We start from the raw sequence: 144,179 nt of genomic DNA on the forward strand, positions 1-144,179 counted from the left end.
GCGGTGTTTACCTTAGCTACAATCCGCTGTTGTCTGCATGGCTGCTCTCGTCCTCTGAAATTCCTATAAAACCTAATCAAAACCTTTTCTGAATTTTATCAGCAGAAACCCTCCTATGTTTCTCGTTAGGCGAGAAAACATGCCCTCATCCTTAGTCTTGAAAGATGGCGATATGCGCGCGCATGGCTGGAACAGCGTGCATGTTAGAATGCCCTCTCAGTTCTCACAAGAACAATTAACTAAGTGGCTGCTTCGTTTCAACACAGTTGGCTACAGCTAATATCTGGATTTCAGCCACTGTGAACACAGTGTTCACACAGTGTTCACACAAATTTCTACTCTGTGTCGTACAGAGCATTATGCGCCCCATTCTGCACTTGACGCTAGTTCATAGAAGAGTGTACCGAAATTTTCGGTCTTGTCTTTCTTGTAGCAAAACTGTCCCCCACCTGAGTCCTTTCGTGCTTCACATCATGGTTTTTTCCGACCAATAGGAGCATTCCTCTTGTTTTGTGGAAGCTCCCTCTGCCAATCGCAAAGGCCTAACCATCAAACTGCATCGAAATCTCAGCACTTTACTCCTTCCCAGTTCGTTTCCGCTTTCGGACATTTTTTGCCCGCTCCAGATGCCTAAAAGTTACATGCCTACGTCATGAGCGTACCACACGCTGCTCACATGATCAACTGCGTCACTAGTTTGTTCGTATCCATTTGGACATTTCGAAACGCAGTTTTCTAAGGCTACTTTCTGTCCCACGCTGGTGGCCAGCTAGTTGCCTTCCTGCATGAGTCACCTGGCCCGTTCGTTGACTTTCGCCGTGGGACGCCCCTTAGAGCTTTCCATTGTACTGCCCCTGGCGCGCCTTTCTCGCCTGCTCTCGCCTGCTTCTAAACGAAACGCTTCCTCTAGCTGTTTGTTTCACCTTTTGCTCTTTGACATGCAGTATATAGGTTCGGTGGGTTATTACCGTCAATTGAGTGTCATCCCTTTGCATTGCACACTGTACATTTTTATAGGCAAATCTGCTCTTTTTCGCTGAAGTATGTCAGGTGTCATATTCACCTTTCTGGTACGATGTACAAAAACTCTCATGTAAGGTGCGAAATTGTACTTCATTTATTCTGCCATCTTACAACTACCCTTCCCCAGAAATTATGAAATAAAGAAAATGCCAACCTATGTTCTTCCACGCTGTCATATCAGTACAACTGAGCTTTTCCCATCAATTACCAGGTGGGGGAAGCGAGCTGAGGGGGGTGGGGATGGGTGGGAGGAATCCATGATGTCCCAATTTCGAGAACCTTGTGATGACAGTATTGTGAACTAGGTCTGTCAGTCTACGTTCTTGGAAGAGGACATATCGTTGGAAACGTGTGTGCTTGCCTGCAGGAAGAACCATTATTAGTTCAGCGTATTAGTATGATCGCGTGCTGTCCACCACACACTGTAGAATCTACACTGATGTGCCAAAGAAACTGGTTAAAGGTAGGTGTATTGAAATATGCATATATGAAAATAGGCAGAATATGGCGCTGTGGTCAGCAACGCCTAAATAAGTCGAGTGTCTGGCGCAGTTTTTAGATCGGTTACTACCACTACAATGGCAGGTTATCGAGATTTAAGCGAGTTTGAACATATTGTTATAGTGAGTGCACGAGCGATGGGACACAGCATCTCCAGGGTAGCGATAAAGTGGGTATTTTTCCATGCCACTATTTCACAAGCATACTGTGAATATCAGGAACCCAGTAAAACATCAAATCTCCAATGTCGCTGTGGCTGGAAGAAGATCCTGCAAGAACGGGACCAATGACGACTGAAGAGAATCGTTCAACGTGACAGATGTACAACCCTTCCGCAAATTGCTGCAGATTTCAGTGCTGGACCATGAAGAAGTGTCAGCGTGCAAACCATTCAATGAAACATCATCGGTATGGGCTTTTGGAGTTGAAGGCCCACTTGTGTACCCTTGATGACAGCACGAAACAAGCTTTACACTTTGCTTGTACCCATCATCACTGAAATTGGACTGTTGATGACTGGAAACATGTTGCCTCGTTGGACGAGTCTCGTTTCAAATTATATCGAGTGGAGGGACATGTAGAGGTATGAAGACAACCTCATGACCCATGGACCCTGCATGTCATCAGGAGACTGTCCAAGCTTGTAGAGGCTCTGTAATGGTGTGGAGTGCGTGCAGTTGGATTGATATGGGATCCCTGATACATCTACGTACGACTCTGACAGGTGACACGTACATAAGCATCCTGTCTGGTCACAAGCATCCATTCATGTCCATTGTGCATTCCGACGGACTAGGGCAATTGCAGCAGGAATATGTGACACCTCACCTCAGAATTGCTGCAGAGTGGCTCCAGGAACACTCTTCTCAGTTTAAACACTTTCGCTGGCCACCAAACTCCCCATTATTGAGCATATCTGGGATGTCTTGCAATGTGCTGTTCAGAAGAGATCTGCATGCTCACAGGGGCCGTACACATTATTAGGCTGGTGTACCAGTTTCTGCGGCTCTTCGGTGTAAGAGTAATATTACCTACCTGCTGGATATGTGGCTCAAATAGTTGGTTCAAATGGCTCTAAGCATTATGGGACTTAACATCTGAGGTCAGCAGTCCCCTAGACTTATAACTACTGAAACCTAACTAACCTAAGGACATCACACATATCCATGTCCGAGTTTGTATACGAACCTGCGACTATAGCAGCACCGCGGTTCTGCACTGAATCACCTAGAACCGCTCGGCTACAGCGGCTGGCGATAAGTGGCAGTTGCCTCTTGCGCCACCAGAGCCCTGGCGGTTGCTGCATGCAGCGAGTATCTTTGCAATAACCGGTCAGTGGTCCCGAGATAGTGCAGTAACGGTGTTTCCGCTCAGAGCAGTCAGCGGTCGTAGCGTTCAGTGCAGAGCAGTGGCCGTGTTTTCTAGCATTGTACATATGCTTGGAGGTGTTAGTCGACGGTGCAGGTATCATTATACCCCATTTGCAGTGCTTGTTAGGTAGCATTCTTAGATTTTCGTTAGTGACATTTTAGATCTTTACAGATACGGCTTTTTGCGATATGTTATTCCCGCAATCTGTAGTAGTGTAATTAGGGCAGGGCATAATTGCAATCTGTAGCTGTGTAATTATGCGCAGTGGATGTTTTATGTACCTGTGCTGCCGTTTTTGGCGATATATGTGGTTTATCATAAACTTTTTTGTGTAATTAGAACAGGACAGCTCCCCAACAGTTTTGAAACACTTTCCGTTGAGATAACAACACTTGTGATACTGTGTACTGAATTATATGATTGATTATGTGTAATTAGGGCATAGATGAGTGTTTCCCGCCAAAAATTTGAATTTACTGCGGTATTACGAACTAGGTCACACATGTAGGCTGCAGACTAACTACCAATTCTATTTCCAACCAAAATTTTTAATTTACCAGCAATTTTAGGCCTGGAAATGGTGAAGTAAGGAAAATTATCCACCAGGGTAACACCCAAAATAAAGAAAATAAACTACACTTTTTGCTTCCACATCAACAGCTCAGGACATACTTAGTGAACTTCTCCATCAATTTACAAGGAACAGCAGTGGGGTGAGGCTGAAGATGTCTTAGAGATGGAGTGGATTAATATAATTAACTAATTAATTAATTAATTAATTAATTTGATATCAAAAGTTTGATGTTATCAGTGTGATCATCCAGTGATGTGTTTAGTGAGACACTGCCACATCTACACCAGGGACAGCAGCGGGGTGAGGCTGAGGATTTCTTAGAGGTGGAGTGGATTATGCTGACGCATTGGCGTCGGATGTTGTCTTTCAGCATCCCTAGAGATGTCGGTCGATCACGATACACTTGCGACTTCAGTTAACTCCAAAGCCAATATAGCACGGACTGAGGTCTGGGGGCCTGGGAGGCCAAGCATGATGAAAGTGGCTCTGAGCACACGATCATCACCAAACGACGCGCGCAAGAGATCTTTCACGCGTCTAGCAATATGGGGTGTGTTTTTGTTTTTTGGTTCTAATAAAACCCCATGTCATTCCAAGCATGCGTGTCAATTTTTACCTCTCTATCTACATTATTCCGTGGTTTTCAGACGAATGTTCCTCTAAAGCAATGGGTCAGAGACCTTTGAAGACTTTCGGTGATTTGCTTGGAGAGAGAGGAAACCTGATGGCTCATCAACGGAACTAATATCATCAACAGACTCTGGAGGCTGTCAAGCACTTCTTTCTTCATTTTCATCATCTTGAACGAGAGCCGCTAACCAGCATAGCTCATAAAGACACACTGAGCTTAAAGAGAACCGAGAAGATTTGCGTCGATTTGTGAGCTGTATTTCGGTACCTCAGTTGACAGAGCACTGGTCTACGAAATGCAAAGGTCTCGATTTCGAGTCTCGGTTAGGAACACGGTTTTAATTTACCAGGAAGTTTCGTATCAGCACACACTCTGCTGCAGACTGAAATCTGGAACTCTTCCAGTGCCTCACATATAAGCAAAACCACAGAAAACAAACTCATTGACATATACAAAGAAGAATTAAAGACGAAATTTTATCCAGAGTTAGAGAAGCAAATTTTTTTTCCAGTATGCTTGGCGAAACCTCCGACACTTCTCACTTTAAACAGCTCAATTTATCTGTCTGTTACCTTCACGAAAGAAATCGAAGGGAGGTTTTTATTAAATTTTGTGATGCTTATGAGAATAATCGTCTATAAAATGCAAATGAAGAGTTACAGTCTAACTGGATTCGCTCTTGGCGAAATAGTTAAAGATCTTCCCAAGTAATTTAATGTTAATAAGAAAATGTTTATTGAGAGTTATCACTGACAGCTTTTTAGTTACGGTTTCTGAATTAAAATGTACCATTCAGGAGCTGACAAACATCCATCAATGCAAAATACTGCACTTGTAGCAATCTTTTACTGAACAACTGTCTCGAAAATTCTTCCGAGGTCACTATTTGTCCGAACGCATCAGCATCAATGAAGAAGATAGTAGCATTTGATAATGCCTCTGCAAAGAGACATAATGTCTTTAAAAAAGCGCTTGGCGGATTCACAGGGCACGAAATCCGCAAGACGCGTTGAGTGGAGAGGCCTGACGGACGTATGTAGTTTCAAGGTGACGATTTGCTAAAATACGCGACGCCCCCTACAAGATTTAACGGTGGCGCGACGGTGCAATCCCTTTCGAAGCTCAATGTCTTCGGCAGGATTTACGAAGTCGTCAGTTTATTCTCGCAGCTGTCTGCTTGGGCAATTTGCGAGTATTACGTAAGTTGTGAAATATACTAATGTTTTCAACTTTTCTTTCTCTCACTTATTAGAACTCAAATTATTATCTTTGTTATTTTCTTAAGTTCTTCACGTTTGTTTTCTGATTCATTTGCAAGGATAACTGTAACGCTCAGCAGATTCCTTCGTCAATTACTGTACATATAAAGAGAGAAATCGATAAGCGAAGGCTACCAAGATGTGGGTTCAGTTTACCGTCAGTTTGTTCTTTGATGCTCAAGAAGTCGCTGAGCGCTTGGATGTGGATATGAAAGCACCACGTATCGTTTCTTGACAGGTCCTCTGAAGAATTCTTTCGAAGACCCTTGTACATCCCGTTGTTAGAGAACATTATATCGGATCAGAAGGAGAGACACTACCCAGGTGTGATGAATCTGTGTCATGTACATGATACAGTGAAGAAGACACTGTAATTGTGAAAGAACCAAAGGAGATGTGGAAGTACCTTCTGGGTACTTCTGTTTCATTTGTAGTACAAGAGCTGAAGTTATGGGTGGCTAGGTGAAAGCGCTACGTGGAGACTGGTTTTAAAATTCCGCGATCTCTTCTTGATATAATCGAGATGTACGACAGATTAATTGTATCCTTTCATTTGCATGATTATAAAAATGTCAGCCACTCCACCAGTTAGTGTAGCAACATCTGAGAGTAGTTCTCGACCCCTTGTCGTCCGAAGACTTGGCTTACAATAGCTGCAGGTGACGAATGACTCTCTGGTCTAGCTTTATTGTATATTCACTGTAATATTGATTTTAGATTGATTTAGTTATTACTAGATCTGCAAAAGTTAAGAAGAGGCTTCTTGGGTTCGTCCTGTGAGTTTTTTAATGCAGTAAACATTACAGTTAACATTACAGTCCTATGCAGTAGTTATTACTAGATCTGCAAAAGTTAAAAAGAGGCTTCTGGGGTTCGTCTTGTGAATTCTTTTTAATGCAGTAAACATTACAGTTAACATTACAGTCCTATGCAGCTATGACAAGCTATACAGTATTTATACAGGGAAGTGGGAGGGGTGGGGGAACGGAGCATAGGTAATTTACAATAAAAGTATAAAAGTAACCCACACACTAAAATGGCGTTACTTTCATTCCCTCTCACCCCTCTTCTGCTTCAAAAGAGATGTCAGTGGTAAAACATATTAAAAATCATTCTAGATCACGAACAGTTATGTAACAGCAACGGAAAATAAATGCCAAATTCCGATCTTATTCTCTTATGTCGTCGTTCAACTTTCTGAATGCTAATAATAAATATTCTTTAAAAAGGATATGCAAACCATAAAAGATACAAGGGTGTGTAACCCATATTACAAGAAGTGTGATATTAACAGGTTGTTAGTTCTCTGTCACATAAACCAAGGCACATCACAGCCAAATCTACTGATCATATATGAAATTTAAATAAATATTGCTCCTCCATGTTTTAAGCTGCATCCATTCTCGCTATCACATTTATTTCGAGTGACTGAAAGTTTGAAAACAAATAATTTTGTTCTTGATCCTTTTGTTAATTATTAATTTCATTGACAATATTTACTCAGATCTATGATTTGAATACACGAAAATGAGGCTTAGGTATACGTCCTTACAGATCAGCTTTTTTTTAATCACTGTACATTTGTGTTCTAGCTCGATCAATTGATTCTGTGTTAGCTAAAATGGTTTCCACATAGAAACTATCAAAATATGAGAATGTTTTCTTATGTTTCAAACTTTACCTTAAAATTTCGTTATTTTTGTTATCATGGTGCAGTTAAAATAATGTACCTCATTGACTATTTATTTCATTCAATTAATTAGTTTGTTAGTTAAGATACAGAACCAGTCATTTTGCATTCACATCACAAATTACTTTGTAAATATAACTACACATGGAACATAAACAAGACCTTTAATATTTCATTTTCATTAATTTCTTGGAATATATGAATGAGAAATAGTAATTTCTATTTACCTTGTCTTACATGTTACATTAGTAGAACTTCTTCTATGAGATGAAAAGAACTGTCAAGGAAAACCTTTTCTTGTTTATTTTCAAATTTTACTTCACTGCCGGTCAGACATTTTATATCACTGGATAAGTTACAAAAAATTTTTGTAGTGACATTGTGCACCACTTTTTGTGCTAAAAACAAACTTAATGTGGAGTAATGACTGTCATTTATCCTTCTGGTATTGTAACTATGCTTATCGTTCTTCCTTTTGAACTGCATCTGATTATTTACAACAAATTTCATGAGGGTATAAATATACAGTGAAGCAGTAGTCAGAATGCCCTAGTCCTAAACAGATGCCTATAAGATGATTATGTGTGAGCACCACATATTATTTTTACAGCACATTTTTGAGCTTTGAAAACATTCTTTCTTAAAGATGAGTTAGCCGAGAACATTTTCCCGTGTTATATTAGTCACTGAAAATATGAAAAATACATGGCCATACTGGTTTGTGTCTCCCCAAGATTTGTAATGACTCCAAGAAATGACTCCAAGTGCAAATGTGGTTGAATTTATGTGTTACATTCTGTAATGAAGTCCGACTAATGTCCTGTTTGTATCATTATGAGGCATAAATGAATCTGGGCGAAGGGTATCTGTTTAAAAACAGTTGAAATATAATAAAATAAGAATGCAAATACGTGACTTTTACCAGCCATTGCAGCAGCTGTCTTTCGCCAATCACGAGCTAGATATTGTTCTTAGATGTGAGTAATTGCACGTACCTGCGTCTTACATCTGTTTTAGCGTAATTTTAAGAATCATAAACAAAATCCGCTTCCCACAAATTTTGTTGTACAGGTGAATTCGAAGGTGCAATGAATTTGTCTTGTCAACACAACGTCTTTGTGGTACTTACTTTTAATGTTGCTTGTCTGTAATCACAAATCTGCAGTTCACACATGGCAGTTAACAGGAGGTCCTGGAGCTGCAATTGGCTTAACTTCCCTAGGCTTTGGGTGAATGCACCTGTTGTACCTATCACTGCTCCATAGATTTTCATCCTATTCAAAACCTTCTCCAGATTAACAACAGCCATATATTAAAGTGCACCACTAAAGTCAAAGCACAGAATGAGTACAGACTTTCATAATTGAATATACTTCTAATGAAGGTCATACATTCTCTTGAATGCCTTTTTCCTGTCTCTAACAACACCTTGTGCAACAGAGGTGAAAGAATAAAATATGCTCTGTTGGCCAAGAAATAGTACCTTGCTTTTGACTTAAAAAGTGTTCCAGTTTCATCTGTGGGCCTCTGTCTAATATCAGTTAAAATTTTCTCAAATTATACCATTGTATGAGAAACGAGAGAAAACTGACTATTCCAATACAACCATAAATGCACTGTATGAATTTTAAAAACGTGCTCAGGTCTAATCGATCATAAACAGCCTGTTCTCAGTATATTACTTAACCAATGCAAATCTTTTAATATTGTCAACCATAAGCTGCTCATTGCAAAATTTGAGAAATTTGGAATCAGAGGTACAACCCACAGTTGGTTCAGTAGTTATGTAAGTGAAAAGATACAATATATAGGAATCAGATACACTAAATGTATCTTGAGATGTCCCACAGGGGTCTGTCCTTAGCCCAGTCCTTTTCACTTTGTTTATCAATGACCTCCTAGAAAACACCCCTAATGCTAATTCTTTTTTGTATGCTTATGACACAAACATTTTAATTTCCAATGGAGAAGAAGCGCTTCAAGAAACAGTCACTGAAACTACCAGACACATAAAACCTTGGTTTAAGGCAAACAGACTGCTAATAAACACTTAGAAAACTGTAAGTGTGAACTTACACACAAGGCAGAACATTACCAGCTTCAGTGCAGATATACATATTAGGAAATATGGAAATTTCAGTGTGCAGGACACCAAATTCCTTGGACTAACTGGCAGTGGTATACTAAACTGGAAATTGCATGGTTGGCTGGTGTGGCCAAGCAGTTTTAGGCGCTTCAGTTTGGAACCACGCGACCGCTATGGTCACAGGTTCGAATCTTGCCTTGGGCATGGATGTGTGTGATGTCCTTAGGTTAGTTAGGATTAAGTAGTTCTAAGTTCTAGGGGACTGATGACCTCAGATGTTAAGTCCCATAGTGCTCAGAGCCATTTTTTTGAAACTGCATGCAGAGATAATTATAAAGAAGCTCAGCAAAAGGTGCTACCTACAATAATAGATGCAGCCAACACTGACAGTTTGAAGCTCATGTACCATACCAAATATGAGTTTTGGTCTAATTTTCTGGTGAAGTAGTTCTGAATCCAATATCATTTTCACATTATAAAAGCAAGAAAGTGATCAGAATAATGGCATCAGAAAACAGTAGTGAACACTGTAAACCAATGTTTAAAGCATTAAAAATCCTGACAATGTCATGCCCTCATATAATGGTACTGGTTTGTTTTGTAACTTACTATTTAGGAAATCGACACATAAATACAGACTGCCACACACATAACACTAGAAACAAATCTCAGTTAATAATTATAACACACAGATGGATTTCAGTAAAAATTTAGAACCATCTCCCATCAGAGGTCAAGAATATTAATAATCTGAACGACATGAGAATAAAACTGAAACATATTTTTTTTAAATAAAGTTTTTTCTCCATTACTGTATTTCTTGACACAAAATTCTAGTTTCTTCTTCTTATATACAACGTAATTCTCTTTAAATTGTTATTAATTTGCAATACAGAAGTGAGTTTGTCCTTTGTAATGTATTTTTAATATACGCTTTTAAATTCCCATATTATTAGTTCTGTCCATGTTCTTTACTTTGTATGTAAACCCAAATGCTTTAATACAGAAGTGTGACAACTTCACTGTTTTGCTTTAGCAACGAATTTTTAAATGCATATGCTACTTTTGCACTTCTATTTTATTTGCTTATATATTTCTTTCCCTTAATAATGCAAACTTAGAAATATTAGGGAATTCTGAATTTTTCACAAGATATCCACCTATATATTTTTCTGTTTCTTGGCATTACATACATATCATATAGACATTTGTATCATTATAATATCACTGTCATAATCATTTTAATTATGTATCATCTCACCTTCATTTTTGACTTGTTCTATGTCATCATGTGCTTCTCTGCACACAAAGTATGATCTACAAGATAAATAAAATTACAAGTCACAAATCACATGAACTCTTTCAGAGTGCCTTGATCAGGTACAGCTAAATATTCATTAAGGTAATTGATATATTATCAAGAGAAGTAGTGGTAGTATAACTGTTAGAAGCTTTTTAAACATTATTTGTATTATATATATTTGACTGCAATTTTTTCTTCAACTTTTAGAACTAACAGAAAATCTGTAGTGACCTACAACATAAGTATGCAAGCTCACTAGTTGTTAGATGTACTATACAGGGGTACATTCTGTGTTTGAGGGAAACTAAAGTACTATAATTTAGTGACCACATAAGAAACAGAAGAAGGGATCGTTTGGTAGGACATGTTCTGAGGCATCAAGGGATCACCAATTTATTATTGGAGGGCAGCGTGGAGGGTAAAAATGGTAGAGTGAGACCAAGAGATGAATACACTAAGCAGATTCAGAGGGATGTAGGCTGCAGTACGTACTGGGAGATGAAAAAGCTTGCACAGGACGGAGAGCTGCATCAAACCAGTCTCAGGACTGAAGACCTCAACAACAACAAAAGAAACAGCTAATATCACTTTACTCATTCCAAGAACGTTTATATCATTCAGTGAATAAAAATTTAATTCTAAAAATCAGTCTCCTAGCTGATTATTCCGTTGTGTGGAATTTCATATTATCAGTAGGCCTGTGTAATACATTATCTTAACATCAAATAACTGGAGTAGTGCTCTGGTAATGGTATGTCATTGTACTGATGTTCTTGTTTTGTAAATAAAATCGGCTTTTCCTGCTGCCACTTAATTTATTTTTCCCAAGCAGGTTTCTTCTTTTCCTTGTTCTAAGGCGTCATCATCGGGATGATTTGCTGTGATCTGCATTTCCTCTCATCTGGTTTTAAGATTTATTTTGTTGGTGCATTTGGGAAATGGAAGGAGATTTTTTAAAGGGAGGATTGATGTTAACAGATATTCCTGCTTGAATTGTGTTTTATGTGCAAACGATGCCACATTGCTAGTTGAGAATGAAGATGATCTAGAAAGGCGAATAAAATTATTAGTAATAATGGTGAAGAAAACCATTTGACTATTTCAGAAAAGAAACAAAATCAATGAAGTTCAAAGGGAAACATCCTTTAGAGACAAAAACAGAACAAAACAACACATTGAATATTAGCTATTAAGGGCATGGCGCAACATATGATTATGAGGAATACGTAGAAAAGAAATTAGCAAAGCTTGGGAATATATGTGGAGCAATAAACAGATATCTAGAAAATGAAGTGAGGAAAGGAACAAGGCTGAAATTATCTCAGGGTTATAAGTAAACGTGAAGAAAGTCACATACAAGCAGCAGAGATGTGGTTTCTAAGAAAAGTAAAATGATGCACAAGAACTGACAGATTTAGAAATTCAGAAATTAAGGAAGAACTGAACATATAAAATGCAAAAAGTAGGAGAAACTCGAATGAAGGCCCAGAAAGGATGAGTTGAGAAAGATTACCTCTCCAGATCAGAAGATTTAAGCAATTTTGGAGAAGAAATCAAGGAAGATGGAAGGAACGATGGGTACTGTAATAGGCGAACCAATAAAGGGCCTAATGCTTGAAATGAAGGTGATGATGATGAAATTAATCGCGAAAATTAATCTTACCTTAATCATATCAAATGTTGCAAGGAAAATCATCAACAGTAACATGCAAGTGGCCATGCACTAGATACCTGCATGAGAATGAAGCTCATATATACATTTGTTTGACCTGTAATATGCGTGCAGAACATTGTTACACTAAGTGCAGCATTCACATCACTTTTTCTGAAAACGTCTGTAGGTAGAAATATTCCCCTCGATTTTTTATATTTTCAAAAAAACGTCAATAATGAAGGAAAGATGGTGCTCCGATATCCCCTTTGGATGTTTAAATAAACAAAGAATCTCCGTTTTTTTACTTGTATTTCATGAACAAACCTTATTTCTGAATACAATGTGCCGATTTCCGATTGATGGGATCCAAACCAAATTCTCACTCATTACTCAGCCATTATTTATGGAATGAAAAGTAATATTTCAGACGAAATGAACATGTTCAGAATTCGGAATACGAAATGGATACCTTCATGTGTAGTTGACGAACATGCTATTTGTTGATTTCTCTGATATGAACACCATCTAGGACCCATTAAATGCACTCATCCGATATAAATACATTTCCTACTTGCGAACCTTTGTGTTCATTCAATTAAGTTGACCTTACTGCAGAACTGTTTATAATTAGTTTGTATTAAATATATTATGTGGTCTATGAACTAAATCTGGGCATGCTACCACGTCATATTTTACTAATTATTGATAAACCAGACATAATGTCACTTATAAACAGACAGCGATATCTCAGACAATCCGTAGTACTGAATAAAGACAAAGTGAATCGTGACTCTGGGCGGTACAGCAGATTACATTCAGCAGCTGGGGTTTCAGGTGCTTTGGTGGAAACATAGGAACTCTTAGGAACTATTTTCTTCATTAATATGGGTGAAACGAGGTTTTTTGCGGCAGACATCATGCGAGGATCATTGAGGGTGGCCATGGCCATTATGACCGAAGCATAGACTCCGTGTCAAGGATGAGGTGAAGCACGGCGCCTGCACCTTGCCATGCAGGTTTGGCAGGCTCTTGTTTTCTGAGCGATATCTCTGACCGACGATGCGATTCACGTCAGTGAGCAGCGACACCAGGTCCTTGGATCTGCCGTGGACTTCAAGTTGAGAACACAGTGTCTCAACGTACCACGAGCCATTTGTTGGATTGCGGAAGGAGTATAGACCTGCAACATCACAGAAAACTCCCAGGAATGACAGAAGCACAGTTTGTCCAAGTAAGGCTCTGTCCATGGAAGAAATAGTTACTCCAAAAAATATAAGAAAGGTGGTTGCAAGACAAGTTGTGAAAAATGCACAGTCATTCAGGGTAAATAGCAAAGCTCTGAATGAACAGTCTCAGTAATTTCAAACATGGAGTACATGTAAAACTGTGAATTAATAGTAGTTTACTACTACAGCACAGAGATTCTTGCAAATGACTGTTGCATTCGTGCTCACATCCTTTGTCCATCCCGAGAGTAAATTCATATTTCGAAGATTTCGTAGATATAACTGCTCGAATTTAGACATTTACACTAAGGTGACAAAAGCCATGGGACAGCGATATGCACAGGCAGAGATGGCGGTAGCATCGCGTACACAAGGTATTGTATTGTATTGTACTGTATGTTAACCAGGGACCTAGAAACGACAGAGAGGCTCCGTCACCGTCGCAGCTGCAGTGGTCCACAACCCCACGACGGCTACCGCAGTCCACTTCACGCCTCCGTCGCCCCACACCGAACGCAGGGTTATTGTGCGGTTCGGCCTCCGGTGGACCCCCCAGGGAACGTCTCACACCAGACGAGTGTAACCCCCATGTTTGCGTGGTAGAGTAATGGTGGTGTACGCGTACGTGGAGGACTTGTTTGCGTAGCAATCGCCGACATAGTGTAACTGAGGCGGAATAAGGTGAACCAGCCCACATTGACCGGTTCACCGGACCTCAACACAAATCCAAGGTGAAACTACGACCAGACGTCCTGGGATTGGGCAGCCACTCCTCATTACAGATGTCCGACGTCGTTGGCTGTGCACACTGGTAAAACAGGACAGGCGGCGAACTGTGGGGGAACTAAGACCAGACTTCAATGCTGGGCAGAGTACAAGCGTACTGAAGACGCAATGCACCGACGCTCATAACGATGGGCCTCCGCAGGGGAGGACCTATGCGTGTCCCTGTATTACCACCACGATATCAGCAACTACTATTGAAATGGGCACGTGACCAGCGGCACTGGAGGTTGGCGTAGCGGCGGAGGGTGGCACGTTATGATGAATCCCGACACCTTCTTCATAATGCCGATGAGAGGACGCGAATCCAGCGCCTTCCACGGGAACAGCTCCTTGACATCTGTACTGCGGGACAGAAAGAAGTTGGCGGGGGCTCCCTTATGCTCTAGGGAACATTCACGTGGGCATCCTTGGTCCAGAGGAGCTCGTGCAAGGCACTATGCCGGCCAAGGTGTATCGACACTGATTGCAAACCTCGTACACCCCTTCACGACGAGCATCTTCCCCAATGGCAGTGGCATTTTTCAATAAGATAATGCGCCATGTCACAAGGCCAGGAGTGTGATGGGATGGTTCGAGGAACACAGTGGCAAGTTCCAGTTATTGTGCTGCCCCCCACCCCCCTCCCACTCGCATGATCTAAATCTGATCGAATACACTTGGGATTTGACTGAACATAGCGTCAGAGCTCATTGCCCCCTTTCCAGAAATTTACTACATTAAGGTGACTTGTGACCAGATGTCGTGCCAACTCCCTCCAGTGACCTACCAAGACCTCATTCCTCCCGTGCCATGACGTGTCGCCACTGTTATCTGTGCCAAAGGTAGGCATATGGGCTATTAGGTAGGTGGTCATAATGTTCCGGCTGATCAGTGTGAAAAGGCAGTGGATTGGTGGCGCTGTCATTTGTACTCACAAGGGAACCTCCCCATCGCACCCCCCTCAGATTTAGTTATAAGGTGGCACAGTGGATAGGCCTTGAAAAACTGTACACAGATTAATCGAGAAAACAGGAAGAAATTGTGTGGAACTATGAAAAAAATAAGCAAAATATACAAACTGAGTAGTTCATGTGCAACATATGCAATATATATGTGAAAATTGACTCAGGAACGCCGTGCTCCCGTGGTTAGCGTGAGCAGCTGCAGAACGAGAGGCCATTGGTTCAAGTCTTCCCGACAGCGAAAATTTTAATTTTTTATTTTCAGACAATTTTCAAAGTTCAAGCACTTACACAAAATCAACTTCGCTCTCCAAAATTCCAGGACATGTTTAGATTTGCTTGGACATATGCAGGATTTGACGGTCTCCACGCGGAAAAAATTGAAAACGTTAAAAACATATGTTTTGACAGAGCACAAGGAAAACTGTGCGACTGCGAAACTGTTGCATTCATTTGTTGCAGTTTATGTGACAAACTCTTATGTTTTCATCACTTTTTTGGGAGTGATTATCACATCCACAAGAAAACCTAAATCGGGCAAGGTAGAAGAATCTTTTTACCCATTGGCCAAGTGTACAAGTTAGGTGGGTCGACAACATTTTCCTGTCATGTGACGCACATGCCGTCACCAGTCTCGTATAGAATATATCAGACGTGTTTTCCTGTCGAGGAATCGGTCGACCTATGACCTTGCGATCAAATGTTTTCGGTTCCCATTGGAGAGCCACGTCCTTTCGTTTACTCATCGCACGGTTTTGCGGTGCGGTCGCAAAACACAGACACTAAACTTATTACAGTGAACAGAGACGTCAATGAACGAACGGACAGATCACAACTTTGCGAAGATAAAGAATAAAATTATTTCACGCGACGGAAGACTTGAACCAAGATCCTCTCATTCCGCAGCTGCTCACCCTAACCACGTGACCACGGCGCTCCTGAGCCTACACTATCCTTGATGTTGCTTATCTTGCACATGGACTACTCAGTTTGTATATTTTGCTTATTTTTTTCATAGTTCCACACAACTTCTTCCAGTTTTCTCGATTGATCTGTGTTCAGTTTTGCAAGGCCTATCCACTGTGCCAGCTTATAACTAAATCTGAGGGGGCTGCGATGGGAAGGTTCCCTTGTCAGATGAGTCATATAGAAAGGTTCAAATGGTTCAAATGGCTCTAAGCACAGTGGACTTAACATCTGAGGTCATCAGTCTTCTAGACTTAGAACTACTTAAACCTAACTAACCTAAGGACATCACACACATCCATCCCCGAGGCAGGATTCGAACCTGCGACAGTAGCAGCAGCGCGGTTCCGGACTGAAGTGCCTAGAACCGCTCGGCCACAAAGGCCGGCTATAGAAAGGTATCCGACGTGATTATGGCCGCACGATGGAAATTTACAGACTTTGAAAGCGGAATGGTGGGTGGAGCTAGACGCATGAGACATTCCGTTTCGGAAAGCGTTAAGGAAATCAATATTCCGTGATCCACAGCGTCAAGAGTGTGCGGAGAGTACCACATTTGACGCATTGTCTCTCACCATGGACAACGCAGTGGTCGATGGCCTTCGCTTAATGACCGTGAGCAGCGGCGTTTGCGTACAGTTATCAGTGCTAACAGACAAGGAACCTGCGTGAAATAACCGCAGATATCTCTGTAGGTCCTACGATGAACGTATCCGCTAGGGCAGTGCTGCGAAATGTGACGTTAATGAGCTATGGAAGCAGACTACCGACGCGATTGCCTTTGCTAACAGTACGACAGGGCCTCCGGCGCATCTCCTGGACTCGTGACCGTATCGGTTGAACCCTAGAGAACTGGAAACCCTGGTCTGGTCAGGTAAGTCAAGATTTCAGGTGGTAAGAGTTGATGCTTGCGTTCGAGTGTGGTGTGGACCCCACAAAGCCGTGGATCCATGTTGTCAACGAGGCACTGTGCAAATTGGTGATGCTCCGATATTGTGTGAGCTGTGTTTACATGAAATGGACTTGGTGATCTGGTCAAACTGAGCCGACCATTGACTGCAAATGGTTATGCTCGGCTGCTTGGAGATCATTTTCAGCCACTCATGGACTTCATGTTTCCAAATAACGGTGGAATTTTAATTGGTGACAATGCACCAGGTCTCCAGGCCACAGCTGTTCGTGATTGGTTTGAAGCACATTCTGGACAATCTGAGCGAATGATTTGGCCACCCAGATTGCCCGATTTGAATCCCATCGAACATTTATGGGATATAATCGAGTGATCAGTTCACGCAGAAAAACCTGCAGCGGCAACACTTTCGCACTTATGGACGGTTATGTAGGGAGTATGGCTGAGTATCTCTGCAGGGGGCTTCCAACGACAAGTCGACTCGCTCCACTACGCCAGGCAAAAGGAGGTCCAACATGATGTTAGGGGGTACCCATTGACTTTTGTCATCTCATTTTGTAATGCATACTGTATATGGGGGAAAGACATACAGTAGAAGAAGAATGGGTAGCTTTGAGGAATGAAATAGTGAAGGCAGCAGAGGATCAAGAAGGTAAAAAGACGACGGCTAGTAGAAATCCTAGGGTAACAGAAGAGATACTGAATTTAATTGATGAAAGGAGAAAATACAAAAATGCACTAAGTGAAGCAGGTAAAAAGGAATACAAACGTCTCAAAAATGAGATCGACAGGAAGTGCAAAATGGATAAGCAGGGATGGCTAGAGAAGAAATGTAAGGGTGTAGAGGCTTATCTCACGAGGGGTAAAATAGATACTGACTATAGGAAAATTAATGAGGCCTTTGGAGAAAAGAAAACCACTTGCATCAATATCAAGAGCTCAGATGGAAACCCAGTTCTAAGCAAAGAAGGGAAAGCAGAAAGGTGGAAGGAGTATATAGAGGGTCTATACTGGGACGATGTTCTTGAGGACAATATTATGGAAATGGAAGAGGATGTAGATGAAGATGAAATGGGAGATACGATACTGCGTGAAGAGTTTGACAGAGCACTGAAGGACCTGAGTCGAAACAAGGCCCTGGGAGTAGACAACATTCCACTAGAACTACTGACAGCCTTGGGAGAGCCAGTCCTGACAAAACGCTACCATCTGGTGAGAGAGATGTATGAGACAGACGAAATTCCCTCAGACTTCAAGAAGAATATAATAATTTCAATCCCAAAGAAAGCAGGTGTTGACAGATGTGAAAATTACCGAACAATCAGTTTAATAAGTCACAGCTGCAAAATACTAACGCGAATTCTTTACAGACGAATGGAAAAACTGGTAGAAGCCGACCTTGGGGAAGATCAGTTTGGATTCCGTAGAAATGTTGGAACACGTGAGGCAATACTGACCCAAGACTTACCTTAGAAGAAAGATTAAGGAAAGGCAAGCCTACGTTTCTAGCATTTGCAGACTTAGAGAAAGCTTTTGACAATGTTGACTGGAATACTCTCTTTCAAATTTTGAAGGTGGCAGGGGTAAAATACAGGGTGCGAAAGACTATTTACAATTTGTACAGAAAGCATATGGCAATTATAAGAGTCGAGGGACATGAAAGGGAAGCTGTGGTTGGGAAGGGAGTGAGACAGGGTTGTAGCCTGTCCCCGATGTTATTCAATCTGTACATTGAGCAAGCAGTAAAGGAAACAAAAGAAAAGTTCGGAGTAGGTATTAAAATCCATGGAGGAGAAATAAAAACTTTGAGGTTCGCCGATGACATTGTAATTCTGTCAGAGAGAGCAAAGGACTTGGAAGAGCAGTTAAACGGAATGGACAGTGTCTTGAAAGGAGGGTATAAGATGAACATCAACAAAAGCAAATCGAGGATAATGGAATGTAGTCTAATTAAGTCGCGTGATGCTGAGGGAATTAGATTAGGAAATGAGCAAAATAACTGATGATGGTCGAAGTAGAGAGGATATAAAATGTAGACTGGCAATGGCAAGGAAAGCGTTTATGAAGAAGAGAAATTTGTTAACATCGAGTATAGATTGAAGTGTCAGGAAGCCGTTTCTGAAAGTATTTGTATGGAGGGTAGCCATGTATGGAAGTGAAACATGGACGATAAATAGTTTGGACAAAAAGAGAATAGAAGCTTTCGAAATGTGGTGCTACAGAAGAGCGCTGAAGATTAGATGGGTAGATCACATAACTAATGAGGAGGTATTGAGTAGAATTGGGGAGAAGAGGTGTTTGTGGCACAACTTGACTAGAAGAAGGGTTCGGTTGGTAGGACATGTTCTGAGGCATCAAGGGATCACCAATTTAGTACTGGAGGGCAGCGTGGAGGGTAAAAATCGTAGAGGGAGACCAAGAGATGAATACGCTAAGCAGATTCAGAAGGATGTAGGTTGCAGTAGGTACTGGGAGATGAAGAAGCTTGGACAGGACAGAGTAGCATGGCTAGCTGCATCAAACCAGTCTCAGGACTGAAGACCACAACAACAACAACCATATATTGGATATATTAACTTTTTTTCATTTGAATTCCGCTAATAGTGCAGAATGTTGTTAGTCTGTAAACTATATTGCAAGCTCGGTCATCCTAGCTAGTCCCAGTAGCTGTCGGCAGAAGTTAATATTTATTGTGCCAATAAATTTAAATAAAAAGGGTCCTTTTGGTATTAAACGATGCTGTCCCCTGTACAATGAAGGCAGGGAAAGCAATTGCAATATTTTATCCTAACCCAAGCACTTCACACGTTTAGCCTATGCGCTGCATCATGCAGCTGAACGAGTACACCTAAAATATGACAATGTGAATACTCTGATATCCTCCACAAATAAGTTAAATAGCCATACAAAATAGAAGGGTTTGATAATTCAGACAGCATTAATTAAATCATATCCCGACTATTTTTACATTGGACATATTCTTGAAAGCACCTTTCCGTGCAGCCGCATTTAGAGACATCCTGCCAGACTTAGCTTTGTCGTCATAGCTTATTTTAACCAGGTGGGGTGTCTGGATAAACGCTGCCATCTTTTCCTTTGCTAATTTTCATGAAGCCAAGTCGGTAACAGACCATAAATGCTCGCAAATTTTTTGAAACTAACACCTGTTTACTTCACTCGATTCAAAAGCCTCATAATTGCGTTTTCTTTTTTTCATTTTTAGATTGTGGAAATGACATTGAAAGTAACAGATTTGAAGCAAAACCTGATATACATTAAATCAACTATCAACTAGGAAGCCACATGTAACTGGTGGAAGCTCCGACAGTTATTGGAGAGGGTGAAAAACATTTTCAATCATCCTATAGAGAAATTGGTTCTGTACCTTTTAAGATAAATAAAATCATCAGTTAAAATCCTTATTTTAAGTTTACGAAGTTATTAGAATATATTTTGTGGTAAAAATGTAAAATACTTTCAACATGGTCTGACTTTGTGCGAAATTTCTTCGCTTTACCGCTTTTGACATAGAAAAATAATTTTTTATGTACAAAAAGTTTTGTCTGATAAGTTTAAGTAAGGAAAATTTGAAAAAATTGTTTGTTTTGTACTATTTTAGAAGGAAACAGAAGTATATACGGAACTGAATATTACTACAGCACATTTTCTTAGTCTTTTTTTTTTTTTTTTTTTTTTTTTTTTTTTTGCTGCCTCATTGTGCATGTTGCAGTGATATGATACTTCATGAATGCATGCGTGTTTTGCGGTTTGATAGTGCATGAAAATCCACGCTATAATTATTTCGTTTGCAGAAAGGTGGTAGCGCTATACGCATTGGTTCAGAAATGCCCTCCCTTTTACGACTGGAGAGTCGCAATGCCTCACACACCCAATGCCCGCTAAACGGGTACAAACTTGGAAACAAATGCAATGATGCTGTAGCGACGTCAAGGAGCTCAATGTAAGCATCTGAATGAGTGCTAATAGGATAGAAATGATTTTATCGGAAGTAATTTGTCATGACATAACGTGTAGGACAGTATATTGAACGGTACTGTGAAATCAATGTATTGATAGGTGCCATACACTTTGATGAGTGTATGGACCACAAGAGATTGTCACAACACATGAAGAGCATGACAGTGGTCGCAAGGCTTAAAGACTGAATTTCGCAGTGACGATTCTAGTTTGGAGAACTACAGAGCTCCTGGACCAGCCTGCGTGGAGTGTTTGACACCATCTGGTATGGTTTGGGTTGGTTACACTTAATTCATTGAACCGGCTTTCATTGTCCAGAAACCACAACAGCTCTTAATGTAAGAGTACGTCCTCGACACTGGAGATTTGTTGAGTGCTAATATACAGTATTTGTGCACGTGACTCGACTCAACACAGCGCGCAGTGGCGAGAGAATGCTACCATGGTAAGCACAATCGGCCAGTCTGCATTTTTGAGCTATGTAATGAACAGACGACAAAGGTGACAAAAAAGAAACTGTATCTGTCGGCCGCAAAAAGCTCTGATGTTGATGCCATAGCCTATTAGAAGACAAATTGCAAAACATTGGAGGTAAAATGCATTACGAGAAAAAAGTTTCATGTAAAGTAACAAAATAAAGACAATGTGAGACAATGAAGTAGGAGACTGGTTGAAGCAGAAAAGAGGAGGTGACAGCGTTAAGAATAACTGATAAAAGAGTGACAGATGTGTGCAGAGCTGCAAAGCTTTTAGCAAACATTTCATAACTGTTACTGAAAAGGTTGTCAGACTCAATAGAAGCTGCCCTGGAGTAACTCAGACCAGCCATTACAATTTACTTCAGCAACATTTTTAGTACGACTATCACTAAAAGAGTAGAAGCATTGTTCGGCATAAAACGTTTTTTAACACAAACCTACGTTTTTTTAAATGGAACCCCGTTAGTTTTGTTAGCACATCTGAACATATAAACAAATACGTAATCAGTGCCGTTTGTTGCATTGTAAAATGTTAATTACATCCGGAGATATTGTAACCTAAAGTTGACGCTTGAAACCTCCGACGTTTAGTTGCGTGTTGTAACAAACACGGGCCACGGTCGGCGAGCAGCATCTGCAGGGACATGTTTACGATGACGACCGTGTTTACGAGTGTGGCTGTAGTGCACTGTTGTGGTTTGGTCTAGCTGTCGCAGTGTCCGCATGTAGCGCTTGCTGCTATTGTTATTCTGCATTCGTCTCCGCACGCAGACCAACTGTAGTACACCCTGTTACCAGACGTCTGTGATAGTGTAGTGTTGTAGGAACTGTGACCATGGTGTATTCGAACTCTGAAAAGGCGGAGATGATACTCATCTATGGCGAGTGTCGACGAAATGCAGCTGAAGCCTGCAGGGTGTATGCAGAATGGTACCCGGACAGAGAGCATCCAACGTGCCGCACATCGCAAAACATCTACCGCACACTGTATGCAACGGGTATGGTCGTAGCACGCAAACGGGTCCGTAACAGGCCCGTCACAGGAGAAGTGGGTGCAGTTGGTGTGTTAGCTGCTGTTGCCATGAACCCACACATGAGTACACGGGACATTGCGAGAGCCGGTGGACTGAGTCAAAGTAGTGTCATGCGCATACTGCATCGTCACCGCTTTCACCCGTTTCATGTGTCGCTACATCAGCAATTACATGGTGATGACTTTAATCATCGAGTGCAATTCTGTCAATGGGCATTAACAGAGAATGCGTTGCAGTTCTACCTGTTTACCGATGAAGCGGGTTTCAGGAGTGAATCTACGGAACATGCATAACTGGTCCGTGGACAATCCTCGCTGGCTCAGACAGGTAGAGCGACAGCGACCGTGGACTGTAAATGTATGGTGCGAAATCATTGGCGACCACCTCATTGGTCCTCACTTCATTTCAGGGGCCCAAACAGCAGCAACATACATCGCGTTTCTACAGAATGATCTGCCAACGTTGCTCGAAAATGTCCCAGTGGAAACGCGTTGACGTATGTGGTATCAGCAGCATGATGGTGCACCTGCACATTCCGCAATTAACACTAGGCTGACCCTTGACAGGATGTTCGACGGGCGTTTCATAGGACGTGGAGGACGCATAAATTGGCCAGCCCGTTCTCCTGATCTTACACCTCTGGACTTCTTTCTGTGGCGTACGTTAAAGGAGAATGTGTACCGTGATGTGCCTACAACCCCAGAGGATGCGAAACAACGTATTGTGGCAGCCTGCGGCGACATTACACCAGATATACTGCGGCGTGTACGACATTCATTACGCCAGAGATTGCAATTGTGTGCAGCAAATGATGGCCACCACATTGAACATCTATTGGCCTGACATGTCGGGACACACTCTATTCCACTCCGTAATTGAAAACGGAAACCACGTGTGTACGTGTACCTCACCCCTCGGGGTAATTTGCATGTGCGTCAGTGAAAAAGACCAATAAAAAGGAAGAGCAGATGGACGTAATGTGCTGATCCAGTCTCTTCTGTACCTAAGGTCCATCGCCGTTCCCTTTGGATCCCTACGTAATTCGGTGCTCTCCGATACACACGATCGAACAGCGGAGGAGTGGTACTCAAGCGTCAACTTCAGGTTACAATATCTCCGGATGTAATTAACATTTTACAATGCAAAAAATGGTTCAAATGGCTCTGAGCACTATGCGACTTAACTTCTGAGGTCATCAGTCGCCTAGAACTTAGAACTAATTAAAGCTAACTAACCTAAGGACATCACACACATCCATGCCCGAGGCAGGATTCGAACCTGCGACCGTAGCGGTCGCTCGGCTCCAGACTGTAGCGCCCAGAACCGCACGGTTACTCCGGCCGGCCTTTATAATGCAACAAACGGCACTGATTACGTATTTGTTTACATATTCAGATGTGCTAACAAAACTAACGCGGTTCCATTTAAAAAGACGTAGGTTTGTGTTAAAAACATACTTCCCTGCATTTTTTATCGTTTGTACTAACCAATTACACTAGCCCCTCTCCTCACGTTCGGTCTGCGGAATCGATTCGTCAGTATTTGATCTGATTTACGAAATATATCCAGCTGTAATGTTAGGTGACTCACCCTGTATTGTCAGACATAAGAGTTGTGCAAGTAAAAAAAGAGGCATAATTCACTTACTTTCACACCAAAATGTGATATGGCATCATTTTTTTGAGTAATTCGTCTAGCCAAGTTAAAGTTTTCCAAGTGTAAAAGCGTGTAACAGGAATTATTTTCGGTGTGAACTAAAGAACGTCCGCCAGAAGCCTTGTCGAGGAGCTGAGGGTACTAACAACTGCATCACAAATATATTTATTCCTAACGAAATTTGTCATAAATAATATATCTCTTTTTCAAACCAACAGTTCAGTTCATGGAAAAAACTGTAAATAAAAATAGTCTGCACAAAGATTTAATGTCACTTGCATCGTCTGTAAAAAGTGTCTATTTTCAGGAACACACATTGTCAATAACTTGCCAGCAGTCAGGAAAAATTTTATTTTTAATAAAGTTAGGTTTAAGACGATCCTAAAGGATTTATAGTTGGCTATGGCCTACTCCACTAACGAATTTATTAGTATTATCGACTGATGCACAACTATTATTAATAATATCAAATTCATTGTGTCAAATATGACTGCCTGATATCGTCACTGCAGGAATGAGTTGAATGTCAATAAATGTTTTAAGCTGATTTTCTGTTCAATAATACGTGACTACAGTAACCTAAGCCTTATATCGTTAGAGTGTTGTACAATACAGATTTCGTCAGAAGTTTGTAATTATCTGAGAAACAAAAATATATGTATTCAAGATTTTTTGACTTTCTGATATGGTGTTCATCCTTGAGGATCTCCTCATTAAGAATCTATGGAACAAAAAGCACATCTAATCTAATCTAATTTCTTGTGTGGCATGAGATGCAACGAGCGATCTCGACTTCTTCATGTTTAGGAAGGACTGTAGAACAACAAGTGCCACTTTCGGGATGTATTAGTGAAAACTGCTGCAAAAGGGACTTGGTTTGATAGGATCTCATCGGGATGGGTGCTGCAAGACTTGTAGATTGGTTTCAGGTACTTTACATTTCTTTTTTCAAAGAATGTGAAGGCAAGAGAGCTCCCATAGGAGATAACTTATCATGAAACTTGAATATTGACGTTATCAGATATCGCAAAGAAACACAGAATCTGTTTTTCTGCCACCTAATTCAACGCACTTGCGTCAGCCATTAAACGTTACGTTCGAGAAGTGGTCTGGGAGAATGGAAGTTGGGAGCAGGTTTGGTGAAAACATCAACAGACACGCAATGCATCCCTATCACTTTGTTAAGTTAGTGACAAACTCCATGGAAGATGTAGATCCGATGGAAACGTCCTATCCGATTTCGCAATACAGCGCTCTAGTTGTTTGATGCAAATCAGGCTTTAAGTGTTCTTGTGAAGGTAACACCCACAGCCAGCCCGGATCTAGGGGGGGGGGGGGGGGGGGCAAATCAAATATGAAATATGTGTGAAATCTTATGGGACTTAACTACTAAGGTCATCAGTCCCCAAGCATACACACTACCTAAATTATCCTAAGGGCAAACACACACACCCATGCCCGAGGGAGGACGCGAACCTCCGCCGGGACAAACCGCACGCGCACGGGAGGGGGGGGGGGGGGGGGGGGAGGCAAACCGGGGTATCTGCCCCAGGCGTCAATTGCAGGAGATACCAAATTAATATTCTTGAAAAAAAAAAAAAACTTGTTTCACAAAGCGCTCATCATCCAGGACACGTTGGTCTGTCGATTATTCGTATGATTTTGAAACGCATCACTGTTGGCTTTTGAACATTTTTGAACACTTTCTAAGTTGATCTCTGAACGAATAGTAAGTCGATTTTAGAATCTGTACATAATGTGCGTGATATCTCTGCCAGGGAAATCCCCGTCTCATCTAGAAACAAAAAATTTTCTCGTAGACAAAAGGGGATAGGGCTATACCAGCTGAGCCGAATAAACCCAAACGGATGAATGCCAATCGCTGTTTGTTTATGTGGTTGATTGGGTGTGTGAATGATCAGCGTTGTTATAATTATTAGCAAAATCCATATACTCCGACTACCAGAGTGGAAATAAATGACTTACAGGAATAACAGGTAAGAAAGATTACATATTAATCTTCTCGGTGTATCCAAGAAAATGAAATTTTGATGGGAAATTTTTGCCATATGCCTACAGAACTAAGGGCCGGTTCTACAGCCACCAGTTAGAAGCCTCTAAGTTTCATTCTCGGAATTGCGCGCAAAACACGTTGTACGAGCACGTAATAATGTCTAACCGTAGAATAAACGAGGCAAACGAAACTGGTGATTCCGGCAGGGTTAGTGAAGGTAACCGGAGAACAGGATTTGACAATGGTAGGAATAGTTACAGAATTTGTGATGACAAGATTTGTTAGAACGAGGAAGGAGAAGAAACGGTGACATCATACAGATTATATGGAAGAATATGACGATTTCAAATTTATATAAAAATTTCGTACTACTATTTTTCAGTCTCTTGCTTGAGAAACTGGAGCGTATGAGTGTATTTCCAAACATGAAACTGTTAGCTTATAGTAGGCATAATAGGCATTTGATATTGGTACTTCGTGAATTACATTGTGCCGTGTTATTTATGTAAATTAGTTACATAAAAATGACCATTTGTGCCAAAATAGTCTCGCTTATTTGGAGTGTGTTACAATTGCTGCAATATTAAAAAGGCCTATTCCGTTTTACCTATAGAGAGTGGCAAAATACACGTAATCAAATCGAGAAACTCACACATTTGGGTACGTTTCATATTAACAGCTTTTTCAGTATAAGACAACGACATTTTGATTTTTCGTGTAGCAAAACGATTAACGAACTCTGATGGCGTAATAGATTTTTCCCGCAGAAAGTAAAGCACGCCGTAACGCTGTAGCAAGATTATAGAGAAAAAATTGCTGGGGCCTAATGACTGAAGAAATGAGTACTGTCCTACTAAAAATGAAAATATCGCATGACTAGGGCCTCCCGTCAGGTAGACCGTTCGTCAGGTGCAAGTCTTTCGGTTTGACGCCACTTCGGCGAGTTGCGCTTCGATGGGGATGAAATAATGATGATTAGTACAACGCAACACCTAGTCCCTGAGCGGTGAAAATCTCCGACCCAGCCGGGAATTGAACCCGGGCCCTTAGGATTAACATTCTGACGCGCTGATCACTTTTTTTTAAATTTTAATCTCATTTTGTTCGTTTTCGTTCATTGCATCTGCTCGTGGCGGACGTCGTAAGACACTCGTTTCAGTTCGTCGTTGATCCATTGACTCAGTTTTTTTTTTATTACAGAGGACAGCTAACCCTCTGACCGAACACGCTGAGTTACCGTGCCGGCGCACATATCCATCCCAGCCAGGAATCGAACCTGGGTCTGCTGCATGGGAGGCAAGCACGTGACCACGCAGGCAAGCAAGTGGACACTACTCAGCTAGCAGGGGCAGACACTGTCTTGCTTGTCTCTTGTCTTTACCGGTTTTAAGTTTCCTATATTTAATTTCATGTTACACAAAAGAGAAAGTTATTAGCTAATAGGCAATAAAGCGTGCAAATTTACTGAATAGTTCTTATTGTCCCAATTACAAATAATCCCACTCAGTATTAACTGGGTTTTTTGTAAGGCGGGCGAGGGTAGGATGTCAAACCAGGCGACTGACAGCAGGAGAAACACCACAGGACATTTCAGTTTCCATGGTCCTGACTATGGGTTTGATGGCTACCATTACAAAATACACACGTTTGAATTCCTCAGAGCGAAATACAATGACATGCGATAGAAGAATGCTGTGTGAAGATGTGTGGCGCTGTACTGTGGCGCATTTAAGACCTTCCTGGAAATATATGTTTTACATATCATACACTTCAGAAAGATGTGTTACAAGATGCATATATTTTGGAAAAATCTATTTTTTTAAATTTTTGACGTCCTATCTCAAATGCTCGGCGGGGTGCGACACTATAAAGCATTTTCCCAGGTTCGGCTGCCCACAATAACGAACAAAATAAAACAGTAATTGAACACAGTTTAACTAAATTTCCCTATGATACGCGTTCTGGAAACGGGCGCTCACAATCAATTAGCCTCACACAAAGAAAAAAGGAGTGGATTTCCACCGTCTGATGAAGATTCTGACACCAGAACAACATCAGGAGATTCAATGTACGCATTGGATAGTTAAGATTACCTGGATCTTGATAATGCTCGCTACTCTAAGGTCTCTCTAGAGCCCTAAGCTTTGTTCTTACGCAACAGTATATCATATTTCACCTGATTCATGTGTCTTGGAATATGCAAGCCTTCCCTGAAGAATGTCTAGTACCACTAATACTCTAAACTGACCGTTCACCTGTCATATTTTCCATTTATTATTTAGAACGGGGTTAGTTTGCCATATACTAACGGTGGTCATTCGCTGCTGATGTTTTGTAGACTCGTATACCCGTCGGGAAGGGAGAAAATCCCCGTAGAAACAGTCCAATCCTTCTTGAATGCATGCCATAAAGTTTATACATGGTCACCGCGGCACTCTGGACAATACATAGTGCCCAAGGTCACAGGTAATGAACGGATCTGTAATCGTAACAACGTGTGTGTTTCCATGTGCTGTCAAAGAAATGGGGACCTTCAAACTTCATTTGGCCATGTTCTTCCGGAGTTGAAATTTTTAAGGACATTAGTGTACTACTTACAGTCATGCATATCTCACGTAATGAGTTCTTGAATACTCCTCCTCCTTAGGGTAGTAGCCCGCTATCTATCTTTACTTCGCAAGTCACCTTATGGTGTGTCGCACATAGTACTGTGCGCACCACTTGTGATATACACTCAAGAGCCATAGAAACCGGTACACCTGCCTAATATCGTGCAAGACCCCCGGGAGCACGCAGAAGCGTCGCAACACGACGTGGCACGGACTCGACTCTTCTCTGAAGCAGTGCTGGCGGGAACTCACACCACGAATCCTGCAGTCCTGTCCATAAATTCGTAAGAGTACGAGGGAGTGGAGATCTCTTCTACTTAATAATGTTCATGTCTGGGACGTTTGGGGCTCATCGGAAGTGTTTAAACTCCGAAGAGTGTTTCTGGAGCCACTCTTTGGCAATTTTGGACGTGTAGGATGTGGCATTGTCCTGTTGGAATTGCCAAATTCCGAAGGAATTCACAATGGACATGAATGGATGCAGGTGATCAGACAGGATGCTTACGTACGTGTCACCTGTCAGAGACGTATCTAGAGGTATCAGGGATCCCATATCACTCCAACTGCACATGTCCCACACCATTACAGAGCCTCCACAACCTTGAACAGTCCCCTGCTTACATGCAGGGTCCATGGATTCATGAGGCTGTCTCCCTACCCGTACATGTCCATCCGCTAGATACAATTTGTAACGAGACTCGCCCGACCAGCCAACATATTTCCAGTTATCAACAGTCCAGTGTCGGTGTTGGCGGGCCCAGGCGAGGCGTAAAATTTTGAGTCGTGCAGTCATCAAGGGTACGCGAGTGAGTCTGCGACTCTGAAAGCCCATATAGATGATGTTTCGTTGAATGGTTCGCACGTTCGACACTTTTTGATGGCTCAGCACTGAAATTTGCAGCAATTTGCGGAATGGTTGCACTTCTGTCACATTGAACGATCCTCTTCAGTCGTCGTTGTTCCCGTTCTTGCAGGATATTTTTTCGCCCTCAAGAATGTCAGAGAATTGGTATTTTATGGGATTCCTGATATCCACGCTACCCTCGTGAAATGGTCGTACGGAAAAATCGCCACTTCATCGCTATCGCAGAGATGTTGTATCCCATCGCTCGTGCGCCGACTACAACACCACGTTCAAAGTCACTTAATTTTGGTAACCTGCCACTGTAGCAGCAGTAACCGATCCAACAACAGCGCCAGACACTTGTTGTCTTGTATAGGCGTTGCCGCCCGCTGCGCCGTATTCTGCCTGTTTACATGTCTGTGTGTTTGAATACCTGTGTATTTGAATACCTGGACCAGTTTCTTTGGACTTACTAAAAGGTACTGCCAAACTTTCAGGAAACATTCCTCACACACAAATAAAGAAAAGAGGTTATGTGGACATGTGTCCGGGAACGCTTAATTTCCACGTTAGAGCTCAAAAAGTTTCGTCAGTACGTACTGTACTTCCTCGATTCACCGCCAGTTGGCCAAATTAAAGGAAGGTAATGTTGACTTCGGTGCTTGTGTTGACATGGGATTCATTGCTCTACAGTACTAGCATCAAGCACATCAGTACGTAGCATCAACAGATTAGTGTTCATCACGAACGTGGTTTTGCAGTCGGTGCAATGTTCACAAATGCGGAGTTGGCAGATGCCCATTTGATGTATGGATTAGCACGGGGCAATAGCCGTGGCGCCGTAGTTTGTATCGAGACAGATTTCCAGAACGAAGGTGTCCCGACTGGAAGACGCTCGAAGCAATTGATCGGCGTCTTAGGGAGCACGGAACATTCCAGCCTATGACTCGGGACTGGGGAAGACCTAGAACGACGAGGACACCTGCAATGGACGAGGCAATTCTTCGTGCAGTTGACCATAACCCTAATGTCAGCGTCAGAGAAGTTGTTGCTGTACCAGGTAACGTTGACCACGTCACTGTATGGAGAGTGCTACGGGAGAACCACTTGTTTCCGTACCACGTACAGCGTGTGCAGGCACTATCAGCAGCTGATTGGCCTCCACGGGCACACTTCTGCGAATGGTTCATCCAACAATGTGTCAATCCTCATTTCAGTGCAAATGTTTTCTTTACGGATGAGGCTTCATTCTAACGTGATCAAATTGTAAATTTTCACAATCAACATGTGTGAGCTGACGAGAATCCGCACGCAATTGTGTAATCACGTCATCAACACAGATATTCTGTGAACGTTTGCGAAGGGATTGTTGGTGATGTCTTGATTGGGCCCCATGTTCTTCCACCTACGCTCAATGGAGCATGTTATCATGATTTCATACGGGATACTCTACCTGTGCTGCTAGAACATGTGCGTTTACCAGTACGACACAACATGTGGTTCATGCACGATGGAGCTCCTGCACATTTCAGTCGAAGTGTTCGTAGGCTTCTCAACAACAGATTCGGTGACCGATGGATTGGTAGAGACGGACCAATTCCATTGCCTCCATGCTCTCCTGTCCTCAACCCTCTTGACTTTCATTTATGGGGGCATTTGAAAGCTCTTGTCTACGCAACCCCAATACCAAATGTAGAGACTCTTCGTGTTCTTATTGTGGACGGCTGTGATACAATACGCCATTCTCCAGGGCTGCATCAGCGCATCAGGGATTCCATGCGACGGAGGGTGGATGCATGTATCCTCGCTAACGGAGGACATTTTGAACATTTCCTGTAACAAAGTGTTTGAAGTCACGATGGTACGTTGTGTTGCTGTGTGTTTCCATTCCATGATTAATGTGATTTGAAGAGAAGTAATAAAATGAGCTCTAACATGGAAAGTAAACGTTTCCGGACGCATGTTCACATAACATATTTTCTTTCTTTGTGTGAGAAATGTTTCCTGAAAGCTTGGCCGCACCTTTTTGTAACACCCTGCATATGGTGTTGGTGGTGCAGGTATAAGTATTTTCATACCTGATACTTTAATATGTACCCACTTCACTCCGTTAGTTGGTGTTTCCCTGCATCTAATAGTCTGTCAGCAAACACATCACATAATTTACTAACTGATGATTTCTGCAGTTTCAATTCAACTGTGAACAGATTACAGTTACCAGTATAGAACTTCTTGTTTGGCGTCTATGCATCCACACTTCAGTTCAAAATGGTTCAAATGGCTCTGAGCACTATGGGACTTAACATCTGAGGTCATCAGTCCCCTAACTAACCTAAGGACATCATACACATCCATGCCCGAGGCAGGATTCGAACCTGCGACCGTAGCAGTCGCGTGGTTCTGGACTGAGCGCCTAGAACCGCTAGACCACCACGGCCGGCTAAACATCATCGATATGGACTTTCAGAGCCGCAGGCCCACTCGTGTTTCCTTGATGACTGCACGACACAAAATTTTAAGCCTCGCCTGGGCCCGTAAACACCGACATTGGACTGTTGATAACTCGAAATATGTTGGCTGGTCGGACGAGTGTCGTTTCAAATTGTATCGAGCGGATGGACGTGTACGGGTAGGGAGACAACCTCATGAATCCATGGACCATGCATGTCAGCAGGGACTATTCAAGGTTGTGGAGGCTCTGTAATGGTGTGGGACGTGTGCAGCTGGAGTTGTAAGGAACCCCTGATACATCTAGATACGACTCTGACAGGTGACATGTGCGTAAGCATCCTGCCTCATCACTTGCATCCATTCTTGTCCATTGTGCATTCCGACGGACTTCGGCAATTTCAGCAGGACAATACGACACCCCACAGGTCCAAAATTGTTACATAGTGGCTCCAGAAACACTCTTAGGAGTTTAAACACTTCCACTAGCCACCAAACTCCCCAGACATGAACATTATTGAACATATCTCGGATGCCTTGCAACGTGCTGTTCAGAAGAGCTCTACACCCCTCGTACTCTTACGGATTTATGGACAACGCTGCAGGATTCATGGTGTCCATAACCTCCAGCACTACTTCAGACATTAGTCGAGTCCATGCCACGTCGTGTTGCGTCACTTCTGCTTGCTCGCAGGGGCCCTACACTATATTAGGCAGGTGATCCAGTTTCTTTGGCTCTTCAGTGTACAGCGAGAACCTTTTGTCATTTATCGTGAGCGCACCTGCGCAAGAATACTAGCTTATTTATTTATGGAAAAACCTTGATTTATAATTATTGTAAATTATCTGAGATTTGCAGAATGTTTATAAGACTTCTGCATTTAAATATTGTTATAATATATTAGTTTAGTGTGGGAAAGTGGTTAAGTGAGTCAAATTATGTCTGTAGAGCTTGAAAACGATGTATTCTTGCTGGGGATGGCCTTCAGCCAATGAGAGTTGGACTGTGGTGGAATACTGCTGGAGTCAAGTGGAAACTGGGACTTCCCGAGTGAAGAGCTCAAGGGAGCTGGAAGAAGATAGAGCTGCTTGTGGAAACGTGCGTGATTCTGACGTATAGGTGGTAGATTCTTGGCGGTGAACAGCCGTTATGAGACTATAACTTTCTGAGACCCTTTTACGGAAGTGCTGGAAGAAGGAGACTGATATGGTAATGTGCGTGATTCAGTGATGTATGATTCTAGACGGAACTGCCGCTACAATCCCCAACTTTTCAAGGGACTCTAACTAACGAGAGATGTAAGCGTGCTACGCTTATATCACGGAACTGTTGACAGATAGAGTGTGGGTTATTATTTTCGGTATGGCTCATGTTAATTTGTGAATCATCCTGTTAAATTCTGAACTGTTTTGAGCTGATGAATACTTTATATGCTGTGATCACGAAATGGACTTCCAAGGGGAGGCCACGACGTTTGGAACGCAGATTTACTGCAAACTTCGTACACTCGTAGTACTCCATGAGGACAACAAAATGTGTAAGCAGCAGCGCGTACTTCTCAAGCGTTATTGAGAAAATCGCAAGATGATTTCGGTCATCAAATATGTTCCTGTGCGTGGACATTTTTACCACGAAGCGGCAGCAGCCGAGGATATCGGCACTGTAGCTCAGCGTGTTCGGCCAGAGAGCTGTTTGGTCTCTGTAATAAAAAAACACTGAATGGAAGGATCACCAAACGAATTTGAACGGATGTCATGTGGCGTCCGCAACACCCAAACACAACGATGAAAAACGAACAAAATGAAAAAAGAAAAAAAGTGGTTAGCGTTCAAGCCCCGTAGTCGCTGAATCGAGTCGTGTTTGTCAGTTTTCTTTTTGATTTTCAACAGTCATTTCCTTTGCTATATATATTACAATTGATATAATGGGAAAATACGTGTAATCGGATGAAATTTTATTAAATTTACAATGTTATTTGGCAGTCTACAAATTTTTATTATTACAAATAATATAATATTCATAACTATCGACTAGTAAACGACCAACCGCATAAAGTGATACTGAAAATGTATGCTCGTCCGTGATTTGAGAAATCCCTTATACCTAGATGGAGCCCGAAACTACTTGTTACCTGCAAGTTTTGACAGGCACAGACGGCTTTCGAAAGATGTACAATCAATCGTCGGTTTCGACATTACGAGTACAAGTTGCAGGACGGTATTTTTCGTAAAAACATGGGAAACAAAGTTAAACGGCACCAACTGCATTGAATAAATGCTATGTTTCCGCATACGCAACGTCTTTTGAGTTTTTCTGTGGAAAAACAAACCTCGTTAACATTTTCAAAAACCTCTCTGTCAGCTGATAATTTGGAAGCAAACCATGCATAACGCAGTGCTTCCTTAAATACCGGCGCTGATAATTGGTCATGCAGTTTCGAGTGTATTTTAATAGGGTCTTCACGAGAAGAACTTTCTCATTCTCATTCGATTAAATACGAACAATTTAGAAGACACGGACAAGCACACATTTTCAGTATCACTTTATGCGATTGGTCGTTTACTAGTCGATAGTTATGAATATTATATTATTTGCGATAGTAAAAATTTGTAGACTGCCAAATAACATGGTAAATTTAATAAGAGTTCATCCGATTACACGTATTTTCCCATTATATCAATTGTAATATATATAGTAAAAAAATGACTGTGTTGAAAATTAAAAAGAAAACTGACAAACAGGACTCGATTCAGCGACTACGGGGCTTGAACGCTAACCACTTTTTTTCTTTTTTCATTTTGTTCGTTTTTCATCGTTGTGTTTGGGTGTTGCGGACGCCACATGACATCCGTTCAAATTCGTTTGGTGATCCTTCCATTCAGTGTTTTTTTATTACAGAGACCAAACAGCTCTCTGGCCGAACACGCTGAGCTACAGTGCCGATATCCTCGGCTGCTGCCGCTTCGTGGTAAAAATGTCCACGCACAGGAACATATTTGATGACCGAAATCATCTTGCGATTTTCTCAATAACGCTTGAGAAGTACGCGCTGCTGCTTACACATTTTGTTGTCCTCATGGAGTACTACGAGTGTACGAAGTTTGCAGTAAATCTGCGTTCCAAACGTTGTGGCCTCCCCTTGTTAGTTTTCCCGAGTCCTTGGTGACTGTTTAGTTTGGGGATATTTCTACCATTCTCGTAACGCTCTCGACGTAACTTTACTGCATTTGATAAGCGTATTATCTGTCTGTATTTTAACAGAATATCGTAGGACCATTTCTCGTTTATTCGAGATGTCCTTTCTTGAATAAACCTTATTCAGCATAATCCTCTGTCGCCTACATCAATTACATACGTTATAATAGAAATCTTGTTGTTAGATTATTCGGTTTAAATTTTACTTTGTATTCTGTGTATTTTATTAACTCGCAATTCTATCCAATGCATAGACTATTTGACTTTAAGATCACAGCTAGAGTTTATTTTTTGCAACGAATTACCTGAGGGGCATGAAAGCAGACGTGCTCGGTTTGACCCTATGACTACATCTAGATATTAGTTTTTTAACAGAGCCGTGCATAGCCCAAGTAAACAAGTACGAGTAATCGGAGGTAAAGAAGCAACTGGTTTGCACGTATGGGATGCTGTTTAGGAAGAGAAACTACTCAGCAGTAGCCGCTAGGTACAGTCGCAATTGACAAATTAGTGTGTGTGTGTGTGTGTGTGTGTGTGTGTGTGTGTGTGTGTGGAAAAGAGAGTGGACTGGAAAACCAGAAGACTTGTAAATTCATTATTTCTTAATCAAAAAGTTTCAATTAAAGTGAGAGGAGAAAGTACAAACTGGATCGGACTAGGAAAAGGAGTAAGACAAGAATGCTGTCCATCACCTACTCTTTTCAACCTCTACTTGGAAAATATGATTGACCAATGCTCATTAGATGACAAAGGCGTAGAAATTGGAGGAAGAAGAGTAGGGTGTTTGAGGTTTGCTGATGACATGGTCCTTCTAGCCACAGAGGAAAAAGAATTACAGGATTTGGTGGACACCACTGAAACTAACGGAAAAAATATGGAATGAAAATTAACACAAATAAAACAAAAATATTGGCACTAGGAGGAAATAAGGAAATAAAAATTATTCTGAATGGAGAAATACCAGAACAGGTGCAAAATTTTAAGTATCTTGGAAATAGGATAAACGCCGACTGGAGGTGCACCACAGAAATTAAAACAAGGATAGCAATGGCAAAAGAGGCGTTTTATAAGAAAAGGAGAATTTTCTGCAGCGGCCTGGACAGAGAACTCAGGAAGAGACTCATAAAATGTCTTGTGTGGAGTGTTCTTCGATATGGCGCTGAAACATGGACTATGAGGAAGAAAACAGAGAAAGGCTGGAGGCTTTTGAGATCTGGACATGGCGGAGGATGGAAAGAATAAGTTGGACGGACAGAGTAAAAAGTGTGAGAGGAGTGGGAGAGAAAAGACAGTTACTAGATGTAATAAAGAGAAGAAAAAGAAACTAGATTGGGCATATATTAAGAAAGAATGACGGACTGATCAAAACAGTTTTAGAAGGTTATGTAGAAGGGAAAAGGAAGCGAGGAAGGAAGAGATTCCAGATACTGGATGACATGATGGACAGTACAACATACAGCAGCCTTAAGAAGGAAGCAATGGATCGCACAAAATGGAGAGGCAAAGGACCTGCTAATATAGCAGATAACTGATGATAATGTGTGTGTGTGTGGGTGTCACGTTTATATAAATTTGTTATATAATTAATGGGTATATGCAGAAAACTTTGATAGATTTTCTAAATTTTTTGTTAGCAGTTACAATACACAAACATTTTTGCCCGCAGCGTCTCTCAGAATAAGGAAAGACTTTGAAACGTAGGCAACCTTTAAGTCAAACATATGGAAATTGTCGAGGCCGTACCTTCGAATGTCGAGTGTGAAACGATGATGTCGGCGTAAGAAGGCACTGGGTAAGTGAGCTCCTCGGCGCGGTCATTGTCGGGCGCGTCTGCAGTGAGGTCGCTCACCGTCACGCCGGCATCGGTACCTGTTCCCCTACACGCCTACAACACAAAGAGAGCGCTCCAGCCGGGATTCATAACAGAAACACATGAGGGTGGTAGTGAAGATTCAGCCAGGTCGGTGGGTTACTGGAGCCCCTTGCATCATCATCCACTGCAACAGAGAATTGATTTACAATTTTGTGTGGCTGTAAGAAGTAAGCTCAGTGGAACACGTATTTATCACTGCCTGTAAATACTACACTAGTGGCTGTGTAGCACTGTATACAGGGTGTTACAAAAAGGTACGGCCAAACTTTCAGGAAACATTCCTCACACACAAATAAAGAAAAGATGTTATGTAGACATGTGTCCGGAAACGCTTAATTTCCATGTTAGAGCTCATTTTAGTTTCGTCAGTATGTACTGTACTTCCTCGATTCACCGCCAGTTGGCCCAATTGAATGAGGTAATGTTGACTTCGGTCCTTCTGTTGACATGCGACTCATTGCTCTACAGTACTAGCATCAAGCGCATCAGTACGTAGCATCAGCAGGTTAGTGTTCATCACGAACGTGGTTTTGCAGGCAGTGCAATGTTTACAAATGCGGAGTTGGCAGACGCCCATTTGATGTATGGATTAGCACGGGGCAATAGCCGTGGCGCGGTACGTTTGTATTGAGACAGATTTCCAGAACGAAGGTCTCCCGACAGGAAGACGCTCGAATCAATTGATCGGCGTCTTAGGGAGCACGGAACATTCCAGCCTATGACTCGGGACTGGGGAAGACCTAGAACGACGAGGACACCTGCAATGGACGAGGCAATTCTTCGTGCAGTTGACCATAACCCTAATGTCAGCGTCAGAGAAGTTGCTGCTGTACAAGGTAACGTTGACCACGTCACTGTACGGAGAGTGCTACGGGAGAACCAGTTGTTTCCGTACCATGTACAGCGTGTGTAGGCACTATCGGCAGCTGATTGGCCTCCACGGGTACACTTTTGCGAATGGTTCATCCAACAATGTGTCAATCCTCATTTCAGTGCAAATGTTCTCTTTACGGATGAGGCTTCATTCCAACGCGATCAAACTGCAAATTTTCACAATCAACATGTGTGGGCTGACGAGAATCCGCACGCAATTGTGCAATCACGTCATCAACACAGATTTTCTGTGAATGTTTGGGCAGGCATTGTTGGTGATGTCTTGATTGGGCCCCATGTTCTTCCACCTACGCTCAATGGAGCACGTTATCATGATTTCATACGGGATACTCTACCTGTGCTGCTAGAACATGTGCCTTTACAAGTACGACACAACATGTGGTTCATGCACGATGGAGCTCCTGCTCATTTCAGTCGAAGTGTTCGTACGCTTCTCAACAACAGATTCGGTGACCGATGGATTGGTAGAGGCAGACCAATTCCATGGCCTCCACGCTCTCCTAACATCAACCCTCTTGAATTTCATTTATGGGGGCATTGTCTACGCAAACCCGGTACCAAACGTAGAGACTCTTCGTGCTCATACTGTGGACGGCTGTGATACAATACGCCATTCTCCAGGGCTGCATCAGCGCATCAAGGATTCCATGCAACGGAGGGTGGATGCATGTATCCTCGCTAACGGAGGACATTTTGAACATCTCCTGTAACAAAGTGTTTGAAGTCACGCTGGTACGTTCTGTTGCTGTGTGTTTCCATTCCATGATTAATGTGATTTGAAGAGAAGTAATAAAATGAGCTCTAACATGGAAAGTAAGCGTTTGCGGACACATGTCCACATAACATATTTTCTTTCTTTGTGAGTGAGGAATGTTTCCTGAAAGTTTGGCCGTACCTTTTTGTAACACCCTGTATACTGCAAAATGGGTACCGGGAGACATGATCCTGCACCGCTGACACAAGTGACACAATGTCTGTTAAAGAAGAGGTGTGTCTGTGTCTTTGTCAACCGAGAACAGTAAAATGTGTTTACGCCGGCCGGTGTGGCCGAGCGGTTCTAGGCGCTTCAGTCTGGAACCGCGCGATCGCTACGGTCACCCTCGTTATTTCTACAGTGTGGTCAAAAAGGACGGAGCAGCTGAGAGAGATTCAGACAGCTTTTGACCTTGGAAGAGGTAATTGTCCCTAAAAGGTGCAAGAATCAGCAATGACCGACGGCATGAGAATGTAGAAGGCAACACAAATCACTGCACGTATCTACAAGACATACGGCCTGTGAGTGAGAAGTTGCATGATAATCTCTCCACTATGTAACCGTTCCCGACTAGAAAAGCAATCGGATCTGTGGGAAGGAAGTGCAAAGTGAGCGATGTCTATAAGAAAAAGACTGAATAACAAAACAGAGTTTGTCGCAAGATGGCGTCAGTCGTCCAGCAGCCGCACGAGCAACAGCAAGGAGCCACAGAGATGCCGCGTTATAACATGAGGAGGAGGCGTTCACGCCACACAGTTTATAAAGCTGTAGACAACATTGATATTAATGTCAATAGTGTTAATGGACAGGTGTTTTTGCACGGCCCTGCTGTTTTTTGTGGTGGAGTGTTTAATTTTACTCTACAAAATAATGATCAGAATAGAGTGTGAAATGTTGGAAATCTGTATGTGGCACGGAAGAAATAAAATTTGAAAAGGGAAATACAATAGTTCCGTCCATATATAGTGCAGGACCATGAAATGAAACGGAATGAAGATGATGATTTATGATCAGACGAATATAAGATAATATCAACAGTAGCAGCAAATAGTGTTGCGTGAGTAGGCTTCATAAAGAATAAGGAAGTAGGCCACAGAGTAGGGTACTATTAACATTTCGGGGATAAGATTATTTTCATCAGATTCAGCAGCAAACCAACAACAACATTTCAGGTAAGTCACAAGATGAAGATGAAAAGGCAGAGATGATGTGTTAGGATATTGAAAGAGTATTCAGTAAGTAAAGGGATATGAAAATCACAATTCTGGGTTATTTGAACGCTGTAGCAAATGGTTCAAATAGCTCTGAACATTATGGGACTTAACTTCTGAGGTCATCAGTCCCTAGAACTACTTAAACCTAACCAACCTAAAGGCATCACACACATCCATGCCCGAGGCAGGATTCGAACCTGTTACCATAGCGGTCGCGCTGTTCCAGACTGTAGCGCCTAGAACCGCTTGGCCACTCCGGCCGGCGAACGCTGTAGCAAGTACGGGAGGGCGAGGGGGTGGAGGGGGGGGGGCGGATACAGACGTACAGGACAATAGGCTACCGGTAGTCGGAATGACGGAAGAAAGAGACTAAGTCAGTTCAGCTATAAATTTCAACAAGTAACAGTGAATATGCGGTTAAAAAATGACAAGAGGAGGATGTATACTTGCAAATAGCCTGGACACATGGGGAGATTCCAAATACGTTACACCATGGTAAGGCAGAGATTCTGAAGTTAGATGTTGGATTGTAAGGCGCTCTCTGGAGTAGATATAGACTCATATGACAATTTAGTAATGATAAAAATAGGCTGTAGGTTAACACACGCGTCCGGAAGAATCGATGTGGAAAGAACTGGAATGACGAAGTGCTTTTGAAGTCCTCAAACGATGGAAAATCCGACAATAACGAATACTACAATACGTAGTTCAGTTGAAGAGGGTGGTCATCTCTAAAGGCGATAATAACTGAAGTTGACCAGACAAATATAGGTACGAGGAAGTCATTTGCGAACAAATCTCGCGTAACGGGGGAAAAATTCCATTTAACCGTCGAAACAAAGAAGTACAAAACTGTTCAGGAAAGAACAGAAACACTACAATGTAAGTCACTTATGAATGAAATAAATAAGTACAGGGAAGTCAAGGCAAAAACGACTACAGAAAATCTTTGAAAAAATCGAGAAAGATATAGTCGTCCGAAGGACCGTTTCAGTGCATGAAAAACTGAAACTAACCACCAAGGAAATTAAAATCTAAAGCATTAGTATTAAGGGGGATAGGACGTCAAACGGGACGACTTGGAGCAGGAGTGACACCACAGGAATTTTTAACTTCCACTGTCTATACTTTTAAAAATAAATTCATAAAACTTTGTCAGAATGACCAGAAACGATTCAAGATTTACACGTATAGTGGTGCAAGTTCAAAAATATAAGAAAATAATTTATTTTTTAACATTTGTATTTCACCTTCTTTTCACTTACCATTGGCTGCATTTGTTGCTATAGGTACACTTTTCTTCATAAATAAGGGAGATTATTCGATTAATTTTGCACAGCATACAAACCATACTTACAGGTGTATGAAACTCTAGAATTTTCCAAATATATTAAAAACTGTGGTAAAAATTGAGATAATTAACGGTAATATTTGAGTTTTTTCTAAACATAAAGTTTAAAATGTAACAGTACATTCACTTTTTCATAAATTAAATAATTTCTAGAGCTTCGTACACCTGTAAGTATGGTTTGTATGCTGTGCAAAATTCATGGAAGAATCTCTCTTACTTATGAAGGAACTTGTACCTATAGCAACAAACGCAGCCAATAGAAGTGAAAAAATAATGAACATTCACATGTAAAAAAAAAATTATTTTGTTATTTTTTTTTTTTTTTTTGAACTTCCACTGCTATAATTGTAAATCCTGAATCCTTCCTGGGCATGCTACCAAAGTTTTATGAATTTATTCGAGAAAGTATAGACAGTGGAAATTAAAATGTCCTGTGGTGTCTCTCCTGCTCCAAGACGGCCCGTTTGACGTCCTACCCCCCTTAAGAGTGCAAGAGGAATTCCACTCTGATGAAACTCAGAGAAAAGAGCAAATAGATGGAATGATATGATAAAAGAAGAAATGGGAAGCGACGTGGAAGGCAGAGGGGATTTATATTTACATTTACAGGGATACTCTGCAAATCCATTTCAGTGCCTGGCGGAGGGTTCATCGAAACACCGTCACAATAACTCTCTATTATTCCAATCTTGTACAGCGCGCGGAAAAAACGAACACCTGTATGTTTCCATGCGAGCTCTTATTTCCCTTATTTTATTATAATGATCGTGCCTCCCTATACAGGTCGGCGTCAAAAAGTATTTTCGGATTCGGAGGAGAAAGTTGATGATCGAAATTTCGTGAGAAGATTACGCCACCCCAAATCTTGTATCATTTCAGTGACACTCTCTCCCCTATTTCCCGATAATACAAAACGTGGCGCTTTTCTTTGAACTGTCTCGATGTACCCCGTCAGTCCTATCTGGTAAGAATCCCACACTGTGCAGCAGGAATCTAAAAAAGGACGAATAAGCATAGTGTAGTCAGTCTCCTTAGTAGATCTGTTACATTTTCTAAGTGTCCTGCCAATAAAACGCAGTCGTTGGTTAGACTTCCCCAGAATATTTTCCATATGTTCCTTCCAATTTAAGGTGTTCGTAATTGTAATTCCTAGGTATTTAGTTGTATTTTTGGCCTTTAGATTTGACTCATTTAGCGCGTAATCGAAGTATAACGGATTCCTTTTTGCACTCATGTGGATGGCGTCACGCCTTTCTTTATTTAGGGTCGAATTGCCAATTTTGCACCGTACAGATATCTTTTCTAAATCGTTTGACAATCTTTTTTGATCTTCTGATGACTTTACTAGTCGATAAACGACAGCATCATCTGCAAACAGCCTAATATGGCTGCTCAGATTGTCTCCTAAATCGTTTGCATAGATGAAGAACAGCAAAGGGCCTATAACACTACCTTGGGGAACGCCACAAATCACTTCCGTTTTACTCGATGACTTTCCGTCAGTTACTACTAGCTGTGATCTCTCTGACAGGAAATCAGAATCCAGTCGCATAACTGAAACGATATTCCATAAGCACGCAATATGATAACAAGCAGCTTGTGAAGTACAGTGTCAAAAGCCTTCTGGAAATCTAGAAATACGGAAACAATTTGAAATCTTTTTCCATAACACTGAAAAATTGTTGTGAGTAAAGAGCTAATTGTGTTTCACAGGAACAACGTTTTCTAAATCCGTGTTGACTAGGTATCATTACACCATTTTCTTCGAGGTAATTCATAATATTCGAACACAAAACTGCTGCATATCGACGTTAATGATATGGGCCTCTAATTTAGTGAATTATTGATATTGCCTTTCTTGAATATTGGCGTGACGTGTGCTACTTTCCAGTCTTTGGTTACGGATGTTTCCTCGAGCGAGCGGTTGTATATAATTGTTTAGTATGGAGCTATTGCATCAGCATGCTCTGAAAGGAACCTTGATATTGCCTCTCTTGAATATTGGCGTGACCTGTGCAACTTTCCAGTCTGTGGGTACGGATGTTTCGTCGAGCGGGCGGTTGTATATAATTGTTTAGTATGGAGCTATTGCATCAGCATGCTCTGAAAGGAACCTAATTGGTATACTTTTTGGACCTGAAGCCTTGCTTTTATTAAGTGGTTTAAATTGGTTTACTACTACGAGGATATCTACTTCTAAGTTACCCATGCTGGCAGCTACTCTTGATTCGGATTCTGGAATATTTACTTCGTCTTCTTTGGTGAAGGAATTTCGGACGGCTGTGTTTCGTAAGTCTGCTTTAGCAGCACTGTCATCGACAGTATTTCGATTGCCATCGTGCAGAGAAGGCACTGATTGTAGTTCACCGATGGTATATTTTATATAAGGCCGGAATCTCGTTGTGAAAACTATTATAAGCATTGAGGTCCGCGCTGAATTTACAGCTTCCGCAAAAGGTTGCCAATCTTGGGGTTTTGCGCCTGTCTGAATTTGGATTGATTTTTTTCGTTGTTTCTGTAACAGTGTTCTGACTCATTTTGTGTACCAACGAGGATCAGCTCCGTCGTTTCTTAATTTATTTCGTATATATCTCTCGATTGCTGCCGATGCTATTTCTTTGAATTCAAGCCACATCTGGCGTACACTTACATTGTTAATATGTAAGGAGTGGGGATTGTCTCTCAGGAAGGCATCAAGTGAACTTTTATCTGTTTTATCGAATTGGTATGTTTTTGTTTATTTTTGTAGGATTTGGTGGTTGCAATATTCAGTCTCGCTACGACAACCCTGTGTTCAGTAATCCCTGTATCCGTTTTGATGCTTGTTATTAGCTCAGGATCTAGCATTAAAGTCAAACTTAACCTGAGCTCTGAAATACTTGCCATCAAATAAGGTACTCAAGCTGCAGGCAAGAATAATATACAGTAGAATGGAAAAGAAAACAGAGGATCTCTTAGACGAGACCTGTTTGTCTTTCGGATGGGTAAGGGGACCAGAGAGTCGGCTCTGACGTTGCTACTGATAGTCGAAGCAAGTTTTAAGAAAACTCAAGTCACGTTCATAGGGTACGTCGACCTACAAAAATGAGAGTTCAATAACTAGGAGGGAACAGTTAGAATGGAAGATCAAGAACGAAGACTTCGGATAAAAAGGGTGAAAGACAGGGATGTAGTCTTTCACCTCTGCTGTTCAGTCCACAAAAATCAACTGTTGATGCAGAAGAGCCCGGACCAGAGGATGACGAACGGTAATAGATGCTGATTAAATTAGAGGTTAGATTAGATTACTACTTGTTCCATAGATCATGAATACGACACTTCGTAATGATGTGGAATGTGTCAGGTTAATAAAAGATGTCTATCCAAGATATTACATTACACAAGATATCACATGACACTTAATATTTTTAATTTTTTGGTGGGGGGTGGGGAAATTACCCACTTACTATATCCAAAAATTCATCTAATGAGTAGAAGGAGTTGCCATTCAGAAATTCTTTTAATTTCCTTTTAAATGCTGTCAGACTTTTGATGCTATTAGGTAAGTGACCAAAGACCTTTGTGGTTGCATAATATACCCCCTTCTGAGCCACAGTTAGATTTAACCTTGAGTAGTGAAGATCATCCTTTCTCGTAGTGTTGTAGCCATGTACACTGCTATTACTTTTGAGTTCGTTCGGATTGTTAATAACAAATTTCGTAAGTGAATATATATAATTTACTGAGATGTATATCGCCAAAATTTGCAATGACCCTAATAGCATAAGTAGCTGAACTCAAACGTTTCAGTAGATCTTCAGTGTGTTTTTTCCAGTTCAACCCCTCATCAATGCATACACCTAGAAATTTTGAATATTCTACCTTAACTAACGATTTCTGATCGAAGTCTATGTTTATTAATAGTGTCATTCCTTTTACTGTGTGGAACAGTATATACTGTGTTTTGGCAAAGTTTAATGAGAGCCCATTTGCAGAGAACTGCTTAATGATCTTCTGAAAAACATCGTTTACAATTTCCTCAGTTAATTCTTGCCTGTTGGCTGTGATAGCTATACTTGTATCATCGGCAAAAAGTACCAGCTTTGCATCTTCGTGAATATAGATGGCAGGTCACTAATATACAGGGTGGTCCATTGATAGTGACCGGGACAAATATCTCACGAAGTAAGCATCAAACGAAAAAACTACAAAGAACGAAACTCGTCTAGCTTGAAGGGGGAAACCAGATGGCGCTATGGTTGGCCCGCTAGATGGCGCTGCCATAGGTCAAACGGATATCAACTGCGTTTTTTTCAAATAGGAAGCCCCATTTTTATTACATATTCGTGTAGCACGTAAAGAAATACGAATGTTTTAGTTGGACCACTTTTTTCGCTTTGTGATAGATGGCGTTGTAATAGTCACAAACGTATAAGTACGCGGTATCACGAAACATTCCGCCAGTGAGGACGGTATTTGCTTCATGATACGTTTCCCGTGTTAAAATGGAACGTTTACCAATTGCGGAAAAGGTCGATATCGGGTTGATGTATGGCTATTGTGATCAAAATGCCCAACGGGCGCGTGCTATGTATGCTGCTCGGTATCCTGGACGACATCATCCAAGTGTCCGGACCGTTCGCCGGAAAGTTACGTTATTTAAGGAAACAGGAACTGTTCAGACACATGTGAAACGCCAACCACGACCTGCAACAAATAATGATGCCCAAGAAGGTGTTTTAGCTGCTGTCGCGGCTAATCCGCACATCAGTAGCAGACAAATTGAGCGAGAATTGGGACTCTCAAAAACGTCGGTATTGAGAATGCTACATCAACATCGATTGCACCCGTACCGTATTTCTATGCACCAGGAATTGCATGGCGACGACTTTGAACGTCGTGTACAGTTATGCCACTGGGCACAAGAGAAATTAAGGGACAATCACAGATTTTTTGCACACGTTCGACTTAGCGACGAAGCGTCATTCACCAGCAGTGATAACGTAAACCGGCACAATATGCACTATTGGGTAACGGAAAAGCCACGATGGCTGCGACAAGTGGAACATCAGCGACGTTGGTGGGTTAATGTATGGTGTGGCATTATGGGGGGAGTGATAATTGGCCCACATTTTACCGATGGCAATCTAAATGGTGCAATGTATGCTGATTTCCTTCGTAATGTTCTACCGATGTTGCTACAAGATGTTTCACTGCATGACAGTACGGGGATATACTTCCAACATGATGGATGTCCGGCACATAGCTCGTGTGGCGTTGAAGCGGTATTGAATAGCATATTTCAGGACAGGTGAACTGGTCGTCGAAGCACCATACAAAGGCCCGCATGTTCACCGGATCTGACGTCCACGGATTTCTTTCTGTGGGGAAAGTTGAAGGATATTTGCTCTCGTGATCCTCCGACAACGCCTGACAACATGCGTCAGTACATTGTCAAGGGTTGTGATGTTGAGAGGTATGTCGTTACACGTACTGCCAAATGCATTGAGGTTGACGGACATCATTTTGAGCATTTATTGCACTAATGTGGGATTTACAGGTAATCACGCAGTAACAGCTTGCGTTCTCAGAAATGATAAGTTCACAAAGGTACATATATCACATTGGAACAACCGAAATAAAATGTTCAAACGCACCTACGTTCTATATTTTAATTTAAAAAACCTACCTGTTACCAACTGTTCGTCTAAAATTGTGAGACATATGTTTGTGACTATTAAGCGCCATCTACCACAAAGCGAAAAATGTGGTCCAACTAAAACATTCAAGTTTCTTTACGTACTACACGAATATGAAATAAAAATGGGGGTTCCTATTTAAAAAAAAAAACGCAGTTGGTATCCGTTTGACCTACGGCAGCGCCATCTAGCGGGCCAACCATAGCGCTATCTGGTTTCCCCCTTCAGGCTAGACAAGTTTCGTTCTTTGTAGGTTTTTCGTGAAATATTTGGCCCAGTCACGATCAATGGACCACCCTGTATATTAAGAACAGCAGAGGACCCAAGACCGAACCTTGCGGTACCCCATTCTTGATTATTTCTCAGTTTGAGAAATCACCAGTTTTTTTACATATTATGTGAACTGCTTATTTCAACTTTCTGCACTCTTCCAGTTACGTATGATTTAAACCATTTGAGCGCTGTCCCATTCATACCACAATACTTGAGCTTATCTAGAAGTATTTCATGATTTGCTCAATCAAAAGCCTTTGAGAGATCACAAAAAAACCCAATGGGTGACATCCAGTTACTCAGATCATTTGACATTTCATTAGTGAAAGTATATATAGCATTTTCCGTTGAAAAACCTTTCTGGAAACCAAACTGACATTTTGTTAAAATTTTGTTTTTACAATGGTGTGAAGCTACTGTACAGTACATTACTTTTTCAAGAATTTTGGATGAGGCAGTCAGAAGAGAGATAGGGTGGTAGTTGTTGACATCAGACATATCCCCTTTTTTATGCAGTGGTTTAACAATGGCATACTTCAGTCTATCTGCGTAATACCCTGCTTCAGGGAGCTATTACATATGTTCTAAGAATCCCACTTATCTCTTGGGAACAAGCTTTTATTATCCTGCTGGAAATGCCATCAATTCCATGTGAGCTTTTATTCTTGAGAGAGTTTATTATCTTCCTAATTTCGGAAGGAGAGGTGGGTGGAATTTCAGTTGTATCAAATTGTGTGGGTAAGGCCACTTCCATTAACTGCCTTGCTTCTTCTAATGAACATTTAGATCCTATTTTCTCTACAACATTTCAAAAATGGTTATTCAAAATGTTTTCGGCTTCCGGCTTGTTTTTTGTCAAGTTTCCATTCGATTTGATGGTAATGCCGTCATCCTGTATGCTCTATGTGCACTAGTTCCTGGGACATGTACTTGTTGTAGTACTCGCGCTTCCACATTAGGAGCCTCGTGATGACTGGCTGTTGTGTGCTGTCCTTAGGTTAGTTAGGTTTAAGTAGTTCTAAGTTCTAGGGGACTGATGACCTCAGATGTTAAGTCCCATAGTGCTCAGAGCCATCTGAACCATTTTTGAACAACATTAGGAGTAAACGTGGTGCGAGGACTCCCATGATTCACTTTTGTTGGAGCTAAGGAGCCAGAGTCTGCTAGTTACTGGAAAAGACAGCCGAATAATAGTGCAGATACTGCACTGTTTTCTGGTATTTTTCAGCATACACGACACGGACTTGACGGTTAGTTCCATTTGCCAGACCATAAGATAGTGTTTGCAATTTTCCGTGTGTAATATTAGGTTTCCACTACGCTGGTATGTAAAAAGATAAAACTACAATGGAATTCATTTCACAAGCTTATCAAACACCAAATAGTTCCAATAGAATTAATGTATGCACTGCATGTACCCATAACCGTTAATACAGTTCACACTAACAACACTAACAGAAGTTTACTGCATACTAAATCCATGAACAATACCAGAGGAGTGTGTCCTCGTTTATATACTGTGGTGTGTAGGATGTTCGTAATATCAAAGAGCCTGCAGTAAAAGTGATGCGTTTCACGATAGGGAAGGTGGACAAGTGCTCATAGCTCTTAAGGCACGCATTTTAGAATCTATGTTTACAGGGTACTTTTATTTTGTTTTGGTTTACGCTACGTTTCTTAACACCCTGTTTTAGATCTCTGGTGCGACTTCCACAAAGAAGTTTCATTAAATATGAATATTATTTTTTTTTAAATTAAATTGATCGATTTCAATTTGAAATTGTGTTTAAACCAGTATTGCATAAATTTATTACAACATAAACAATGAAATTATTTCTCTGTAAATTAATAAAATGAAAATTTGAATAAAATAAAGCAAAAACTAAGAATGGGTTTGATAAGAAATCAGGGGCAAGAAATGTGTAAGTAATATACTTAAGGTGCGAATATCAGCAAAAGCACCAAAAAATAAAGCAAGATGGTTTAAGATCTTGTACTAAATGTAAAGAAACATAGAGCACAGAGGAATTTGGAAGAGAAATAGAAATTGTACAGTGTCCTTAAAAGAAATGCATAAATGCAGAAGCTAAAAAGCATTATGATCAGCAGTGTCAATAAAGGGAGATGGCTTAAGACTTTCAGTAAATTTAAGGAAAACGAGAGTCTTAAGGAATTTGGTAGAAAGTCAGGGAAAGTAAGATATGCCTATGAAACGTGGATAAATCTAGATGTTCTAGAACAAAACCGACTTGGACTACAGTAAAATAATTTAAAGCACATTGTAAATGTGAAGAGAGAAAGACTGTAAAGTAATTTACAAGAAAAATTAGCAAACCCAATATCTGTTTGTAAAGAATGTGTAGTTTTTGATTTAAAATAAATATTTAAGTAGGCCTGTAAAAATAATTACTTAAATTTGAACCGTATGTATTCAGTACTGTGGATCATTCTACCGTCACATATTATGCATTAATCGTAACTTTCAGTAATAATCACGTCTGTCCACAGAGGTGTCATTGCCGCTGTACTACGTGTTTAGTGCTTTTGTAATAAAGTTTGTGTACGGCAAAAAAATATCGTGTGTTTAGCCGCTGGCGCACAAAAAATCCACAGGAAATGCACTTTTTTTTTTTTAGAGAGATAAGAATATGTTAAAATAAAATGACAGTATGCAGAACATTCCATTATGGTATATCTAGATTGCACTGTGAGTTGAATGGAACAATTCTGTACATTGGCTGCTCTGTTCCGTAGTGGCTCTGTGGGTAAATGCAGCACTACAAAACCCAAGGTCTGGGGTTCAGTCATCAGTCACAGTGAACTTTTATCTTTCCGTTAATTATCGTTTCTGTCTACTCTCTTAAGTGGTAGATAACAGCTTTACACTTCTTTGTGTGTATAAACTGTTCATGTTGATGTAAATTTGACAATTGTAAGAAATAGTCACGCTTAGGAATAATGTAAGAAATAGGTGTAAAAGCCAGTGTGCTTTTGTTTGAAACGAAAGTGGCTCTGGGGAGTGGAAAAGGTGGTAAGGGCGAACTGGCGCGCTACCTAGAGCAAGAGCAGGAAACATTTGCACAAAATGCCTAGGATGAAGACTGCAAACGGCGTACGGCATAGCTGCGTGTTGTTGGGCTACTGTATATAAAATTGAACGACGCCAAGAAGAGAAATTGAGCCCACACAACAAACTAGTTGTAGGCCATACTGTGGGTAGTGTAGCCGTCATAACTGTTCGCCATACCCAAACCTACAACAACCAGATAATATTTATTTGTATTTTACGCTTGCACAGCGTAAACCATTAATTTAAACTGTGATTTTAATAATCATTCTTGATTAATCCGAGTGTCCTCTTTTACAGACTTATGAAGTACCAAGTTAATATAAGACGGCACCATTTCAATTGTTTTGTGTAAATAATGAGAAAGTTTTCTTAACTAGTGCAAAGTGTTATAGTAAAAGTTTGCTTACGTAAAATTCAGTCAGAGTGAAGCAAAATTCCTAGAATCTGTTAAATGACTATACAGAGTTAGTTCAAAGAGTAACAGCTGAGCGGAGTGGCCGCGTGGTTTGAGGCGCCGTGTCACGGATTCCACGGCCCTTCCCGCCGGAGGTTCGAGTCCTCCCTTGGGCACAGGTATGTGTGTTGTTGTTAGCATAAGATAAAAATGGTGCAAATGGCTCTGAACACTATGGGACTCAACTGCTGAGGTCATTAGTCCCCTAGAACTTAGAACTAGTTAAACCTAACTAACCTAAGGACATCACACACATCCATGCCCGAGGCAGGATTCGAACCTGCGACCGTAGCGGTCTCGCGGTTCCAGACTGCAGCGCCAGAACCGCGCGGCCACTTCGGCCGGCTAGCATAAGATAGTTTAAGTTAGTTTAAGTAGTGTAAGTCTAGGAACCGATGACCTCAGCAGTTCGGTTCCTTAGGAATTCACATACATTTGAACATATTTTCAAAGAGTAACAGCTTTTGAAAGTAAATTCTAGTAAGAAAGAGTTTTTAAAATAAAATGTTCAGTATAAAATGTGTGTGCTTTAGTATCTAAGTATTTTAGTATTTAAGTATACTGATTAGGAAAAATGCTTTTCTAAAGGTCCTCCGTGGCCAAACTTTATTAGCTTTCTTGAAGTTATCTACTGGGCTTTTTCTCTTTTAAAAACGTAATTTATAAGGGTGTAGTCCAACATTGTTTAAGTGTAGTAATATTTATTTGAAAAACCAAATATAACAGTAGCAAGAAAGTAGGCAAAATTCATAGTTCCGCTTTTCCAATAATTCACTGTTTCACTTCCTGGATAGGCTGTCGACCATTAGCACATGTTTTAAACCACTAAATGAACTTGGAACTGAGTTGTCCTAGCTTCAATATAATATTATTCATACTGCGTTTCTATCTAAACGCTGGGTAAGATCTTAGGAAAAGAAGTGAATAGTCTGATTTACTTTTCCATTAGCCGCAACACACGGTCTAATCCTGTAAAAAGGGTAACTCTATTGATTAGCTTGTCCTATTAAGAGGACTATCCTCCCAAAGTGTACTTTATATGGAAACTAAACCAAATTTTAGTAGGAGGGTTATACTTGGCAACATAGAGACAGGTTTTCTGTTATTTAGGTATAAGCTTAGTAAATTACAGTGGTAATGGTAGGATTATAAAAGGAGATAACAACCTGTGAACTCCAGTCCCCCCTGCAGGCACACTATTTGTAAGTCGGATTTTGAAACTTTCTTATGTAATGAATCTGTTGTATCATCAAGTATAGACGTTAGTGATCTGCCAAAATAGTAGTAATCTCTGTTCTGGTAACGTAACAATCCAGAGGTGCCTGGCATGCATAAGTAGAGTCCATGTCGCACTTCCTTTTTAGGTCGCTGCATTAGGAGAATTATATAATCTTCTGATGCCTTATTCTTATGTCTGTACGAGGAAGAACTGGCACAGTTACATGTATCTTATTTACAATAATAAATCAACAATAATTAGTGAGTGTATTACAGACCAACATTCTGTTATCGTTTCCGCCTCCTACACAAATATTGTAATGCGTAATATATTTGCATGTCTATTTGACATTGCAACTAACGGAGACGTTGATCGCACAGTGTCTTTCGACGTCTTTTCGAACCTGCATCTTCGCGATTTCTTTCCTAAGATTCATTTTTTAACATGGTATACAACTAAACCGTCCTACCTTAATACCATAAGTCGACAGATATATGAGCAAATAATTAGAATTTATTTGCAATACACGAAACGCTGTGTGTCAGATCCGGACTCCGATGTAGATTCGTTAGTTCCATCACCAGTACTTTTATTGATTGAGCCATACAAGCTCCATCCGTGACAAACCTTCTCGATTTCAGTTATGCCAGTACCCATCTCCTGCAGTCAAAACTTCACAGCACCCGTCATGCATAGCCTGCTGGACAAATACTCCTTGATATTTCGGAGGAATGGATTAGCCACAGTCTTTTACTGACAGGCAGCTTCATTCATGAAACTACAGGCAGGTTGTGGTTAAACCATTTCTCTACAATGACCTTTCTTCCAGAAGAGATACTCCAGCAGAACTAGACAGAGACCATCTGCGAAGTTTGGAAACTGAGGCAGAACTCAGGCACTGAACGCAGGTTGTTGAGATCCGTACTGGACAGTTTAGTCGGTAAGAGCACTATCCACGAGAGACAAGAGTCTAGCCTCCTGAGACCTGATGTCCATTATAAGGGACATAAGAGTTTCTCCCTCCCACTATCACAGATTCTGCATTTCCCATCGTAATACCTGTCGTCCACTTGAAGGGACAGCATAGTACAGCGACCCGGTGTGAGAGACGGTCCCTACGATCACTTGGCGCCAACTAGCAGCTTTTTTTTTCAAATGACATTATCTGACACATTATTACTATTATTATTATTATTATTTCACCATAGTAGGTAGTATCTTCCGTCCATGAATCATAGACCTCGCCATTGGTGGGGAGGCTTGCGAGCCTCAGCGATACAGATAGCCGTACCGTAGGTGCAAACAGAATGGAGGGGTATCTGTTGAGAGGCCAGACACACGTGCGGTTCCTGAAGTAGGGGGGGGGGGGGGGGGGGCAGCAGCCTTTCAGTAGTTGCAGAGCCAACGGTCTGGATGATTGACTGATCTGGTGTTGTAACATCAACCGAACCAGCCTTGCTGTGCTGGTACTGCGAACGACAGAAAGCAAGCAGAAGCTACAGCCGAAATCTTTGCCGTTCTCATCCATCTCTACTGTATGGTTAAATGATGATGGCATTCTCTTGGGTAAAGTATTCTGTTGGTAAAATAGTCCCCCATTCGAATATTCGGAAGGTGACAACTAAGGAGGATGTCGTTATCAGGGGAAACTAAACTGGCGTTCTACAGATCGGAACGTGGAATGTTAGACCCCTTAATTTGGCATGGAGATAGAAAATTTGGATAAGGTTAAAATGGTTCAAATGGCTCTAAGCACTATGGGACTTAACATGTGAGGTCATCAGTCCCCTAGACCTAGAACTACTTAAACATAAGTGACCTAAGGACATCACACACATCCATGCCCGAGGCAGGATTCGAATCTGCGACAGTAGAAGCAGCGCAGTTCCAGACTGAAGCGCCTAGAACGGCTCGGTCACATGCCCGGCTTTTGGAAAGGGAAATAGATAAGTTAGGTATAGTGCGAGTTGGTGGAGTTCGCTGGCAGGTGGAACAGGACTTCTGGTCGGCAGAATAAAACTTTATAAATTCGAAATCAGATAGCTTGTAATGCATGAGTAACTTTAATAATGAATAAAAAATAAGAACGCGGACAAGCTATGAATACCACAGTGAACACATTATTGTAGCCAAGATACACACGAGGCCACATCCACCACAGCAGTATAAGTTTATAAGCCAAATTGCCATGCAGATGATGAAGAGATTGAAGAAATGTATGATGAGATAAAAGAAACTGATCAGATAGTTAAAGAATACGAAAATTTAGTAGTTTTGGGTGACTGGAATTCGATAGTAGGTAAAGGAAGAGAAAGGAAAAATAGTAGGCGAATATGGACTCAGGGAAAGGAATGAAGGAAAAAGCCGCATGGTAGAATTTTTCACAGAGCATAATTTATCATAGTTAACCCTTGGTTTAAGAATCATGAGAGAAGGTTGTATCCGTGGAAGAGACCTACAGGTATCGGAAGGTTTCTGGTGGTAAGACAGAGATTTCGGAACCAGATTTTAAATTGTATGTCATTCCCAGGAACAGATTTACACTCTGACCACAGTTTACGATATTGGTTATGGACTGTAGATTAACACTGAAGAAACTGCAAAAAATTATGAATGAAAGGAGATGGGACCCGGATAACCTCAAAGAACCAAAGGTTGTAGAGGTCTACGAGGGAGTATTAAGCAACGATTGACAGGAGCAGGGTAAAGGAATACGGTAGAAGGAGACTGGGTAGCTTTCAGAGATGAAATAGTGAACCCAGCAGGGGATCAAGTAGGTAAGAAGACGAGGGCCAATAGATATCCTTCGGTAACACAATAAATACTAAATTTAATTGATGAAACAAGAAAATACAAAAATGCACTAAATGAAGCAAGCGAACCGGATACAAACGTCTAAAATATCCGATTGACAGAAAGTGGAAAATGGCTAAGCAGGAATGGCTAGAGGACTATAAGGATTGGGAAGCGTATATTACTAGGGCAAGATAAATGTTGCCAACAGGAAAATTAAAGAGACCTTTAGAGAAAAGACAACTACCTGTATGAATATCAAGAGCTCAGACAAAAAACCAGTCCTAAGTAAAGAAGGGAAAACCGTAAGGTGAAAGGAGTGTATAGAGAGTCTGTACAAGGGAGATGGAATTGCAGGCAATATTATAGAAACAGAAGACGACATAGATGAAGATGAGATGGGAGTCGTGGTACTGCGAGAAGAATTTTACAGAGCACTGAAAGACGTAAGTCGAAACAAGGTCCCGGTAGTAGACAACATTCCACTAGAACTACTGATAGCCTTGGGGGAACCAGCCTCGACAGTACTCTTCTATCTTGTCTGCAAGATGTATGAGACAGGAGAAATACCCTCAGACCTCCAGAAGAATACAGGTATAATAATTCCGATTCCGAAGAAAGCAGATGCACACAAGTTCAAAATGGTTCAAATGGCTCTAAGCACTGTGGGACTTACAATCTGGGGTCATCAGTCCCCTAGACTTAGAACTACTTAAACCTAACTAACCTAAGGACATCACATACATCCATGCCCGAGGCAGGATTCGAACCTGCGACCACAGCAGCAGGGCGGTTCCAGGATTAAGCGCCTAGAACCGCTCGGCCACAAAACACTACCGAACTATCAGTTTAATAAGTCATGCTTGCAAAATAATAACACGAACTCTTTACGGAAGAATGAGAAAGATAGTAAAAATTGACTTTGTGGAAGATCAGTTTGGATTCCGGAGAAATATAGGAACACACGAGGAAATATTAACCTCACAGCTCCTCTTAGAAGGTACGTTAAGGAAAGGCAAATCTACCTTCATAGCGTTTGTAGACTTAGAGAAAGCTTTTGACAGCATTGACTCTAACCTACTCTTTGAAATTTTGAAGGCAGCTGGGGTAAAATACAGAGAGCAAAAGGCTATTTACAATTTGTACAGAAACCAGATGTCGGTTATAAGGGTCAGAGCCATGAAAGGGAAGCAGTGGTTGAGAGGGGAGAGAGACATGGATGTAGCCCGTCCCCGATGTTATTCAACCTGTATATTGAGCAAGCAGTAAAGGAAACCATAGAAAAGTTTTTAGTAGGAATTACTGTCCAGAGAGAAGACATAAAAACATTGAGGTTTGCCGATGACATTGTAATTCTGTCAGAGGTAGCAAAGGACTTGGAAGAGAGTCTTGAAGGGAGGACATGAGATGAACACCAACAAAACAAAACCAATGATGATGGAATTTAGTCGAACTAAATCAGGTGGTGCTGAGGAAATTAGATTAGGAAACGAGACAAAGTACTAGATGAGATTTGCTGTATGAGTAGCAAAATAACAAATGCTGGTCGAAGTAGAAAGGATATAAAATGTAGACTGGCAATGGCATGGAAAGCTTTCCTGAAGAAGAGAAAATTGTTAAAGTCAGTATTTGTATGGTGTGTAATCATGTATGCAAGTGAAACGTGGACGATAAATAGTTTAGACAAGAAGAGAATAGAAGCTTTTAAAAAGTGGTACTGCAGAAAAAGTATGAAGATTAGGTGGGCAGATCACGTAACTAATGAGCTGGTACTGAACAGAACTGGGGAGAAAATAAGTTTATGGCCTAACCTGACTTATAGAAAGGATCGGTTGGTAGGATACATTCTGAGCATCAAGGATGATCAATTTACTATAGGAAAGCGCGGACGGTAAAAATCGTAGAGGGAGATCAAGAGATCAATATGCTAAGCAGATTCAGAAGGATGTAAATTGCAGTAGTTATTCGGAGATGAAGAGGCTTGCACAGGATAGAGTAGCTTGGAGAGCTGCATCAAACCAGTCTTCGGACTGAAGATCACTACAACAGGAGGTAGCACGTTAATGCATCCATTTTCTGGAACAACAAGAAAGTTAAAAATACCCAAAGTGGTCCACCTGACAGCAGACGATATTTTTGAGTATCAAGGACGTGGACCTGTTGACCAGAGCGTGAGCGAAGACAAACTAATTTCTATTGTAAAACTGTGTGACTAAAAGCCAGTCATTACTCCAACAGCGAAGTTTGGGAATCAGCCTACTGATCAATGTAAAAGATGGTCAAGGAAAGATGGGTGATACATTCAGGTACCGTGTCCAGCAGTAATCAGCTGCTACTGTAAAAGTTTTGGTAGTATAGACCCAATTGATCGGAGAATGAGTTTCTAGAAGCTCTACACCAGAACTAGAAAGTGTAATGTAAGAACTATTTTTCACTTCATAGATCTGAGAATTGCAAATCACTGGATGCAGTACATGAATAACCGAATGAAGAATGATGAGCCAAAGAAAAATATCCTGCGGTATCTTGATTTCAAACCCAGAACTGCAGAGCATTTGTTTAGTTGCTAAGAGGAACAACATTCTGAAGAAGAAGAAGATGAGGATTGAACTCCAAAATGTGAAGACTATCGACCTCACGATCACTCACCTACTACAATTCGTTTGGCTAAAATGACTGAGTGAAGAAATATGAGTAGCGTGAGGTATAAGAACATTGGCTGCAAGATGAAACCCAAAATAAAGCGCCAACTTTGTTAAGTTTCTCTCTGTCTAACGTCACAGAACAATTGTTTCTCTGAGTATCATCCGAATGCCTTTATTTTCAGATTTATTATCAGTGTACGATACATGTGATTTATGTCAAATACGACTGTCTTTTGCTACGTAAACTACCAATGAGGTACATTTTTCTTCATATTTTTCACTTTCTTTTCCTTCTTAGTTATACATCACAAAGACTCCACGTCCACTGTAGCGAACACTCCGGTAAATCATGAATTTTCTTTAAATTCTAAAATTTTATGTGAATTGCCTTTCACCATCTTCTGTAGGGGTAGGGGAAAGAAGGTTAAAGTGGCCAGTCTGGGAAAAGTGACCACTGCTTATCTGATGTCTTCAGCAATACTGCTTCCTATCGAGAACTGGTCAGACTAGGTGTAATCGACACCATTAGTGTTGTCGGTGACGTTGGCCAAGGAAGCCTGTTCCGTCAACTTTCCGTGAAAGCGTTTAGATTTTTCGATCGCTTGGTGTAAGGCAAGTCACTCATATTACTTTAGATGCTTCACTTTTATGTAGAACTATAGGTTGTTGCGATATCATGTTTCACGCAATGCCTTTTGGCTTGCAAATACAAGTCGCTCTCGTTTCCTTCGGTTGTACTGTCCCGCGCGTGAATCACTGATACAGCCATGGTGTACGATTGCGTAAGATGGCCATGCTATACGTCGGCAAAAGTGGTCCGACGGATAGCCGCTGTTCCCGACAGTTCGTTTTCAGTTTGTTTATCCCAATGAGAATTAGCTAATTCCATATTTATGCACAGTATAACAATTAAAACTAAAACATTACAAATCATTTTTTCCACAAAACTAATACCCGTTATTCTGTTCTTCTGGAAGGGATTGCAAGAGCTTCAGGTCGCTAATAAAATACATTCGGGAAACATAGCAACAAAGATAAGATCTTGTTGCGATGCAGACGGCAACTGAAGCAGTGAAGAATGAGAACGTGGCTTTTTCAGCAGCAGCAGAACAATTCATTATACCACATAATACGCTAAAAAATATTTCTAGGGAGAAATGGAGATGCAGTTGGTACTAAAAAGGTCATGGGTATCTTAAGGGCAGTGTTGAGTGAAAAAGAAGAGCAAGAAATCCTTAATTACATTTTTGAAGTGGAGAAGCAATTTTATGGAATTGCAGTGAATGACCTGAGGCGATTAGCATCCCAGTTGGCAGAGAGTAACAAATTACACACGGTTTCAACAAAGAGTCTGAAATGGCAGGCAAAGATTGGGTGTTATGCTTTACAGAACGGCATCCTAACATCAGTCTTAGGAAGCCAGAATCTCTCTCTATAGGTAGAGCACAAGTTTTTAACAATGTTTTTGATATCCTTAAAACATTGCAAGATAAACAATTTCATCCTGCTCAACGTATTTAGATCGTAGATGAAAGAGGTCTTCTGACAGTTCAGTCAAAGAAAAGCAAAGAGTTTGCACTCAAAGATGGAAAACAAGTCGGAGTCGCTACTTCAGTTGAGAGAGGTCGACGTTTGTAATGTGCACGTCTGCACGAGGAAATTTCATTACCGCTTTTGTAATCTTTCTTAGGCGAAGAATGAAGGTTAAACTTAAAAATGGTCCTCCTCCAGGAACCGAATGTGCGTGCCACACTAGCAGGTGGACGAAGAGCTAACATTTTTTTTATTAGTTTGAGCATTTTCTTAAAAGATGCAAAACCAACCGTTCAAGATCCAGGTCTACTAATCTTAGATGGTCACTCCATCCATACTAAGAACATAGGTTTCATTGATAAGGCCAGAGAAAATCATAAAACTGTTGTATGCTTGCCCCACACTATAGCCCTTCAGGCACACTTGGAGGAAGCAAGCAAGAAATTGATAAGGATCCAGGGATATTGGGGAGAGGAGGGTCGTTGGGAACTGGCAGCTGGTAGGAGGATAGGAAGAAAGAGAATGCGATCTGAGAGTTTTGTCATCAACACCAAAAACAGGTCTCTACCACTGCTGGAGTTAGTGGAGAAGAGCCTCAGGTAGGACGAGGAGCAAAAAATATGCAGCACATTTCAACTGAGGCCAAGAAGCTTAGGAGTGTACAAAGTGTTAGGAAGAAGAAAGTGCTGCTGCTAGGTAGTAGCCATGGGCGAGGTGAAGGCCTTCAGTTACAGGAAAGTTTAGGGGCAGTGTACCAGGCCACCAGTAGCTTCAAGCCAAATGCAGGGCTAAGTCATGTGATAGAGGACCTATGGTCTTTATGTAAGGAATTCACAAAAGAGGACCATGTAGTGATAGTGAGTGGGGCGGGAGACAGCTAGGACATGGATGGGGCATATGACATAGGTGGAGACGTGGACAGGATAGCTTCTCTGACTCATGGCAGTAAGGTACCCTTTGTTGAGCTGTTCCGGGGTCATGATCGGCCACACTTTGACGGAGCTGTGATGCGAATGAATGTGGCGTTAGGGATCGCTCTGAGGGCAGCCACCGTTGCTCATGTTTCTCTGGTGCCTGTTGGGACTATCAACAAATGGGGTTTCACTAGGCATTGTCTACACGTAAACAGGACTGCAAAGGGAAGATTGGTACAGCTGATTCATGAAAGTTTAAGGGGTAGATCTCGGGACACACATGGTCAAATACCTGTTGTTCAAATGGTTGAAATGGCTCTGAGCACTATGGGACTTAACTTCTGAGGTCAACAGTCCTCTAGAACTTAGAACTACTTAAACCTAACTAACCTAGGGACATCACACACATCCATTCCCTAGGTAGGATTCGAGCCTGCGACCGTAGCGGTCCCGAGGTTCCAGATTGTAGCGCCTAGAACCGCTCGGCCACTCTGGCCGGCCAAATACCTGTTGTCATGGGTAGGAAAAATAAGTCTTTTTAGGATAAATCCAGACAACCTACTAAAAGAATATCTCCAGCACTTTAAAAAAATACTGAAACAATCACTCAGAAGACATTTTAACACTCCAAATACTACTCACACCAGATATCACAAAGAAAAACGAACGATTGGAAAGAGTAACATGGGGCATTTCACAGACTTAACAATCCTTCATCAAAACATGCAATCAATAAAAAATAAAATACAACTATTAGAAGTTGAGCTCCAGTCTTTGGACTGCACAGTAGTTTGTGTTACTGAGCACTAGTGTAGAGACAGAAACCCAATATGTAGTGTTATCATCTTATGATAGGACAAAATCTTGCTGCAGAACTGCTTCAAGGGGTGGAGGATCATGCATTTATATGAAAAGAGGATCATAGTTCAAATCAAGACATGACCTCAGTACAGTAAGTGAAGACAAACACTTTGAAATATCAGCTATTGAATTAACAGGCCCTGATATCACAAAGAAATTAATCATTTTATGTGTGTATAGATCTCTCAGTGGTAGTGTGGACACTTTTTTCAATAAATTAACACAAGTTCTAGATAAAGTCTCAAGTACAAAGGTCAACATAATTCTGTGTGGGGACATTAACATCAATACTAATATCATAAAAGAATCCAGCAGCACCCTCATAAATATCCTTCAAAGTTTTAGTGTGTCCCTATCTGTCAATAGTGCAACAAGGATTACTACAATGACTGCAGCAGTTATTGAGCATGTGGCCACAAAAATGAACAGGGAAAAATGTGATGTATCTGTAAAAGATCTCGGACTATCAGACCATCTCTGTCAAATAACAACAGTAAAATCAGGCATCAAATCATTCCCTAAACTACAAGCCTACAAAGGACATTTATCACAAATCAGAATAAAAGATTTTTCAAAGGAACTCGCAAAACAAAGCTGGGATGAAGTGTATAAGGAAACCAATGTGAATATGAAATTCTCTAAATTCTCCTCATTATTTAAATTGAACTTTGAAAACGCATTTCTAGAAGTATGCATGTCTGTTTCAACATTTCACAAAAACAGATGGATAACAAGAGGTATTAATAAGTCCTCCCAAACACTTCAATAACTCAGTTCCATCAAAAAGAGTCACAATGATCCAGAATACTTAAATTTCTATCACAGGTACAAAAAGATCTATAGGGAGATGCTGATTGTTGCAAAAAAGGCATTTAATGACAAAATAACATATAATGCAGAGAATAAAAGCAAAACAGTCTGTGATGTCACAAAAAAGGAAACGGAGAGAGGCATAGAAACACAGAATAACATTCTGTTAAGGGAGAGGGATAAGGTAATAAATGATCCACAACACTTAGCAAACTATGTAAATGAGCATTTTTAAAGTATTGCAGAGAAGTTACAGCAAAAATTCCTCAAAACAAATATTACATCTGTAAATAATGTTGCACTAAATACAATGATGTTACTTCCAACCACAGAGGATGAAGTCAATCAAACTACTCAAAGACTAAAAAATAAAAAGTCAGTAGGCTTAGATGAAATAGCAATATGTGTACCGAAAAAATGCATAGAGATTATACAGGGCTTCTTAACAATTATATTAAATGTAACCTTCACATCAGGGACATTTCCAGAGCAGTTAAAACAGGCAAGAGTCGTACATACCTTTGCTTAAGAAAGTTAATACAGAAGACATAGAAAATTACTGGCCCATTTCCCTGCTGTCACCATTCTCGAAAATAATAGAAGCCATTATGAAAGATTAATGAATTACCTGAATAAATACAACCTTTTGAGCAAATCGCAGTTTGGTTTCCAAAGTGGCAAAAATATGGTGTAGTTGATGCTCTTGACAAAGATGAGTGTGTCACAGGCCTATTTTTAGAACTTCCTAAGGCCTTTGATACAGTTGACCACAAGATTATATTAAATAAATTAGAAGCGTTAGGAATAAGAGGGGTAGCTAATGACTGGTTTCGTTCATACCTAGCAGGTAGGGTAAAAAGAGCAGAGACACAAACTTCAAATAGATCTAAACATTTAGTAAAACACTTAGCAGAACCAAAATGCATTAATGTAGGAGTTCCACAAGGTAGTGTATTAGGACCAATACTATTCCTGATACATATAAATGACTTTCCCAGTAGTGTTACAGTGAAAACATTCTCTCTGCTGATGACAGCAATGTTAAAGTCACTCCTTGCAGAGAAAACAAAGGAAACTCTCAAGGAAGTTTATGATTGGTCAATAAGCAATAAAGTGACATTGAACACATAGAAAACTAATGCCACGAATTTCAGCTTGAAGAGGGAAAATGAAAATTTTAAATTAAATGTAAATGGGACCTCTATAGACTGTGTAACAAATGCAAAATTTCTAGGAACGAATATTGATTCTCAGTTGAGGAGGTGTGAACACACAAAGGTACTTGCAACCAGAATGCCATCTGTATGTTATGCCCTTAGAAGCCTATCATCATTGTGTAACATGCAGTGTCTTTTAGTTACATACTGTTCACATGTACACTCAATTCTTAGATATGGCATTCCTTTTTGCAGAATAAATGCACAAAATGTGAACACAATTTTCAAAATCCAGGAAAGAGCCATAAGAATAATAACCAAAAATAGTAGTCGAGCTCATTGTTAAGATCTCTTCAAAACACAGGGGATTTTAACTGCACTGTGTGAATACATTTACCAATCAGTTGTACACATCAAAAATAACATTGGCAATTACTGCTAAGCAGCTCTGTCCATGACCATGGAACAAGAGCTACACTCAACTTACATTTACCAAGAAAAAATAAACATAAAACTCAAAACAGTATTTTTTACCAAGGAATAAAACTGTACAATAAATTATCAAACGAGATGAAAGAAATTGCAAATATACACTTATTTTAAAAGACAGCTAAATAGTATCTCTTATGCGATACATTTTATACATTGAAGGATTACTTAGGTAAAACAGAGTAAGGGTTTGGTAAAAATTGTTATGCAAATAAATAATAATAATGATTATAAAACATCCAACATTCCATTCCACATGACACCTTCACACTGTTTTTTTCCTTCTTTTTTCTTTTTCTAGAAAAACTTAGCCCCAAGCTAAGCATTGCACAATACTAACACCTCTTCCTCTTTCTGAGCTCAACATCTCACTTATTATAGAGGGATTCTGATTCAGTTTTTCAGGATACCAAATGGGAAGCTGTGGTACAGAAAATGACCCAGTGTGTGTGTGTGTGTGTGTGTGTGTGTGTGTGTGTGGGTGGGTGGGTGGGTGGGTGGGTGTATGTGTGTGCGTGTGTGTGTAGTGAGTGATGTGTTATGAAACAATGTGTGTATGGTGTGTGCAGTAACTGACACTGAGATATGAGTGAACAGTGTGGCAGTACATTATTTAATAAGTTATTTGTAAAAAAAAATATTGTACGCCAGGAGTAAATCTAATGATTGTCACTAACCAGAAATCTGTAAACGTATGTGTATACGAATTAGCTTATTTTAAATTGGTCTAAACTTGTAAATACTTTTCCATGTCTTATATCCTTGTACAAAAGAGATCTACAGATGGATAAAGCTACTACTACTACTACTACTACTATTAGTCACAAACTCCAGCTTTTTGATGTGGGATTCATGTCTTCTTTTAAAACATCTACACACAAGCTAGTGAAATTATTTTTCGCAATAATCCACGAAGAATTATTAGGCAGTTTCAGTTAAGTGCATGCTTGAGTGAAGCGTTTCTTTGTACAGCCGTCTTAGTGTCAGCAATCAATGGCTTTAGAAAGTGTGCAGTTTTTCCTCTAGACCCTAATGTGTTTACCGATGAGATTACTGATATCCCTTTGGAAAGGAACAGTAACATTGTGCCTTGTTCAAATATTTGTTCTTCTCATTGCGAAACTGCTGAGTCTTCTGCACGTACAGGTCCCTTTGGACGCTGTACTGCTGTGTCTTCTTCAGGTAGGTCTACTGGCTTATTTCCAGATTCAACTTATGAGCTGTACTCAAGTGCAGGCTGCCTTCAGATTATAACTGATAAGACTTCTCCAAGAGAAGGTTCCCCTTAGCGTGAGATCACTGAAGAACATACCTCTTAGTATCCAACAGGTGGGTTTCACATTAGCCCAAAGGATGTAAAACACTGCCCAAGAAACAAAGTATGAATCAAAGACAAATTAGGAGTAAAGAAAGAAAACCTACGATAATCACTTCCATCTCTTGTAAAAATGTGTTTGTTGAAAGTAAAAGAGAGAAACAAATAGAGATTTTAATGAAAAAAAAGGAATTACGAAGAAAAACAACAGATAGCGCCAATATTCAACAATGTAATGCAACACAGAAACAAGGTAAGAAGCTAAAAGTGGGAGCAAACACTAAGAGAGTTTCTGCTAAAAAGACGCTTTCTGAAGAAGAAATGGAAGAAGAAAATTCCACTGGTGAGGACAGTGACACAAACTGCTTTTACTGCAAGGAAACGTTTTCTAGACCTAAAGAAAATGAAGAATACATAAGATGTCAGAGGTGTAAACGCTGGGCTCATGAAGTGTGCACCGGATATGATAGGACGACGATAACTAGATGTGTAAATTTTGTACATGACTTAATATTGTTTCTGAATGGATAAATTGAGAAAGAGTTAGACTGAAAAAGTAACCCATAGTTAGTTGCTGATTTCTTTATTTACACCGTTAGGAATAATTAATACTTTTCATTTGTTGTCCTTTTTGAATCAAAAATGTATTGAAACAAGTTTCCTTCTGATTTGATTTATTGTTCTCCCAATAATAATCAGTGGTGAAATAAAAACTATTAGCCAAACCATTTTTTAACTAAGCAGTCTATTTAGGAATGGTGGCAAAGGACTGGCCACTTTACACCATCAGGTAGGGAAAAGTGGCCACTTTACAGGGTGATTCACGAAGATATGCAAATATTTTAATATGTTATTCTGCAAGAAAAACTAAAGAAAAAACTTCATATAAACATAGATACGTAAATGTTTATTTATGTAGATACGGCTAATAAAAGTTTTTACCTATAAATTAGCAACTTCGCTAATATGAAGCCATCGCAAAACTGTACGACATTAAAGTAAAGCACGATTTCCATTGATTTCTACATCTACATCTACATCTACATGATTAGTCTGCAATTCACATTTAAGTGCTTGGCAGAGGGTTCACGGAACCACAATCATACTATCTCCCTACCATTCCACTCCCGAACAGCGCGCGGGAAAAACGAATACCTAAACCTTTCTGTTCGAGCTCTGATTTCTCTTATTTTATTTTGATGATCATTCCTACCTATGTAGGTTGGGCTCAACAAAATTTTTCGCATTCGGAAGAGAAAGTTGGTGACCGAAATTTCGTAAATAGATCTCGCCGCGACGAGAAACGTCTTTGCTTTAATGACTTCCATCCCAACTCGCGTATCGTATCTGCCACACTCTCTCCCCTATTGCGTGTTAATACAAAACGAGCTGCCCTTTTTTTTTGCACCCTTCAGATGTCCTCCGTCAATCCCACCTGGTAAGGATCCCACACCGCGCAACAATATTCTAACAGAGGACGAACGAGTGTAGTGTAAGCTGTCTCTTTAGTGGACTTGTTGCATCTTCTAAGTGTCCTGCCAATGAAACGCAACCTTTGGCTCGCCATAACCACAATATTACTATGTGGTCTTTCCAACTGAAGCTGTTCGTAATTTTAACACCCAGGTACTTAGTTGAATTGACAGCCTTGAGAATTTTACTATTTATCGAGTAACCGAATTCCAACGGATTTCTTTTGGAACTCATGTGGATCACCTCACACTTTTCGTTATTTAGTGTCAACTGCCACCTGCCACACCATACAGCAATCTTCTCTAAATCGCTTTGCAACTGATACTGGTCTTCGGATGACCTTACTAGACGGTAAATTACAGCATCATCTGCGAACAACCTAAGAGAACTGCTCAGATTGTCAGCCAGGTCATTTATACAGATCAGGAACAGCAGAGGTCTCAGGACGCCTCCCTGGGGAAGTTTTACTCGATGATTTGCCGTCTATTACTACGAACTGCGACCTTCCTGACAGGAAATCATGAATCCAGTCGCACAACTGAGACGATACCCCATAGGCCCGCAGCTTGATTAGAAGTTGCTTGTGAGGAACGGTGTCAAAAGCTTTCCGGAAATATAGAAATACGGAATCAACTTGAGATCCCCTGTCGATAGCGGCCATTACTTCGTGCGAATAAAGAGCTAGCTGCGTTGCACAAGAACGATGTACTCTGAAACCATGCTGATTACGTATCAATAGATCGTTCCCTTCGAGTTGATTCATAATGTTTGAATACAGTATATGCCCCAAAACCCTGCTGCAAACCGACGTCAATGATATAGGCCTGTAGTTCGATGGATAACTCCTACTACCCTTCTTAAACACTGGTGCGACCTGCGCAATTTTCCAATCTGTAGGTACAGATCTATCGGTGAGCGAGCGGTTGTATATGATTGCTAAGTAGGGAGCTATTGTATCAGCGTAATCTGAAAGGAACCTAATCGGTATACAATCTGGACCTGAAGACTTGCCCGTATCAAGCGATTTGAGTTGCTTCGCAACCCCTAAGGTATCTACTTCTAAGAAACTCATGCTAGCAGCTGTTCGTGTTTCAAATTTTGGAATATTCCATTCGTCTTCCCTGGTGAAGGAACTTCGGAAAACTGCATTTGTTGTTATTGATCTGGTTAATCTAATAAGACATGTCCCACATGTGTATCTGCATCAGTTTTCCAGAACATCCAGAGAAGCAAAGATTATTATACAAGTAAATTTTGTTTACTCTCCATTGAGAATGTAGAAACGTTTATGTCATTGTTGGCAACCGTTAGTGAGTTTCAGTCGTTTCCTAGCTTTCAATCGAGTTTGTTTTCTGTATTTTTCAGTGAAAGAACATAATAACAACAGTGTACTTAAGTGAAACCACATAATAACTGTTGTAGTTTGTAGGTTATTTATGAAATAGGGATGCCTTTCAAATTTACGACAGAGGAATACGCCGATATGAATTTTTATTTATGGCAAATGTGATAATAATGCTATGGCTGCAGTTAACGAATATCGCGTACGTTATCCAACTCTCAGGATTCCGAAGGCACGAACCATCAGTGAATTATTTCGAATGTTATGCCAGATAGGGTATCTACCTAGCGTTCATAATTAGTAGGAGCGATCGATACGTGAGGCCGATGATGAGAATATTATGGATGCTGTTCAAAGTAGCCCGTGTACCAGTACACGACGTGTCTGTCAACGATTAAGCATTTCACAATCTAAGGTATGGCGTACACTGGAGTACAATAATCTGTATCCTTACCATAAATAAAAAGTGCATCATTTCCATCCGGGAGATCCTGCCCTTCGCTTGGAGTAGCGCAAGTGGTTAAATACTGATCGGCAGTTACAGAAATACATTTTATTTACTGATGAGGCACAGTTTACTCGAGATGGTATAAACGATTTACATAACGAGCACGTATGGTCTGAAGCAAACCCACATGCAACAGTGCAACGCAATTTCCAGCAGTGATTTAGCATAAATGTGTGGTGTGGTATAATCAACACACGATTTATTGGACCATTCACTTTCCCAGCACGTCTAACTGGCTAGACTTACTTACAATTCCTTCTAGAAAAAATGCCCCGCTTGCTCGAATATGATCCACTTGCTACGCGATTGAAAAAGAACTTTCAATATGGCGGCGCGCCTCCACATTTCACCAACGCCGTTACAACACATTTAAATGAACATTTTCCCCAGAAATGAACGATCAATACACGTGAGGTATCACGTGCTCACATTATGAATGCAGTAGGCGAAATTAAGAACAATCATACGAAGCTGAAACAAGCAACAAGTGCAGCTAAATGCATTGTACTCGGTAGAGGAATTTTTGAACATTAATATGAATTTATTGTGAAATTGTTTATACATTGTACAACTTCCTTAACACTGAGCTTTGTTTTCTTCGGTTTAACATGAATTCACGTCCGCTACGGTATTAATAAAAGGAGATTATCTGACACATTCATACAGCTTCAGTTAACGTTATTACCATTATTTTTTCAAAATTTAACTCTCTAAAACTTGTGCTGAAAACTTAATTTTGGAAAACTACTGCAGATACGCGTCTGGCACACGTTTTATTAGATTCACCAGAACAACAACAACAAAATAAATGGAAATCGTGCTTTACTTTAACATCGTACAGTTTTGAGAAGGATTCATATCAGCGAAGTCGCTAAATTTCAGACAAAATCTCTTATTAGCCGTAACTCTGTAAGTAAACCTTTGCGGACCTATGTTTATATGAACCTTTTTGTATATATTAAGCATGCGCACATCTTCGTGAATCATCGTGTATAAGCATTCAGAAAAACGTTTATATGTCACATAAAATATACTTTTACCTTAGCTATAAATATTTGGTATCATACCTGAAGTTTTTCCACTACTGGCCATTAAATTTGCTACACCAAGAAGAAATGCAGATGATAAACGGCTATTCATTGAACTAGAACTGACATGTGATTACATTTTCACGCAATTTGGGTGCATAGATCCTGAGAAATCAGTACCCAGAACAACCACCTCTGGCAGTAATAACGGCCTCGACAAGCCTGGTCATTGAGTCAAAGAGCTTGGATGGCGCGTACAGATACAGCTGCCCATGCAGCTTCAACACGATACCACAGTTCATCAAGAGTAGTGACTGGCGTATTGTGACGAGCCAGTTGCTCGGCCACAACTGACCAGACGTTGTCAATTGGTCAGAGATCTGGAGAATGTCGCGGCCAGGGCAGCAGTCGAACATTTTCTGTATCCAGAAAGGCCCGTACAGGACCTGCAACATGCGGTCGTGCTTTATCCCGCTGAAATGTAGTGTTTCGCAGGGATCGAATGAAGGGTAGAGCCACGGGTCGTAACACATCTGAAATGTAACGTCCACTGTTCAAAGTGCCGTCAATGCGAACAAGAGGTGACCGAGAAGAGTAACCAATGGCACCTCATACCATCATACCGGGTGATAAGCCAGTACGGCGATGACGAATACACGCTTCCAATGTGCGTTCACCGCGATGTCGCCAAACACGGATGCGACCATCATTATGCTGTAAACAGAACCTGGATTCATCCGAAAAAATGACTTTTTGCCATTCGTGCACCCAGGTTCGTCGTTGAGTGCACCATCACAGGCGCTCCTTTCTGTGATGCAGTGTGAAGGGTAACCACAGACATGGTCTCCAAGCTGATAGTCCATGCTGCTGCAAACTCCGTAGTACTGTTCCTGCAGATGGCTGTTGTCTTGCAAATGTCCGCATCTGTTGACTCAGGGATCGAGACGTGGCTGCACGATCCGTTACAGCCATGCGGATAAGATGCCTGTCATCTCGACTGCTAGTTGGGATCCAGCACGGCGTTCCGTATTCGCCTCCTGAGCCCACCGATTCCATATTCTGCTAACAGTCATTGGATCTCGACCAACGCAAGCAGCAATGTCGCGATACGATAAACCGCAATCGCGATAGTCTACAACCTGACCTTTATCAAAATCGGAAACGTGATGATACGCATTTCTCCTCCTTACACGAGGCATCCCAACAACGTTTCACCAGACAACGCCGGTCAACTACACTGTTTGTGTATGAGAAATCGGTTGGAAACTTTCCTCATGTCAGCACGTTGTAGGTGTCGCCACCGGCGCCAGCCTTGAGTGAATGCTCTGAAAAGCTAATCATTTGCATATCACAGAATCTTCTTCCTGTCGGTTAAATTTCGCGTCTGTAGCACGTCATCTTCGTCGTGTGGCAATTTTAATGGCCAGTAGTGTAAATTCGAGTAGTGTATGCCACAAGGTTCTATTAAGAGCCATGACTTCATGAAAATGCGATTTCACTTAGAGTGGCTACTTTACCCCATCTTCCCCTAAATAAAATCTGTGACACTTAAATTGATTGCAAGTTCAATACAGCTATCCCTACATTGCAGACTGCAAGAACAGTTGTGTTATATCTCAATTTGTGGAACAAGCTGTTATGATTCAAAGTGATATCACAGCGCTGACCAAAAAGCTTACTGAAAACAGAAATAGGAAAAAAAATCGCCGGAATCTGTTTCGACCCCTTGGGGCTGCGTACCTGTATGAAGAAGAGCTTGGGTTTGCCGGCGAGAGTGGGGCACAGCCTGGCTGTGAACGGTTCCCACAGCTCGCTGACGTTGTACTCGTGGTCCCTGGCGTCCAGCTGGCCGTTCCTCTCACCGTGCGTGAGCACCGCCACTGCGACGCAGTCACGGTTGCTGTGGTTCTGATCGGCCACTGAAAACATAGGTTACACGTGAGAGTTGGTAATACTGTCTTAGGATTTAAGGGCTGGCTACAGCGCGCAAACACAAGCTCTGGAATCTAAGATATTGTTGTCGGTCTTCGCAGCGCACGGATTAATTTAGTGGCAGTTTGGAGGCCAGTGTAGGAGCCCGCCTGCTGTGGTGCGCACGTGTGTTGGGCGAGGGGTCGTCGCCGAGCTGCCGTACTGCCGTGTCCGCCAGCAGCGACGCAGGATTTGGTATTGAGTCGATAATTTTTATAATTTGCAGCGTGCTTATCTATTTAAACAAAAGGGTTTGTGTATGTGCGTAGCAGCAGACGGTAATTTTGACAATGATAGGAGTTGAATTCTTAAGCGAAACCATTGTTAGGCGAATAGATTAAGTATTGATTTCTGTCATTGATTTCTTTTTTAGTTGCCAGGGAATTGTTTCACTATTATTTAAATGAGATATTTAAGTCTGTCTCAAGAGTTTGATTAATTTGTAATATTGCTTTAATGCCACTGGAGGCAGATCTACATACGAAGCGATTGTTCAAAGAGCTTCTAGCGTTTTGTTAATTAAATGAGAAGGAATCGCTTTCAGAATATAGTTTCTGAAAAAAGGAATTACTTGTTTGGGTTATCATTTATCGAGTTTAGGTTTGACCAAACCCTTTCTCTTGAATTATATGTAGTTGCAGTAAGCAGCAGCAGGAAGCAGCAACAGCAGGAACCCCCATACAGAACATGTATTGCACTCAGCATGAATGATAGGTTTTTTATCATCATCATCATCATTTAAGACTGATTATGCCTTTCAGCGTTCAGTCTGGAGCGTAGCCCCCTTTATACAGTTCCTCCATGATCCCCTATTCAGTGCTAACATGGGTGCCTCTTCTGATGTTAAAGCTATTACTTCAAAATCATTCTTAACCGAATCCAGGTACCTTCTCCTCGGTCTGCCCTGACTCCTCCTACCCTCTACTGCTGAATCCATGAGTCTCTTGGGTAACCTTGCTTCTCCCATGCGTGTAACATGACCCCACCATCTAAGCCTGTTCGCCCTGACTGCTACATCTATAAAGTTCATTCCCAGTTTTTCTTTGATTTCCTCATTGTGGACACCCTCCTGCCATTGTTCCCATCTACTAGTACCTGCAATCATCCTAGCTACTTTCATATCCGTAACCTCAACCTTGTTGATAAGGTAACCTGAATCCACCCAGCTTTCGCTCCCATACCACAAAGTTGGTCGAAAGATTGAACGGTGCACAGATAACTTAGTCTTGGTACTGACTTCCTTCTTGCAGAAGAGAGTAGATTGTAGCTGAGCGCTCACTGCATTAGCTTTGCTACACCTCGCTTCCAGTACTTTCACTATGTTGCCATCCTGTGAGAATATGCATCCTAAGTACTTGAAACCGTCCACCTGTTCTAACTTTGTTCCTCCTATTTGGCACTCAATCCGTTTATATTTATTTCCCACTGACATTACTTTCGTTTTGGAGATGCTAATCTTCATACCATAGTCCTTACATTTCTGATCTAGCTCTGAAATATTACTTTGCAAACTTTCAATCGAATCTGCCATCACAACTGAGTCATCCGCATATGCAAGATTGCTTATGTTGTGTTCACATATCTTAATCTCACCCAGCCAGTCTATTGTTTTCAACATATGATCCATAAATAATATGAACAACAGTGGAGACAGGTTGCAGCCTTGTCTTACCCCTGAAACTACTCTGAACCATGAACTCAATTTACCGTCAACTCTAACTGCTGCCTGACTATCCATGTAAAGACCTTTAATTGCTTGCAAAAGTTTGCCTCCTATTCCATAATCTTGTAGAACAGACAATAACTTCCTCCTAGGAACCCGGTCATATGCCTTTTCTAGATCTATAAAGCATAGATACAATTCCCTGTTCCACTCATAACACTTCTCCATTATTTGCCGTAAGCTAAAGATCTGGTCCTGACAACCTCTAAGAGGCCTAAACCCACACTGATTTTCATCCAATTGGTCCTCAACTAATACTCGCACTTTCCTTTCAACAATACCTGAGAAGATTTTACCCACAACGCTGATTAAAGAGATACCTCTGTAGTTGTTACAATCTTTTCTGTTTCCATGTTTAAAGATTGGTGTGATTACTGCTTTTGTCCAGTCTGATGGAACCTGTCCCAACTCCCAGACCATTTCAATTATCCTGTGTAGCCATTTAAGACCCGACATTCCACTGTATTTGATGAGTTCCGACTTAATTTCATCCACCCCAGCCGCTTTATTGCATTGCAATCTATTGACCATTTTTTCCACTTCCTCAAATGTGATCCTATTTCCATCATCATTCCTATCCCATTCTACCTCGAAATCTGAAACATTACTGATCGCATTTTCACCTACATTGAGCAACTCTTCAAGATATTCCCTCCATCTGCCCAAGGCATCCGGAGGATTCACCAGCAGTTTTCCTGACCTGTCCAAAATACTTGTCATTTCCTTCTTACCTCCCTTTCGAAGACTGCTAATTACACTCCAGAATGGTTTTCCAGCAGCTTGACCCATAGTCTCCAACCTGTTTCCAAAGTCTTCCCACGATTTCTTCTTGGATGCTGCAATTATCTGTTTGGTTTGTTTCTTTCTTCAACGTAACTTTCTCTGTCTACCTGAGTTCTGGTATGTAGCCATTTTTGATACGCCTTCTTTTTCCTTTTACAGGCTGCCTTGACTGTATCATTCCACCAAGCTGTTTGCTTCATCCTACTTTTACACACTACTGTTCCAAGACATTCTTTGGCCACTTCTAGTACTGTGTCCCTGTATCTTGTCCATTCCTTTTGCAATGACTGTAATTGACTACATTCAACTAACTGGTACCTTTCTGAGATCGCTGTTATGTACTTGTGCCTGATTTCCTTATCCTGAAGTTTCTCCACTCTTATCCTCCTACATATGGACCTGACCTCCTGCACTTTCGGCCTCACAATCCCAATTTCACTGCAGATTAAATAATGATCAGTGTCATCAAAGAATCCCCTGAATACACGTTTGTCCTTCACAGCCTTCCTGAATTCCTGATCTGTTATTATATAGTCTATGACAGATCTGGTTCCCCTGCCTTCCCAAGTATACCGGTGAATGTTCTTATGTTTAAAAAAGGAGTTTGTGATTACTAAGCCCATACTGGCACAGAAATCCAAGAGTTGTTTCCCGTTCCTGTTGGCCTCCATATCCTCTCCAAATTTACCCATAACCTTTTCATACCCTTCTGTTCGATTTCCAATCCTGGCGTTAAAATCACCCATGAGCAGAACACTGTCCTTGTCCTTTAATCTAACCACTACATCACTGAGCGCCTCATAAAAACTATCCATCTTATCTTGATCTGTCCCTTCACAATGCGAATATACTGACACAATCCTAATTTTCTTGCTAGACACTGTCAAATCTATCCACATCAGTCGTTCGTTTACATACCTTATTGCAACTACGATGGGTTCCATTTCTTTCCTGATGTAAAGCCCTACACCCCATTGTGCTATTCCTGCTTTGACTCCTGACAGGTAGACCTTGTATTCTCCCACTTCCTCTTCTTTCTCACCCCTTACGCGAATGTCACTAACAGCTAAAACGTCCAGCCCCATCTTACTTGCAGCCTCTGCCAGCTCTACCTTCTTCCCAGAGTAGCCCCCATTGATATTAATAGCTCCCCATCTCATTACCATTTGTTTGCCACGTCGTATCTTAGGAGTCCCTGGTTTGTCAGTTAGAGGTGGGACTCCGTCACCTCCAAAGGTCCGAGGCATTTTGCTCTGATTGTTGCCAGCATCATATTTAAAGTACCAGGGAAGCAGGTTGCTAGCCTTACTTGCCCCGAGTCCCATTGGGTTTTACCCCTAACGGCTGAGGGTCTAACCGGTGGATTTGGTAGTCTTTGCCGTATGAGCACAAAGGTGACCACGACTCAGAATATGTCCGAGATGCCCAGCCTTATTCCAAAGTAACTGGTATTCCGATTGTCGGGACCACTTACTTGGCCACTCATACGTTGCCCGTGGTTCATGAACTAGGACATGACTACAGGAACCCACACCATGAACCACTAGGTTTTTTACGTTTTTGTTAACTAATGGAATGCAGCAGATCAAGCAGTGGCGGCAGAAAGACCAAGTAAGTTATTTGTTGCGCACAGGACCAATTAAAAAAAATAAAGTTCAGGCGAACTCTGTAATAGTAAAGTTAACAAGAGTACAAGCACGAGATTTTCAGTAGAAAACACAAGATAAGAAGACAGAGCTCGCGACTTTCACACGCTTGAATTCCGAAGAATCTGTCACTGTCCTTGCGAATTTAATTTATTTATTTTTGTACCATGATACACTGATGAGCCAAAGAAACTGGTACACCTGTCTAATATCGTGTAGGGCCCCCGCGAGCACGCAGAAGTGCCGCAGCACGACTTGGCGTGGACTCGACGAATATCTGAAGTAGCGCTGGAGGGAATTGACACCATGAATCCTGCAGGGCTGGCCATAAATCCGTAAGAGTACGAGAGGTGTGAACAGCACGTTACAAGGCAACCCAAATATGCTCAATAATGTTCATGTCTGTGGAGCCTCGTGGCCAGCTGAAGTGTTTAAAATCAGAAGACTGATCCCGGAGCCACTCTGTAGCAGTTCCGGACGTGTGTGGTGTCACATTGTCCTACTGGAATTGGCCAAGTCCGTCGAAATGCGCAATGGACATGAATGTATGCAGGTGACGAGACAGGCGGCTGACGAACTTGTAACCTGTCAGAGTCGTATCTAGAAATATCAGGGGTCCCATATCACTCTAAGCGCACACGCCCCACACCACTACAGAGCCTCCACAAGCTTGAACAGTCCCCTGCTGACAGGAATGGTCCATGGATTCATGATGTTGTCTCCATACCCGTACACGTCCATCCGCTCGATACAATTTGAAACGAGACTCGTCCGACCAGGCAACATGTTTCCAGTCATCAACAATCCAGTGTCGGTGTTGACGGGCCCAGGCGAGGCCTAAAGCTTTGTGTCGTGCAGTCACCAAGGATACACGAGTATCCAAAAGCCCACATCGATGATGTTTCGTTGAATGGTTCGCACAGTGACACTTGCTGATGGCCCAGCATTGAAATCTGCAGCAATTTGCAGAAGGGTTGGACTTCTCTGTCACGTTGAACGATTCTCTTCAATCGTCGTTGGTCCCGTTCTTGCACGATCTTCTTCCGGCCGCAGCGAAATCGGAAATTTCACATTTTACTGGATTCCTGATATTCACGGTACACTCTTGAAATGGTCGTACGGTAAAATCCTCACTTCATCGCATACCTCGGAGTTGCTGTGTCCAATCCCTCGTGCGCCGACTATAACACCACGTTCAAACTCACTTAAACCTTGATAACCTGTCATTGTAGCAGCAGTAACCGATCTAACAACTGCGCGACAGGTGTTGTCTTATATAGCCGTTGCCGAACGCAGCGCCGTATTCTGCCTGTTTACGTATATCTGTATTTGAATGCGCATGCCTATACAACTGTTTTTGGCGCTTCAGTGTATTTCCAAAAAATAGAATGTTAAGGAATCATCTGAAAAATCGAATTACTAATTTATTCATATAAAACACATTTAACCAAATTGTCTACTTCGCGGTCGAAAATAGAAATTCAGATTTAACGAGTCATACGCCACTTGGTACAGGCATAGACAATGAAAAGCGAACTTCGAAATAACATTGAATAATTGAGCTACAAAGCCTGGTTAGAATGTGACTGAACACGTTTCGAAATCTTGGTTGTCGTGACGCCTGTTCGGTAATGTAGTCCGAGGTCTACGTCAGGTTGGAAAGTGACAATGTGTAAGTTGGTGCAGCCGTGAAAGTCGCAGACCGTGGAAACATATTAATTTTTGGCATAGGTCCAGGTCTGCATTCGCTTCTCACACAGCGCAGGCAACTAAAAATGATTCAAATGGCTCTGAGCACTATGGGACTCAACTTCTGAGGTCATCAGTCCCCTAGAACTTAGAACTACTTAAACCTAACTAACCTAAGGACATCACACACATCCATGCCCGAGGCAGATACGAACCTGCGACCGTAGCGGTCGCGCGGTTCCGGACTGTAGCACCTAGAACCGCACGGCCACCCCGGCCGGCGCAGGCAACTAAGAGAGACTACTGAAAATATATCCAGAACGATTAAATATATCTGAGTAATAGTAGATATGTGGCGAATTTTCCGACCTACGCAAGTAATTTCAAACTTTTATGCGTGCCGAATTATGACCCCACCTATTTTAACAACGGAATATCACGTTTCTCTCCTAAGGTTCGTCAGGCGTATCTTTTCTGGTGTTTTCGGCAGATGTTTTTAATTTCATTTCTGCACTGTCTAGTGGGAGCCAGCCCAAATAATTACTGCTAGACACGTCTTTCAGGCGACGCCCGGTGTCAATTCAAAGCGTCGGTTTGTTTCCGAGTACTGGTACCTTGGCGGGCCTGTTCCCCGGATTTGACGCCTGTGGACTTTTTTCTGTGGGCAAAGTTGAAAGACGCTATGTCTGATGACATGGAACGACATATAGCTACAGCCTGCTCGGACATCTCCGCTGAAATGCTAGCACGTGTGCAGCAGTCGTTCCATAGCAGACTGAAGGCGTATATTGCCGCTGCCGGTGGTCATTTTGAACACAACCTGTGGTGTCCAGTTGTCTTGTTTTTGATCAGAGTCCACATAATCAGTACATGCACTTGTGGTGTTCTTTAGTGCGCGCTGCCACAGGTAATTTACAAGTGTCGCTGTGAGAACTTTTCAAAATGCGATATCTCGGTACTGCAACAAACACCGCTGACGTTCTAATTTACCCTACTTTTCGACTGTTAACGTCAACAGGCATCGTTCCATTCAAAATGTGTACGTTTGCACAAAAAATATACTTTATAAGTATTATTACAATCTGTTGATTGGCTACCAATTCGAGCCCCTGAATACCAACCCACTCTGTGAAAACCGCACATCAATGGCACTTTCCATTTCCGCAATATTTGAGTTGCAAGTTTTAGGTGATTCACGCTGTATATACAGGGTGTTTCACAACTCATATTACACGCATCTAGAGTTGTCGAGAGGCTTAGTAGATTAAGTTTTACATTGGAACCCCGTGTTAAGAAACGTCATCCATCGAAGCTACAAAAATTATAAAGATTAAAATGCAGTATGCAACGTCCCCAGTTAAAAATTTTCTTTTCGCTACATGAGCGTCTGACATTAAAAACATATGCTGATATACAATATGTGAAATTAGGACTCATACTTGAAATCCATAAAAAGCGCAAATACTATACAATACAGCCCTTAGCCTGGTTAGGTAACATACAACCTTTTATCAATGCCAGTATAAAAAAAAAACTTCTATCCTAAGAGATCAGTTAACAGTGAACGTGATCATAATACAATTAATAAATTAGTGACCCTTAATTAAAAATAGAAAATCTATAATCGATATAACATTAGAGTGCCGTATCAATAACGAATATGTCAGGGCTTCTCTGCGTGACTTCCTTGTTTTCCTGTGGCTGAGCTAGCGGAGGACGGCACAGTGTCCTCGTCGCCGGCGGCCGGCACACGCTAATCCCCTGGGGTGCTCCACGCTATTCAAACTAGTAGGTCTCTGAATATATCAAAGTAAGCATTCAGGTTAAACTAGTTCTGTTCATTCAGCAGTAATTCCGGTTGTTGTTTTCTGTGCACATAAAACTCCGTTTCTTCGAGCAGGTTCATTAACTGTACCTTCGACGCCCTATCCAACCTTTCATATTACTGTCTATATCAGGGACGGCCAAGAACGCGGCAAAATCGAAATAAACCTTTCGCACACGTATGTCGATCCAAACACTGATATAACTTTTGCAGCTTCATTGTGGAGACGGGGAAACTCTTCCCGAGGAATACCTTCGAAAATTCCTACGTAAAAAAAATTTGTCCTTTGAACGGGAATTACTCTGCAGATCGATCAATTCAATTTGCAAATGCACTGGAGTACTTTCAACTGAAACGGCAAAGGGTCTAGGAAATAGTTCAAAAACAGATGTCAGACTGGCAGTGTCCTGAAAACGCTTAGAAAATTGTGCCTGTAGTTCCTCCAACACAATAATTTTGTACAAGCATTTACGCCCCCCACATACAACCCAGCTCAATAGAACATAGTAATTCCTTTTCCCACAGATATTGATAATCAGTGAACAATTAAACGTACTAAATTACGCATACATGTAGTCAAATAAGCAAATACTTTTACCTGCATACACAGCTCTCTCACCGAGGATAGGGCCTAACATTGAATGATTTAAAATAAAGGACAGCCACAACACAAATAAACCAGAGGAGCCTGGTGGCGTTGTGGCGACTTTCCAAACTACCCCCATCTACATCTACATGATTACTCTGCACTGCACATTTAAGTGCTTGGCAGAGGGTTAATCGAACCACAATCATACTATCTCCCTACCATTCCACTCCCGAACAGCGCGCGGGAAAAACTAACACCTAAACCTTTCTGTTCGAGCTCTGATTTCTCTTATTTTATTTTAATGATCATTCCTACATATTTAGGTTGGGCTCAACAAAATATTTTCGCATTCGGAAGAGAAAGTTGGCGACTGAAATTTCGTAAATAGATCTCGACGCGACGAAAAACGTCTTTGCTTTAATGACTTCCATCCCAACTCGCGTATCATATCTGCCACACTCTCTCCTCTATTACGTGTTAATACAAAACGACTGCCCTTTTTAGCACCCTTTCGATATCCTCCGTCAATGCCACCTGGTAAGGATCCCATACCGCGCAGCAATATTCTAACACAGGACGAACGAATGTAGTGTAAGCTGTCTCTTTAGTGGACTTGTTGCATCTCCTAAGTGTCCTGCCAATGAAACGCAACCTTTGGCTCGCCTTCCTCACAATATTATCTATGTGGTCTTTACAACTGAAGTTGTTCGTAATTTTAACACCCAGGTACTTAGTTGAATTGACAGCCTTGTGAATTTTACTATTTATCTAGTAATCGAATTCCAACGGATTTCTTTTGGAACTCATGTGGATCACCTCACACTTTTCGTTATTTAGCGTCAACTGCCACCTGCCACACCATACAGCAATCTTTTCTAAATCGCTTTGCAACTGATACTGGTCTTCGGATGACCTTACTAGACGGTAAATTACAGCATCATCTGCGAACAACCTAAGAGAACTGCTCAGATTGTCAGCCAGGTAATTTATATAGATCAGGAACAGCAGAGGTCCCAGGACGCTTCCCTGGGGAACACTTGATATCACTTCAGTTTTACTCGATGATTTGCCGTCTATTACTACGAACTGTGACCTTCCTGGCAGGAAATCACGACTCCAGTCGTACAACTGAGACGATACCCCATAGGCCCGCAGCTTGATTAGAAGTTGCTTGTGAGGAACGGTGTCAAAAGCTTTCCGGAAATCTAGAAATACGGAATCAACTTGAGATCGCCTGTCGATAGCGGCCTTTACTTCGTGCGAATAAAGAGCTAGCTGCGTTGCACAAGAACGATGTTTTCTGAAACCATGCTGATTACGTATCAATAGATCGTTCCCTTCGAGTTGATTCATAATGTTTGAATACAGTATATGCCCCAAAACCCTGCTGCAAACCGACGTCAATGATATAGGCCTGTAGTTCGATGGATAACTCCTACTACCCTTCTTAAACACTGGTGCGACCTGCGCAATTTTCCAATCTGTAGGTACAGATCTATCGGTGAGCGAGCGGTTGTATATGATTGCTAAGTAGGGAGCTATTGTATCAGCGTAATCTGAAAGGAACCTAATCAGTATACAATCTGGACCTGAAGACTTGCACGTATCAAGCGATTTGAGTTGCTTCGCAGCCCCTAAGGTATCTACCTCTAAGAAACTCATGCTAGCAGCTGTTCGTGTTTCAAATTCTGGAATATTCCATTCGTCTTCCCTGGTGAAGGAATTTCGGAAAACTGCGTTCAATAACTCCGCTTTAGCGGCACAGTCGTCGGTAACAGTACCATCGGCACTGCGCAGCGAAGGTATTAACTGCGTCTTGCCGCTTGTGTACTTTACATACGACCAGAATTTCTTCGGATTTTCTACCAAATTTCGAGACAATGTTTCGCTGTGAAACCTATTAAAGGCATCTCGCATTGAAGTCCGTACCAAATTTCGCGCGTCTGTAAATCTTAGCCAATCTTCGGGATTTCGCGTTCTTCTGAACTTTGCATGCTTTTTCCGTTGCCTCTGCAACAGCGTTCGGACCTGTTTTGAGTGCCATGGGGGATCAGTTCCATCTCTTACCAATTTATGAGGTATGAATCTCTCAATTGCTCTTGGTACTATGTCTTTGAATTTGAGCCACATCTCGTCTACATTTGCATAGTCAGTTCGGAAGGAATGGAGATTGTCTTTTAGGAAGGCTTCTAGTGACCCTTTATCCGCTTTTTTAAATAAAATTATTTTGCGTTTGTTTCTGGTGGATTTGGAAGAAACGGTATTGAGCCTAGCTACAACGACCTTGTGATCACTAATCCCTGTATCAGTCATGATCCACTCTATTAGCTCTGGATTGTTTGTGGCTTAGAGGTCAAGTGTGTTTTCACAACCATTTACAATTCGCGTGGGTTCGTGGACCAACTGCTCGAAATAATTTTCGGAGAAAGCATTTAGGACAATCTAGGAAGATGTTTTCTGCCTACCACCGGTTTTGAACAAGTATTTTTGCCAACATATCGAGGGAAGGTTGAAGTCCCCACCAACTATAACCGTATGAGTGGGGTATTTATTTGTTACGAGACTCAAATTTTCTCTGAACTGTTCAGCAACTATATCATCGGAGTCTGGGGGTCGGTAGAAGGAGCCAATTATTAACTTAGTTCGGCTGTTAAGTATAACCTCCACCCATACCAATTCGCACAGATTATCTACTTCGACTTCACTACAAGATAAATCACTACTTACAGACACAAACACTCCACCACCAATTCTGCCTAATCTATCTTTCCTTAACACCGTCTGAGACTTCGTAAAAATTTCTGCATAACTTATTTCAGGCTTTAGCCAGCTTTCTGTACCTATAACGATTTCAGCTTCTGTGCTTTCTATTAGCGCTTGAAGCTCAGGGACTTTCCCAGCACAACTACAACAATTTACAACTGCAATTCCGACTGTTCCTTGATCCAAGCACGTCCTGTATTTGCCATGCACCCTTTAAGACTGCAGCCCACCCCGTACTTTCCCAAGGCCTTCTAACCTAACAAACCGCCCTGTCCACACCACACAGCCTCCGCCACCGGTGTAGCCGCCAGCTGAGTGTAGTGAACTCCTGACCTATTCAGCGGAACCCGAAACCCCACCACCCTATGGCGCAAGTCAAGGAATCTGCAGCCAACACGGTCGCAAAACCGTCTGAGCCTCTGATTCGGACCCTCCACCCGGCTCTGCACCAAAGGTCCACAGTCAGTTCTGTCAACGATGCTGCAGATGGTGAGCTCTGCCTTCATCTCGTAAGCAAGACCGGCAGCCTTCACCAAATCAGATAGCCGCTGGAATCCAGAGAGAATTTTCTCAGATCCAAAGCGACACATGTCATTAGTGCCGACATATGCCACCACCTGCAGCTGGCTGCACTCTGTGCTCTTCATGGCATCCGGAAGGACCCTTTCCACATCAGGGATGACTCCACCCGGAATGCACACGGAGTGCACACTGGATTTCTTCCCCTCCTTAGCCGCCATATCCCTAAGGGGCCCCATTACGTGCCTAACATTGGAGCTCCCAACTATCAATAAGCCCACCCTTTGCAATTGCCCGCACCTTGAAGGCTGAGAATCATCCTCTGAAACAGGGCAGGCAGCTGCATCTGGCTCAGCCAGAGACAGTACCTGAAACCTGTTTGTCAGACGCACTGGGGAGGCTTTCTGATCAGCCTCCGGGGACGTCTTTCGCTGCCTGCCACACCTTGCAACGACCTCCCAATCAACCACAGGCAAGGGCTCAGCCCCACTGCAGGCAGCAACCGGGGCAACCACAGCGGCAGACCGATCTGGGGACAGACGGGACGAGGTTGACATCCCCGTGATATCCAAGTCCGGCTCCCCAAAGTGGTGCCCATTGGCAACAGCCTCAAGCTGTGCGACCGAAGTCAGCGCCGCCTGCAGCTGTGAGCAAAGGGATGCCAACTCAGCCCTCATCCGAACACAGCAATCACAGTCCCTGTCCATTCTAATCGATGTTGAACAAAAGTTACTGAAACATGAGTCCTTGCCTAGATAATGCAAAGGAAACACGCAAAGAATGTATGAACTAACCTGTACAAATGCCTAACGACTGCGCTACAATCTGCCAGAATTTACGATTACAGTAACTAAAACTGGAAATTACACCTCCTATACGAAACTCACACGTAATTTAAGTAAGAATCTACGAAGTAAACACAGAAAAGGAGCTATATACATATCTTTCTGCGCTGTCGATGTGCACGAACTGGGAGCTCAGGCCCCCCCAAAAGTGATTGACGGCCTCTTCATTTAAACTCATATGTCGCAATGACCCAATAGTTGATAACTCTGCCTTCCATCCCTAGTGATTGTTCATTTTGCACACAAGTACGGGATCACCGTTTTCCATGCTAGCAACCCCAGAAGTTGCGGTACATCAACCAAAATTTGTTCCCCAACTCATACAAGCATTGTCACGCAATCATTATGTGGTACCCAATGCACGGCCGGTGTGGATAATACACCACGGATCTACTGTAATATTAACCATCACAACTGATACCGTGAAAAATTTTACAGCAAGTCCAACACTGGCCAATCATGTGACAGCATGTTTTCCTAATTTCAGTATCATAGCTAAACCATACCTTGTCTACTTTGCAAGTATCATTGCGAGCATTGGTAGGTGACTGCTCAGTACATCCATTCACACTTAATTCTCGAACACATAAAAACGATCCAAGTATACCAGACCACGCTATACATATTTCTGAGACCTCACGCATAGTACTCGATCAATCTCTCTGCTTATGGCGGTCACAGAGCAATCTCGCCCTCCTACTTTAAAAGACCGTCCTCACCTCGTCATTGACCAGCCTACCCCGCAACATCGCTACCCAATTAATCCTCAACCGAGCAGACAAATATAGCTGTTCTTCACCTCTCTTGACTGAATAGAGCTTCCTAGTCCTACCCCCTCCAAGTGAACCACATTTCTCGACAGTAACCAAGTATTGGAGCTTAACCCACCATATCGATCTATAGCAACAGATCTCAAAGTGCCTTAATTTAATAGCATACAGTTAAGAAGAACAAGAACGGAGTGATATTTATACGCAACGTAGTTGGGCACATTAATTGTAGAGAAGGACAAATTGCTGAAGGTCGATTTTTTTCCAGTATTCTATTTGGATGCTTTAGTCATGTGATATAGCCTGCATTCTAGTCATATGCAGCTGCAGTACTTTACACATGATACATTGGATGATTTAGGTAAAAATGTGTGTCATCTCTCTTGATTACAGGTAATCGATTGTCACTTTGTTGGTACAAAGTCGACCGCTATATCTTGTCTAGTTTTAATCCTTCTTCTTTTCTATTAAAATTATTTCCACTACAGCTGATTACAGTTCCTTTTGTGTTATGCTAGGTGGGTATTAATGGAGTGAATCAATACTTTGTACGTGTTGGATAGCTTTCGTGATAGTATGGAAATTTGAGACTGAATATGGAGGTGTGTTTGTGCTGGACCGTTATTCCCTCCCAAGTAAATTGTTCGGTTGACTGCTTCTGCACATTTCGCGCCTGTATTTAGTTGACAGAAAATCGATTGTGGTGTGTGCATCTAGCATGTGGAAGAGACGTTTACTGGATCTCTAGACATGAGAAACACCTTAGTTGACCTTGTAAATTGTAGGGATGATTTGGGATCTGCTACATCACCGGCACCAGTATGTGTGAGTGAAATATCAGTTTTCTCTATTTTTCTCGAGTTTTCGCATAAGTTTCTAGTTAGTCAGCTGTTTACAGCACACCCCACCTAGTTTCGTGTTTTGTAGAGAAATAATTTCCAGTTTGTGTCTTCGGAATTATGTTGTGCGTGCGATCGATAGGATACTGCTGTGTGCTTGATATCGAGAAGTACCGCGAAAACAGTATAATATTATGGCAACCCATGCAAAAATACATGTGTTCTTGTAATCCCCAAGACTGGAGATGGGTGTAGAAAAGCGAGCAAGCAAGCTGGTCTGGATTAGAAACAGTAACTTGTTTGTGCCGAGGGGAAAGGAGTCTGAATTTGTAGAACAGTTCTGAGAGTGACTTCGGTCTGCTGAGTGCGCTCTGGTCACCTGTCTGGGGTTGATGTCAGCTGCCCTTGCATGGAAATATCCAGTGCTGCGAGGAGTATATATGGTGCTGTCTGTCTTCGTGGTATATGCACGAATGATGTAAAAGAGATGATTTTGTATGGCACAGGATAGGAAATGTATGTTTACTATATCGACACAGTATGTGGTGATATATTGCTAGGTTGGGGATCTGTTTTGCATTCTAATATTCAAGCTCCTGCCCTCAGTGGGAGAGCAGTGTAATTGAGTAGGAGTCTTCCTGTATTTTACGATATGTAGGGCACATTGCAGGGTTTAATTGTCGATGCAATATGGTGATCTGAACAAAATACAATCATAATGCTCTATTCATTCACAAGACATCCATTGTGCCGGGACATAGGAACATCTACAAACTGATTCGAACAAGATGAAGACAAGGTATGTACAGAAAGTTCAGAGAAAGCAAGCTTTCAAAGACAAGATGAAGCAGACCATCCATCTCTGGCGAGGATGCCGTTACTCATCCGCCACTGTGGCATTAGGACATCTCCAGACCTGTAGCTGTAGGATACCGAAAATACCGGCCATTTTTTTCTCTTCTGTTTGACAGTGTTTCGAATTCTGTTTGTGTAACTGTTCTGATTTCCCCGTTTGTGCTTAGAGAGTGCTCTCTTTCCAAACAACTAGAATGCTTTTATGATTAACGGTGTTTTCGCGAGCGTGCACAGGCTTTTAGCGGTGAGAACGTTTGCTTATGTTGAAAGCAGGAAGGGTGACACGTTATTCAGCGCTATTTTCGTAAACAGGTTCTGTTGGGGCAAGAATTTCCGTGCATACAAGCCGAGACATCATGGAAACTCTTACAAAAGTGCACGTTAAGTATTTCTGGAACACTATGCAATCTGCAAGAGTTCGCTAGTGATACTGAGATTCGTTCCAGAACCACAGCTGTCAAGAGACATTACCTGTACATCGATCAGTGTCAGATTGTAGCAGCAATAGTAATATTCAATTGCAGTTACACTGGTAAATATGATCCTGGCTTCCAATATTCTTGTGAGTCTTGTATGTATTTGATGATCTGTAGACAACTATTGCTGTGTTTAATTGCCAGTACAATCCAGCGATCTGTGCAAAATAATTTTACCGCTGAAAGTGCCGTCTGCAGAAAACAATGGCGAAAGGATCGCTAGGAACAATGCACTCTGTGCTACTCTGGAAAGCATTGAAACATCTCTCTTGGTGCTGGACCATACCACAGCTATGCGTCATTACATATGAGACCAGCATGAGCACGCCTTGGAGTTCTGTATAACCAACCAATAGGATGCTGCGAATTAAGAAAAACTGCCCCATACATGTGAAGAATACCGATTTAATTAATTTGCATAATTTTTTATGTCAATGCGGTGTTAGTGGTACAGTAGTTAAAGGTGGGAGTGCGTGAGTGGGTAACATAGGGCAGAATAGCAGGTTATATGCAGAACACAACGTTAATTTGCATAATTTTTATGTAAAACGCAGTACAATAGTTTAAGGGGGTGGGTGAAAAAGAAGAATGCCCTAGAAATGGCGTTGAAAAGCTTGTGAAGTTCGAGAAGTATACTAGAAAATGGTGAGAGGACATAACTGATTACTTAATTTGGTATCAAAGGCGGCACAATAGTTCAAGGAAATGGGGGTGTCATGGAAACCAGTTAATGGAACAATAGGTTAAGTGCCGACAAAGGCCCAAACATTAAGTTAAGACACACAGAGTACAGTACTGAACCTTAGGTTATGCAGCATGTTTGCCCCATGTCATTGCTTTTTGAAAGACCTACATGTCTGAAAAAGCAGAGAATGATGAGCAAGATAAATCCTATCCCCCCAAAACTGAATTTTTTATAAATAAACAATATAACCTTGAATTTCCTGTTATGAGATCCTTCCCCTCCACCAATTTCCATATATCTCACAAAATGCCTTGAATCCCCTAAATCGTTTAAATAAACAATATTCCACACAATGTCTAAATTGTTTAAACAATATTCCATACACTACAACCGAATACCCTCCAAATGATCGATCAACTGAGTCTTTTTTCCACCAATTCCTAGGAAGAGGTGGCGGTTGGATGACTTAGGTTAGTGGAGGTGCCCTTTATTCCCACCACTTTCTAAGATTAGTAGAGGTTGCATTGTCCTAATGGAATTTGAACTTCCCACCAGGGGGACATGGCAGGGGGGCGTGGCACTTTCCCACCAGAGAGGTTAACTAATTGATCAATTTAATTAAATAGTCAATGAAATTGATAAGAGTGAGAAGGGGACCTATTCCAAGAACTCAGACCTGAAAGTGTACCTGTAGCAGCGAGGGGGGAGGGGATTGGAGGAGGGGGCGGGGGTGGGGGAACAATAGGTTAAGTGCCTGTCAATGAGAAGGAAATGGGGATGATATGGAAAAGCACTTAACAGAACAATAGGTTAAGTACTTGTCAATCAAAGGTGAACATTAGGTTTGCTCCTGAGTGCATACCTGCCCCTGATGTAGGCCACCCCTTAAGATGGTTCAGAATCTTTCTTGCCCCTCTACTCACCCCATGACACATAGTACTTTTCTCCAAGTTCCGAAAGCTTCTCACTACATGGTAGAAGTAGATAAATACAGGATCCAGGTATCGCTGTCTCGAAATGGCACATTAATTTATTGGGTTATTTGTGTCCCATCAATTATGAAAGGGTTAACTTCTTCCTCAAAAGATGTGAAGAAGGTTTCATTCCAGGGGTGAGACACTCCATGAATGTTTTAGTGTAATTATAAATTGCAAATTTTGAGTCTGTCTTATTCAGTTTCCAAAAGGGCTTCTCCGCCGATCATGCCTCAAAGCATGTCACTTACCATGTGTCAAAAAAAGCCAAATGACAAAATTTCACCTACCAGACCCTGGTTTTCTTTATCACTATGCGGCATTCAACTGTGAAAATCACAACATTGTTTTGAACAGGCTTTAAATTTATTACTTGCAAGGTAGGAAGAGTCAGTGTTCCAGCTGCTATTTAATTAATAGTATTCAGTAAGTTTTCATGCTGAGTTTTTTTCTGAATGGGGAAAAAATTTCCTACTGGTGCTCCGCAAGGTCGAATAGTGGGAGTGTTCTTATTCTTTCTGTATACAAAAGACCTCTCTTCCTCCATAAGCAGAAACATAACGCTTTGCTAATGATGCAAGCATGATAATAAACGATATTACAGGTGTAACAATAAATAGAATATTCAAAATATTTATGTATTAGATTTTAGTAAATGATATGTTTATCAATGCTGCAGTTGTTTCCAAATTGTGACTGGCTGTTCATAACAAACTTCATAACAGAGCTATTCCGCTGTGTTGCTGTTCTTTATAAAGTGACTATGTAACGCTTGCAGATGGACACCAGATATTACTCTTACGCCATTAATGTTGGAAGAATGTAAAATAGCTTTCTAAAGCTTTCATGGCCAAAATAAGCAATTAGACGTAAAGCAAATGCTACTGAACATAACTGTTTGAAAATGTAAACAGTATGTAATTTCCAATTAAAATTTTGATCAGTATTCATACCCAGGAATTTTTAACATTCAGCTTTAGATATTTTGTTTCATCCGTGTTCTATCATTAGCGGTGTCAATATTCCCTGTGTGATTTTAGATTATCCCGGTGTCGGGAAATCTTGAATAGTTCTCGGGTATTCAGCGGGTGGTGTCGTTCAAAAGGCGTGACACTTCTGGCGTTCCTGGAGACTGACTGACGGATGCCGACTCTGTATAGTGTTTATTCCTCTTCTGCACCCTCCATCATGGTGCCATAGCGCAGTACGCGGAAGGTGGTGGGGGAAGCTCGGCGCAGGATGGTGGGGGAAGCGCGACGCCCATCGACATAATAAGAACCGCAGTCCTTCCGCGGTCGTGGCCACATGCATATTTCAGTCCCTGTGGAGAAAACTCGTCTTCTTCTTCTCCAGATGTCCAGACCGGAGCGGATTCCGTTGTAGACTGCAGATATAATTTGATGATACTCATGGCTGCATACCGGGCCTTCCTAAACTGAAAGCTGCTGTCCTTACTTGTTATCTCGACAAGTAGTCGGATCTCCACTGCATCAATCCCAGAAGGTGTTCGATTGCTGCAACACCTTTGTGCCATCGTAGTTCATGTCATGCCAGTTGGAGATGCAGTGCTCTGCCAAGACGCACTTTGTTGGCTGTACGTTGTCTGTGTGAAGTTTAAATTCAGTGCGTCTCTCCTGTAACGTCCGAATGGTTTGGTCCACCTAATACATTTCCCCACACTGGCAAGGCATGGGGTAAACTACACTACTGGCCATTAAAACTGCTACACCACGAAGATGAGGTGCTACAGACGCGAAATTTGAGCGACAGGAAGAAGATGCTGCGATATGCAAATGATTAGCTTTTCAGTGCATTCACACAAGGCTGGCGCCGGTGGCGACACCTACAACATGCTGACATGGGGAACGTTTCCAACCGATTTCTCATACACTAACAGCAATTGACAGGCGTTGCCTGGTGAAACGTTGTTGTGATGCCTCGTGTAAGGAGGAGAAATGCGTGCCATCGCGCTTCCGACTTTGATATAGGTCGGATTGTAGCCTATCGCGATTGCGGTTTATCGTATCACGACATTGCTGCTCCCGGTGGTCGATATCCAATGACTGTTAGTAGGATATGGAATCGATGGGTTCAGGACGGTAATACGGAACGCCTTGCTGGATACCAACGGCCTCGTATCACTAGCAGTCGACATGACAGGCCTCTCCTCCGCATGGCTGTAACGGATCGTGCAGCCACGTCTCGATCCCTGAGTCAATTTGCAAGACATCATGATGGTCGCATCCGTGTTTGGAGACATCGGGGTGGACGCACATTGGAAGCGCGTATTAGTCATCGTCATACTGACGTATAACCCGGCGTGATGGTATGGGGTGCCATTCGTTACACGTCTCGGTCACCTCTTGTTCGCATTGACCGCATTTTGAACAGTCGACGTTACATTTCAAATGTGTTACGACCCGCGGCTCTACCCTTCATTCGATCCCTGCGAAACACTACATTTCAGCAGGACAATGCACGACCGCATGTTGCAGGTCTTGTACGGACCTTTCTGGATACAGAAAACGTTCGACTGCTGCCCTGGCCAACACATTCTCCAGATCTCTCAGCAATTGAAAACGTCTGGTCAATGTTGGCCGAGCAACTGGCTCGTCACAATACGCCAGTCACTACTCTTGATGAACTGTGGTATCGTGTTGAAGCTGCATGGGCAGCTGTACCCGTACACGCCATCCAAGCTCTGTTTGACTCAATACCCAGGCGTATCAAGGCCGTTATTACGCCCAGAGGTGGTTGTTCTGGGTACTGATTTCTCAGGATCTATGCACCCAAATTGCATGAAAATGTAACCACATGTCAGTGGTAGTATAATATATTTGTCCAATGAATACTCCTTAATCATCTGCATTTCTTCATGGTGTAGCAATTTTAATGGCCAGTTGTGTACGCTTTTTCGGAATCCTAACTCGTCTTTGCTGATCCTAATAAGGTTTTCGTATTGCATGGAGGGCGAAATAAGCACTTGATATTGTAGTTTCGGATCATTCTGCCGATCTTTGCCGACGTGTTCCGGACGGACAGTAAAATCGGTGTCGCAGCCGATCTGTCTTCGTCCTCGGCAGACTGCGATCTCGGCTTCTTCGGTCTCAGTGCACGTTTTATGTGGAGGTTCTTGTAACGTTCGTGCGGAACACGGCCTGTAAGTGCTGCATTTCATCTGCTAAGCTGTCATGGTCCGAGAATTCGCGAGCTCTGTGCACCCGTGTGCCCGGGCATCTTCTCGCTGGGAAGGAACATGACCGCTGGAGGCATGCAGGTACCAACCCGCATGTGTCAGTTTGCGATACATACTGTGTCCTAGTGATCCATGTGGTCTTCGCTTGATGAGCACTTCCAGAAATGGGATCAGGTGGATTTTTCAACCTCCATCGTGAACTTGGTATTCTGGTGGCAGCGATTTCATGTGCTGCAGGAAGCCTTGTAGGCGATGCCGTCCATTACGAATTCATCGTCTACATGTCGAAAAAATCAAATGGGTTTGGAGACTGCCGACTGCAGGGCTTCTTCTTCAAAAGCCTCCATAAAAATATTGGCCGCTATTGGTGACAGTGGGCAGCCCATCGCTACTGCACCATACGGTCGTAGTGGTTCCCATTGAACAGGAAGTACGTTGACGTAAGCACGAATTCGAACACTTTCGTTAGCGTTGGTCCGAACATTTCTCCTGTGAGGCTTAACGAGTCTCTCAGGGATACTCTAGTAAAGTGGGCTACCACGTCGAAGCTTAAGATGAGCTCGTCGTAGCCCAAACGGATGTTTTGCCCCTGCTGGACGAAGTTCGCCGAATTTCTTATGTGCTGCAGACATTCGCCCGCAAACGGGCTGAGCATTAACGGCAGGTGTTTTGCTAATTCATATGTTGGTGCTCCATTGTTGCTCTCGGGGTGTTGTTTTGGGGGAAGGGACCAAACAGCGAGGTCATCGGTCTCATCGGATTAGGGAAGGACGGGGAAGGAAGTCGGTCGTGCCCTTTCAGAGGCATTTGCCTGGAGCGATTTAGGGAAATCACAGAAAACCTAAATCAGGATGGCAGGGCGGAGATGCATTCGTTCCATGTTGACTTCAGGTAGTTAGTAAAGTCTGGAAGGGGTAGCTGATCGTGGACGAAGATTCTTCCTCCTATTCTTATCTGGAAAGTTGTGCTGGAGAAGCTCAATTGTCTTCCTTTTCAATCTGTTGGTAGGCTCGACCTCAGTTCTCCTATAGGCGTCGCCTTCCAATGGGTCGTCAGTTTTTGCTTATATAAGTTACGTGGTAGCAGGACTGTTCAATTTCCCTTTGTTGCTGGGAGGATGAAGGATGACATTCTCGACATCTTCACGGTGCCGTTTCAGTGCTTTTCTCTCTCCCTTTGAGATGTTTGGCTTCGGGGGGGTGGGGGGGGGTCGCTCTAGTAAGTTCACAGCATGTTTTCCGTCGTATTTCCTCTGAAGCATCACGTGGAAGTGCAAGAGAGGTCAGTTCCACTGCGTTATTGAATTGCGCTGTTGATATTGTTGTTGTCGGCATCGGTGCGAAATTTAGTCCCTTTCCAAGTACAGATAATTTAGCATCGTCAATTATTTTCTCTATACAGTTTATGACAGTTCTCTGAGGTTCTCCTTTCGGTGGTTTGGCTACAAGCCATTCGTATTTAGCAGTTTCCTGGTGGCTGATTGCCATGACCTGTTGGCTTGAGACCAGCTAACTGCATCTATCCACTCACAAAACCAAACAGCACTCAATAGTTTCGGTGTTGCAAGACAAAAAGGAAATCCTACGAAAGTGGTTATTTTGTGAAGCACTTCCAAGAGAATGATCGCTTGTTCATTTGATTCCACTAGACATGTCACAACCATTACCTTAGAAATCAGAGAATAGAGAAACAGTTGAATGCTTATGATGTAGAATAATTTGTTTGCCACAAGTATCAACTATATCAGGAAAACCTACCGAAAACGTCGCATCAATCTTCATCATGACAGTTCCAGCTGTCAGGCAATAGTCAGTTAATTATTTCACGTCAAAAGACATAAAATTAATCACAAACTATTAATTCTAATATAAATTTCGCGATAGACAAAGAGAAAGGAGGTCAAATTTCATTTTTGGTTGTACAGGTAGTTAAAGAACTCAACGAACTTCAGGGTGGAAAGTTTACAGAACGCCCACTCATACGGACAGATACCTTCAGAGAAATTTCAGTCACAATGGCGAGCAGGACAAGGAGTGATAAAAACGTTGACAGACCGAACTGAAAGGATATGTGAACCACAGTACTTGGTGCTCGATCATTTAAAAATTGCCTTCAGAAGAAACGGCTACCCGGACAAAGAGATAAGCAGGACACTACGCCATAAAAGTTCTGGTGCTTCTAATGTAAACGAAACAACTAAGGCGGAAGTTTACTTCCCATTCGTCAAAACAGTTACAGATCGCTTCAGCAGCGTGTCCAGAAGACACGATATTGACGCAGTGTTTAAACCAATATGAAAAGCGCGCGTATATTTTTGAACATTACAGGGGACCTACGCTCGGCGCTTGCTACAGTGTAAGTATAAAAAGCCCTTTGCACATACGGTTAAGGGTATATAGGAGATGAACAACTGTCGTCTTTGCAACATGGATAAAATGGTATTAGCAGATTACGCAGAGAAACTAGGGAACACCAAAATTTGTTTCTCTGGCTCAAATGGCTCTGAGCACTATGCGACTTAACTGCTGAGGTCATCAGTGGCCTAGAACTTAGAACGAATTAAACCTAACTAACCTAAAGACATCACACACATCCATGCCCGAGGCAGGATTCGAACCTGCGACCGTAGCGGTCGCTCGGCTCCAGACTGCAGCGCCTAGAACCGCACGGCCACTCCGGCCGGCTTTGTTTCTCTGACACTATGTTTTCATCAAGATCCAACCATTACTATGCTAGGATGTACAGAAAGGACATTGAAATTCAGAAGCAAGAAACTACTTTAACAGAAATGAAGCAGGACTGTAGATAAGTTGTTTGCCCTAATGAAGAAAAAAAAAAAAAAGCTAACAGCGCCAAATATTTCTCACTACAAATTTTTCAATGTTTGACAGCTGTCTGATGACGTCATTGATCCACCGTTGTGTGGATTCTCATCACCATTTCAATACTTTGAGTACATTTGTTTATGAGTTACCATTCTTAGAAAAGAAAATACTTTTCCGTTATTTGTTCTCGCGCATGCAAAAGGGTATTAATTTTAGTGGTGAATATTTTTGGAAACAGTAAAACGATTTGTACTAAGGAAGCGTTTTTTGCTGGTTCCGTAAACACGTAATAGACTGCCCTCGTACTTAGCCATCTGTATGTTGAATTAAATGTGCTTGCAAACAGTAGAAACAATTTTAAATCGAACTGCAGTTATTTCTCCTCTCCCCTTGACTATTACTTACCCCGTCTCAGCTCATTCCTTATTTGGTAGAGGTATAGATCGTCGAAACAGAGTACTTCGAAGCCAAGACTTCTGAACATACCACGAAGAGCATCTCTGTCGACTTTTGTGCCAAGCCTATCTTTTGGTTGGTGGTTCCCATCTGCACACCGACGAACGTCAAATACCTCGTGGCTGAAGATGAGGGCTACACCGCGCTCCCGGTTGCCCATGAAGTACTCCTCAGCTTCGCGGGAGACACCAGGGTTTGGCAGAACGTTAGAGGAAGTTGGTATCGACTCCGCCTGTCTCCGCCTGAAACCAAACAACTAATTACTTGGTGCTTATCGCAATATACGGTAGCTCTGAACTCATACCAACTTGCAGCATTTTATAGCAGTCTGCAAATTATCCATTCACCAGCGAATCTAATGAATCAAACAAACTGGTATGGGATTAAAGCGGACTGTGAGGCAACGCAGAGTTGAACAGTTTGTAGTTCGCACTAGTCTAGCAGTTCGTAGTTCATCCAAGGGATTAATTATTGAGAAAACAGTTGGCTGTAACTGAGAGACAAGCTGAAATGGTGGAAGTTGGCATCTGACAGTCGCTACCTTATTCTCGTCACTACCGCTAATGAAGCACCACTCATGTAGCTTGACAAAGGGCCTTGTCGTCATTTAAAGTTTACGCAGCTGCTACTAGCGAAACAAATTGTCTGTCTCATACTCAGACAGCGCAAAAATACGGAACCCACGATATTATCTAATATGACGAATGTGGGCTGTGTCAGTGAAGAGAAGACGGAGATCAAAAGCCAGACTCCCTTCTGAAGGGTCAAAATATTCAGCTGGAAGAGTAAATAATTCAGACAACGAAAGGATGCGTTGACAGTTGAACAGACAGAGTAAACACATGATTAAGAAAAGTGTTGTAAAATACGTAAATGAGAAGTCTTCGGAATTGTATGTACTTAATTTAAGTGACGGTAAATCTAGAACTTAAGGATAAATTCAAAAGCACTCACAGATATGAGAAGGACTGCCAACCAACGGGAAAGCTTTATCTCGGCCAGGGTGCAAGGCCTGCGAGATACGCACAACACAGGTGAAAGCTTGACGCAGCTTGGCAACTTGGGTAGGGGTAGTGCGGTAGGAGACTTTCGCTGAGAGTAGAGCATCCAGTGTCTCAGTATTATTTAATCAAAGCAAATTTATTCACTATGCTGTGTTTGTAGAAAGCTGGGAAATCCCGTTTAGATCCAGCAGTTGGTATTGTAGACTATTCAGCCGTTACAAGTCACGCTGCCCGGGGTGCACCACGTGGAGGCTAGTGTGCTTTGCATCGAGGCAGTGAATAACATCGTATCCACTTTAAAATTTCCAGTATGGAAATTATAAACCTCTATAAGCCTCCAGGCCAAGCTTGAAATGACAACACAGTCCGAGATATCCAACACCCTGCAGTCATCATGGGAGACAACTATCGCAGCACTCAATGGGGATACAACTATACCAAACAAGGTGGCGAAGAAGTATCCAGATGGGCGGAGACACAGAATACTTTTCTAATATATGACCCCAAAGACAGGAGCACATTTCACTCTGCTAGTTGGGGTGGAGACTACTGCCCAGATTTGTGCTTCGTCACAAAAGATGTACAAAATGCACCTTTACTCTGCAACAAGAATTTCCCTCGCAGCCAACATAGGCTTGTTCTGCTCAACGTGGGGACACAAATTCCTGTCATCAGATCGATTCCTAAACCCCGATTGAATTTTGGTAAATCTAACTGGGAGAACTATACTTCTGAGCTAGAGTTTAACATTCAATAGATTCCTCCAAAAGCAGAAAATTTGGGGGTGATTTGTGGGCTTGCTTATATTCATCGCCGGAAAGTACGTCCCCAGGGGCTATCGGAAAATATACATTCCTGGATGGAGCCGGGAATGCACTGACCTGTATAACGAATACCTGGAGAATGCCGACCCTGATGTCGCTGACGAGCTTTCGCAATGTTTGGACTCAGCTCGCCAAGAGAAATAGCACAAATTATTGAATGAAATGAGTTCCGAACATTCCAGTAGAAAGGCGTGGCACTTACTGTCAAGACTGGGTGCGACTTCAATGAAAACATTACACAATACTGACTATATAAGACCCAATGATGTTACCAACAGAATTTCGAAACTTACGAGTAGAACGCCAGAGACAGAGAAAAAGAAAACCAGAGAAATCATAGCAGAACTGAACTGCGTCAAAGGAAGAACACGTGGCACTGATACCTCAAAGAATTTTGGGACACCCGAGATCTCCAAGGCCATTAAGTACAGAAAAACAGGGAGAGTTGCAGACATCGACGGCGTATACCCAGAATTTCTTAAGCGTAGCGGCCCAACTGCTCAACGATGGATGACAGAATTCTTCAACGACATGTTACAGACTGGAAGCCTGCCAGTCCCTTTTAAGAAAACCAAAATCATAGCAATCCTAAAACCGGGAAAGACAGGAAAGCACCCTGAACTCTACACATGATGATGATGTTTGGTTTGTGGGGCGCTAAATTGAAGACTACAGACCCATAGTTCCCCTGAGCGTCTGCTATAAATTGCTCGAGAGGCTCATTCTCAAAAGAATAAAACCCACTGTTAAGGAGAAGATACCAGTTCAACAGGCTGGCTTTAGATATAAGAGGAGCTGCAGCGACCAGGTACTAGCAGCAACCACACGTATCGAAAGGGGCTTTGAAGAAAAGAAAAAATCCACAGCTGTATTTATTGATCTATCGTCTGGGTATGACACAGTATGGAGACAAGGAATGCTACTGAAATACTTATGCATCATACCTCGTAAAAAACTGGCCACACTACTTAACAACATGCTGGCAAATAGACACATCGAAGTACACCTCAATGGCAAGAAAAGCCGCAATTACCAACTGAACGACGGCCTTTCCCAGGGATCAGTTCTTTCTCCTGTGCTCTTCAATGTGTACGTATCTGACCTACCAATCTTCAACTCTAAAAGTTCATTTACGCCGACCACATGTGTTTAATTAGCCAGTCTGTCGACTTCGAGACTTCAGGAATTACTCTTGAAAACGACCTGAAAAAGATGGATGGATATTTTCAAGTTGTTGTTGTTGTGGTCTTCAGTCCAGTGACTGGTTGATGCAGCTCTCCATGCTACTCTATCCCGTGCAAGATTCTTTATCTCCCAGTACCTCCTGCAGCCTACATCCTTCTGCATCTGCTTAGTGTATTCATCTCTTGGTCTGCCTCTACGATTTTTAGCCTCCACCCTGCCCTCCAGTACTAAATTGGTGAACCCTTGATGCCTCAGAACATGTCCTACCAACCGATTCATTCTCCTAGTCAAGTTGTGCCACAAACTCCTCTTCTCCCCAATTCCATTCAATACCTCCTCATTAGTTATGTGATCTACCCATCTAATCTTCAGCATTCTTCTGTAGCACCACATTTCGAAAGCTTCTATTCTCTTCTTGTCTAAACTATTTATTGTCCATAAAATACTGATATCGACAAATGCATACAATATCAAGTCACAGACACTCCTGGAAATGGAAAAAAGAACACATTGACACCGGTGTGTCAGACCCACCATACTTGCTACGGACACTGCGAGAGGGCTGTACAAGCAATGATCACACGCACGACACAGCGGACACACCAGGAACCGCGGTGTTGGCCGTCGAATGGCGCTAGCTGCGCAGCATTTGTGCACCGCCGCCGTCAGTGTCAGCCAGTTTGCCGTGGCATACGGAGCTCCATCGCAGTCTTTAACACTGGTAGCATGCCGCGACAGTGTGGACGTGAACCATATGTGCAGTTGACGGACTTTGAGCGAGGGCGTATAGTGGGCATGCGGGAGGCTGGGTGGACGTACCGCCGAATTGCGCAACACGTGGGGCGTGAGGTCTCCACAGTACATCGATGTTGTCGCCAGTGGTCGGCGGAAGGTGCACGTGCCCATCGACCTGGGACCGGACCGCAGCGACGCACGGATGCACGCCAAGACCGTAGGATCCTACGCAGTGCCGTAGGGGACCGCACTGCCACTTCCCAGCAAATTAGGGACACTGTTGCTCCTGGGGTATCGGCGAGGACCATTCGCAACCGTCTCCGTGAAGCTGGGCTACGGTCCCGCACATCGTTAGGCCGTCTTCCGCTCACGCCCCAACATCGTGCAGCCCGCCTCCAGTGGTGTCGCGACAGGCGTGAATGGAGGGACGAATGGAGACGTGTCGTCTTCAGCGATGAGAGTCGCTTCTGCCTTGGTGCCAATGATGGTCGTATGCGTGTTCGGCGCCGTGCAGGTGAGCGCCACAATCAGGACTGCATACGACCGAGGCACACAGGGCCAACACCCGGCATCATGGTGTGGGGAGCGATCTCCTACACTGGCCGTACACCACTGGTGATCGTCGAGGGGACACTGAATAGTGCACGGTACATCCAAACCGTCATCGAACCCATCGTTCTACCATTCCTAGACCGGCAAGGGAACTGCTGTTCCAACAGGACAATGCACGTCTGCATGTATCCCGTGCCACCCAACGTGCTCTAGAAGGTGTAAGTCAACTACCCTGGCCAGCAAGATCTCCGGATCTGTCCCCCATTGAGCATGTTTGGGACTGGATGAAGCGTCGTCTCACGCGGTCTGCACGTCCAGCACGAACGCTGGTCCAACTGAGGCGCCAGGTGGAAATGGCATGGCAAGCCGTTCCACAGGACTACATCCAGCATCTCTACGATCGTCTCCATGGGAGAATAGCAGCCTGCATTGCTGCGAAAGGTGGATATACACTGTACTAGTGCCCACATTATGCATGCTCTGTTGCCTGTGTCTATGTGCCTGTGGTTCTGTCAGTGTGATCATGTGATGTATCTGACCCCAGGAATGTGTCAATAAAGTTTACCCTTCCTGGGACAATGAATTCACGGTGTTCTTATTTCAATTTCCAGGAGTGTAGAATAAAACAGTAGATGATGTATTAATTCCATACTTTACTGCATGGAATTAATACATCATCTATTATTTTATTCTATATGACTTGATATTGTATACATTTGTCGTTATCAGTATTTTATCTTATAATCACTATTATACATATATATATATATATATATATATATATATATATATATATATATATATATATTATACATATATATATCATATATTTTATATATATATCATCTATCTCAAAATGCGCCAGATGTAATCTGATGCTGTATTACTGATGTAATCTGACGCTGCATTTAAAGCCATAGGAAGTAAAAAATAAAAGAATGCAACTTTGAGAAAATTGGACCACGATGTATCAGACACCGTTCTCACCTAAAACGTGTGTGCGTAATATGACTACGCAGCGTACGATTAGCTTTTTGGGGAACTTACTGGCCTACTTTATAGCAGTGTTTGTTACTGATTATGGATTTGTCACGACAAGTTGTCATAGAATGCTATGTCAAGGTCCTGATATAATGACAGAGGTCTCATCTTCAAGGTTAAATGGATTAATGCGCCCAGTTAAGCTAACTACACTTGAAAATTGTCAACAACAGCTTCACTTTTCGTTATAATTGATTGTCTTTGTTCAATTTAAGTAATAGACAGTGAAGTAAATTGTCTGTTTAGTTTTTGTTCAGTTACATACAGGGGATGTATCCTAATCAATGGCTTAATCGCATAAATAAATAAATAAAAAGTCTCGATAAACAAGGGCTCTCAATCGCATACCTTAAGAGCGTCCTCATAGCTCTTAAGGTAAGCAATTTAGAGCCTATGCTTACCTGACGTCTCTTTCATTGTTCAGCTCCACACTGCCACCTCTGAAAATATGGAAAGCCGAGAGTTTGCAGCAGAAGAGATTTGGTTCATAGTGTCGAAGATGAAGAAGTGTTCATAGCTCTTAAGGTACGCTTTTTAGAGTCCACTTTTGCTCATACTTTTTTACTTGTAGTATTGTGACTTTCAACTGTACGCGTTGACGCCCTTAATTATGATACACTCTGTATAATCAGTTTTGTTAAGGCGAAAGGTTTTGTGGATCAGGAAAAATTAACTTATTATTAAGTTAATTGCATAACTTTACGCTTTTCTTGTTACTCAAATGGTTCTTTTATTATTCGTTTTTGTTGACACGTTGCTTCCTAAATATGGCAACTTCACTAAGCGAATTCCCCATCTTGCGATACTAATGAATTAACATGAGAGCAATTTGCATGGAATGGCAATCGAATCTCAATGTAGACAAGTGTAATGCGCTGCGAATACATAGAAAGAAAGATCACTTATCATTTAGCTACAATACAGCAGGTCAGCAAATGGACGCAGTTAATTCCATAAATTATCTGGGAGTACGCATTAGGAGTGATTTAAAATGGAATGATCATATAAAGTTGATCGTCGGTAAAGCGGATGCCAGACTGAGATTCATTGGAAGAATCCTAAGGAAATGCAATCCGAAAACAAAGGAAGTAGGTTACAGTACGCTTGTTCGCCCACTGCTTGAATACTGCTCAGCAGTGTGAGATCCGAACCAGATAGGGTTGATAGAAGAGATAGAGAAGATCCAACGGAGAGCAGCGCGCTTCATTAGAGGATCATTTGGTAATCGCGAAAGCATTTTGGAAATGATAGATAAACTCCAGTGGAAGACTCTGCAGGAGAGACGCTCGGTAGCTCGGTACGGGCTTTTGTTGAAGTTTCGAGAACATACCTTCACCGAGGAGTCAAGCAGTAAATTGCTCCCTCCTACGTATATCTCGCGAAAAGACCATGAGGATAAAATCAGAGAGATTACGGCCCACACAGAGGCATACCGAGAATCCTTCTTTCCATGAACAATACAAGACTGGAACAGAAGGGAGAACCGATATTGGTACTCAAGGTACCCTCCGACACACACCGTCAGGTGGCTTGCGGAGTATGGATGTAGATGTAGATGTAGAAATGTCCAATGTGTAGCTCTAGGTTAAGCTACAACGGTACTAGACAATGTAGCTACTGTTTAAAGTGTGTCTCATTTCTTGAACATGTTAATAATATACAAAATAATAAAAACAATTCGACGTTCAATCTCCTACCCCACTAATGAATGCAGTACAGTCCTCAAGAAACGAGACACATTTTTAACTGTAAGTACTTTTGCGTTTCACTTTCAAACTTTTATGTGAAGTGTTTTAGATCCAAATCAATAAGTGTAAACCAACACCAGGTAACATTTCACAACACCCACTGAAGATGCCTTTTTAATTAAGGCGAAACACATTTCGGTGATTAAAAACATTATTCAGAAGCATTAAAAAGGCGCTTTTATTGACACATGTTATTTAGCTTCTACGGAAAGTAGTCACTTGTTTCCTGTATACAGTGGTATCAACGACAATCAGCTACACAGAGCCTCCGACATTTACCACCAAAAGATTTATATAGACAGTATCATTCATAAGTACTTCTATGCTTTTAGAAGATAAAAGTGTCAAAACTGCCAGACCTACAGAAAATAAAACATATCACAGGACAGAGCATCTCGAATGTTTTGATTCTTCATAAACACCATGCCATAGATGCAGATGCAGAGAAGCAGGCGCGTCACAATATGCAGACATTCCCCTAATCCACTCCGTATTGTCGAACTGAATTACAGAAGTCAACACCCGCAGGCAGGCAAACCAGTGAACATATTTCCAAAGTGGGCTGCTGTTATAGCAGCCTCATGCATATCGCAAGCACATACTGTTCCGGTGTAACGACAACCGCCGACACGAGGATCAAGAACGTAACCGCAGAGAAGGCTGTGAGACGACATCAGCCAATAGAAGGCTGCTAGGACCTCACCACGACAGGAGCGGCCCCTATCCGAAGAGAATATAAGCGCCGTTCCTGCCAGGCTCGGCCGGACAGTGGAAGGCGCGCACTAGCGGGGGCACCAGCAGACCTGAACTAGAAACCGCGCACCAGAAGGGCCATGATTAGTGATCCATATGAACTCGTGTGAGTTACTCGCATAGACATTGTACACAACGAAGAACATTGATTATATGCATGTCGCCAGTTGCTTGCGACCCAAAGTTAAGTATTGTCAATCTACACTATTGGCCACTAGAATTGCTACACCAAAAAGAAATGCAGATGATAAACGGGTATTCATTGGACAAATATATTATACTACAACTGACGTGTGATTACATTTTCACACAATTTGGTTGCATAGATCCTAAGAAATCAGTACCCAGAACAAACACCTCTGGCCGTAATCACGGCCTTGATACGCCTGGGCATTGAGTTAAACAGAGCTTGGATGGCGTGTACAGGTACAGCTGCTCATGCAGCTTCAACACGATACCACAGTTTATCAACAGTATTGACTGGCGCATTGTGGCGAGCCAGTTGCTCGGCCACCATTGACTAGGCGTTCTCAATTGGTGAGAGATCTGGAGAATGTCCTGGCCAGGGCAGCAGTCGAACATTTTCTGTATCCAGAAAGGCCCCTACAGGACCTGTAACATGCGGTCGGGCATTATTCTGCTGAAATGTAGGGCTTCGCAGGGATAGACTGAAGGGTAGAGCCACGGGGCATACACATCTGAAATATAACGTCCACTGTCCAAAGTGCCGTCATTGCGAACAAGAGATGACCGAGACGTGTAACCAATGACACCCCATACCATCATGCCGGGTGATACGCTAGTATGACGATGACGAAAACACTCTTCCAATGTACGTTCACCACGATGTCGCCAAACGCGGATGAGATCATCATGATGCTGTAAACAGAATCTGGATTCATCCGAAAAAATTACGTTTTGCCATTCGTGCTCCCAGGTTCATTGTTGAGTACACCATCGCAGGCGCTCCTGTCTGTGATGCAGCGTCAAGCGTAACCGCAACCATGGTCTCCGAGCTGATAGTCCGTGCTCCTACAAACGTCGTCGAACTGTTGGTGTAGATGGTTGTTGTCTTGCAAACGTCCCCGTGTGTTGACTCAGGGATCGAGACGTGGCTGCACGAGCCGTTACAGCCATGCCTGTCATCTCGTCTGCTAGTGATACGAGGCCGTTGGGATCCAGCACGGCGTTCCGTATTACCCTCCTGAAGCCACCGATTCCATATTCTGCTAACAGTCATTGGATCTCGACCAACGCGAGCAGCAATGTCGCGGTACGATAAACCGCAATCGCAATAGTCTACAATCCAATCTTTATGAAAGTCGGAAACTGATGGTACGCATTTCTCCTCCTTTCACGATGCATCCCAATAACGTTTCACCAGGCAACACCGGTCAACCGCTGTTTGTGTATGAGAAATTGGTTGGAAACTTTCCTCATGTCAGCACGTTGTAGGTGTCGCCACCGGCGCCAACCTTTTGCGAATGCTCTGAAAAGCTAATCATTTGCATATCACACCATCTTCTTCCTGTCGGTTAAATTTCGCGTCTGTAACACGTCATCTTCGTGGTGTAGCAATTTTAATGGCCAGTAGTGTACTTCATCGTAATAAAAACCATTGTTGTGATTTGTTTGTATGTTGTCTACCTATCCGAGAACAGCTTCCTAGCCACCCTATAAGACACGTTTGGGCAGGATCGCATACATACTAATGCCTGCTGCATCAAAAAAAATCACCTGTAATGTAACTGAAAAGCTAGGAGTGTGATCTAGTGAGCAGCAATGGCCCTGTAACCCTCACTTGGGTACGCCTGAAGTTACTTACACATCTGAAGATTTGCATTTTTGGATCTACGTGATTGTTTCAAAGTACTAAGGAGTCCTGAATCCACTTAGAAACCTGATGCGATATTCCATAAATTAGTATTTTTTCAATAAGCAACAGCGCAGAATTTTACCAAATGCCTTCCCATAGTCAACGAACACACCTTCAATTTGGACACTGTGATAAATTTCCTTTTGGATCTCATGGACGAGCAGAACTTAGTTTCACTCGATCACTGCTCATATATGGTGCTATTAACAGTGGGGATTTACGGCCTTCATAGGCCAAATGTTCCATTACTAAAATCAGCGGTATAGTCCTGTAACACATCTGTCCGACTGCTCTTCTTGAAAACAGGAATGGGCTTCATCTATTCGCAATGGATCGCTTCGTTGCTCCAGCGAGGTTCAATACAATGCTGTTAGAAGGAGAATGGATCGTGGTACTAATGTGTTTCTGGGCGGTTGGTTCATAAATTCGTTGTCTGATCAGAGTTTTTTTGCTTATTTCAGTGATTTCCTCGCTTACCTGTTCTCACCGACAGTGTTGGGTGCTTTAGTTCAAGCTTCTATGTAATAACAGTAACGTAAACCAAACATATGTACCTCAAAATAGTTATCAACGGTCATGAAAGACTCTGCCCTCGTGCACCCTCAAATATACGTCGTCAACAGTACACCTCAAGAGAGGTCTATTACATTTCTCTCTAGCTGACTAGAAGCTGCGCTGGACGATTGTGACAAATTTTGAACTAGCTGCACAGGTTAGTGCATGATCTCGTCTAGATACACTTCGAACTTCCTAGAAGTTACGTGAGGCTACTGCACGTAAATGGATACGGAACGTTGCTCGTTTTTGGTACCATACCTTGCAACCACTATATACTGACGACAAGTCAACTTCATTTAAACACCTAAACTAAGAACTGTTTATTGTAATCTTACTAAGTATTTTACGTAAATGACCTCCCGTCTTATCTTGAGAAAGTGTTGTAATCCATTTGAATGAGAAATTAAGCTAGGTGAATGGAAGGTAGAGTTAAGTTCGTTGTTGGATCTCTTAAGACAGGTAAAGATCTAGACGCTGACTTATTGAAAAATGGGAGCGTATTAGAAATCAAACAGTAGCAGTACGAACTCATATGGCTGGAAATGCAACTGTTGGAGAAATTTGTGCGTGACATTTATCTAGTAGTGCATGTCCAACGGCTATTAATGGTCACGATGCTGATTATTGTAATTACGTGTAGTACAAATGTGCTAACATTTTACCATCAAGCACACGTGTGTTCCAAGGACACATCTAACACCACTACCTCATCTCTTACACACAGGTGACGTCCCAAGTCTCCCTCCTCCCTTATCTCGTGTAACTACTCCAGTACCCTGGCGTCGCCTTCTGTTCTGCCATCAGTTACACCTTTTACTCACCCCGAGAGTCCCACCATCTTCCTCTCACGAGTTTATCTCCTAGCATAACCAATGGTTTCTCTAGATAACCCCTTCAACATACTCTGGCAACAATTACAGCAACAAATAACCCTTGAATTCTGCCCCCAAGGCCTTCATCTACCAATTTTCCTTACAAAACACTAACATACCTAAGGATAACACTCGATCAAATGGCTTCAAAGCAACGTATAATGTAAGTCTTTTGTGCCAGCGTGCCGTATTTGAGGCCCCAAGACACTAACAGACTACTGATTGCGATTGCTTCTTGTTGTTAATTTCTGTCGTGTGCACTCAACGGATGCTTTAAAAAGTAAGTGTTACAGTGATTTCGTGGATACGAACAGCACAGTGTCAGGAGGGTATTTTTAGACGTTTCTCTGGTCTTAAAGGCATATTTGGTCTAGTTAGACGATTGATTTAGCGTCGTAAATGTAAACAACAAGAGAAGTATGTAATATAACAAGGTTGTTCGTAATTCACTATTGTCCTCAATATGGACTAAGCCCTGTTCTCTTCCCGAAGACATTGTGAACATATTTTACGATATTTGGTCTGTTTAAAATCTTTCCTTCTCATTGCATTGGAGTGGAGAGCTTTTGGAGTTGGACTGATAGGAAATCTAAGGTCGAACGACTGAAATACGACCACTACGTAAAAGTGATCACCACAACCAAAATTCGTGTATGTGAAAGAAAATATCGTTTGAACGAGTCAATAACGAATGAAACGTAATTCCTTTGCTCTTTTGGCTATAATCAGAATCATCAGGTTGGTTGTCTTGATCAAAACACATCCACTAGAAGCAAATGTTTAGGACAAATGACATGGCGGATGTCGCTTTCAAGTCATGACAGTTCCCCTTATTATACCTTCATGGTTATTTTTTATTCTTCGAATTGGTCAGAGAATGTAACGATTAATTCCGCTTACGTAGTAACGCAGGTGTATCACTTTGTGTGTGCGGACTCTTACCTAATGACCAAGGGGGTGAAATTCATGTAGGGACTTCCTGTAAGATCTTGGTTCGCTGCCAGGCCACTTGGAGCGCTGGAAAGTTATCAATCCTTTCTCATGTCATTTTCTTATTGAGTGAATTAACGTCTCCCATATTTGTTTTGTTTCGTTGTAAGCAGAAGATGGTTTCATAACATGGTGTTCCTAATTGCGACTCTTTGTTCGTGTTGCACTCTTTGAATTGCATCATAAACATACTGTTCGCATTCTGCTTTATTTTTGCTCGCATCCATAATAAAACGTGTGGTAAGTGATTCATTATTTGTTTAAGTTTCCTGTAAAATGGAAGGTTTCTTTACATAGTGTTCTGTGGACTCACGTACATTTATTCCTACTTACGAATCTGTGTGTGATCTGTCGATTTGACTGTGTTGTACTTTATTTTCGCTTACATCCGATATTCGTACGTTTTCGCATTTAAAGGAAAAATTTTGACGGAACTGGTATTCAGCTTTATTACATCTTGACACGGAGTGAGTACGTAATACTGCTTTGAATGGAGTTGCTTCCTGCCACGACGTCACTTACAAAATTTTGCGTAACTGTGAACCACAACTGCTCAGAGCCATTTGAACCATTTTTTGAACTTCTATTAGTTAGATTTCTGTAATCTTAACGTGTATAAAAACCGCTGATAATTTGAAACGTCTTTTAGCCCACAGGGACTTTTTGCTTTACACGTATATTCTTTGTATTTTCTTATGATTTCTCTCAGCGTGTTTTTCAATGCCTTGTAACTATGATCAATGTAAGAGTTTACGGTACTAGCACTACCGGAAACAAAAATTTTGTGCCTTTAGTATGTTGCCATGTGCATGCTTACGCCGTGGTTGGAACCTCCACTGCATTTGCTATTTTCATCTCAGTTAGATTTAATTCGAAGTTCACTCAGGTTTACACATGTTCATTCTTTCGGTATATAAGTTAGTCTACGAGAGGGGGAGGGGGGAAGTGTGTACAGAGAAATTACGTAACGCAAATTGTTATTGACTGCCGAGCAATGTCAGGGGTGACTGCTACGGTCGCAGGTTCGAATTCTGTCTCGGTCATGGATGTGTGTGAAGTCTTTAGGTTAGTTAGGTTTAAGTACACTACTGGCCATTAACACTGCTACGCCAAGAAGAAATGGAGATGATAAACGGCTATTCATTGGACAAATATAGTATACTACAACTGAGATGTGATTCCATTTTCATGCAGTTTGGGTCCATAGATCCTGAGAAATCAGTTCCCAGAACAACCATCTCTGACCGTAATAACGGCCTTGATACGGATGAGCATTGAGTACCGCAAGACCGCTACGGTCGCAGGTTCGAATCCTGCCTCGGGCATGGATGTTTGTGATGTCCTTAGGTTAGTTAGGTTTAACTAGTTCTAAGTTCTAGGGGACTAATGACCTCAGCAGTTGAGTCCCATAGTGCTCAGAGCCATTTGAACCATTTTGAGCATTGAGTCAAACAGAGCTTGGATGGCGTGTACAGGTACAGCTGCCCATGCAGCTTCAACACGATACCACAGTTCATCAAGAGTAGTGACTGGCGTATTGTGACGAGCCAGTTGCTCGGCCACCATTGACCAGATGTTTTCAGTTGATGAGAGATCTGGAGAACGTGCTGGCCAGGGCGGCAGTCGAACATTTTCTGTATCCAGAAAGGCCCGTACAGGACCTGCAACATGCGGTCGTGCATTATCCTGCTGAAATGTAGTGTTTCGCAGGGATGGAATGAAGGGTAGAGCCACGGGTCGTTACACATCTGAAATGTAACGTCCACTGTTCAGAGTGCCGTCAATGCGAACAAGGGGTGACCGAGACGTGTAACCAATGGCACCCCATACCATCATGCCGGGTGATACGCCAGTATGGCGATGACGAATACACGTTTCCAATGTGCGTTCACCGCGATGTCGCCAAACACGGATGCGACCATCATGATGCTGTAAACAGAATCTGGATTCATCCGAAAAAATTACGTTTTGCCATTCGTGCTCCCAGGTTCGTCGTTGAGTATACCATCGCAGGCGCTCCAGTCTGTGATGCAGCGTCAAGGGTAACCGCAGCCATGGTCTCCGAGCTGATAGTCCATGCTGCGGCAACGTCGTCGAACTGTTGTTGCAGAAGGTTGTTGTCTTGGAAACGTCCCCATCTGTTGACTCAGGGATCGAGACTTGGCTGCACGATCCGTTACAGCCATGCGGATAAGATGCCTGTCATCTTGACTGCTAGTGATACGGGGCCGTTGGGATCCAGCACGGGGTTCCGTATTACCCTCCTGAACCCACCGATTCCATATTCTGCTAACAGTCATTGGATCTCGACCAACGCGAGTAGCAATTTCGCGACACGATAAACCGCAATCGCGATAGGCTACAATCCGACCTTTATCAAAGTGGGAAACGTGATGGTACGCATTCTGCTCCTTACACGAGGCATCACAACAACGTTTCACCTGGCAACGCTGGTCAACTGCTGTTTGTGTATGAGAAATCGGTTGGAAACTTTCCTCATGTCAGCACTATGTAGGTGTCGCCACCGGCGCCAACCTTGTGTGAATGCTGTGAAAAGCTAATCATTTGCATATCACAGCATCTTCTTCTTGTCGGTTAAATTTCACATCTGTAGCACGTCATCTTCGTGGAGCAGCAATTTTAATGGCCTGTAGTGTACTTCTACGTTCTAGGGGACTGATGACCTCAGAAGTTAAGTACCATAGTGCTCAGAGCCATGTCACGGCTGTAACATTAATTGTTAATATACAAAAGTCATGGGCCGCAACAAGCAGTAAAGATGGTTTCCATTTTTCAATAAGTTGATTTGCTGGTTATCAGTGAGAAGTATTAGCATAAAAACACTAAAATTTCATTCATCAGTCAGAGATGAACCGTAATTAAAAGTACCAATGCTTCACTTGGCCTGTCTTTTATGTACTTCATATATAAACTCTTTGCTCATGCATGTGACGTACATACAATGAAGCGCCAAAGAAACTAGTGTAGCCGACGTATTAAAATATAGAGATATTTAAACAGGCAGAATACGGCGCTGCGGTCGGCAAAGCCTATATAAGACAACAGGTGTCTGGCGCATTTGTTAGTTCGCTTACTGCAGCTACTATAGTAAGTTATCAAGATTTAAGTAAGTTTGAACGTGTTGCTATAGCCGGCGCACGAGTGATGGGATCCGGCATCTCCAAGGCAGCGGTGAAGTGGGGATTTTCCCATACCACTATTTCACGAGGGTACCGTGAATATCAAGAATCCAGTAAAATATCAAACCTCTGACATCGATGCGGCCGGAAAGAAGATCCTGCAAGAAAGGGACCAAAGACGACTGAAGAGAATCGTTTAATGTGACAGAAGTCCAACCCTTCCCCAAAAGTGCTGCAGATTTCAATGCTGAGCCATCAACAAATGACACCGTGCGAATTATTCAACGAAACATCATCGATATTGGCTTTCGGAGCGAAGGCCCACTCGTGTACCCTTGGTGACTGCACACCACAAAGCTTGAGGCCTCGCCTGGGCCCGGCAACAGCAATATTGGATTGTTGATGACTGGAAACATGTTGTCTGGTCGGACGAGTCTCGTTTCAAATAGTATCGAGCGGATGGACGTGTACGGGTATCGAGATAACCTCATTAATCCATAGACCCTGCATGTTAGCAGGGGACTGTTCAAGCTGTGGTGGACGCTCTATAATGGTGTGGGGCGTGTGCAGTTGGAGTGATATGGGACCCCAGATATGTCTAGAAACGACTCTAACAGGTGACACATAGGCAAGCATCCTGTCTGATCACTTGCATCCATTCACGTCCATTGTGCATTCCGACAGACTCGGGCAATTCCAGGACAATCCGACACCCCACAGGTCCAGAATTACTACAGAGTTGCTCCAGGAACACTCTTCTGAGTTTACACACTTCCGCCACGAAACTCCTCAGACACGAATATTATTGAGCGTATCTGGGATGCCTTGCAACGTGCTGTTCAGAAGAGATCTCCTCCTCCTCATGATCTTGCGGATTTCTGAACAGCGCTGCAGGATTAATGGTGTCAGTTCCCTCCAGCACTACTTCAGACGCTAAGTCCAGTCCATGCGACGTCGTGTTGCGACACTTCCGTTTGGTCACGGAGACCCTCCACGATATTAGGCAGGTGTACCAGTTTCTTTGGCTCTTCATTGTATCTCAGATGCAAGTATCACTTGACAGTAGCTTAAAAACCGAATAAAATATGTAGCGAATGTCAACAAATTTTAATTTTGAGAAAAAGTTTGCAGCCCGGATGGATTTAATCTGGAACAAGTTCGAATGATTAAATTTTTGTATCTGTTGTATTCTCTAACATTAAGTATTCATTGCTAAAAAGATAATGAGAGTTGAGTAACGACGATTTCATCAGTCGTGTGGACAGCTGTTGAAGCAACTATACAGGGTGGTCCATTGATAGTGACCGGGCCAAATATCTCACGAAATAAGCATCAAACGAAAAAACTACAAAGAACGAAATTCGTCTAGCTTGAAAGGTGAAACCAGATGCCGCTATTGTTGGCCCGCTAGATGGCGCTGCCATAGGTCAAACGGACATCAACTGCGTTTTTTTTAAAATAGGAACCCCAATTTTTATTACATATTCGTGTAGTAAGTAAAGAAATATGAATGTTTTAGTTGGACCACTTTTTTCGCTTTGTGATAGATGGCACTGTAATAGTCACAAACGTATAGGTACGTGGTATCACGTAACATTCCGCCAGTGCGGACCGTATTTGCTTCGTGATACATTATCCGTGTTAAAATGGACCGTTTACCAATTGCCTAAAAGGTCGATATCGTGTTGATGTATGGCTATTGTGATCAAAATGCCCAACGGGCGTGTGTTATGTGTGCTGCTCGGTATCCCGGACATCATCCAAGCGTCCGGACCGTTCGCCGGATAGTTACGTTATTTAAGGAAACAGGAAGTGTTCAGCCACATGTGAAACGTCAACCACGACCTGCAACAAATGATGATGCCCAAGTAGGTGTTTTAGCTGCTGTCGCGGCTAATCCGCTCATCAGTAGCAGACAAATTGCGCTAGAATCGGGAATCTCGAAAACGTCGGTGTTGAGAATGCTACAGCTACATCGATTGCCACCCGTACCATATTTCTATGCACCAGGAATTGCATGGCGAAGACTTTGAACGTCGTGTACAGTTCTGCCACTGGGCACAAGAGAAATTACGGGACGATGACAGATTTTTTGCACGCGTTCTATTTAGCGACGAAGCGTCAGTCACCAACAGCGGTAACGTAAACGAGCGTAATATGCACTATTGGGCAACGGAAAATCCATGATGGCTAAGGCAAGTGGAATATCAGCGACCTAGGCTGGTTAATGTATGGTGCGTCATTATGGGAGGAAGGATAATTGTCCCCCATTTTATCGATGGCAATCTAAAAGGTGCAATGTATGCTGATTTCCTACGTCATGTCCTACCGATGTTACTACAATATGTTTCACTGCATGACATAATGATGATGTACTTCCAACATGATGGATGTCCGGCACGTAGCTCGCGTCCGGTTGAAGCAGTATTGAATAGCATATTTCATGACAGATGGATTGGCCGTCGAAGCACCATACCATGGCCCGCACGTTAACCGGATCTGACGTCCCCGGATTTCTTTCTGTGGGGAAAGTCGAAGGATATTTGCTATCGTGATCCACCGACAACGCCTGACAACATGCGTCAGAGCATTGTCAATGCATGTGCGAAAATTGCGGAAGGCTAACTACTCGCTGTTGAGAGGAATGTCGTTACACGTATTGCCAAATGCATTGAAGTTGACGGACACCATTTTGAGCATTTATTGCATTAATGTGGTATTTACAGGTAATCACGCTGTAACGCATGCGTTCTCAGAAATGATAAGTTCACAAAGGTGCATGTATCATATTGGAACAGCCGAAATAAAATGTTCAAACGTACCTACGTTATGTATTTTAATTTAAGAAACCTACCTGTTACTAGCTGTAGGTCTAAAATTGTGAGCCATATGTTTGTGACTATTACAGCACCATGTATCACAAAGCGAAAAATGTGGTACAACTAAAACATACATATTTCTTTACGTACTACACGAATATTTAATAAAATATGGGGGCTCCTATTTAAAAAACGCAGTTGATATCCGTTTGACTCATGGCAGCGCCAACCATAGCGCCATCTGGTTTCCCCCTTCAAGCTAGACGAGTTTCATTCTTTGTAACTTATTTCGTTTGACGCTTGTTTCGTAAGATATTTGGCCCCGTCACGATCAATTGACCACCCTGTATATGTTAACAGTACTTTGACAACACTTTTTGCTTTCTCATGAAATTCCTTATGCAATTTCTTATGCAATTCCCGTAAATTTATATCTAAGGAAGAAGAGTTAGCACTGTCATAAAAAGTGACAAATTAGATAAGCATAAGGCTGTGACCTTGGTGAATTAGAGTTGTTGGGAATAACGAAACCGTATTAAAAAATTTATCAATGATTTGTACTTCATAAATGAATAACAGAACACGTAACGCTGGTATGTTTCCGGCACACGTCAGTGCTTGTTTACCTACCTACCGCTGTCGTTTCCATCGGGTTTGGCGTCCACAGCGTCGTCAGCCATGTTTTGGTTGGGCTGGCGGGCGATGTCCACTTCGTCCATGAGTCCTCTGCCGTTAGAACCGTAGCGATCCATACTTCTCCTAACAGAACCTTCTTTCTTCTTTAATGTACGTTATATTCTGCAAGAAGCGATCCATACTTCTCCTAACAGAACCTTCTTTCTTCTTTAATGTACGTTATATTCTGCAAGAAATGAAAGAAATACAGAAAAACGAGTCCGCGGTTTTACATCTATTCGAGGAGCATCGTCCTACAAGGATCCTGTAAAGTGTATGCCTGAGGGTACTTTTCGTTTTACCGTCTGACAGGGTTCCCTCTTACTTGAGTCATAGATGGAACATGGAATGAATGTTAAATGTCTCTTTGTGTGTTGTTAATCATGTCTTATCTTCGGCTGGCCTAAGTGACCGAGCGGTTCTAGGCTCTGAAGTCTGGAACCGCGCGACCGCTACGGTAGCAGGTTCGAATCCTGCCTCGGGCATGGATGTGTGTGATGTCCTTAGGTTAGTTAGGTTTAAGTAGTTCTTAGTTCTAGGGGACTGATGACCTCAGAAGTTAAGTCCCATAGTGCTCAGAGCCATTTGAACCATTTGAATCTTACCTTCACAGTTACTGTGGCAGCATTATTTAAGAAAACGCTGGACATTCATGGATTCTGTGTTGACCACTGTTTACACTATTTTTTGGGTTAGATTATAGCAATATATAAGTTGTGTTTCATTGTCCGACGATCGAGCTCTTTATATTAAATGTACTTCTTCAGCGAGGCAAACTTTCTCAGTTTGGTTGACTGATGATACGTTTTCGGAATTTTAGCCCTGATGACTAACCCAGGCTAGTCGTTCTATTCAAGATGTAGGGCCTGCTTTGCAATCTTAAATACAATATAGACCTGGTGAACATCACATTACTTGTAAATATGGTACGACTTTCGTCGTAATGCGCGCGGAGAGAACGAACACCTGTATATTTCCGTGCGAGCTCTCTGATTTTCCTTATTTTATTATGATGATGTAGGTCGGTGTCAACAAAACATTTTCGCATTCGGAGGAGAAAGTTGGTGATTGGAATTTTGTGAAAGATCTCGTCGCAACGAAAAACGCCTTTCTTTTAATGATGTCCGGACCGAATCCTGTATCATTTCTGTGACTCTCTCTCCCATATTTACCGATAATACAAAACGTACTGCCCTTTTTTGAACTTTCTCGATGTACTCCGTCAATACTGCCTGGTAAGGATCCCACACGCCGCAACAGTATTCTAAAAGAGGACGGACAAGGGTAGTGTAGGCAGCCTCTTTAGTAGGTCTGTTACATTTTCTAAGTGTCCTGCTAATAAAACGCTGTCCTTGGTTAGCCTTCCCCACAATATTTTCCATGTGTTCCTTCCAATTTAAGTTGTTCCTAGTTGTAATAACTAGTTATTTAATAGAATTTACAGCCTCATTTATCGTGCAACTGCAGTTTAACGGATTCCTTTTAGCACTCATGTGGGCGACCTCACACTTTTTCACCATACAGTTATCTTTTCTGAATCGTTTTGCAATTTTTGTTTCGATCTTCTAATGATTTTACTAGCCGATATATGAGAGCGCCATCTGGAAACAACCTAAATGGGCTGCTCAGATTGTGTTTTAAATAGTTTTTATATTATAGATAACGAACAGCAAAGACACTGTAACATTACCTTGAGGAACTCGAGAAATCACGTCTGTTTTACTCGACGACTTTCCGTCAGTTACTACGAACTGCAACATCTCTGACAGGAAACCATGAATCCAGTCACGTAACTGAGACAATATTCCAAAAGTACACAATTTCACTACAAGCCACATGTGTGGTACAGTATCAAAACCTTCTGGATATCTAAAATACGGAATCAATTTCAAATCCCTTGTCAATAGCACTCAACATCTGAGTAAATAACTAGCTGTGTTTAACACCGAACGATGTTTTCTAAAACTCTGTTGACTGTGTGTCAATAGACAGTTCTCTTCGTGGGAATTCCTAATGTTCGAACACAATATATGTTTTGATATGGACCTGTCATTTAGTGGATTACTCTTACTACCTTTCTTGAATATTAGTGTGACCTGTGCAACTTTCCGGTCTTTGGGTACGGATTTTGCGTCGAGCGAACGGTTGTATATGGAGCTGTGGAGCTATTGTATTAGCATACTCCGAAAGGGACCTAACTGGCATATAGCCTGGACCGAAAGATTTGCTTTTATTAAGTGATTTGAGATTCTTCACTACTCCGAGGGTATCTACTTGTACATTACTCAGGTTGGCAGTCTTTGTTGAAGGAGTTTCCAAAGGCTGTGTTTAGTAATTCTGTTGTGACAACACTGTCGTTTAAAGTATTTCCACTGTATCGCGCAGAGAGGGCATTCATTGTCTTGCCGTTAACATACTTCACAAACATACAACCAGAATATCTTTGGGTTCTGCCAGGTTTTGGAACAAAGTATCGTTGTGGAAACTATTATAAGCGTCTCGCATTGTAGTCTGCGCTAAATTTCGAGCTTGTGTAAAAGATCGCCAATGTAAGAGATTATGCGTCCGTTTGAATTTGGCATGTTTTTTCTTTGTTGTTTCTGCAAGTGTGTTCTGATCAGTTTTGTGTGCCAAGGAGTCGTTTGTTAATATATTTGGTATAAATCTCTCAGTTGCCCTGCCGATACTGTTTCTTTGAATTCAAGCCACATCTGGTCTACATTTACTTTGTTAATTTGGAATGAGTGGGATTGTCTCTCAGGATGACATCAAGTGAATTTTTATCTGCTTTTTTGAAGAGGTATATTTTTCGCTTATTTTTCGAGGATTTGGGGATTCCAATATTCAATCTCACTACGACAACCCTGTGTTCACTAATCCCTGAATCGGTTTTGATGCTCGTTATTAACACAAGATTATTTATTGCTAAGAGGTCAAGTGTGTTTTCACAACCGTTTACTCTTCACGTGAGCTTATGAACTAACTGCTCGAAATAATTTTCAGAGAATGCGTTTAGCACAATTTCGGATTACGTTTTACGTGTACGTCCGGATTTAAACAGATATTTTCGCCAACCTGTCGAGGGGAAATTAAAGTCACCGCCCACTATAACTATATGAGTCAGCTACGTGTTTGAAATTTAATTCAAGTTTTCTTTGAACCTTTCAGAAATTGCATCATCCGAGTTGGGAGGTCGGTAAAAGGATCCAATTATTATTTTACTCCGGTCGCCAAGAATGACCTCTGCCCACACAAACTCACAGGAACTTTATACTTCAATTTTGCGATAAGATAAACTTCTTCTAACAGCAAGAAACACGCCAACGCCAACTGGGTTTAGCCTATCCTTTCGGAACACTGTTAGATATTTCGCGAAAATTTCGACTGAACTTATTTCCGGCTTCAGCCAGCTTTCAGTGCCTATAACGATTTGAGCATCAGTGCTTTCTATTAGCGCTTGGAGCTCTGGTATTTTCCGAACACAGCTACGATAATTTACAACTTTTATACCGATGGTTCCTGTATCTACGTTATTCCTGTGTTCGGCCTGCACCCTTTGTGACTGAGGCCTCTTTTGTGTTTTCCACGAGACCCTCTAACCTAAAAAACCGGCCAGTCCACGCCACACAGCCCCTGCTACGCGCGCGGCCGCCTCCTGCGTGTAGTGGACTCCTGACCGCCCTATGGCCTAAGTCGTGGAATCTACAGCCTACACGGCCGCAGAGCCGTATGAGCCTCCGATTCAGACCCTCCACTCGGCTCCGTACCAGAAGTCCACAATCAGTTCTGTCGACTATGCTGCACATGGTGAGCTATGCTTTCATCTTGCAAGCTAGACTGGCAGCTTTTACCACTTCTGTTAGCCGCTCGACCCCGGAGAGAATCTCTTCCAATCCAAAATGATACAGATCATTGGTACTGACGTGAGCCGCCACTTGCACTTGGCTACAGCCTGCGCTCCTCATGGCATCCGGAATTATCCGTTCCACCTCTGGATCAACTCCGCGCAGTATGCACACAGAGGGCACATTGGCTAATCCCCTTCTTGGCAGCCAGGCCCCTAATGGGCTCCATAACGCTCCTACCAGTGGAACGCCCAACTGCCAATAAACCCACCCTCTGTAATTGCCCTGATCCTGCAGGCTGAGAGGTTTCCTCTGAAACAGGACGGGCGACTGCATCTGGCTGACTGACGGTGTCAGCCACAGACAGCACCTGGAACTTGTTTGTCAGACTAACCAGGGAGGTCTTACATGCGGCCCCCTGGGAAGTCTTTCGCCGTCTGCGACGTCCCAAAGCGACCCCCCTCCCCCTCGATCACGGATGGGGTCTCAACCCCAGTGCAAGCAGTAACTGGTCTGGCCTGTGGTGAGGACCGATCGGAGGACTCAGACATGCTGGACGTCCATTGGATCCCCACTGCCAGCCCACAATAGTGATGCCCATCCACAGCAGCTTTGGGCTATGTAGCTGAAGCCATCACAGCCTGCAGCTAAGAGTGAAGTGTCACCAACTCTGCTTGCATCCTGATACAACAGTAACAGTCCAATGTGCATGGAAAAGTGGGTAGTGGCAGGCACAGTGTCCAGATCGACGGATTCGCACTGCAAGTGGAACAAAAACTGCGACCTGATTGAAAACTGACTATTACTCGTCTGGTTTACGAATTTGCTCGTACTGGACGTTCACTATTTACACTATGGTACCAAAAAATCTCGGATATCACTCACTGTGTGTAAGATGGGTGCCGAAAATTTTTTCTGGCCTTTACAAACATCAAAAAATCTCTAGATAACGAGCGTTTCCTGACCGATGTCGACGGGGTGGAGATAATTTTTTTATACATTTTTGCGGACGTGGCTAGCCTACATTAATGCGCAATGGAAACGATAGTCAACGCAATGACGCTTTTAAACTTCGCCAAAATCGAAGCTCAAGCCCACCCTCGTCCACTGGTTCAGTTTCCTGGCAGAGACAGTTACGGAAAGTGCTTAAGAATGAACGGCAATTTAGTTGGAAAGTAAAGTAGAGTGTGAGAAATTAACACCGCCCATGAAGATTTTTCAATTTTTAAATTTTTAAAGTCCTAGTGTCCTTATTTTTCGAATAAAATTCGCAGAAGCCTTCTCAATTTCTCTCCAGTCGAACGTAGAATTTTTCCACTTAATACTATTTCAAAAAGAATTAAATGGTGGAAATAATAGCAATGTATTAACATTATCCATTCAGTGATTAATACAATTTAATTTACAAAAATTGATGTATCTGGGATACATATGACTGGAAAGACATTTTTCCACAGACTAGGTGCGCTAGAATACACATGATCTCTGCAGCACACAGGGTGTCTGACTGAGGGTTCAGAATGCTACGAATCTCACTAGATTTACAAATATGATAACTTGTCTTTGTGAAAACACGACTATATGTTGGCCGTAAATGGATTTTTTAAATCTTGATCTACAACATAATTTGATAGCTGTAGCCCAACAATACGTATTGTCTAATTACAAATCCATCTATGAAGCAAAAGAAATGATGTAGAAATGATTTCATTTTATTTTAAAGATTTCGCTATCTGCCAAGACTATTAATTCACAAAGCAGTCTGTCAAAAATTTTTATAGGTACTTACGTTCCTGCTTTCTGTGCACCAGTAAAGCTAATACCCAATACTCCAGATGTCAGATACTTAGATCGGTACCTAACATTTTACGCCGATAGAGTATCACCCAAAACTCCGATTTAGTTCGTACTATATGCTGTCGTCCAGCAGGATGGACGAAAACGTAAATTAAAAGTAACACCAGATTTACGGAGTACAGAAAAGCATGACAGTGAGTAAATCATGTGTACGAATGCTGTGGGGAAGTTGGTAGAGCGGTGGATCAGCGTGTAAAGGGTGCTGGGTTCAAACCCCAATGACTATTTTTCTTACTGTATTATACGTGAAAGTGTTATATACGAAAAAATGTTTATGACATTATATAAAAGGGCTGTTTGGAGTTTACAGCAATGACCTCTCGGCAGTCTGCTTTCGCTTTGTTTCTTTGAAAGTAGTTGTAGTTTCACAGAATATACAACCAGAAGAGAAAAATAAAGAAACGGTCGCATTACACATGCAGACGTAATAATAACAATAATAATTAATAAAACTAATAGTAGTAATAAAAACAAAATGGTAAGATCGTTAATAAGTACATAACGTTCAGCTAAGGAAGCGAAAGCAGCCAAAAAAACTTTGCTACAAACTCTGATAAGTCCTTTCACATGTCAGCAAAATGTTATTCCATATAGAAGTTGTCAACAGTTTAAAAAAATCGGTCAACAGGGGGTTTGAATGCGAGACCTTCGATTCGATGACTGCAAGCTCTACCAACTAACCCAGGCGAGTTTTTCTCATCTGTTACTGACACGTACGGTTTTCTCGCGCTCCGTATTTGTGGTCTTACTTTTAGTCGCCGTTTCTGCATGTTCTAGTTGACGACAGTACATATCACGAACTAAATCGGTGGTTTGATTGATACTCTATCGACGTCCAACGTTTGGTACCGAGCTGAGTGTCTGATATCTGGAGCTTTGGGTGTAAGTTTGGCTATTTTTGTTCCTAGTGCAATATTTCTGAATGCAAATATTATTTTCAGTTTGTAGCTAATTCCTCAAAAGAAACTTCATAAGAAACTAAATATATTGTGAGACAATTGCTGGTAGGCAGTTGCGTACATGAATTTCGAGGATGGGGACCAGATATTATCATTCTTAAACTACGTTTCTGTGCACTTAATACTCTGTGTCCGTGTGTAATTACCTCAGAAAATTATTCCGTATGGCATCAAGATCATCAAAATCAGCAATTACACGAAAAGCCAATGTTCATGAAGTCATTCGTTTGAGAAGATGAATGACATATGATTTCTGATTAAAATTATGATCAACATGCATGTCTTGGAATTTTGAACCATCAGTTTTATATATTTTCCTTCCCCCTGTGCATTATTGTTATTGATGACGACGTACCTTGCTTCTATAAAAAAGAAATTATTGTATGGACTTATTGGCTGGGAGAACGCATCTAGGATTGTTCGGTCACCTAGTGCAAATATTTTTATTTATGGCACTCCGACGATTTGCACGTCGACGATGATGAAATGATGATGACACAAGGCAACGTCCAGTCCCCAATCGGAAAAATGTGCGGCCAGGGCGGTAACTGAACGTACGCTTGCGGCTGACCACTCAGATACGAAGGAGGACAAACTGTCTTGTACAGAGTTCAATGAATTACGTATTTCTATGCTACCGAGGAGAACCCATTACACTTTTGAAAATTTACTCCTTCTGTTTTTGCAGCTCTGATGGGCTTGGTGCTGATGCTTGCATAATAAGCAATGTGCGCTGTTTCTGCTTTGTAAGTGCAAGATGGAAAGGTCATTTATACAGGGTGTTACAAAAAGGTACGGCCAAACTTTCAGGAAACATTCCTCACACACAAAGAAAGAAAATATGTTATGTGGACATGTGTCCAGAAACGCTTACTTTCCATGTTAGAGCTCATTTTATTACTTCTCTTCAAATCATGGAATGGAAACAAACAGCAACAGAACGTACCAGCGTGACTTCAAACACTTTCTTACAGGAAATGTTCAAAATGTCCCCCATTAGCGAGGATACGTGCATCCACCCTCCGTCGCATGGAATCCCTGATGAGCTGATGCAGCCCTGGAGAATGGCGTAATCACAGCCGTCCGCAATACGAGCACGAAGAGTCTCTACATTTGGTACCAGGGTTGCGTAGACAAGAGCTTTCAAATGCCCCCATAAATGAAAGTCAAGAGGGTTGAAGTCAGGAGAGCGTGGAGGCCATGGAATTGGTCCACCTTTACCAATCCATCGGTCACCGAATCTGTTGTTGAGAAGCGTACGAACACTTCGACTGAAATGTGCAGGAGCTCCATCGTGCATGAACCACATGTTGTGTCGTACTTGTAAAGGCACATGTTCTAGCAGCACAGGTAGAGTATCCCGTATGAAATCATGATAACGTGCTCCATTGAGAGTAGGTGGAAGAACATGGGTCCCAATCAAGACATCACCAACAATGCCTGCCCAAACGTTCACAGAAAATCTGTGTTGATGACGTGATTGCACAATTGCGTGCGGATTCTCGTCAGTCCACACATGTTGATTGTGAAAATTTACAATTTGATCACGTTGGAATGAAGCCTCATCCGTAAAGAGAACATTTGCACTGAAATGACACATTGTTGGATGAACCATTCGCAGAAGTGTACCCGTGGAGGCCAATCAGCTGCTGATAGTGCCTGCACACGCTGTACATGCTACGGAAACAACTGGTTCTCCCGTAGCACTCTCCATACAGTGACGTGGCCAACGTTAGCTTGTACAGCAGCAACTTCTCTGACGCTGACATTAGGGTTATCGTCAACTGCACGAAGAATTGCTTCGTCCATTGCAGGTGTCCTCGTCGTTCTAGGTCTTCCCCAATCGCGAGTCATAGGCTGGAATGTTGCGTGCTCCCTAAGACGCCGATCAATTGCTTCGAACGTCTTCCTGTCGGGACACCTTCGTTGTGGAAATCTGTCTCAATACAAACGCACCGCGCCACGGCTATTGCCCCGTGCTAATCCATACATCAAATGGGCATCTGCCAACTCCGCATTTGTAAACATTGCACTGACTGCAAAACCACGTTCGTGATGAACACTAACCTGTTGACGCTACTTACTGATGTGCTTGATGCTAGTACTGTAGAGCAATGAGTCGCATGTCAACAGAAGCACCGAAGTCAACATTACCTTCCTTCAATTGGGCCAACTGGCGGTGAATCGAGGAAGTACAGTACATACTGACGAAACTGAAATGAGCTCTAACATGGAAATTAAGCGTTTCCGGACACATGTCCACATAACATCTTTTCTTTATTTGTGTGTGAGGAATGTTTCCTGAAAGTTCGGCCGTACCTTTTTCTAACACCCTGTATACAACAGTTAGATGAGCTGTCCCTTAATGGAACCCTGTGGGACACCAGTAGTCAGTTGTCTATATCAGAAGAAGATTCATCATGAGAGTTTTATGAGCTATGTAACATGACTCTTAGCTTTCTTTCAGTTAAATATGAAGTGAACGACTTACTCATTGTACCTTGAAAGCGATAAACTTTAAATTTCTCCATCAGAATGTTGTAGTTTGCACAGTCAGACGCCTTAGATAGCCATGAAAATTCTCAGTAGAAGATATATTGTCATTCAGATACTTTAAATACAACAGACTATGTAATTCAGTCTTAAACACATCAGCCATAAGACATTTAATGCACCCTGACAAGTGCTTGAATACAGATTTACCAATGACCCGACACATTTCTGTGATAATAAAAAGATAGTTTTTGGTCCCGTACTAAATTCATGGATTGCACAGCTTCTGGAGACAAGAGAAATATTGATGACTCAAAAGAGCATTAATAAATATATGTACTGTGAAATTCTAAGGTATTGGAAGAGATGTGTGCAGGACGATATAATTCTTATACTCTGACTGTACGCTCTGAAAATATTGTCCCTGTAAGTTACGTGCCCTCATACCCAATTCTGTAACACATTAGTAACTGGAAATATGTAGAAGAAACCAGTTTGCTAGACTGCAAAGCAGCTATAGAGCTATTGAAGAACTAATGCTTACTGCAGATGTAGTTGAACTAAAAAAAATTCTTAATTCTGAAATGCTTATGTTTCAGTTAAGTTCGAAAAACTTAACGGCGTGTATTACTTTTATCTCATTTATTGAGAAGATTATTTTTATAGCAAAAAGATTTTTACAGGAAATACTGTGTTGGGTGTACAGAGTATCATCCAAATTTTATGTCAATCCGCTAGCCTTGGAGCATTTGTGACACATTCAAATATTCAGTCAGCTATTTCTTCGTACATCAGAAACTGAGGAATCAATATAGAAGCCTGTGAGTGGTAGCTTTAAATTCTGAATTCCCTCTTTCTATGAGATCAATGTGGTACTAATACAGTGCAGATAAGTGAGGTTTTGCTTTTGACAACTTTCAGAATAGTCCCAATGCTGATTTGTCCTTTTTTGTAAACTGGCTTGACGACAGCTTATTTCATTTCGTTTGAGAAAATACTGCGGCGCGGCACAATACTTTTTACCGCCCTGCCAATGTCCAGCAATATTTATTTGTCTAGCTAAAAGCTGTAGTAGAAAATATTAGACCACTACTGTCGATTGCAGGTCGCAACATACATAGAATTGTCCGGTAAACGGGATGTGGCTAGCTACTAAAATAAAAGTTTTAACCAGGCAATGTAAATTTTCAGGTGTATTTTTACGATAAAGATCACATTTAATACTGCCAAGTCCGTACTAAGTGGCAACAAAATGTAAAGTTCACACGCACACCACAATCACACACGTAGTCAGTTTATGGTATGTACATCCGTTACCGAAGTTAACAGAGTTCACCGGTTCGTTTAGTTATGAAAATGCTCGCTCAAATGTTGTGCACTCTGCTCTACACGTAATACCTGTTCCAGTCTTAGATCGCACAACACGCCACGCGGTTTTAACTAACAGTCAATAGCAATAATTTTGATATTCCGTCCGAAATTCCACACGACTTCCACTATGCCGTTCACTTAAATACACTTTGTACTACTTCGCGAACTCGTAATTAGCATTTTTCCGCGATTTTACAGTACTTTCGTCGGAGCTGCTTTCAGTGAGATGTTACTCGTTCGAACCCTCAGCACCGACCCCCATAGATCACACCAAAGGCTTTGTTCCCAGCATAGATTGGCGCGAGTCTGCAGTTTTCCGATTGGCTGATATCACAAACAGCAAATCAGGTTGCAGTACTATCCCGCCCTAACCCGCGCTTTACTTCAATGACCAATCATAGTAAAACATTTCTTTCTATGGCAATCGCTAAATAAATTTAGAAAAGTATCAAATATAAAATTACTCCTTCTGAAATTACCGATTAATTTGTGTTCTACTCACGATTTATTAGCACCATAAACTGACTGCACATATAATTATAATAAATCCCCTGTGTAGTTTAACTGGTACTTCGCGAATAAACAAAACAACTTTCATTTACTTCTGTTCTTCTTCACTCATACAACACTCACACTGCTAATTACTACACATATAAAACAATTGTAATTATGCAAATACATTAAATATTAATCAAACATAACTTTACAACATTGTTTTGACTACAACTGCTAGCACTGTCCGTCAACTGCTGACCTCTGCCGCCTACTAGTACAACTACGTGCAGCTCTGTAACTCAGGTCCATGTCAGCTGGTGACATCTGTCGATGACTCATGCCTGTAACGATATCGTCCTAACAAGTGACAGGAGCGATGCGAAGGCGCTACGCCTCAATACCACTATGTAAAGAATCCTTATATAAGAAACTTGATATATTACAAAGTTCAGCTGAGGTTTTGTATAGTAGTCACTTATTTATAAGCGTGCTGACATTCTTAAAAATGTCTTTCGAAGATATAGGATCTATATTACCAAGCGACTAACTCAATGCACAGTGAGTTGCAGGTTACATATCCAGGAGAAACGAAACTTGGTTTTCAATATTTCACATTGTTATTGACAGAATTTAAAATTTAAAATGTTCTCATAATTTACTCATTAAGGACTATAATGTGATGTTGAAGGTTTAACACATTAAGTTAAGTGTTGCAGCTAGAAACCGTGTATATGTGTTCGGCGAGTGTAACTCATGGCGTGTAAATTACCCAGACGACATTCATCTAGTATTTGAGAACGAGAGGACCTACAATTTTCCAATACGTTTTGCACGTAACTCCAAAAATTTACGAGTATATTTCAGGCTGACACACCTCACTCGCTGTTAATACTGTACATTTGCAGCATCAGGCAAGAGATTTCAATTTTTTCCTTCTTTACTACTAACTCCATTCGCAACATATTTTTTAGGTAGTATCTACATATACCACTGCATGTTCCTGCAAAATTATATCGTTGCACGACTCATAGTTCGGGAGATGTGATGTTTTATACATGGGAGCTCGATTCTTTAAAGAATCGGAGGTGGCGGTTTACTGGTGTAGTTAGATTTCATCAAACCTCTTTCGTAACGCTCTTACTAGAAGCTGTAGCCTATCCGTTAAAAGTATTCAGGCAGGTCGCAGAAATGTTCGGTGAGTTTTATCTGGCGAGACTGCAGGACAGCTTAACACTCAGAAGTAAGTTGCAGATACCTCACAGCTAGGGTGCAGGCATTGTCATGCTGGAAAATAGAATGTTGAGTTGTCTAAGTAAGAGGCAATGCCTGTGACTCTGATAGCTTCCTGATGTAACGACTGGTACTTCTGTCGTCTACATGTCTACTTCTACGTCTGTACTCCACAAGACACATCACAGTTTGTGGCTGAGGGTATTTTGTGTACCAGTGCCAATTCCCGACTTTTTCCTCTTCAAGTCGTGAATGGCTCGCTGGTAAGTTTCTGTCGGCTCGAATCTCTTTAAGTTTATTTTCACGGTCTTTTCGCGAGATATACGTAAAAGAAAGCAGTATATTGACTGTCTCTTCTAGAAACATACACTCTTCGAAGTTAAATAGCAGACCATATAGTGATGCAGAACGCCTCTCCTGCAGCGTCTGTTACTAGAGTTACCGGAGTATCCCAATGGCGCTTTCCTGTTTAGTAAAATATCCTGTAACGAAACGTGTTGCTCTCTTTTGCGTCTTCTCTATGTCCACTATCAATCCTGTATGATGCGGATCCCAGACTGACGAGTAATAGTCAAGTATTATACGAACGAATGTTTCGTAAAGCTACTCCCTTTGCTGATGGAAGACATTTCCTGAGTGTTCTTCAAATGTATCTGGCATCTGCCTTACCTGCGACTAATTTTATTGTGGTCGTTTAACTTCAGATCGCTCCTAGATATTTCATGGAAGTAATTGGTTCCAGTGATTATTATGCCGTCATGTTATCATACAGTAAAATGTCTTTCTTTCTACTTGATTTTCCATTTCAGTGTAGCAGTGTGCCTGAAGAGTAGTTAACACCATTCATTTGCGCATGTGCTCTCTGCAGGTGTCTGCACTTCGCGTTTTGGTGTTGAGTGTCTTCGAATTGTATTTTATTTCAGACAAATAAACAGTGAATCTTGAAGTAGTGCGTTTTGTATCAGAATATCACATTCAAACATCAACATCGATTAATTATGGTGATTTACTAGCAGCGTAAACCTAGAGTATAATCTAATTTCATCGTTTATCCGGAGCTGGTGCTTGCGATCATCGAGAGACAAAACGAGTGCTCATAAGCAGATATTATAGAAAGTAGTATTTACTGCTTTCTGGTACTCAACAGTCTAATCAAAAACGTGACAGAATTGGTAGGCTAATCTTCAAATAAGTGGGATAACAGGTTGGCAGCAACATTTTGAGTCTACCTAACATTTCACATTCATGGACGTCATACTATCGTGTTTGCGTCAAATCTGAATACCTTGAGGGCAGAAAATTACGCTACTGCAAGTGATGTCACATAGTTATCAGTTACTGTGGAAATACCACATACTAATAATTTGAAAAAGTGCTTCCGTTTGCCTCGATGATAACGAGCTGGGTGAGTTTGATCATGGGCGAAATTCATTCTTGATTCAACTGCAAGGGAGTGAAAATAAGTACCACTACACTGAGATTTACATGAGATAATAACCTTGCTCCTGAAGCACAGTATTACGACTCTGTGGCTTTGTAGTATAGCAGAGCCACAACATAGTTTTGACAGAAATATCTAGACAGCAGTGTAGCCAAATCTCGCTCACTTGGATAGAATAGTCGTATAGGATGAGGCGTGAAAACAAAATAAAAGAAAAAAAAAACCCACAGAGATAGCGAATTTTGCAGCGCCTTAGGTCAAATACTGTTGGCACAATCTTAACAAAGCATCATCAGCCAACAGCAGTTCTATTTTAGGATGACTAGGTGTCAGTGTTTGTCTCAGATTTTTCTCACTTCCAGGTCTTCACAGCATTCTTCTTCAGACACAACTGAATCTTTCCCCCACAGACCTGCAATAACACTATCTACTAAAATTTGCTAATCTTGTAACAGTGACACGAGAATGGGAGAGGTGTAACGGAACTTGTAACGGAAGTATACATACTTTGTTAAATAAAGGCAGATCGTGTCTGAGGGATCTAGGAACGATGATCTGAGGGTGGCTTTTCTTCAGTCTCCTTAGAAAATTTTATTTGGTTAACTCTAATCATGTTAGCAGACGCATGGTTACAAGGGAAATAACAGTTTTATGATTTGCCTAAACCTGGCTGGCGTGTGCAACAATGAAGTTGTCGCCTAAGCAGCTTACTATGGAGCCACGGACAGGAGCCATTGTTCGTGGGAAAATCCGTAGACTCCGTTATAAAGAAAGATTTTCTGTTAAGGGCCGATTATTTTTGGAAGAAATAGTTAACCTCAGGGGCGGTGGCAAGGCGGGGGGTGGGGGAGGGGGGGGGGAGTGCGCTATGGAGGCTATAGCCCCCCCCCCCCGAATGGAGTATCTTATTACACTGGAAAAAATGACTTCATAAATCAGCGAATGCATTACTTCGACAGATTCAATCTCTTTTTTTTATAATTATGTAGCAGTATAGGTTGCAATGTATTTCAAACATATTTTAACAAAAGAATAAGAGCGGCATATAGCTTACTATCTAAACCAATAAGTATCATTTTACTTAAAATGGGTGTCTTATTATTTATTAATGTACACTGGATGTAAATTATGGTACGAGTACCACTTACAATAATCAGGAAAGCTAAATATGCCGGGTATGCCTACCAACACTTAAATTGCTGACCCACGACAAAAACATCGAAATCGCCGGACATCTGAGTCAAATCGTATTATTTTCTTGGGCGCACACATTCTGTAGACACGTTTTTACCCTGAACTCCTAAACGGTTACCGGAAACTACTTTAAGCAACACCAAATTCTACCAATTTGTCGGTGGAGGGCCCCAACTCTCCTTTTGTTAAGCGATATTCATATTCCCCAAACCTAGGGTGACCAAACGTCCCGGAAAACCGGCATTGTCCCGATTTTCATCCCTGTGTTCCGGCGTCCCGAAAATTTGTTTCGGGACGCTCAAAAGTCCCGGAATTCAGTTTGTAAATACATTTCGTGAAACTTTCTGAAATTTTTGGGATTTCGCTATATTAAAGGAAATACGAGAAATCAATATATTTTAGCTTATTTGTCTAAAACCTCCATTGTCCCATACTAGTAATCACAGTGTCAATATTGATACACTCAGGCAATAATTTACTTTGAGCGGTACTTTGGCCAACAAGTAGTAAGTTGTATTATTGTAACAGAGCTATGAAACCGTCCGATTGTCGCGCCACTTACCCACACACTCATTGTCAGAACAGTGTAGTAGTTGATGTTTTGTCAGACAAACTGCAATAGTTTTTTCTCATATTAGTGGTATTATTGCTGCAGTACTGTGAAACGCAATGCTGTAACGTGCCTGCAAGTTCAGTGACTGTTATTCCAAGGAATGGAATTCAATTAAGAAAGGTCGTTTTGATTACAAAGCAGAGTGTTCTGTATGTAACTGTTTTATTAGTATAAGTCATGGTGGACGTTCCGACATAGTTGATCACATCAGGTCAAAGAAACACATTAACAGATACAGTGCACTGAGCTGCAGTAAAACTCTAAAAAATTATTTTGTGAAACATCAGTCAAGTGAAGAGACGAAAGTTCGAGCAGCCGAGTTCTTTTAAAAGCTGTGTCTGTCTTCAACATTACTATGATTTGGTAATAATTGCAAGTTGTTTATTTGCAATCCCAGCCCATAATGCCAATGTGGAAAGAATATTTTCGTTCATGAATATCCAGTGGACTGATGAAAGAAACAGAATGGAGGTGGACTCTCTTGAAACAATCCTGCAGATCCTGTACAACTACAAAATGGATTGTACCGAGTTTTATCACTCTGTCTCAAAGAACAAAGGCACGATCAAGAAGGCTCGAGGCAGTGAAAAATAGCTTTTTCCCAAGGACAGTAAATTCCATCTACAAGTCCTCACTAATATTAAAGCTCATGTTAATATGAATTGATTAAAAGTTGAACGGCTGTAAAATTTTGTAAAATCCTAATACATTTCTTTATTACTGTATACGCTTATTAAATGTCATTAATTATACAGATAATCTACATTATATCAATCTTTTGTATCCTCTTATTAGTTATAATAATCGGGTTAACAAAATGTATCAACAAAACATCAATATATTTAAAATTAAGAAACCTGGGTACATGTGGAATGAGGTGTCCATTGGCACCCGGGTGAATGTGTCCCGGTTTTCACAGATGATAATTTGCTCACCCTACCCAAACCCCCTCTCCCTCCAGCCATTGGCCCCGCCCCCCCCCCCCTCCCTTGACTGTCTTCTAGAACCGCCCCTGGTTAACCTTAAGTGCATTCCGAAATGGAATTTATTTGTACTGTGAGGTTATTTGTACTGTTCCGCAAACAGATAAAAAGAAGGAAAAGTAGTCTGATAAGATAACCCTCACGGTGCAGTAGTCTCCCGAAGTATCCGTTGCAAGCAGTTTCAAATTACGGATAACAGAAACACGCCGACTTTTTTCCTTTATGAACAACACACACTACACCTATGTACACGCCCTACACAATGTACATACACAATACACATTCACATAATTTTTATTTTAGTCTGGGGCAATGGACAACATTATCCCGGAAATAAATTGAAATAGTTCCAAATCCCCGATATCGATCTAGATTGTGGAAGGTTTTCAGCCATTGACAGGTGAATGCCAGACTGGTAAGCTCGTCACATTTATTCCGTATTGGGAACCCTTTGGTTCGTTCGTCAGGTAATTGGTTTAAAATAACCGTGACTTTGTAATGGATCGGATTATAAAAACCCCGCTCTACTCTTGCTTGGATTGGAAAATGAAAAGTGAAAAAAAAACAATCACCAAGAAAAATTCGACACCGCTTCGCTATGTATCATTCGGTTGCATCTAAACAGCGTTGTGTCTGTGTGTGTGAACGAGTTTTTCATTGAGCAGAACAATCATATAAAGCTGAAAAAGTCATTCAGGCTTAAAAAGAATGGCGCTAAGAGTAATGAGTGAAATTACTTGCTGGAAATCTAGGTGAGGCGCGTGATATATGATTTCGAACCGAGAAAACGTACTAGAGAAAGAAACCTGATCGTTTCCTTAATAATGAAAAGAAATACTTAGGTACATTCCAAGTATTTGTGAATACAGAGGAAGACATTGAAAATGCTGAGAGGAGTAATAGTTTCATCGTCGTGATCCAAGTGCACACAAAATACCGAGAAAGAGTTCCATGGATTAGGCATTGGTTTAAAAAAGATGTTAAGTGCTGATCAAAGCTACGCAGTAGTTGAACATATGCAGCATAAGAAAGATAAATTTGTTTCATTGCTCTCTTTGCATATTCACTTTAGAGCGAAATTTTTATCGCATATTAGCTGCGAAACGTTCATTACAAAATAAGAACTTACTACAGCGTTACAAGCGGCGTCTCTATCTGCAGCTGCATTAACTTACTCATAAGTTTCTCCTTTGCTATGACGAAAGTGTTCTAACGGGAATTAAATGAAATTCTACACAGACCCCGTTTAACAGAGTGACATATTTACAATTCATAACCTCAAAAAAAGGCTAGGATGCAAAAATTCATTGTTGAACGAAAAGGCTCTCTTCGCTGTACTGGACTAGAAGAAAGTGTTCTTCCTTGGAACCCTTTTTACACTTCCGCCTGTAGTGGAAAGAGAGTACCAGAAAACTAGGGTTTTTCCAAATGTGAAAAACTGTTCCAAATAGAACGAGTCAGTGTGCCTAGGAAGAAACATTTTATTCAAATTTAAAATGGGTACGACCAAGAAAATCTACTAAATACTGTATTTTATTGTCTACGAATTAAGTTCCTATTCTAGCACACAATAATTAGGAAATTAAATGAAATTAAAAAGAAGTGTTATTAAAAACCAACTGCAACTTAAAAATATTTTGAAATGGCAGCTGTTGACAACTAACGCAGATTTCCATTTTCGAGAAACGGAAAATTGTTGAGAGATTAGAGAAACTCAGTTGATTTACAAATATCACTTGTTCCATGGTATGAAGGTCTTCCGTTTCACGGTATAGCATAGTCCCTGGCTTACGAAGTATGACTTTACCGTGCAGACGTTACATAATTGGTTTTTAAAATATGTTGAATGTTACTCGCCATAAAACGGTGTTACTGTGGAATTAACAGCATCCTCAAAACGGGTTTTAGTGCATTATACAACACTAAAATATGTTGAACTCGTTATATTTCCAAAAGGTGCACGAAACGCAGCTTCACGTCTCAGAACAACAGAAAACAATAGAAAATACCAGGAACTGCTAGCGCAGGCTCCTTCATGTGATTCTAAACTCGGTCTCAAGATTGAGAGACTTCCCGGGAAATATGTGCTGTGATGCACCATCCCCCAGGTACAACACTCCTATCAAATTCACACAATTGTGTACAAATTTCTTCACAGAGGAACAAAATAATTCGTTTCCCACTGGACCAAATGCATTGAAGCTATGTTAAAATATTATACGAGTGCATAAAAAAGTTATTATGGCTTTTTTTTTTTTTTTTTTTCTTTTTCGTCATACGCAACAGTTTAGGCCCTATCCTCGAAATACCAGCTGTTCAACACTTTACTATTCCTCTCGAAGTACCCGTATGACGATATCGTTTTTGATTAGTTTTATGACAGCTATTGCATCTTTAAGACTTTGATTCCCTGTATATTTTTCAGAGCGACCTGCACAATTTGCTAGTGACTGTAACAGTTCCACAAAATAAAGAGCAGACGCTTACAAACGCTTGCAAATGAGTCTCACACGGGCAACTGTGCTCACCTGCACAGTCAGAGACGTCTTCGTCTCCTTCGCTGATAACAGAACTCGCTAATCAGGACCTTGAAACCTTAGGGGTCACGATCTCTGCTTCGCCTGTTTGGGCGAGCACTGCAGAACATACCATTATTTATTTTTCAGTTAGTCTTTTTTACCATTTCCTTCTTGCTCAAAGAAGACCTCGTTCCAGCTTCAGCTCTTCCTCGTTCTTAGTTACAGAGCTGTGTACCTCAATCGGTAAAAACAGAACTCTTACACTATCACTTTGTTCTCCATCTGCCTGCCTGACTGTTAAGACCGCTCTTTCTCAGAAAGGATAGAGGTATCAAGCTGAAATTTATTTTAAATACTAAGGTGCTCGGTCACTTGACCGCGTAACAAAGTTAAGCTTCTAAGTCAATGCAATCAAATGATATGGCTATTTACTAGTATGTTACATATTTTGATGTTCACAAACACACTCTTCAAAACCTGTAGGGTTAAAAGAGAATCATCAAATTCGGCAAGAAGCTAGGGTTCATATTACAAATAAAGAAAAATTCCGAAAATAATTTAATTTTTATCTAAAATGCGTAAAAACATTATTTTCCCATTTTTTTGTCCGGCTGTCTGTCTCTCCGGCTGTTAAGACCCCTTTTCCTCAAGAACAGACAGAAGTTGAAATTTACGTCAAATAATAAAGGCTACGGTCCCTGGCGTAAAAACCTTATGCTTCCAAGTCAATGCAATCAAAGGGAACGGCCTTTCGTGTCGATTATTTTCATACTAGCAAGCTCACCCATAAAAACTTATAGGGCACTTTCCGTTGACCAAGAATCTTGAAATTTGGCGAAAAGCAAGGTTTCACAACAGAAGTAAAAGAAAAATTCTTAAAATTGTTAATTTGTAAACATATTACATAAAAACAATATTTTGCCATTTTTTGTCTGCATGCCTGTCTGTCAATTTATTAAGACCTTTTTTCTCCGGCTGGATGCAGTTATCAAGCTGAAATCTATGTAAAATACTAAAGTCTACGCTCCTGTGACGGTGTAAAAACTTTAACCTTCCAAGCGAATAAAATCAGAAGATACGGCCTTTTATATTGCGTATTCTGATACTCAAAACCCTTTAGAGCATCTTTATATATACATAATTAAGTTTTTACAGAACTCTCAGAGCGCGATTCCTACTCGTAATTGTTCGGTTTTTCTCTGCCTATTCAGTATTTCTTCACGTCCCTCTAATGTTTGTGTTTTCTTTCTTCCACTCTCACACTTCCAAACTTTAAGAGAAATCCGTATACATTTTTCTTCCTAAAACAAATTCTCCTATCAGTTCGAGACATTTTTGATTATATTACCCAAACTTCACTGAATTACTTTTCCGAAAACAAGGGAAAATTTGATTACTTCATCTATTCTACTCATTTTCCAAATATGCACAGAGATGGTAAGTTTTGCTTCGTTTCCTCTGTTAGCTACATCTACATACATACTCTGCAATCCACCATACGGTGCGTGGCGGAGGGTACTTCGCACTACAACTAGCATCTCCTCTCCCTGTTCCACTCCCAGACAGAACGACGGAAAAATGACTGCCTATATGCCTCTGTACGAGCCCTAATCTCTTCTATCTTATCTTTGTGGTCTTTCCGCGAATTATAAGTTGGTGGCAGTAAAACTATACTGCAGTCAGCCTCAAATGCTGGTTCTCTAAATTTCCTCAGTAGCGATTCACGAAAAGAACGCCTCCTTTCCTCTAGAGACTCCCACCCGAGTTCCTGAAGCATTTCCGTAACACTCGCGTGATGATCAAACCTACTAGTAACAAATCTAGCAGCCCGCCTCTGAATTGCTTCTATGTCCTCCCTCAATCCGACCTGATAGGGATCCCAAACGCTCGAGCAGTACTCAAGAATAGGTCGTATTAGTGTTTTATAAGCGGTCTCCTTTACAGATGAACCACATCTTCCCAAAATTCTACCAGTGAACCGAAGACGACTATCCGCCTTCCCCACAACTGCCATTACATGCTTGTCCCACTTCATCTCGCTCTGCAATGTTACGCCGAAATATTTAATCGACGTGACTGTGTCAAGCGCTACACTACTAATGGAGTATTCAAACATTACAGGATTCTTTTTCCTATTAATCTGCATTAATTTACATTTATCTATATTTAGAGTTAGCTGCCATTCTTTACACCAATCACAAATCCTGTCCAAATCATCTTGTATCCTCCTACAGTCACTCAACGACGACACCTTCCCGTACACCACAGCATCATCAGCAAACAGCCGCACATTGCTATCCACCCTATCCAAATGATCATTTATGTACATAGAAACAACAGCGGACCTACCACATTTCCCTGGGGCACTCCAGATGATACCCTCACCTCCGATGAACACTCACCATCGAGGACAACGTACTGGGTTCTATTACTTAAGAAGTCTTCGAGCCACTCACATATTTGGGAACCAACCCCATATGCTCGTACCTTAGTTAGGAGTCTGCAGTGGGGCACCGGGTCAAACGCTTTCCGGAAGTCAAGGAATATGGCATCCGCCTGATACCCTTCAACCATGGTTCGCATGATATCATGTGAAAAAAGGGCGAGTTGCGTTTCGCAGGAGCGATGCTTTCTAAAGCCGTGCTGATGGATGTACAGCAACTTCTCTGTCTCAAGGAAGTTCATTATATTCGAACTGAGAATATGTTCCAGAATCCTGCAACAAACCGATATTAAGGATATTGGCCTGTAATTTTGAGGATCCGTCCTTATACCCTTCTTATACACAGGCGCCACCCGCGCTTTTTTCCAGCCGCCCAGGACTTTACGTTGGGCAAGAGATTCGCGATAAATGCAAGCTAAGTAAGGAGCCAATGCAGTAGAGCACTCTCTGTAAAACCGAACTGGAATCCCATCAGGACCTGGCGATTTATTTATTTTCAACCCATTCAGCTGCTTCATAACCCCAGGGATGTCTATCACTATGTTCTCCACACGGGAATCTGTACGAGACTCAAACGGCGGTATGTTTCTACGATCCTCCTGCGCGAAAGATTTCTCAAATGCCAAATTTAAAATTTCAGCTTTCGTTTTGCTGTCTTCCGTTGCCAGGCCAGACTGATCACTGAGTGACTGGATGGAAGCCTTCGACCCGCTTACCGATTTTACGTAAGACCAGAATTTCCTTGGGTTTTCAGCAAGATCTATTCCTAAGGTATGACGATGGTACTGGTTGTGTGCTTCGTGCATGGCTCTTTTTACAGCAGCACGAATCTCTACTAACTTTTGCCTGTCCTCATCCTCCCGATCTTTCTTGTACCGCGAGTGCAACTGTCTTTGCTTCCTGAGCATTCTCCGAATTGCGCTGTTAAACCACGGTGGGCCTTTTCCGTCCGTAACCCACATTTTCGGCACATACTTGTCCAATGCGTGATTTACAATGTGTTTAAAATTTGCCCATGATTCTTTCACGTCCATCGTACCGGAAGTAAATTAAGTCGATTCATTTACTAAGTGGAATGCTAACAACTGCTTATCTGCTCTCTCTAGTAAGAATACTCTCCTAGCCTTCTTGACCGACTTTTTAACTTTCGTAACCATAGTCGTAATGACAGCATCGTGACCACTAATCCCTGTCTCAACACTGACACCGTCGATGAGGTCTGGTCTGTTCGTGGCTACCAGATCTAAAATATTTCCATTACGTGTTGGCTGTCGATGTAGCTGCTCAAGACAGTTTTCGGATAATGTGTTCAAAAGTAATTCACACGACGGCTTGTCTGTACCACCTGTAATGAATCCATAGACATCCCAGTCTATACTAGGTAGGTTGAAGTCGCCTCCCACTAATATAGCATGATCCGGGTACTTCTGCGATACAGAGTGTAGACTCCCTTTGAATGATTCTAGAACTGTCACGGTGGAACCTGGTGGCCGGTAATAACACCCAACAATTAACTCTATTTCTCCTAGACCTGTTAAACGTGTCTAGATAACTTCGCATTCACACTCTACTTCGACCTCAGTAGACACAATATTTGTATATGTTAGTAGATTTTTTTGTTGTTCTAATTTTATTGCCATCTTTTATCTCTGTGTGGTTGTGATTTTCAGTCCAAAGAATGGACTGCTGTAGCTTTCCATGTTAAACTATTCTGTGCAGGTCCCATCAGCTCCACATAGCTACTGCAATCTGCATTCCCTTAACCTGTTCACTGTAGCCAAACAACGATCCCACTCCACAAATTTTCAACACCCGTCCTCCCTCCACACACACACACACACACACGCGCGCACACACACACACACACTTCACTCCATTAGCTAACCGACGATTTGTAGATGCCTCGGGATATGTCCTATAAACCGGTCCCTTCTTTCACTCATGATTTCCTTCATTACCTATCCGATCTGTGCACTTAGCCTTCAGTTTCCTTCTGCGACAACACATTTGAAAGGCTTCTGTTGTCTTTTTGTCTGAACTGTCTATAATTTCACGTTTCACTTCCGTATAAGGCTACTCTCCAGACGGATCCTTGCCCTTTAAACTATACTGCGACGGACACACACTCATTTATTTTACGATGATTTCTGGTCCTCACTACAAATGGCATATTAGACGTGTAATAGAACCGACCCACGTCCCCGTTTCAAACCTCACATACTTGAATCGTGCGATAAGCAATAATATCTCTGTTATTGAAAGCCTCCAGTCCTGCAACATTCTTCACTGTATCTCGTGGATACCGCACAATAGCAGCAGTCACCCATCCATCACCATGTTGATTTGCATCGGTATTTTCCACTGTAAAGAACACATCCGACAAAAACGGAAGACCCTTGAGGAACAAACTGCTCAAGATCACTACTGTATTGTCAATAACACTATAGACAGTCAGGCGTGAACGCCTATATCTCCTCCCGAAACGTGGCACCTGGGTTCGCCGTCCAGTACTGTTGCACGTGCAACTGCACGACGACTGACGCCGTCGTTCCAGATGGATTACTCACATAGCTGCCGCTTGTCTCTAAGCGCACCTTTCGCTGCACGCGTCCTATCACTTCCGGTATTCGGTATTTTTTGACCCGACCGTGCCTAGGAAAACTAGGACACGGCGTGGCAGGCAACATAGGCGGCTGCGGGACTCAAAGAGGTACCTCACACAGATAGCATTCCGGGGTGCCCCGTGAGAGCTACAACACCGAGAAGAATCGCTTCTCGGCTTTGGGCAGGATCGACGTGTAGTTTTTGTAGTGACCTTGAGTAGTTATGTTGGAGCGTATGTTGTTCTTCAAGTGCCTTCGGTGTTTGTCGAATGGAGAATACCGAAGCAAATCAACATGGTTATGGATGGATGACTGCAGCTATTGTGCGGTATCCAGACGATAAAGTGAAGGACGTTGCAAGACCGGAGGCTTTCAATAGCAGAGGTATTATTATTGCCTATTCAATCTGTATATTGTGCAAGCAGTAAAGGAAACAAAAGAAAAATTTGAAGTAGGAATTAAAATATACGGAGAAGAAATAAAAACTTTGAGGTTCGACGATGACATTATAATTCTGTCAAAGACAGCAAAGGACCTGGAAGAGCAGCTGAACGGAATGGACAGTGTCTTGAAAGGGGGATATAAGATGAACATCAACAAAAGCAAAACGAGAATAATGGAATGTAGTCGAATTGTCGGGTGATGCTGCGGGAATTAGATTAGGAAATGAGACACTTAAAGTAGTAAATGAGTATTGCTATTTGGGGAGCAAAATAACTGATGATGGTCGAAGTAGAGAGGATATAAAACGTATACTGGCAATGGCAAGGAAAGAATTTCTGAAGAAGGGAAATTTGTTAACATTGAGTATAGATTTAAGTGTCAGGAAGTCGTTTCTGAAAGTTTTGTATGGAGTGTGGCCATGTATGGGAGTGAAACATGGATGATAAATAGTTTACACAAGAAGAGAGTAGAAGCTTTCGAAATGCGGTGCTACAGAAGAATGCTGAAGATTAGATGGGTAGATCACATAACTAATGAGGAGGTAATGAATAGAATTGGAGAGAAGAGAAATTTGTGTTCAGGCCGTAGGTGGGAGCGTTATGATCTGGGAAATGTTTTCGTGACATTCTCTAGGTGATCTTGTCATTCTGGAAGCGACAATGGATCAAAATTAGTGTGCAACCATCCTTGTAGACAATGTCTACTCCTAAATGCAGTCTATTTTTTTTTCCTCGGCATGACGGCATCTCCAAAGCAGGACAATGAAACGTGCTAACCAGCTCGCAGTGTACGTGCCTGGTTGGAAGAGCACCAAATTGAATTTACCGTTCTCCTCTGGTCACAAAACTCTACAGTTTAAACCCAATCGAGTATCTATGGGATCAACTCGATTGGGCTGCTCGCACCATAGTTCCGCAGCCGAGACACCTAGCACAGCTGGTACTGACACGCATCGGCACTGTTCCTCTCACCTGCTGGCGCTTTCCAGAACACCGTTGACTCTCTCCTGCACGTCCGTGCTACAGAAGGTAGATAATCAAGACAATCAGGCTTTCCACTAGTGCCACTGGACCGTGTGTCAGTAGCAGAAGTAGCTGTTGTTGTTGTTGTTGTTGTTGTATTGGTGATAGTGTATGCATTACAGTGCCATACTGTCTGGTGAGCCCTTAGAAGCTTCAGACATTCATATTAAGTTCTCAGTATTTTTATGCTTTCTGAAGTGCCACAATCTGGTGGCACGTCACGGAAGTCTGATTCGCCTAAACCTATCACGCATCATCATGTGATAGTGTCCAGGGATGTAATTTTTTGTATGTTATTAATTTTCTGTATTTATTTGATTGTTGTAGGTGACGTATTGATGCTGCCACCCACCCCCTACTCCCCCACCCCACCCCGCCAAGTAGGGCGGTGCGCGCCATCTACACTCTTGCTCATAAATTAAGGATAATTGCAGAATGTGGTGCCACACAACGTGGCACTTCACAAAACTGGCATTAATAAAAAATGTTCAGATGTGTGTGAAATCCTATGGGACTTAGCTGCTAAGATCATTAGTCCCTAAGCTTACAAACTACTTAACCTAAATTATCCTAAGGACAAACACACACACACACCCATGCCCGACGGAGGACTCGAACCTCCGCTGGGACTAGCCGCACAGTCCATGACTGCAGCGCCTCAGACCACTCGGCTAATACTGCGCGGCCTGGCGTTAATAGCATAGGCACATAGTGAACACTCACGACAGAGATCTGTAAGTTCACGGTATTGGTGATAAGTTGAAAAAATAGTCCCGAAACACATGTCCTACAAAGCGCCACTGCTTCCTGCGCATGTACCCCGACATCAATACAGGATATGATCACCATGCACATGTACACAGGCCGCACAACGGGTTGGCCTACTCCAAAACAGGTGGTCGAGCAGCTGCTGGGGTATAGCCTCCCATTCTTGCACCAGTGCCTGTCGGAGCACCTGAAGTGTCTTAGGGGTTTGAAGACGTGCAGCGATACGTCGACCGAGAGCACCCCAGACGTGTTCGAAGGTGTTTAGGTTTGGAGAATAGGCAGGCCACTCCATTCGCCTGATATCTTCTGTTTCAAGATACTCCTCCACGATGGCAGCTCGGTGGGACCGTGCGTTATCATCCATCAGGAGGAAGGTGGGACCCACTGTACACTTGAGAAGGCGGACATACTGGTGCAAAATGATATCTCGATACACCTGACCTGTTACAGTTCCTCTCTCAAGGACAATTAAGGGTGTACGAGTATTGTAACAAGGCCAGTCCCATTCCAAAATACCGTTATCCATGATGGCGGCCATGACGTCAGAGTCATTATGAAATGTTTTCATAACACCGTCACCATTCCAAAGCATCGTTAGTCGACAACAACAAGGTCGCACGCAGTGTATCCGGCACGTGTTGACTCTCTAGTCTTTATTACCGTAGCGGGTTGTGACATAGAATCTTGAATTTATGTCTAACAAACTTAAGAAGGTCTGTATTTGTGAGTGGTCGATTTGGTAGGACCGATATTGGGCTTTTTTTTTATTTATGAATAGACCGAGACCCTTCTTGTACGGTTTCAAGTATAGGCCTTTTCCAATGACTGCTGCTTCCATCATGCAGTTATGTCTTCTCGCCTCTTCTAACTGGGTTTGCGAGTTTTGCGCATTCTTGACTGTTCGAGCGATAGCTGCAGCCCCACCGGCGAGCGAACCTACCGCTGAGAGCGCGGAGAGGGCTGGGATGAGAAAAGGAATAAAACCGCCGGATGTCTTGGGTATTGGTAGAATGCGAGGTGCTTTAACGGATCTTCTCGTTGGTGATTCTTTGTCCTTCATTGCGTTTTTAGCTGCATACATCGCTGTCAGGATACATTTCTTCAAACAACCCTTCTTGTTCTTCATGTTTAGTGCGCGACGTGCAGCGTTCATAACGCGCTTGAAATTCATCACTCCTAATCCTAACTTGATTTTTCCGCGCATGGTTTTATCAACTGTGAATGCCGCGATGCGTTGACCTATACCAATATCTTTTCTTTTCCGTATCGCCTTAGCTTTATCAGCTAAAATCCTATCTGCAATGTGACGACTTGGTAGATCTTTATTTGCTTCGTATGCAATGTCGTGTTCCATGCACGCTTCGTCAAGCAGATTCACTCCCTTATCACCTCGCGCCAAGCGTTTCTGAAGCTTTGTCCCAGGTCCGCAGTAGTTATACCCCGGGATGTGTAATTCCAAAGGTAGTTTGTCCAGAACACCACCGCCTCCTCTAATGTGCCCTCGATCGCGCATGTCAGGCTACTGTGGTGGTTGTGGACGATGAATGTTCATTATATAGCAAATCCCTGGCATCAATCCAACTGTTTTGTGTAGCAGGAAAACCAAGCCATTTGACTAGGGCTTTATTTCCAAGTCGTCTTATGACTCTCTCTACGAGAAAAAGATCTGGTTGTGAGCTCTTCTGCATCTCCTCAGTGTAGAAGGAGCCTGCAATTTCTTCACCTTTACTGTCTTTCAATAAATAAGTTCTAGGATTCGTTCGCTGCACATTTGAAACTGTAAATATCTCAGTTGACCAGTTCGGTAGGTATGATTTCTCAAATGCGGCCTTGTGTTTTGAGATACGCACCAAATCACCTACATTAAATTTCTGTTTGCGTGGATCCAGTATCTTAATGTGAAAGTATACCGTATCCATGAGTGTGTTATCACAAACATCAATTGGCCGCATTTTTATTGTGCTATGTTTGGTTCTATTATATTGAGCAATTATTTCTGGGAGGATATCTGTCCATTTGTATGAGCCACGAAGGTTAAACCGCATCCACATTCTGCCTTTTATTGTTCCGTTCAAGCGCTCTACGATACTTGCCTTCAGGTGAGTGAATGTCGAGTAGTGATGTATTCCATACTGCTGCATCACTGTCTTAAAGTACCTATTGTAGAACTCACCACCATGATCGGTTTAGAGATTGTCCGGGCATCGATTGGTTCCTATCTGTAGCAAGCGTTCAGAAGCATCAGCGACATTTGGTCCGGTTTTTGTCTTGACCGGTACTGCCCATGCAAATTTGGAGTATGTATCAATAACAATTAAAATGTATTTGAAGCCATTATTCTCATGTGAATATTGTCGCATATCTACAAGATCAGCTTGCCACAAGTCATCCATCCCTTTAATCATGACATGCCTGCGCGGGTATGTTTTGCGTGCTGGTTTGTGTAGTTCTCGAACTACGGTCTCCATACTTATTCGATGATACCTCTCTCTCGAAGCTCAGAGATTACGGAGATAACTTCATTCTAATGAGCTGTATTACCTGCAGCAGCTGATGACATGAGCAGACGTAGTCAATCTATTAGTTCGTTGGGGTCGTCATAATATATATACTGAGGGACTCGATTGTTCACTGTCTTAAGACCAATGTCAATACCATCTCCTCTGCTGGCACCGTTGTTGTTGTTTTGGTCTTCAAGAATTGGTTTTATAATGGTTTTATACTTCCTGTTGGTTAGGCTTTTGGTGATCTTGTGTACACCAGTCATGTGTAGTATTTGACGGTACATGTCCTTATCACTAACTGAATAATTTATAGGTTTTTTAGTTGGTCTTAGGAAAATAAGATTCATTAAGCCTGGTGTTCAGTCAAACTGTCTATCAGCTATTTGTATTTTGTCTTCTGTTACAGTTATGGGATGCGTGCCCAACATGTATGGTCTTCCCGGGCTAACGCCGAATGTTCTATCTATCTGGCCTGCTGCGTGACTAATAATGAATTCATCAATGGCTTGACTGTCGTTTTGGGTCGTTTTTGTTTTTGGTGAGAGCTGTCGGAGAGACTCAGTAAGGGCTTAAAGGTCTCTCTTAGTGTTTGCTGACGATCAATATACCCTAACCTAAGCAACCGTAATTTCTCTCGGACTGCTTTACGGGCTTGAATGACTTTCTGTTTGGTCGTCGACATCTCAACGTTTACTAATCAGACGTCTCTGCAACATGAGGCTTTATATATGCATTCATTTTCTTCAGCTTCTTAGTATGATCACGATAGCCCTTATCGACAACAATCAGGTCTACATCTATTTTTCTCTGAATATGATCGACCTTTTCAGTTAAGTCGGTTACTTTCTTACTGACTTGATTAACTAGCTCATTTAACTCATTCACCATTGTCAGAAGGGTTTGGTAATAGGTCTCTAGTTCCCTGCGCATACTTGCAACTTTAAGAGCCATAGCTTGAATTTTCGCATCCATGTACAAGCGAATGTTCTGTCTGTGTACACCAATCATCTCACGTTGAGAGGTGGACATACGCGCGAATTTGTTCATGGTATGACGTAGACTGATGTGCTAACGTCTATTACCTTGTTACATATGCAAAAATTCTTGAAAGTTTCGTCTGTATCTACCATCATACAGTTTTCTTGTTTTATCAATAACGAGAAACCCATACTGTGAATGGTTCCAACAGTCTGCACATATCTTTAAGAAATCATTGAACGACATATCCGTCCCCACATGTGCTTGGTAAATGTGTCTTAAATTAAGATTGTCTTGCTTGAAGGCTATAATGAGATCTGCGTTATCCCTAACAAGTTGTTTGGGGATTCTGGAATATGTTTGACTTAGATAAAATACGTCAGCACCCATATGGCGACCGAAAGAGAAATATTTGCGAATTTGGTCTTGGTTTTCTACTGCAACATCGTCAAATATGAATACTGTGTTTGGTTTTGTTTCTTCAGGTGGGGGGATATCAGAGCTTTCACTGAATGTTGTGTATGTAACGCCATCTACACCTCAAAATATCTCATGCAATAGCTGATACTTGGGTTGAAAGAGTGTTTTTGAGAATAGACAGACATGTTCAAATCGGACACCTTGCACATGAGTTAGCAGAGTCATGAGGACATTAGTCTTGCCGCAGTTGGATGGGCCTACAATAATTGCTCTTATATTATTGGGAAGGAGAATTCCGTTTTTCTTGTTCTTCTTCTTCTTCTTCTGCTCTTCACTTGAATCTTCACATGACCAGTCACCGACAACAAAGTCCTTGTGGTGAGGGTGCTTCACCCAGCCAGCCATGATAGTAAATGAGCCATGTACAAACAAGTACTTGACATATATAGAAAATATAACTGTGAGGATAATAATAATATTTGTGTGTAGCCAGTATAGTTCGATCAATTAACCGATTGAGCTATACTGCCTACACGAGGAACACATGTATGAAGTGTAAGATGGTCATAATTTGAGTAGAATTAAAAAATTATTGGATCAATTTGATTATAATAGGAGTGGTGGTCTGAAATAAAAGAGAAACAGGAGATAAGATTAAATATAAATTATTTATTTAAAAATCATACATTGGATGTACTATTTCTGAGGTGTTATCATAATCTGCACGTTTCTTCTTAGAACCTGTACAATATATACCAAATAATTCTCTTTGGTTGGCAATAAATTCTGCACGTATCTCACGCAATCCGATAGGTGACTCTGAGTACTCTGGTTTTTGACACACGCATTTCAATTGGATGTCTGTAGTTTTAATGGCCATATGCGAACGAAGATGGTGCTCAAAATCGTCAATATGTATATTATTAACACGTAGAGAGTTTTTAACATCACTATATGCTGCCTCTATGC

At 41.8% G+C, this 144,179-nt stretch overlaps 1 protein-coding gene across 1 annotated transcript; it reads right to left on the minus strand.

Moving 5' to 3' along the window:
- Nucleotides 1-13,018: 13,018 nt before the first annotated feature.
- LOC124778012 (caspase-like) lies at nt 13,019-113,071 on the minus strand. The gene is made up of 4 exons (XM_047253590.1): nt 112,984-113,071; nt 70,568-70,746; nt 36,923-37,064; nt 13,019-13,272 (listed from the first exon to the last, which is right to left on the minus strand). The coding sequence occupies exons 1-4, from the start codon at nt 113,000-113,002 to the stop codon at nt 13,019-13,021; spliced, it is 594 nt and encodes a 197-aa protein (XP_047109546.1). The 5' UTR covers nt 113,003-113,071.
- Nucleotides 113,072-144,179: the final 31,108 nt, after the last annotated feature.

This window comes from Schistocerca piceifrons, chromosome 1 (genome assembly GCF_021461385.2).
Source record: "Schistocerca piceifrons isolate TAMUIC-IGC-003096 chromosome 1, iqSchPice1.1, whole genome shotgun sequence".
Classification (NCBI taxonomy): Eukaryota; Metazoa; Arthropoda; class Insecta; order Orthoptera; family Acrididae; genus Schistocerca; species Schistocerca piceifrons.

Excerpts from the sequence above, each read along its gene's own strand:
- LOC124778012 (XM_047253590.1), bottom strand. Across the intron at positions 37,065-70,567 it reads CCAAGCTCTTCTTCATACAG|GCGTGTAGGGGAACAGGTAC; the intron begins GTACGCAGCCCC and ends TTTGTGTTGTAG. Across the intron at positions 13,273-36,922 it reads TTCACACTCGACATTCGAAG|GTCTATACTCCTTCCGCAAT; the intron begins GTACGGCCTCGA and ends GTGATGTTGCAG.